The sequence below is a fragment of the Aedes aegypti genome, chromosome 1, assembly GCF_002204515.2.
Source record: "Aedes aegypti strain LVP_AGWG chromosome 1, AaegL5.0 Primary Assembly, whole genome shotgun sequence".
Classification (NCBI taxonomy): Eukaryota; Metazoa; Arthropoda; class Insecta; order Diptera; family Culicidae; genus Aedes; species Aedes aegypti.
In genome coordinates, this window is record NC_035107.1 from 9053411 (window position 1) to 9187761 (window position 134351).

The window sequence follows — 134351 nt, forward strand, 5'->3', positions numbered from 1 at the left end:
ACGGTCGTATTTTGGACCCCCTAAGGAAGTGATTTAAGTTGTTTGTCCCAATTAATTAATTGCACAGCGTAACCAAGTCAAAAACATGCCAAAATGTAGAGAAAAACTTCCCCTACGAGATAAAAATGCCCCTACGATCATGTAGGATCCAAAAAAATGTCGAAAATAATTGAATTGTGAAGCACTGTTTTTCATTATTTTGGACACACCAATACATTTTGGACCCTCAAAGTATATATTTTGGACCCCCGGCATTTTTATCGTTTGGCGACCAAGTCCACGACACTGGTTGTATAATATACTTGCCCACAGTCTAATCAATCGATTGACAATGGAAAACCGAAGAAATTCTACGCTTTTAGTGCAGAAATTTGAAAAAAGTTTTTGTTTACATTTGTGAAATTTCTGACGGCTTCAATTTATGTGTGTAACGTGTTGTAACGGTTGCATAGATGAACCGATTAAATTAAATTAATTTCAGATAAAATAAACACATTTTCTATGTGTAAACGGTTGATGCAAGTGCGGAGTAGTCCTATCTTTCCAAATGGCATGCGAATTGAGTTGGTCTTTAGATTTAAACAGGGAAATTTGCAGGAAAATGGCCGAGGGGGTCCAAAATATATAGGGGTCCAAAATATATTGGTTACCCCACGGCCCGCGGGCCGCATCCGGCCCGCGACCTCATTTTGTGCGGCCCGCGAAAGGTTCGAAGATTCTTCTCATATTTGGCCCGTTGACTTTAGTACCATTCGGAAATTAGAACATACCAAGACTATTTAATTTTCAATTTAGTTTGAACCTAATATTTTAGTATGGTAATCATTTAAACTGCTTTTTTATTAAATCTTTTAAGATACTTAATTTTATGGATGATTCAAATTCTAAATATCAAATTCTGAGTGTTTCGTCAATGTTTCTTCCATGACTACCATGCAGCCTGAACAAAACTTATGGAAAACAGGCTAAATATTCATACATAATATCACTGAATCATAGGTTTCTGGGGAATAAATATTACCTATACCAGGGCGTTATTCACGCAGAATCCTTGACAGAATTACAAAAGAGATAGGCTTTCAACAAAATGTTGAACAGGATTTGTTAAAAATTCTGCAAACGACTTGCACGGATATCATTAGCAAGATTCTCACTGAATTTTGTGCAGCAGTCCATAGACTTCTCGCCAGAATTTTCATCGTATTCAAAACATAATTTTCAAAAATTCTGGGCAAGATTACAATATTTATAACACTATATAATATTTAGCCAGAACCGTAAACGAATTTACAATAAAATTTTGAATAGTTTTTTTAAAACAATTTAGCATTATCAAAGATTCCAAGGATGCATTTCAAAACAAAGAGTGAGATTCTGAAGAAGTCCTAGGCACGATTCTTGTGAAATGCTGGACATTCTGACCGAGATTTTCGAGAAAGCTTGATCAGGATTTTAGCCCATCCCGGATCATGCTAATAATACTAGGTCGGATCCTAGCAGAATTCGGATTATGATTTTTATAAAATTCTGGATATTCTAACAAGACGCAAAATTTCTGGAGTATATTCATCAAAATATTCTGGACTAGATTGTTCTAAAATTTGTAATATTCTTATTATTTCTTGAAGTTAAATTTATTTCATTCTCTGATTCTTGTCAGATTTTATGAACTTCATTTACTAATTTTTGTCAGATTTCATGCAAATATTTGTGAGTTTAAAAATGTGGCCCGCGACACAAAATTGTTTCGGCGATTTGGCCCGCGATTCAAAAAGGTTGGGCAGGCCTGCTCTACGTGGACGCGTGCGCCAGAACAAGCTCGCTGCTCTAGTGTACGCAACATTAGTACGAAAAGCCACTAGTAACAAATTGATAATTAGCATAGTATTTTAAGAAAAATAATATTATATACTGTGAATATCTTCATAACACTGCACGCTGACATAAAATTCAGAACTACAAAGAGATCGTTCGAATATTACGTAACGCAAGAGGGGGAGGGAGGGAGTCTTCCGTAGTGTTGCGGTCCATACAAAAATTTTAAATTTTTCATACAAAAGCTGTTATGTGGGGGAGAAAGGGGGTCTAAAATTGGCAAATTTTGCGTTATCTAATATTTGAATCATCCCAAGGAAAACAAACTTCTATGCTGATTATCAACGCGCGCAGGACAATTTGTTATTGGTGACTTTTCGTACCCATGCTGCGTGCACTAGAGCAGCGAGCTCGATGTTGCTCACGGGGTCATCAACGCCTAATGCCTTCAGGGCCGTTGGGGGACCACTTAGCGTCCACATACGGACTTCAAAAATTTCCCCGATTTTTTTCTTACTAAAGTGAGCACTTTACAATGACGAACTTATAACACTTCGCATTTTCGAAAAATAAGGGACGGCCTAGGCTGGAGTCCCACAAGGTTCCATAGTGGGACCAACACTGTGGAATGCGATGTACGACGGGGTCCTATTGCTGGAGCAACCCAAGGGGGTCGAGATTGTCGGCTTCGCCGAAGACGTCGTCCTAATGGTAAAAGGTGAGACGCAGGAGGAAGTAGAAATGCTGGCAACGGAGGTAATTGGTCTAGTCGAAGATTGGATGGAGGGAGTCAAGCTGAAGACAGCCCACCACAAAATGTAGGTGCTACTAGTTAGCAACTGCAAAGCAGTCATGCACGATGAGATAACAGTCGGGGGCATGTCATGTCATAGCATCACAGCGAAAGCTGAAACACCTGGGCGTAACGCTAGACGATCGGCTGAACTTCAACAGTCACGTCGATTATGCATGCGAGAAGGCGGCGAAGGCAAATAATGCGCTCAGAAGAATTATGCACCACATAGGTATCAAGATCGCTGCTAAGATACGGTGCGCCAGCTTGGGGTGCGGCGCTACAGACCTAGCGGAATCGGGATAAATTAAACAGCACGTTTCAACTCATCACCGTGCGACTGGTGAGCGCATACAGGACTATATCCTCGGAGGCGGCATGCGTAATCACTGGGATGATCCCGATCTGCAACTGTTATCAGCGAAGAAAACTAGGCAGGCTAGTAAGTTGGCAAGAATTCGTTCGCTGGCTACGTGGCAGCCCACAGGCTCATCCCGAATCTATCGGCCTGGGTGAACAGGGAGCACGGAGAAGGGAACTTCCACCTGACACAGCTCTTGTCAGGTCACGGCTGCTTCAAGCAGTATCTGCATCGATTCGGCCATGCGTCTTCACCATTCTGTCCTGAGTGTATGGAGATATGAGAAACGGCAGAACATGTTGTCTTCGACTGCCCGAGGTTCAACATAGAACGAAACACGGTGGTGGCTGCTTTTGGTGAGTAATTCAGCGTAGAAGGTGTGGTACACGGAATGATAGGCGATCCCGATCTTTGGAATATGATGACCAACATGGTGGTGCAAATAATGTCTGGCTTACAGCGCAACTGGCGAGAAGAGCAGCGAAACGAGATGCAGAGAGCAGCGCTTGACGTCGGGTCGTCGGGGCGCTGATGAATCGGAAGCTAACCTCCCACTGGATTTGTCGGACCGACCTCGGCACTCGATAAGTCAGTCTGTTGATGAGAGGAGACCATCGGGAGTGATCGGAGTAGGCTGGATACTCCGTCGGGGACTAGACCGAGTAGAACGAGCGTAACGTAGTATCGGTAATAAGTCGTCGGGGCGCCTGTAAACCCGGAAGTCACCCTCCAACCGGAATTTCAAAACCGACCCTGACACTTGACCGACCACCATCAAGTCGGAGTAGGCTAGATCCTCCGCCGGGGACTTGCAGAGTAGATCGTGAAACAGCACCGACAAATGGTCGCCAGGGCTTCGGAGTAGGCTAAGTCCACCGTCGATGACTAGCTGAGTAGATCGCGGAACCGCCCGGCCAATGATTGTCGGGGCGTCTGTGAACTGGAAGTTTCCTTCCACCGGAATCGCAGGATCGACCTCGGCATCTGCCCGGATAGCATCGGTTCGGAAAATCTTCCGCCGCCGGGTAAATCTTCGTCGGAGTAGGATAGATCCACCGTCGAGGGCTATTCTGAGTAGTACGAGCGTATCATCGGCTTGAGTCGTCGGAGCGCCAGTGCACCGGAAGCCATCCTCCAACCGGAATCTCTGGGCCGACTTCGGCACTCTACCGGCCAACAACTGAGTATGAACAACGCGTAACGTTACCGGTTTCGGGAGATATTCCTCCGTCCAGGTACTCTCCATTGGAGTAGGCTAGCATCATCGTCGGGAACTAAGCCGAGTAGTATCGATCACGACGAACCGCCGGCTGTGGATCGTCGGGGCGTTTGCGAAACGGAAGTCACCCCTCAAACGGAATCGCAAGACCTACCTCGGCATCCAACCCGCCCGTAGAGCATGACGAGCAAAAAAATGGAGTCAAGTGCACCAACAAAACACAGCAGCATCCATCGAAAAAGTCTCACATGACCCAGGCGTGTGGTCGGCCCCAAAATGGGAGCGACGTTGAAGAGACAAATTGCAGCCAGATCGAATAGAGCAAGAGGTAACTAAAAGGCGTAGAGACATCAACAAGCCCTGTGCCTCCTGAAGTAATACCACAGACAAACAGGCATAACACTGAAGAAATTTCCATCGACCACTCATTTAACGATCATTTCAAATTCGTCATGTTACAAATATCGCAACCAGAGGCGCGCGCATTGAGCTCCTTCGCGTTTGATGTTATACACTACTGCCATCTGCCGGTCTTGTTGCACGAAACACCTTTGCGTGCAACATGCCCACCAGATGATGATAGTGTAAACTGCAGGGCTGGTAGCAAGTCACTTTTAAGTGACTTGGTCACTTTTTTCGACCTGGTCACTAAAAAGTCACTATTTCCAACAAAAAGTCACTGAAGTCACTTTTTTCAGAAAAATGGTCACTAAAGTCACTTTTTTGATAATGAAATTTAATACTGGGTTAGCTTTTTAAACTCAAACGACAAGAAACAGATATTTGTTATTATAAAGACAAGAATAGTGTGGTTTTAAAATCAAGGTGTCAAGATTCTTGACTCAAAAAATAGAGACTCCTGGCTAACTATAATATAACACTGTTCGACAAAATAAAATTTTTGGATGGATCAGGGACGCGTCTATATGGGTCTTGAAGTGCAAGAAAAGTGTAGAAAGAGGTCGTTTTTAAATGATTTGCAGCACCCCTGGATTATTTTTTGACAATGTTTGAAAATTTGGCATTTTTAATCACAAAAAGTGTAATAAGCAAAATATCAATATCTTTTAAAATTCAATTATTCAACCATTGAATTTGTCAAACCAATATTTTTTAGCACTGTATGACTTCAGGGAAACGTGCACCATTTCAGAAGAATATTGGCATCAATTTTATATATGAATATTAAACAAGCGTGTGAGTACTATAAATACTACTTTTTTTTTTTCTATTTCATACATCTGGTTCAATATATAATAATTATTATAGGTTTGAGAAGACGCTTGATTATAATTCGATTCTTTGCTCCGTTGGATAAAGCAATTGGCAATGCAATCCAGTTACATTTGATTTGAACAAGGATACGACTACAGAAAATTGATGTGTCTGTTATGTTTAAATGGGCTGGTTAGTCTAATAAATTCTCAGCAGTAATACAAAATTTATACATGTTGGACACTGACAAGTAAGTGGTCTTACATGCGCAAGCTGGTTTATCAGGAGACGATGCCTGTAATAAAATGTGATAACATTGTTATTTGCGATTTCTAAGTATGTTGATAGGTACTCATTGAGAATAGATTATTTATCGTGAGATTCATTTTAATCAGAATATCCCTAGAAAAATTGTAGAATAATGTAAAATAGCAACAAATAATTCAATAATCAACATTGTCACATTTTTATTGCGAAAGCTGGTCAGGTAGGCTTGAGCTATTTTTGATTCAGTTTGTGCATACTATTCATTTGTGAAAACTGATTTAGTGGTAACATGCCTGCTTCTTACTTTTAAGATGAAACAATTTCTGGTTAAACCATTTCCGATATTGTTTTTATTTTTTGGTTTTACATTTCACATATTTTTCGGCAATTTTAATCAAACTTTCAGTTTTGGGATTTATGTTAAATTGCACAAATTATTGTGATAAAATCTAAATTAGTAAAACACTTGTTTTTCTATGTCTTCCTGCTTAAAGAAAGAAAAACAGACATTATATGAAGCTTCGCAAATTTGTTTATCATAAATGTATGGATAAATTGTTCCTTTACTTAATCGAAAAGCATTTTTACTTGTTTAGAGGATATGGGAATGGGGCTTCATAAATGGAGACGTTTGGCCTCATATGGGAAACGAGTTTAAAATTAACCCTAATGGTCGACTTTTTTATGTTTCTTAAAAGCTTACAACTAAACCCATTGAAGAAAACATCCCATTGAACAAGAAACTAACGCCCCATTTGAAAGTTTGATTGAAATTGCCGAAAAAATGTGAAATGTAGAACTAAAAACTAAAAAATATATCGGAAATGGTTTAACTAGAAATTGTTTCATCTTAAAAGTAAGAAGCAGGCATGTTACCACTAAATCAGTTTTCACAAATGAATAGTATTGTGCACAAATTTAATTAAAAAGAGCTCATGCCTACCTGAGCGACTGTCAAGTGGTGTCGCAAAAAACGTGAAAATGTTGATTACTAGATTATTGGTTGCTATTTTACGTTAGTCTGTAATTTCTAGGGATATTCTGATAATGAATGGATCTGTAATCTATTCTTAATGAGTACCTATAAAAATATTTAGAAATCGCAGATAACAATATTATCTTATTATTCACAGACTTCATCATCATCTCCTGATAAACCTACTAGCTCATGTAAGACCACTTATTTGTCAGTGTCCAACCTAATTTTGTATTACTGCTGAGAGTTTATGAGAGCAACCAGCCCATATAACTGACATAACTGACACATCAATTTTCTGTAGTCAAATCCTTGTTGAAATCAAATGTTACTGGATTGCATTGCCAATTGCTTTATCTAATAGAGCAAAGAATCAAATCATAATCAAGCAACTTCTTGAACCTATAATAATTATTATATAATGAACCAGATGTGTGAAATAGAAAAAAAATAGTATTTATATGGTGCACATCCTCACACGCGAGTTTAATGATCGTTAACATTCCATATTCATATATAAAATTGATGCCAATATTCTTCAGGAAAAGTGCACGTTTCCCTGAAGTCATACAGTGCTAAAAATATTGATTTGACAAATTCAATGGTTGAATAATTGAATTTAAAAAGATAATGATATTTTGCTTATTACACTTTTTGTGATTAAAAATGCCAAATTTTCAAACATTGTCAAAAGATAATCCAGGGGTGCTGCAAATCATTTGAAAACGGCCTCTTTCTACACTTTTCTTGCACTTCAAGACCCATATAGACGCCTCCCTGATCCATCCAAAATTTTTATTTTGTCGAACAGTGTTATTGAATCCTTAGTTCAGCCCGAGGCTGGTTCATCCCCGCCCTCCTGGCTAACTTTTTGGAAGAATTCAAGTGAATATTCCGTAGACATTTCCGATGGAAAATTTAAAAAGTTCCTGGGAAAAGCTTTGGAGAACATTTTGGCAAAACTTAGAAAGCAACATTGAGATGAATTTGTTGTCTGTAATAGTTTATCAAATTTTGGCAAAACCTTGGACCAATATCTGATCTGAGTAATCTACGGCTATAAAAGAAACCCATAACCAGACTCTGAAAAAAACATCATCAAAACTCCTCCGGAGGATAAGCCACAATTGGCTAGGAATAACAACCAAAATAAATTCAAAGAGTTTGTCAGAAACTCGTCCATGATTTCAAAAGGAGCTCAGCTTGATCCTTCGACCTTGACGCTTGCTTCTTCGGGAGCGGGTGATGAGGGCAGGATCGAACATGTCGCGCGTCGGTGGAAAAAGTGAAAAAGTGAATCGGTCCGCTAGTTCTTAAAAAAAAATCGCGTGTCGCGGAACGCGTTAGTAGTGTTAGATTCTTTGATCTTGTCGCTTGCTCCTATGAGGGCGTGTGACGAACACTTGTTCGGCGTTCAATTCGTTTATCGAGTAATATCGCGAATCCGCTTAGAAGCATTCATTTCAAATGATATATTTATCGTTTACCAAAACGAATCCCTCCCCCATATCCAAACTCCCAGTGTTTACTGTTGTGGAAGTGCAGAGGACTCCTCGGCTTCCATAAAGCAAGTAACACGTCAACATTTCCCACCCATCCCTAAATTGACCTGCATTCGGACGCAGCCGTTATTGTTTGTTATAATAATGAGAGCACCAGTACTTACACATTGAGGATGCTACTGATCCCGAGTAGCGTCTGTTGGTTCCCTGTGTAAGTACAGCTGTTCTTGCAATAACGGAGTAGCATCTGCGGGCGGTCAATCATGCTCATGCTCATGCTCATGCTCAACTCGTCCATGATTTCAAAAGAAAGTATTATTTTTGCTGGAAATCATTTCAGACATCACTTCAGAAATTCCAAGAAATAAACAATATAAGTTTCCATTGATTAACCCTTGGCACTGTTTTTAACACGACTTCGGTCAACTATTACTAAACAAAAAAAAAGGTTTGGACGATAATAATTAATCACTAGTGTTATCAGTGGCTATTCTCTAACGTCAAATATGTGCTTCCTATCGTTTACTGTTTCCTTTATAATTTAAATTTGCAAAATTAGTCATTTCAGGGTCGTATATCAGATAATGACGTGAGTTTACGAGTCGCCACTGAGTGATGTGATTATTTTCAATAACTCATTTATTGAAATGTTCAGTTGGAATTCTAGTGAAATCCTAATTTTTTATGCACGACATTCATCTAATTTGTTTTTTTTTCGATTTTGCTTGAAATCCATTGTGTTCTGCAGTTATTGTTTATTTGGTTTATTTATTCTACAGAAAGTCTGCCACCAATTTAGCATGAGTATATATTTATCGTTTCTTTCTGAACTTTGAATTCTCTCAGGATTTTTTTCCTGTTCTGAAATTTATTCTCGATTTTCGCCGTAATTTTGTCTACAACCAAACTTTTTACCTGGATTTATTCCACAGCTTTGTTAAGAAATGCTTCAAGTAATGCATTTTGCATCCCTACTTCAAAATCTTGCCAGTAAGTTCCTCATGAACAGGAATTTTGCTAAGAATTCTATCACGAGTTTGTTTACCAACGTTCATGCATTTTTTTTTTGACTGAAATCAGAAATCTAACATAGTAACCTTATTTTAAGCTAATGTTCGTCTTGTGAAAAACGATAAATGAAATCTCGAAAACGCTATTTTTTTACCATTGTCATACTCAAGTCCTATCTCAGACAGATAACTGTTAGGAAAATTTGAAATTTGAAATTACTGCAGTTCTCTACATTTTAAATTCGCCTAATGTTGGGAATCGTCATCGTTGGCGCAATAAACCAATAAACCAGCTTTTGTGATAGCAGCTTCAATGCTGTAATTCATTTTTTTTATTATTAAACTAGTTTAGAACTTATGATTATACATACAATTTGGTTTTTATTCCAGGCTTCCAAGATACGATCTCCCAACATTTCACTATTGATATTTCTATTACTCAGTGTTGCCAGTTTCACTCAAAATTCCACCACAACACCTAATACAGCGGGGATTTGCTGGTTGGAACACGACTGCCTTCCATCTAACGAATCCGACCCGTTAGTTGGAACGACTGACAGCTGGTGAAAATGCTCCAGACGAACGCATCTGGAGCACAAATCACGTTACGAAACGCACATAAACATACACGTTTGTTTTATATATGGAGACTTCAATGCGACGGTAGTCAGACGTCAAAGTCAGTTTGACATCTTCTTCTGACATTCGAGTGCTTTTTAGTTGGCATATTTTCCAACCAGCGAACATCCAACCATCGAGTCATACCTTCTAGCGGACCCCCAACGAGCGAATCCCCACTGTATGTGGAATGGGTAATATACACACACGTATTTTCATTTCTAGTTATTTTAATGACTAATACTTGTAGTTATCAAGTCACTTTTAGGTCATTTTTTGGTCACTATTTGGTCACTTTTTTGATCATTTTGATCACTAAAGTCACTATTATTTTGCTGTCTGACTGCTACCAGCCCTGAAACTGGGCGATGGATTTTGAAAAAAAAATGTTCTAAGTGTTACGTCTGTTTGTCTGTGGTAATACCATGAGGTAGTTCCAGGGGGACATCGGACTTGATTAGCAAAATTCTGCGTTGCATCGCGGTTCTCAACATATCTGCTGCTTTTTATAGCACGACTCTTAGGTTTTTTTTTCTCGATTAGTAGGAATTGATGCTATTTCATTAAAAACATTAATTTTAACACTGATCAGCAGAATCTATAAATTATCTGGTTAGCGAATACAACTTGTTGTATGCTACAAGCGAGATTACCATCTTTTTGACGGATCAATATCGGAACTTCAAACAAGTTGCAATAATTTACTTGAACCTAGCATTGCTTTTGAACCATTTGATAACTATTTCATTGTCGTAGAAATTGTCCACGATTCATGATAAGTTCGCATAATTGTCCTATGTTCTATGGCACAATTGTGTGAATATGGATTAAGAATCAATATTAAATTTTCCAATGATCAATGTTTTATTTATCAAAATGTTCAAAAAACATACATGTTGAATCATCTAAATGTTCAAAATTTCGAAAGCTTGAGCCTCAACGTTCAAAAATTCTAAAGCTTTAAGTGGGTTTAGGATGTCTCAAATTTCTGGGGGCTTCGTTGCCATTCGTGTATATCTTCTTTTAAAAAGTTCCATCATTTTTACTGTGCATACACAGCATATGAATGTCATTTCGACGGCTTCCTCTCCCTGTCGCTCTCTCCGTATGCTGTGAGATGCGATATCCACTGAATCAATATTCGGCTTTACCCTGGTTTGAAGCTCTCTGCTTTCTCAGCACCGTCATTCAATCTCCTATCAGCTGTCCGACAGAAAGGAAGCTATTCTCTGTTTGTCTTCCAGATTGGTGCCGGCTGTGCCTGTGTTTTTACTTTTTTAATAACGTTTAAATACGCTTTTTGTTTTGCATTACAGTCAGTCGAATGCCTCCGTTACTATTACTTGCTAATTGATAAGGGTGAAGTTTTAACGATAGATTGAGTCATACTAGGAGATGTGTTTTGGTGTACTGTTATACACATAGCAGATTGTAAGTATTTTCAAATTTAATTTGTAAGATACAATTGAACAAATATTATAACTTGCTATTTTTGTAGTTTCAACTCGAACATGAACACCAAAGAAACTCATTCTCTGATATTGGGGTTGCTCGTCATTTGTCTAATGACGGCTCAAATCAGTGCCAAATATGAATACCAAATCAAGTATCTGGATGTTCCGTTGGACCATTTTACGTATGTGAACGAAAGTGTCACATTTAAAATGAGGTTAGTGTAGCGCTACGGTTCAAAGCAGTCGTCACATTAATCTACCATTGACACAATACCTTTACAGATACCTGGTCAATGACACCTACAATCCGGATGGGAAAGGCCCCATCCTGTTCTACACTGGTAACGAGGGTGATATCGAAAACTTTGCCCAGAACACCGGATTCATGTGGGACATTGCGCCCAAGTTGAAAGCGTCGCTCGTTTTTGCGGAACATCGCTTCTACGGCAAAACGCTTCCATTTGGGAACGCTTCCTACGAATCTCCGAAGCATCTGGGGTACCTCAGTTCGGAACAGGCGTTGGCGGATTTCGCCGATCTGCTGGCGGAGATTAATCCTTCCAATCGGTCAACCCGTGGTCGACCGGTAATTGCCTTCGGTGGTTCTTACGGGGGAATGTTGGCCGCGTGGTTCCGCATGAAGTATCCGCATCTGGTTACCGGTGCCATCGCGTCCTCTGCTCCGATTCGTCAGTTCGACACTGATTGCGGCGTGTTCAGTCAGATTTTAACATCGGTTTTTAGCGTTGCGTATACCAGGGAATGTTCATTGAATATTGCCAGATCGTGGGATACTCTGAAGAACTACTCCTCGACTGCTGACGGCTTGAAAACGTTGAAGGACAAGTTCAAGTTCTGTGGGAACATCACCAAGGCAGAGGATATCACCGAGACATTCTTCGATTACCTCACAGATGTTTATGGAAACTTGGCCATGATAAACTACCCGTACAATTCTAGTTTCCTGGCACCGGTTCCGGCGTATCCGGTGAGGGAATTTTGCGGTCGATTGGCTCAGAACTTCACCGGGCTCGAATTAATTGGCCGTCTGCAGGAGGCGTTGAGTATCTACTCGAATTACACCGGTAAGACCAAGTGCCTGAACATCGCGAATGCCTACGATGACAATATGGGAACATCCGGATGGGATTTCCAATCGTGCACGGAAATGTGGATGCCAATGTGCTCCGAGGGATCCGGAAAAGACATGTTCCCGAAGAAGGCTTGGGACGAGAAGAAGTTCTCAGACGATTGTTTCAAAAAGTTTGGTGTACGACCGAAGAAGACTGTCGCGTTGACTACGTATGGTGGATTGTATTTGGAGTGAGTTGAAATTTCCGTTGATACACTTGAACAGAATAACCTATGCATTTCAATTTCAGTGGAGCATCGAACATCGTGTTCAGCAATGGGCTTATGGATCCGTGGTCTGGAGGTGGTGTCCTGCAGTCGCCAAACAACGCCATCAAAGTGGTGTTGATACCCGAAGGTGCCCATCACATTGATTTGCGTGCAGCGGATGAGAATGACCCCGGCTCGGTGCGAGGAGCGCGTCAAGTGCATCTGCAAAATATTCAGATGTGGATCAAGCAGTACCGTAAAATGATGGGCTAGAATGACGGAACATTAGTGCTTCCTGTACGAAGTGTTTTGGTTGAAATTTCTTGGACTGTCAATTTGTACTGCATATAAAAACATTTTATTTCAATAATAAAAATCTATTCTTCATTAAAAATTGCTCTCATTCAATGATTGAATGATGACATATCCCAAACTCTACATCTAGTGTCTATAATTGAAAGAGACATTATCTGGGCTTTATAAATTATTGTGCATCGTTATTAAATTATCATGATTATTTCGAAGACAGTTTCGTACTAAACTATGGTTAATGAGTCCTAAATTTAAGTAGGCTAAAATGAGTCTGAATTTAAGCAAACTATGATGAGTCTTAATTTAAGTAGGCTATGATTCAACGTTCCGGATTTAAACTAGCTGATTCAAATCAAGGAGATTCAAAGCGTCGTTCTTGGAAATGGATATCTCGAACATCGGTAAAGTACCAGCAAATCATCAAAACTCTTTCTAACGGGTGTTGAGTAAAAATAAGAACGATTTCAATACATTTCTGTAATCATAGTAAAGATCTTAAAATTGTTCTTTCAAGACTCCCCAAAATGGGTCCAAGCTTGGGGAAATTCACTCACTCACTCGAACGCTACCAATAAAAATAGCAAAGTATCTGCTGCCACCGAAAGTTCAGTGAGAGCCGAACGCTACTAGGGGGAGCTCAATCTCGACGAATCGCAAACGATTGAGATAACCCGAAAATCAAAAAACTCACAGAGCAGAGAGAGAACTTTACTGAATCATTCCGCCGGCTGTATTTCCAGTCAGTGAATACTACTCCAGTTGAGTCGAAATGTAAAAAATCATTCGGCTACTGCAATCGAATGCCTACGGCACACGGAGTCGATAGTGAATAATTCTGTTGCCGTTTTTGTCTAACTTGTCGCTCAGCGAAGAAGTAGAGCGCAATTGGAAATTGAAACACTCAGCTTGGTAGGAGGAACGGCAACATCGCTCTTGAAAGTGAGCGAGGGAAACGCAACAATCGAGTGAGTGTTTCTCATGCATGTGGGTGGCATGTTTCTTTTCGCTCGGGTATGTCAATTCAATCGAAGATGGCGTCGAATCAGCAAGCACTCCGCGAGCGCGTTGTACGATTTTACGATTTTACCGTACGTGCTGAAAGAAAGGAACCTGACCAAATTGCCCCAGTGCCGTCCTATTGAGGATTTTTTCAGTTCCCTTAATGCCCTAGTGTTCAAATATGATTGGCGGGCCAAGGATACGAAGCAGACCACGAGGATCCGAAAGATGGACGTAAGTATCGTCCACCACTCTTGTGAGAGCATCGCGACTCTGTTGCATCATACGGCTGATCAGGACCCCTTGTCTAATATTCATTGACTTTTTTTTAAGAATAAATATTTTGTTTTTAATTTAAAAAAAAACTAAATTCGTTGATATTTTTTGTGTTTATTATATGACTGAAAAAATCTCATTTGTTATTGAATTCCCGTTAGGGAATGGAAATGGGCATGGAAATCTCGCTCTAACTCAAACAAGAACTTGTGTAGAAACTTTTATTTAAAAGCTGGTAACTGGTAACGTTACTACTGAAGTTTTTCCATTACTTTATTATAGAGCCTTTCAGACCTGAGCTGCTCCGTCTATTTTCATGTACTAATGAATTATTATTATTATTATTATCTTTATTAACGAGATTTGATGTACTAATGAAGTTGAAAACGCAAATTCTCTTGCTTTACAATCATTACCATGACCAAATTTTTTGAACAATAGTATACGCCATGACGCCATTTTCTTCAATGTTGACGACGTTTTCTGATTATTATTGAAACTTTTACAATGTACTTTTCATTACGATATCTTTCCGAGAAAAATGCAAAGATGGTCAAAACACGGCTCATTTTTGTGTCGCGCGGTGCGAAAATCTGTAGTGGGACTGATATGCGGGTACTTTTTATTATGGGACAATTTGGCTTGCTGTTTTTTCTTATTTTTCTGAACAATTCTTATCTCATTAGTGCAGCTGAAAGAGCATTAGAAAATATGTTGAAAACTGAATTCAACATAATTTTGTCAACAAAGTAATGGAAATGTCTTGCGAACTGCCGTGTCATCTAATACGAAATAAGCCAATGTTAGTTACCAGACATTGTATTATTCAAGTCAGTGAAAAGAAAAGCCTACCTATAATTGGTTACATTCGAACGTAGATTTTGTGATAAGAAGCTATGGAACCCTAATATAAATTTACAAAACATTTTGGCGATCAATTTCAATGTATACCAATTTTTCTATCTTTATTATCGAGATTTTTATCCCTGGGCTAGTTCATCCCGGGACCAATGGCTTTACTTCCCTTCTGAAGGCAGTCGACACTATAACCGTTTTGTCATAAGTGACTCACTCGGGATGGGATTCGATCCCAGGTCCTCGGTGTGAGAGGCGTGACCGTATACCCATTGAAAAGTCGACTTGTAACATGAATCTGGTCGGAAAGAGAATCATTTGATGAATACTATCTGTAAACTCGTAACTAACATAGTAATAGCTAATTTGCTGCTGATAAGACATGGCTCAAGAAGTTACTTGTCCATTCCTTGCAGAAATTTTCTACAATCAATCCCGTTTGAACTGAGAGCTGTTTTCATCTTCGTTCTGGTATCAGAAAATGTGCTTTCTTGGGCGATTCCTTGCCTGATTTTTTCATGCTTCAAGATAGGCTAAGAAATAACTTTTCAGTAGAAAACAGGGCATGCATAGAAGCTCCATTCACCGGAAGAATTGGTTGAATATCTGGTAGGAGGCATTGCAGATAATATTTTGAATCATGCCAGGATTCAAGGTTTTAAAATCGTTATCGACGGTTGTGTTTATCCGATATAATCCAGCGCCGAAAAAAAAAGACGACAAAAGTATGTTTCTTTTTGTGTAATCAGGTCGAGTTGTAGTAGGCTATGGTGAATGATTCTGAAATTAAGTAGCCTATGACCACGACAATTCACTAGGAAAACTATGTAATAAAATTTCAAAATGATCACACCATCTTTGTTTAATCATTTCTTACAGACAGTCAACTCGTTGATTTATAAAGTGAAATTTAGGGGTCTATTTTATAAATCGAGCAGATTTATGTGACTCGTCTGAAGTCACTGTCGATCAAAGTAAGCAAATATATTTCAGAAGTCACCCGTCGACTATCATAGTAATTCTGTCACATAGAGTGACAACTGTCGAGAAACTCGAGTGATAGAGCCTTGTCGAGTGCATTTTTTGATCGACAGTGAATCCAGTCGAGTCATTTTGGTCGACTCGACTTATAAAATAGGGCCCTTACATTATGTCAGTGGAACTGGCAAGGCTCAAGAATCTATTAAAAAAAACCTTCATGACATCAATTACACGGCATTTCATAGAGCATTTGTAGAGCAGTGGTAAAGCTCTAAGAACATTGTTTCAGTTTTGAACGAAAAAACTCTCAGAAAATCTGTAAAACGACGACAGTTATTTTCCTTTTAAGATAACCATAACATCTTCAAAAAGGCACCCATAAATGTTAATGATCACCAACATATAGATTAAGAAGTAACAAAAAACGACAAATCGAGTTAACGATACAGAAAACGAACTTAGAGATGAGATCGAAATATGCTGTTATTTGTCAAATTCAAATGATCTTTTTTTTCTAGCTAGTACTTAACAAGTATACATAGTACTAATTCCTTTTCTGTTTTTCTTTTTCAGGTGTTCCACAAGCATAATTAAGGATCCATTTGGATACGGAAAAAAGCGAACTACAGTAATGCGGTAAGAAACTTTTGATAATTATGGTAAACACTGAAGTTTTAATTTTTGTGCGTGTTGTTTCTGTCGTTTTTTGAATCTACGCGTAATTTTAGTCGTTTTTTTTGAAACAACGCGTTTTTTTAAGCGGGACATCGACCGACGTAAAAAAAACCTTAGTAATACACTAATTAAACGACAATTTGGCAAAATGACAGATTGGCGTGATGAAAAACAGCCTATTATGATGAGAAATTGCAAAAAATGTTTATCTATCTATATAAATAAAAATGGAATGGTGTTTGTATGTCACGAAATGGCTCGAGAACGGGCTATAGGATTTTAAAAAATCGCTCATACTTATATTCCTGAAGTGTTCCAACGTGTTTGTGTGTATAAAAAGTTTAGGATATTTAGCCGGAATGGTGAAAAAACGGGAGTGAACGGAACTGTCATTTTGTATGGGATGTTCACAGCGTTTTTCGGCAGCCTACTTGATGGCAGGACGAAGTTTGCCGGGACCACTAGTTGGTGCTTCTAAGCAATAGATTTATTCCTTGGAAGGGCAAGGCAAGCAGTTCGGCTACGAAAATATCCAAGACGTGTAGTATTCTGATTGAGCTGAGCTTGAGCTTGAGCTTGATTGGCCGCCCGTGGATGCACTCCAGTATTGCCAGATCAGCTGCACTTACACAAGGAACCAACCGAATGACTTGCTTGGGACTAACAGGCATCCTCAGTGTATAAGTGCTGGTGATCTTCTATTTTTAGGCAACAGTGGCACCTGCCACGTCAGAATGCAGACCAATGAGGGGAAGGGGGAGGAATTGATTATGCATTGAACTGGCTCCCACGTAGACCGTATATTCCACTGCATCCACGCCAGTTCATGCGGGAATGTATGGATTGGGGGAAGGCATGGCAGAGAGGTTTGCTTTTGTGGTTAGCAGACTGCCTATGTATCAGGCGTAAGAAAGGCGTGCGCGTGGAAGAATGGAAGCGTTAGGGAAACGGTTTCTTGTCCGTCTCTGGTTCTAGCGTTTGCTATGAACGAATAGTTTGAGTGTGATATATTTAGAATGGAAGATAGAAGCAAGTGAGAGATATACAACTACAAAGTACGAGGAAAGGGACGGGCCTGGGATTGAACCCATGACCTTCTGCATATGAAGCAGAAGCGGTAGCCATCAGACCACCAACCCCGTCTCAAGACGTGTAGCTTTCTGATTCATAAAAAAACTCTTTCTGTTGTTCAACGATAGTGGCAGTATTCGTTCAATCATGGTAAACTCATTTTGCTTTCCATATTATTTTGATATCAACAGTATGAGAAAATCAACATAGCAAAAAAACGACTTCAATAGTTACCTAAAATATTGAAGCATTTGTAACAATTCATCTTATATTACAAAAATAGCTCATAAATATACTTAAATTCTCGCAATCCAAGCTTTACTCGTCAATTGGCACCACTGTCCGCGGTTACCAAGTCAGTTTCAATCTCGTTCTTCCTTTTCTTGTCGTTTGACAGCTTTCCACCCACCGAGAGCTTTATTGGCCCACAGAAGAGACAGACGAGCCTCCCGTATGCGTGCTCTCGCAGTAATAAGGAACAGTAATGGCGTATCGTTTGATTTCCTTTTCCAGACGGCGCGAATATAATTTAATTGAACGCTCTCTTTTCTCTCTTGGCTAGGAGAACATGAGCTTTTCAACGTTCCGACAGGTTCCCAAACAAATATCTGAAGTCAATTATCAAATTGTGGATTCAAGCGTTGAGAATATTTCGCCTGAAGATTGAACTAACGAATTAGAGGGTTTCAAATACATTGATCAGATAAGGTTGAGTAGAAATCATGTTGAATGAAAATTTAATTTTTAAAAATCACATTGAGGTCATTGATGGCAAATGTAATAGAAAATCAAAACTTCGTCTCAAGAACAAGCTTTTGATCTTCAAACAAATCTTCAGGCCAGCCATGCTGTATGCTGTACCAATACGGACTAGCTGTTGTAATACCAGGAAGAAAGCTCTACAGATGATCGAACATGAAGATGATTCGGAAGCTTCCTCCCTAGTATAAGGACTATCATTTATCGAGCTAGTTGATTCAAAATGTTGCCACCAGGCGGCGCTAGTGAACATGAATCTTTTGTTTTGCGGATATTTCGGGACATCTTCGACAAAGTTGATGCGTAGCTCAAGAGCTATCATTATTTTAGCTAATCCCGAACTTCAAAGATTTAACAAAGAAAGCATTTGAGCTACTGAACAACTTTGCCGAAGATGTTATCTTTTTAAGAAGTCAAGATCCTGAGATCTGCAAAACAAATGTTTCATGCTCACTAGCGTCACCTGCTGGCAAAATTAAGAATCAACTAACTCGATCAATGATAGCCCTTGAGCTACTGAACAACTTTGCCTAAGACACCATCTTTCTAAGTAGTCAGGCTCCTGGGATATTCGCAATACCAAGGATGTTGTACAAAGTACAACGCGCGACTACTCGCGTTACAAAAATTCGCACGACAACAGAAAGGTTAAAAAAGGACAACTTACACCGTCTTCATACAAAGGCTGTGCAGACTGAACGATTACTGACATTAGGCAACGGACAACACGAAACACCTAGTAACCTTTGATGATTATTTCGTCTGACGAAAAGTTTCCACCGACTGGAGCGGGAATCGAACCCACACCTCGCTTAAAATTCTGACGCTGCTAACTGCACGGCCACGAAGCCCACACCCACACAGGTAACATTGGTAGCTGAATAAAAGCTTATTCAGATAAAAAGAGGCTGTTCTTCTTCTTATTCTTCTTTCTGGCGTTACGTCCCACCTGGGACAAAGCCTGTTTCTCAGCTTAGTGTTCTTATGAGCACTTCCACAGTTATTCACTGAGAGCTTACTATGCCAATGACCATTTTTGCATGTGTATATCGTGTGGCAGATACGAAGATACTCTACGCCCTGGGAATCGAGAAAACTTCCATTACGAAAAGATCTTCGACCAGCGGGATTCGAACCCACGACCCTTAACATGATCATGCTGAGAGGCTTTATAAACCGAATTTTTGTTGAATAAGCCGTTATTTAGCTGCCAATGTTATTTGGGCAGGAAGTTCTCCAATGACATTTCTACAGGAATCTTACCATGGATCTCGCCAACAAGGATTCCTTCAGGAATTTTAGCAGATATTACTCCAGTAATTGCTCTGAATTTTTTTTCAGCAATTTCTCCATGCATTTCCTTAGGAATTCAACCATGTATTTCAACATGTTTTTTTTTGGGATTCCACTAGGAATCCTTTAGGGGTATCTCCGGAAATTTATCTATGTATTTATTCAAGAATCTCCTCAGGAATTGTTCCTTAATATTTTTCCGAAAATCTCCCAGTAGTTTCTCTCGGAACTTCTCCAGAAATTTCCTTACGAATTTCTTCATCATCTCCTTTAAAGCTTCTCCAGAAATTCTTAAAGAGATTCTTTCAACAGTTCCTTCAGAGATACCTCCAAGAATTCTGCTTGGAATTCCTCCCAATATTTCAACTGGAATTCCTTGATTTATTTTACCAGGAGTGTCTTGAAGGATTCCTCCAGAAATTCCACCAAGAATTTCTCCATGGTTTTTTCAAGTAAATCGTTTATGAAATTCTTCACGTATTTCATCAGAGATTCTTCAGAAGTTTCTCCAAGCAATTACTCCAAGGATATTTCTATACGTAATTATTTTGGGATTTCTACAAGGGTACTTCCAGCAATTCTTTGAGAAAACCGTCCTAAAATCTCTGGGAAATTCCTCTAAAGAGTTCGCTAATACCCAGATCATTGGTAAGCACTTAAGAAAACACTAATTTAGCAGAATACGCGCCTTAACTGAAGGACATTAAATGCCAGCAAGCCAAAATGCCCTGATTTACGGCTGCTTAAATGTTAGGCCTTCAGAAATTTCGTTACGTGATTTTTTATAAAAGGTAGGAAAAGGTATTCTGTTGGCCAGCGAGAAAGATGACTGTTTGATAGCTTACAAACACATTTGTCTCTCTTAGTAGTGGAAATATGCAAGCAATTGAGATGCTATGATATCATAACTATTGGTTGATGAATGGACCAATGCACTTGTTCATTATTTGACGTTTTAGCAGTGCCGTGTTATTTATGTAACCATGGAAACTAGTGAATTCGGCACCGCTCAAACGTCAAATTAATGAACTCGTGCATTGGTCCATAGTGAGGGCAGTAAAACACGTCTATACTGATTAGAGTGTATTTCGGGAATGAACTAATTGTCTAACAAATTTCACAACGTCAACTAACAGTGTAAGGATCTTGGCTACTATGATCACTGTGTTGCTTTCATCATCAACACTCCTCCTCAACACATGATCTCGATTCCAGACATCATCCTCAGTTTTCCCAAACGAACTGCTCCTGGAGGCTTCGTGAGTAAATCTGCGACCATATCTTCGGAACAGCAATAGACAAAATCAACTTCTCACTTCGTCTTCATATCTCGTGCAAAATGAAATCTTGTATCAATATGTTTAGTCCGGTTGCTGAATTTCTCACTGTCCAGCATCTTAAGGGCGCTTTGGTTATCTTCGTAAATGGTGGGCACGGTGGGTTGTTCATCAAGATCACAGAGTAATCGTTTCAACCACATCATCTCTTGAACTGATTCAGATAGTGCTACAAACTCTGCTTCAGCCGTTGACAGCGATACGCACGTTTGCTTACGACATGCCCAGCTAATCGTTCCTCCGTTGTACTTCATCAGGAATCCGCTGTTGGATTTTCTATCATCTCGACACTCAGCCCAATCAGCATCGCAGAATCCCAGAAGTCCTTCGTTCGCTTCCGTGTTACTTAGCCGCAGGCATAAGTTCTTGGTCGTCATGAGGTATCGGGCTACTCGTTTCAGCTCAACCCAATCACCTTTCGTTGGACAACTTGTCTTTCTGCTTAAAATGGATACTGCAGCAGAAATATCTGGTCTGGTATTCACGGATACGTACAGCAATTGACCCATCAGCTTTTGATAGTCCTTGTTATCAGGGAGACGCTCACTCGCTTCGTGCTTGTGGTATCCTGGATCCAAAGGTATTCTTGATGGTTTAGTTTCTGCCAGACCAGTTGACTTCGCGACTTGCTCAATATATCGTTCTTGACTCAGAAAGAAATCTCCCTTTTCATTTCGCTTAACTTCCATTCCTAGATACCAGTGGACTTCTCCTAACGAGGTTAGCGTAAAACTTCTTCGTAATGCTTTCTCAGTCTTTGTGAACAGATTGTTGTCCTCGCTTGCAACCAAAATGTCGTCGACATAGACCAGAACGTAGCTGTGCTTTCCATTTTCCAGCTTCACATACAAACACGGATCAGATTCACAGCGTCTAAATCCTTGCCGTTCCAGTTCTGCATTGAGCCGCTGGTTCCATGTTTTGGCTGCTTGCATTAATCCATAGAGGCTTTTGTACAGTCGATACACTTTTTGTTCACTTCCTTTGACCACAAATCCAGGAGGTTGCTGCATATAAATCTCCTCCTCAAGAGTGCCGTGTAAAAACGCAGTCTTGATATCGTATTGACGTACGGACATACCTTTCTTAGCAGCAACAGCTAGTAGTGTTCTAAATGTTGCTTGACGTACTACAGGAGCAAATATTTCGTCGTAATCAACGCCGTATTGTTGACTGTATCCTTTGGCTACCAGTCTTGCTTTGAATCTTGAAATTTCTCCGTTAGCATCTCGTTTTATTTTGTAGACCCATTTGGCACCAATTGCTTTCCTTCCAGCTGGCAAATCAACTAACTTCCACGTTTTGTTATCTTCGATGGATTCAATTTCTTCCTCCATGGCCAGCTTCCATTCCTCCTTATGGTCACTTGACATTGCTGCAGCAAAACTCGTTGGCTCCTCCTGACATTCTGTAGCTGCAAATATCCGCTCGTACCATTTCGGGGGAACACCTTTATTCGGCCTCGATGATCGTCTGGGCGTGGTAGCATCACAGTTGGGTTCACCCTCAGGTTCATCATCTTGAAGCTCCTCAGGATGCTCGGCTTCATTATCATTAACGATTGGCTTAGTTTGCTCAGGTTCTACTTCTACAATGTCAGGTATAGGATTATCATTCTTCAAAATCACTACTACGTCATCATCGACATGCTCTATCACTTCAGGTTCCTCATTGAAGGTTTCATCGAATTTTGCATCTCTACTGATAGTTATTGAACAATCCACTCGATTCAGGAAGCGGTATGCTTTACATCCTTCGGCGTAACCAACAAATGTCAACTTTTCTGCCTTCTTGTCGAGCTTCCTGCGTTTCTGCTTTGGAATGTGCACGTAAGCTGTTGATCCGAAGATCCGGAAGTGGGTATACGACGGCTTCTTTTCATGGTAAAGCTCGTAAGGAGTTTTGCTTGACGATGATGTCGGCGAACGGTTTTGAATATAGTTTGCCGTTGCTATGGCCTCTCCCCAAAATTTCTTCTCAAGCTTCGATTCTGCTAGCATACATCTCATCATTTCAACCAGATAACGATTTTTTCTTTCCGCTACTCCATTCTGCTGTGGGCTGTAGGGAGCTGACTGTTGCACTCGGATTCCATTATCATGACAGAACTGTTGCAATTTTCCGTTGATAAATTCTCCTCCGCCATCCGATCGCATTATTCTGGGTTTTCTTCCGAATTGGTTTGCCATCAAGTTAACGTACTGTTGGATCTTGAAGATTGCTTCCGATTTGCATCGCATCAGGTAAACTTCGGTATAGCGAGAATAGTCGTCGATGATCACCAGGCAAAATCGTTTCCACTTGGTGTACGCTCCTCAAACGGTCCGCACAGGTCCATATGAATAAGATCACCAACTGCCACTGTTCTGCTCTCTGACTCCTTTGGAAATGAGGCTCGGCTCTGTTTCCCCTCGCAGCACGTACCACAGATGGATTGAACTCCGCATCTCTGCACCGCCATACCAGTTCCCATTTCTTCACGCACTATTCGCATAATTGCATCATAGTTCCGGTGTCCCAACCGGCGATGCCACAAATGAATACACTGCTGGGAATGGTCAGCCTCAGTCACCAAAATTCTTTCTGGTCCTGCCTTCAGGTGGTACAAACTGCCTCGTCGTTCTCCAATCAAATAGATTACGTCATCCTTCACAACCTTGCACATCGTTTTGTTGAATACAACTTCATAACCTTCATCCGTTATCTTGCTAACACTCAGCAGACTTCCGGCCAGCGTGGGTAAATGGTAGACTTCGGAAAGTTTGACCTTGACTGCTGTACCTTGATCATTCATACCTCGGAACACGCCGGTACCAACACCGCATCCTTCGACTTTCTTTCCATCCGCCAAACTAATTCCGGTTTTTCGTGAGACATCTAAACTGTTCAGGAAACGCACATCGTTCGTCATATGGGAAGTTGCTCCAGAGTCCAATAGCCACAGATCGCCACCAGATTGCTCACCGGCCGCCAGGCACATCTCCATTTCATCGTTAGCTGCCAGCTTCACCTTTTGCTCTCTGGGCTTCTGCTGCTGTTTCTTGTCACTCGCAAACTTCCTGCAATCCCGACGAAAATGACCTTCCAATCCACAGTACCCGGGTAGAGGAGAATTGCAAAAGAATAACAAAACTTACCATTAAAATAGAATGTTTGAATAGCAAAATTTGTTCTTTGTTTGTTTGAAATAAGAGATAAAATAACAAAAATAATAACTAAGTTTATATGGCATAAAACTAAATAATATCATAATTTGCCATTGTAATAACAAAATAATAGCAAAAATATAGACAATCGTAAATAACAAAATATGTTATTATTTAGATATTGATAACAAAATAATAACTAAATAAGCTATACACGAGTAGATCAAAAGAATGGTAATTTTAGTTCTTTGACTTTAATATCAAAATTTAGCATGATTGAAAAATAAACTTTTTGCTTTCATGCAAAAAACATTTGCTTTTTAAATCTTCAATGAATATCATACGAATTGTAAAATGAGCTATTATGGCAAAATTTGATGTTGATTTGTTCTCATTAATTATTTAAATAATGTTTTCAAATATCAAAATAATGACATATTTTACTGTGATGGCGATGTTTGTTATTCTTTAGATATTTAATGTTTTTTTACTATTTTTGCAAAAATAACAAATTTTACCATGATAGTATATTTTGTTATTGATTAGTTATTACATGACTTTCAAGTATAACATATCAATGACAAATTTTGCTATGATTGTATGTTTTGCTATTGATGAGATATTTATGTCATATATTAATAACATAATAATGGTTAAACTAGATATGATTGCAAAATTTGTTCTTATTTTACCATTATTTTGCTATTCACCTCTACCCGGGTAATGGCATGTTTTCTTCTGCTTCATCGATGATTTTCTTGATTCATCACCGCCAGTCCGTAACACCTTTTCAATGGATTGATTTTCTTCGCGCCGCCTCCATTCATCAAGTAGTTTTCCTTTCACAAATTCGAGTGTTAAATCCGCTTCAGGCTGACTCTCCAACGCCGTAATAAGACTTCCGTACGATTCCGGTAAGCTTGATAAAATCATGGCCACTATCCAGTGATCTTTCAGCTCGTCTCCCATCGCGATTAGTCGGTTAGCTAGGCAAGTTATCTCGTTCAAATGATCGGACATGCATCCTCCTTCCAACAATCTCTGGGAACACAGCTTCCGAAGAACATGGACCTTGCTCGCCAAAGATGACCGTTCGTGATATGTTCGTAACGCGTCCCACATCTGCTTACTCGTTTTCGCTCGAATTATATGTGAAAGTTGACTGTCTTTAACGTTGAGTCCAATCAGCGATCGTGTCTTGCCATCTTTCGTGGTCCAAGCTGCCGGTGGATCTTCAGGCTTCTCTTCAGTAACGACGCTCAGCAGGTCATCTTGAATCAACAGAAGCTCCATACGAAATTTCCACACCGCGTAGTTGGTATCACCAAGTTTCTCGAAGGACGTCTTCAGATCACCCATCTTGTTGGAACTTCTCCGGTAACGATTTTCCGAACTTTCATCAAGACTATTTCTTCAGAGTTTTTCTGGGCCCATAACCTATTGGTTTATGAATAGTGAGGGCAGTAAAACACGTCTAATAACATGTTGTGCATTTGAAATGCTGATTGAAAGTCACAAATATTGGAATGGCATGGCAGTCTTTTTGCTAATTTCAGGCAGCTAAGCAATCAGTGTGCTATATTAGGAAAGCATGAGCATGTGGGATGCAATTATGAGACTGATTTACTGCTTATTCAAATGCTTATTGATTACCTTGGTAGTTTCTTAAGAGATTCTTTCAAAACTTTATCCAGGAATTTTACCAGGGTTTGCTCCAAAGATTCGTCAAAGGGTACCTTCAGTGGTTTTACCAGGAATTCTAATAAAATGAATACCCACAAGAGACTCTATCAGGAATTCTACTAGGCACTTTTAACAGGAATGCTTCCGGGGAATCAAGCAGGAATTTCTACAAATGATTTGATGAGGTATTCTTTGAGAGATTCTCCAGGAATTCTGCCAGAAAATCCACCATGAATTTCACAGCGATTTCACTCAGAATTGATAAAGTTATTGCACTATGCAATACCCTAGGGATTCCGCCAGGAATTTCTCGCAAGTGTTCTATGGCAAATCCATTAGGAGAATTTAATCAGGATGAAGTTATTCAATGATTCCAGCAGAAATATCACAAGAAATTCTCAGGTTTTCTACCAGATATTTTTCCAAGGATTTTCACCATAATTTTCATTAAATGTTTCACAAAGAATTCTAGAGATTCCACCAGGTACTCTTCCAAGGATTACAACTGGAATTCCATCAGGTATGTCACCAGGATTTTTGCTAGGAATTGGACATGCAATCAGAAATTTCATCGGAATTTACACAAGGAGCATTCCCAGATATTCCTCAAGGAATTACACCAGCTATTTTACTAGGATTGAATCCGGATTTTTTCTCAGATTGCTCTAGGGACTCCACTAGGAATCGTTTCAGGAATATATCCAGGTACGGCTCTAACGATTACGTTAGAAATTGGTCAAGATATTCCTCCAGGTACTTTTCCAGAAGTTCTCCCGAAATATGCAGCCGAAATTTCTACAGGTATTTGCCAATCTAATTATTTTACTACTTATTTTAAAGTTTCTCTAAAAAGTCTTGCAGGACTCCTTCAATGATTGTTTAATGAATTCTTTCAGTGATTGCTCAGACAATCCCTCATGGAATTTTTTCAGGTATGTCACATGGGATTCTCCCAGGGATTCCTTCAGCAATCCATTCAAGGATTCTTGCTGATATTGTTTTATGTATTCTTTTTAGATTTTTTTCACGGAATTCCGCTACAAATTTCATCACGAATTGCACCAGAGATTGCTCAGGAGTTTATCCAGGGCATTTCTCTAGAAATTCAGCGAAGGATTTCAGCAGAAGTTCAGGCTCCAATTTTTCAGGGATTTCTTGAAAGGTTTTTTCAAGTATTCGGAAATATCGACAGTCATATCATCAACAAATTCATCACTTTTTTTTGTTTCCCAAATAATTCCTCCAAGTGTTCTTCCAGTATTTTCCCCAAGGTTATTTATACAGGAATTTCTGTTAAAAATTCCTCTACAAGTTTACAGGAATTTCGATAGGCATTCCACTAGGACAGAAATTTCGATAGGCATTCCACCAGGATTTTAAGTGGAAACTTGAACCAGGATTTTAAGTGAAAATTTTGAAATACCCCTGTAGAAATTTCGGAATAAATCCTCGAAAATACCGGTGGAAAAATCCTCAAAGAATTCCTGGTAGATTACCTGGGGTATGAAATATCTTCGGGCTGTTTAGTGAAGACCAGTTTAAGACCAGAACACCGCAAGGAACATTGTGAGATCGCAGTAGGCGTTGCCCGCGAACGGTCGTGTTTTGTTTTGCTCCACGCGTTTTTTTCGTGCTCTCGTTTTTTCCGCGATGTTGCCGGTGAATTGGCTGGTGCTACGCCATCCAGATTTCAATTCGGAAGTGAATATTGGATAAACGCCGATATTAAACAGTGATTAAACTTTCAGACGCGTTTAGTGTGATATTTTTTTTGCGACCACGTGATATTTTTTTTTTTTTTTTGGAGCTGCGCTTGTTTTCCGGCCGACGCTACTACGACACCCGGACGAATGGTTCCGAGAGTATAAAAAAAAAATTTTTGTGAATATACTAAGTGGTTACGTTTAACAAAAGATTTTAAAGTAAGAATTTGTTTTGAAACCCGCTCTCGTTGTGATCGGACGTGTTATTCATCGCGCTTTATTCTCGATCTATTATTCAAATAGTCTTTTGTTTTCGTGATCTCCTATCGTTGTTGCAGCATCGATCTAGCACCGGCGGCCGCTGGTCAAAAACGGAATAGTTCCACAGTAATATCAAACGGCGTGGAGCCAAATGGCCCGACCCAGAAACTTCGTCGCCCCTTAACGGATTTCCCGAGCACATCTGCCCTGATTGAGCTTCCGATCATGGATACAACAGATCAACAAAACGCCACGTGCTCTTCTATCAGCTACGGTTACAACATCGCCACATCAAATCAGTTTGGCACTCTAGCTGGCAGTGATACCAACGTGCTGCCTATCACGCAAAATAAAAATGCCAAAAAAGGAAAAGAAAAGATTCCGCTGGTCACGATTACTGAGACCAACATCCCTGCTGTACAAGGAATGGCCTTGAACGCAGGCGTCTCGATGTTCAACGTCAAGCGAACATCAACTGGGGTCAATGTGTTCATGTACACAACCCAAGACCACTCCAAGCTCGTTTCCTACCTGAAACAGCAAAAAGCAAACTTCTTCACTTACGTGCGAGATGAAGACAGAATGACTAAAATTGTCTTGACTGGGCTTCCAGACATGAATGTCGAAGAGGTATCCGAAGCACTCAAGGAAGTGGATGTGTCTCCAAAAGAAATCCGAAAAATGACGCTCAAGAGAAAACGGAACGAAGATCATGCTTTGTACCTCCTGTATTTCAACAAAGGAAGCGTGCAGCTCAACGCCATTAGGAAAATCAAGACGGTTGGCCATTGCATCGTTAGGTGGGACTTTTATTCCACAAAGACAAAAGGACCCGTTCAGTGCCGCAATTGTCAAATGTACGGACATGGATCTGCACAATGTTTCCGCCGGCCACGTTGTGTCAAATGTGGAAATGATCACAAGACTATTGATTGCCCGCTAACGGCAAACCGTGAGGATAAGTCCATTAAGCTTCCAAAAGAACAGCTTGCATGTGCGAATTGTGGTCAGCAACATACCGCTAACTTTCACCTTTGTGAGAAACGTCAAGAGTTCATCAACGCCAGGAATCATCAACTTCTCAAGTCCAAAACCCAGAGATCTAGCCGTGAAGGGTTCCAGTTTCGTCCAGAAGAATTCCCCCCATCCGGGCCATTGGGAGGGTCGTTCCAGAAACCGTTTCGTCAACATGCTCAGCTGTATTCCAACGTTGTGTCCCATCGTGAAGATCGAACCGTTCCACCCCAGTTCCGCCAACATCATAATCCCCGGTATAGCAGTAACCAGTCCACAAAAAACGATCTTTTCTCCCCAGAAGAAATCGTCGACATTGTGTCTGATGTTTTCTCAAGGTTAAGTACTTGTACGACCAAGCAACAACAGATCAAAGTGATTTTTGAAATTACAGCTCAGTACTGTTTCCCGTGTAATGGATAATAATACCAGAAACATCACAGTTTCATACTGGAATGCTAATGGTGTTCAGAGCAAATCGCATGACCTTTTCCGATTCCTCATTAATAATTCGATTGATGTTGTTCTCATCTGCGAAACTTTTCTCAAACCAGCTATCAAACTTGTTCATTCTGATTACAAAATTTACCGCTTAGACAGATCTGGCCGTCGTAAAGGCGGAGTTGCAATAATCGTTCGTTCTAATGTTGCGCATACATTGCTGCCTTCTTTCGACCTTGAAATTGTCGAGGCAATAGGTATTGAGGTTGTCACATCTACGGGTCCAATTTCGTTAGTTTCTGCTTACAATCCTGGCGCTAACAGAGATAATGAGCTTTTTATACAAGATATTCAAAAGCTCACTAAAATTCGAAACAGCTTCTTCATTTGTGGAGATCTAAACGCCCGCCACCGTCTGTGGAACTGCATTCGTGCTAACACTGCAGGCAATTTGCTTTTCAATGAACTGCAATCTGGTACTTTTATTGTACAACATCCTCCATTATCTACGTATATTCCCACTGATCCAAACCGTCGATGCTCTACTCTTGATTTAGTGCTTACAAATGGTATACATTCAATATTAAACATACGAACTGTTCAAGATCTAACATCTGACCATTTACCAGTGCTATTTGAAATTGATTCCGCTACGGCAAACTTAGCCCATCCTCGATCCATTCCAGACTATTCCCGTGCCAACTGGAGAGGATTTAAATCTTTCCTAAATGATAACATTGATCTACAACAACTTAATTTGAGTACAATTCACGAAACCTATCAAATTGACAACCATATTGAATATTTTACCACTATTATGCACCAAGCTCATGAAAGATTTATTCCGCTAATTGTTCCAGACAGGTACAAGCTTATTTTACCTGATGATATTCTTCGTTTGATAAGATTAAGAAATAGTCGCCGGAGACAATGGCAACGAAATCGAAGAGATCCATACCTCAAATCCGTCTATGACTATGTATGTACTTTAGTCAAAAAACGAATCGACGAGTTCAGGAACAAATCATGGTCAGATAATTTGCTGAGCATGAATTACGATCGAAATAATTACAACAAAATGTGGAAATTTGGTAAACTTTTCAAAAACAAACATAATTTCATACCAGCACTTAAAAAAGACGGTAAATTATTGATTACCGATAAAGAAAAATGTGAAGAAATTGGAAATAACTTTGCCAGAGCACATCTCACTACCTTTCATGATCAAAGTCCCATCGAATTCGAAGTTAATTCATCAGTTGATAATTTCCTTGCAAACCACGAACAAGTTGATCTTGATACTCGAAGGCTAGTCAAACCGAAGGAAATATTACAGCTTTTAAAAAAGTTGAAAAACAACAAATCTCCAGGCTTTGACCAAATAAATAATCGGTGTTTGAAAAGATTACCGAGAAAAGCTCTCGTGCTTTTGACATTTATTTTCAATTCGTGCATAAAACTGAATTACTTCCCCTTGGCATGGAAACATGCTAAGGTTATAGCAATTCCGAAGCCAAATAAAGACCATTCTGACCCGCGAAACTACCGTCCTATTAGTCTATTGAGCAGTTTAAGTAAAATCTTCGAGAAAGTTTTACTAAACCGAATCAATCAACATATCTCAGAAAACAATATAATTTCAGAAACTCAGTTCGGATTCAGGACTGAGCATTCTACAGTTCACCAATTGCATCGACTAACTAGGAATATAAAAAACAACCGCGAAATCAAGAAGTCTACTGGACTAGTTCTGTTAGACAATGAAAAAGCATTCGATACGGTTTGGCACAAAGGTTTGATTTTCAAAATGATCAATTTGAATTTTCCTACTTATCTGGTAAAATTAATTCATTCCTACATATCAGATCGTGACTTTGTAGTAACGATAGGTTCCGAAACCTCTCAGTTACAAACCGTTCCTGCTGGTGTCCCTCAAGGGAGCGTTTTATCTCCCGTGCTGTATAACGTCTACATACATGATATTCCAGATTTTGGAGGATGTGTACGATATCAATTTGCTGATGATGTAGCCATAACATCGTCATCTAGCGATCCAGTTGAGGTGATTATCAATCTCAATGCGAGTCTAGTCCAGTATTCCAATTATTGCAAAAAATGGAAAATTAAGGTCAATGAAAATAAAACCGAAGCTGTTTTCTTTACAAGGTTCAGAAGTCCAAGAAAACTTCCTAATAGATGTCTGAATTTGAATGGATTTGATATACCGTGGAAAGATGAAGCGAAGTATCTAGGTTTAATTTTAGATAAAAAACTTACGTTTCAAAAACATTCTCAGTATATACTTGAGAGATGTGAGAAATTGATTAGAATTATGTATCCTTTTATTAATCGAAAATCAAAACTAAATACTCGAAATAAGATTTTGCTGTACAAAACTGTATTTAGATCAACTCTAGCCTACGCTTCGCCAATATGGTCCGAGTGTGCCATGTCTCATAGGAAAAAGCTACAAGTTTTTCAAAACAAATGTTTAAAAATGGTTCATAATTTACCTCCTTGGTTTAGCACCAGCCAATTACATGACATTAGTCATATAGAAACCCTAGATCAGTACTGCAATAGAATTAGATCAAACTATTATCAGAAATGTGAAAGTTCTTCTTTTGATATGTTGCGTGCTTTATGTAATTAGTGTTAGGGTCCTAGCTTTTAAGTTTTTAATTGTTTCAAGTAAGAGGTTTTTTATCTGAAAAGATTGTTTTCCTCTAAATGAAAAATCAATATGATATAACATCATCACTATATTGTAAAGATACTTAAAAAATCGATCTAATGTTGAAAGTTGCTAACGAACTCATTATTTGTAGAATAAGGAATTTATTGTATAATACTCTTTTATGATGAATAAACTGTTGATTGATTGATTGATTGATTAAAGTAAGAATTAGAAATGATAGTGATAAAACATGCACGCAGTGTGGTCTAGAAATGACAAATGGCATGCGTCACATGGAGAAGCAATTGTATGCCACCCAGATGAGAAGAATAAGAAGAAGGAAATTGATTCTCACCAATAAACTGCGAAATGGTTAGTCAAGGAATTCCAGAGTATCTCTTCCTCACTAGGTCAGTTAAAATACCGAGAAATTCTCACAGAAACTACTAGAGTCAGGAAACATTCAGGATCACGAGATAATGATGTATTTCGACGTAGCGACTCTTTTCCCCAGCGTTCCAGTAAAGAATTCCCTAAATCTTCTCGAGGACTGGTAATTATCCCATAGGACAGCATGCAGCATGGAAAGAAATGGTCAAGATATACATAAGGTTGGTAAGGTTGCGAACGGACGAGAACTACTTTCGAACTAATTTCGAGGGAACTTCTACAAGCAGATAAAATTAGCCCCTATGGGAAACCCTCTCTACCATCGTTTTTGGATCTACTTGTCATCAAGGAAGAAACTTCATAGTTCAACTTCGAAATCTATAAAAAGCCCACAAACACCCAGCGAGTCATCCCCTACGCATCGAATAATTCTTTTCAGAATAAGATGGCAGCGTTTCTCCACATGGTTTACAGGATGCAGACTACACCCCTCAGCGAAAAACTAAGGGACTGGAATACATTTTCGAGACGGCAAGAGCCAACGGATACAAGGAAGGGACGATAAAAGCCTTCATTTATTAAAAAAAAAAAAACAGCATACTCGGAGTACTTTGACGACCCCCTATCGCCGAACTCATGAAGAGGGTCTCCATCCCATTCATCAGCATTCAGCTCCGGCCAAAGCTAAGGAATTTTGGAATCGATTTGGTGTTTTCCAGCAGAGACAACCAACTTAAGATTTCGTTAGGCTCTAGCAAGGATCCTGTTAACAGTTTAGGTCGAAATACATATGGAGAAAATTCTAGAAAAATACTGAATGAAATTTCGAAGGAGTATCAAAAATAAGTTAGCAAGGAAATCTTGGAATTATCTTTGGAGGACTTTTTGAAGAAATCGCTTTATTAATCATAGGGGGAAAGTATAGAAAAATCAGAAGCAAAACGATTTGTAGTCTATTAGTTTTTTTGTGCTTAATAAATTGTGCTTTCAAAATTGCTAGTTTTCTCTAGCATAACCTGTGGATCATATTAACTCGAAAAGTTTGTGCACCAGTGCTAATGCGATACTAACGAACATTGCATGACCCCATGTCTACGTGACAGATAGACAGCGCCAGGACATTTCAGTGGTAGCACTTTCCCACACCACAACCAAGTTGTTCGCTTGGTAGCAACAGTCCGTCAGCCAAAGCCAAAGAGAAAGCCCTCCCCGTTGGGGTACGGTGATGAGTGAGTAAAAGGGAATCCTGGGTATTTCCGTCTTGTGTTCAGTTCAGAAACTACCTTTCTCCGAGTAACATCATCCATCGGGAGGCAACCACCGTGTATCATCTCCATCATCGGTGGTTGAACACACAACAAGAAGAAAAAAGCAAAGAAAAAATGGAACTTTATTACATTGTAACCCCAGTCGCTGCAATCTTATCCTGGCGAAGAAGTGCTTAATTTTTGAATCGAAAAACGGACATATTTCGTGGAAAAGCTTTAAAAAGTGAGATTAGTCTAGTGAATTTTGATCGAAGAAAAAGTAACATATTACCTATATTGTAGCATTGGAAATCTTAGGAAATCTATCGTTAGTCAGTTTTTCCTTTCTAAATCCGTTTGGTTCGTTTTTCATGCGGTGGAACTGTTTTGAGCTTGCAACAGGGTGGATTGGATGATAAAACTGAAATGTAACTAGTGAAAGGCAAGGACAAATGCGACATTTTTGGATTTTCTTCGAGGAACGTAAACCTGACTAGAGGAGGTCTTGGTGGAACGTCGGGAAAGGTTTCAACCAACGAAACGCAACCGAAGTCGCAAGCAATTAGAAAGTGTACCCAAAATTTGGAAAATCATCCGGGAAAATCCGTCAATCGGGAAAATTGATTTGGTCAGTGCCAGAGGAAGAAAAATTGAATGAAAATTTTCCTCATCCGTACCAGTGTGTGAGTGTGTGAGAACAAGAGAACGAAAGAGAAAAGTGCGTACATCATAAGCAAGGAGTCCCATATGTGACCGTGTGGTGAGAGAGAAGGACTATCCTAACATTGGAGGCAGGTCCGTGCACTCCCGTGAATGGTTTGTTGTCACTTTTGGGGACGGGAGCCAGTGCCGTGTTAGTTTGTATCCGTTTCCAAGTTTGGCCAAGCGGTTCGCCGCGATGAGCATAGTGAGCACGTGAGAGCGAGCTTGAAGTAAACTGGCTAAAAGCTCGTCAGGATACATACCGAGACCCACTGAACGGGAGCACGTGTGTATAGGGCGAGAGGCGATCGATACCAACGGTTTTGTCAACAACATCCACCACCACGACAGACAGACAGACAGAGTTATCCCAAAACAGAAGAAAGGACGAAACGTCCTAAGCAAAACAAAGGACCAACAACCTTTCGTGTTTTCGGGGCGGAAGGATTCGACGCAGTTTCCGCAGTAGGTAGTGTGGGAAGTCACGGAAGAAGATATGAGCGGGTATTACACCATTGAAGGCTGATTTAATCGAGATAAGGAGGAAGTTCATTTGCTGAGTTTGACGGAAAGCGTTTGATTACGGACGAGAGAAACATGATTCTGATCGCTGGAGTTGATAATTACCTAAACGGTGAGTGCAATGTGTGTTTAATGCTTGAATGTCGTGAGGGAACCATTCTTTTGCGGATATAAGGTGAAAGGATGCTTACTGGAATAAACTTCAGAATACCGACGCGGTACAGTTTGATCAAGGCCTTATCCTATTATAATAACATTGCGGAACATTTTTTTTGCCCCTATCTACTTGATTTTAGATTGCTAAAATTATTGCCATTTTCAAAAATATCATAGTAGGTAGGTACGTTCAAATTTTTGAAATACTTATTGTCTATTCAAAATGCATTATTTGTCGATTTCAGCCGATTGCATTCAAGTTTGCCAACTTGTATGCTCAAACTATCACAAAACTGAATTTGTTGTAGAATACCGTAACACGGGGTAACTTTGATAGTTTATTAGTAGAAAATGTTATTATTTCTGGCAACCGTCCTAAAGAGTTTTGATTTTTGATAATGAATATTTAAATTCAAGTGTTCCCACTATAAATCCACAACCAATCTCCTGTTTAATATCGTTGCAGCTGGAATTTGATTCGATAAGGTTGGTCATTGGCTCGTTTGTTATGCATTAAATCATGAAATTTATTTGTTTGTTAGTGTTTTGAATCAAGCTACCCGAATTCGCAACTGATTACGCGCAAAGCCTTGAAGCAGCGTTGCCGGAAGAGGGAGAGCTCACCGAAGCCCCTCTTGAGGACTGCTGGAGTAGTCTCAAAGCAGCCATAAACAACGCAGCGGAAGGTGCCATTGGGTTCGTGGAAGCAAATCGAAGGAACGGTTGGTTCGACGAGGAGTGTCAGACGGTTTTGGACGAGAAGAATGCAGCGCGGGCGATGATGCTGCAGCAAGGCACCCGTCAAAAAGTGGAACGTTAGAAACAGAAGCGAAGACAGCAAACCCATCTATTCCGGGATAAAAAGCGCCGCCTGGAAGAGTTGGAGTGCGAAGTGATGGAGCAGCTGTATCGTTCTCAAGAAACACGAAAGTTCTACAAGAAACTAAATGCATCCCGCAAAGGCTTTGTGCCGCGAGCCGAAATGTGCCGGGATAAGGATGGAGGTATCTTGACGGACGAACGTGAGGAGATTGAAAGGTGGAAGCAGCACTGCGATGAACACTTAAACGGCGCAGAGGAGGAAGATCAAGATAGCAGGAGGAATGGCTTCATCAGTACGGTGGATGAAGGTGACGTGCCAACTCTCACAATAGGTGAAGTTATGGATGCTATCAAGCAGCTCAAGAACAACAAAGCAGCTGGAAAGGATGGTATTGGAGCGGAACTTATTAAAATGGGCCCGGACAGGTTGGCCACTTGTCTGCACCGATTGATAGCCAGGATCTGGGATACAGAACAGCTACCGGAGGAGTGGAAGGAGGGAATAATATACCCAATTTACAAAAAGGGTGACAAGTTAGAATGTGAGAACTATCGAGCGATCACCATTCTTAATGCAGCCTATAAAGTGCTTTCCCAGATCATCTTCCGCCGTCATCGCCACTGGCAAGCAGATTTGTGGGAAGTTATCAAGCCGGATTTGTGGACGGTCGATCGACGACAGACCAAATCTTTATGTTGCGGCAGATCCTCCAAAAGTGTCGCGAATATCAAGTCCCTACGCACCACCTATTCATCGATTTCAAAGCGGCCTATGATACCATCGACCGCGAAGAGCTATGGAAGATTATGGACGAGAACGGTTTTCCCGGGAAACTGACTAGACTGATCAAAGCAACGATGGATAGTGTACAGTGCTGTGTGAAGATATCGGGTGCTTTATCGGACCCGTTTGAAACACGTAAAGGACTTCGACAAGGCGATGGTCTTTCCTGCCTCCTGTTCAATATTGCGCTAGAAGCTGTTATGAAACGGGCGGGCTTCAACATGCGGGGCACGATCTTCAATAAATCCAGCCAGTTCATTTGTTTCGCTGACGACGTGGACATTGTCGGAAGAACGTTCTAGGTGGTTGCTGAACAGTATATCAAGCTGAAACGTGAAGCAGATCGGGTTGGATTGAAGGTAAATACGTCGAAGACGAAATATCTGCTGGCTGGAGGAACCGAGCGCGATAGAGCTCGCATAGGCAGACGCGTGACGATCGACGGGGATGAGTTCGAGGTGGTGGACGAATTTGTCTACCTCGGAACATTGATAACGTCGGATAACAACTGCAGCAGAGAAATTCGAAGACGTATCATTGCCGGAAGTCGTGCTTACTATGGACTCCACAAGACCTTGCGGTCTGGTAAACTTCACTTCGGTACTAAGTGTACCATGTACAAGACGATAATAAGACCGGTAGTCCTCTACGGGCATGAGACGTGGACAATGCTCGAAGAGGACCTGCAAGCGCTAGGAGTTAATGAACGACGTGTGCTTAGGACGATCTTCGGCGGAGTATGTGAGAACGGCGTATGGAGGAGAAGAATGAACCACGAGCTTGTGCAACTCTACGGTGAACCCAGTATCACGAAATCGCCAAAGCTGGAAGGGTACGATGGGCGGGACTTGTTGCGAGAATGCCGGACAACAATCCCGCAAAAATGGTGTTCAACTCAAATCCGGCCGGTACAAGACGAAGGGGAGCGCAACGAGCTAGGTGGTTTGACCAAGTGGGGCAGGATCTTGGAAGTGTGGGGCGATCGAGGAATTGGAGGTTAGCAGCCATGAACCGAGTTAGTTGGCGTAACATTATGGCGCAGGTCATGTCTTGAAGGACGTAGTGCCAGCAAAAGAAAGAAGAAGTAGTATTTTGAATACGCTAAAACATCAATTTTGGATATTCGTATATAAAGAATCAAATGTTCTCGTTTCATTGACATGAATGTCATACTTTTATTATTTACTTGCGAAAATTATAAAAACATATTTTGTTATACTATTTAGTAAGTTGTAAGATAACCTCGTACCCTCATTATCAAAGACATTCAATTCAACAATACTTATCAACAAAGTTTATAATATTTTCAACGCTCAAACGTTACTATTTGATGCTTTGATAGCGACCTGTAGTACCTCAAAATTGTTACGAGCTTAAACATTTCTAAGAGCGGCATCAAATTCCGCAACCAATGGGGTTATATAATTGAATCCGTTAATTTTGTGATAATTAATTACTAATATCTACAGTGGCTCAATTCCATATTCATGCAGGTATCATCTATTATTCAGCATTTATGAGTTGTTTCCACTTACTTCCATCTTTGGAATACTGGAAAAGTATTGAATTAGCGTCTTAGCCCAATTCCATATTCGTACACCTATCAACATTTAAACGTACAAAACTTAAAACTTAATTTTCATGCTCTATATGATTGTTCAAATCCTTCATCACATTGTTCAAATGTAACATATTATTTGTTCATGTAGAACTTCTATCAGATGATATTTCATTGTTTTTTTTTTGTATTTTTATAGATAAATGACTTTATCTTTCTGTCCTATTTTTCGACTCACTGTTTTATTTTTCGACCCATGCATGTGCTAATCGGTATGAGGAAAACACTATATTACTGAATTTATATCAAGTTTGTGCTTATCTGAAGGGAATGGACCTTTTTTTTTTTCTTTTTGAGAGCGAAAAGGGAACGTGGGATGTTTTAAACATTAAAATGTGTGCAAAAATTACCAATTTATTATTGAATTATCTTCGATTATTTTTGCTTTTTAGAATTGCATATCAATGCGAACAGTGTATGCTTCCCATTTCAGTAACGAACTTTTTGATAAGCAGTTCCACAGTAATTATCTGATAGATCTAAGGAAAACTCCTGAATATAAATTCTGGTTTTGTATCCCTGCCACATCCTTTGAAGATCTTAATGAGGTTTACATGTTAAATTTTACATTTCGTTTATTGCGAAAAATTGAATGTAAAACGTTTCGTCATTCATCCATTCTTTTGTGGAGTTGAGTGATTGACTACGATATAATTATTTAAGAGGAAAATAACCATCATAGTTTTACAAATTTTCAATACCTTTTATCTTGCTCAAAATTTAAGCAATGTTCAAGAAAATCTATCATTGCATTACACTTGCTATCTGGATTGTGATGATAGATTTTTTAAGGGATATCATTGAATTTGAACGGAACAACTGGTTTTTCATTTTTGATGATTGCTGATGATTGAATGATGGATTCTTGAGCCTTAAGTACAACCTGTATGGCCAAAGGAAAGCGACATTCATGAACCCTTATCGATTTTTCTACCATTGGAACCGTTTTACGTGGAAAAAACAATATTACATTCTACTGTTGCGATAGAATGTAGTACCGGGTACCCTCGTTGGTTTGACCACATTTAATCTGAACACTTTTTAATCTGTACCCCGCTAATTTGCACATCGTTCAGATTAAAAATGGTTCAAACGTCATTTAGCTCATGGAACAGAGTGAAGTGAGATGGAACGCTGAGGAACGGAACGCAGAATCAAAACAAAACAGTGAAAGAGGTAACCAGAAACACGTTTCTAGGGTTACTAGATGTTCAAATTAAAAATGAACCCCGATGGTTTGCATGAGGTACCGTTCAAATTAACGGGGGTGCACGGTACAGCAATGGGATATTTTCATTTAAACATGTAACACCATTTTGTTTAAAACATTTATTTATTTCATTATTTAGTAGTTCAAGTAAAAAACTTTTATTCTTCTTTTAGTTCTCGATTTTGATTGATTTTTAGGCTTCGATTTTATGGGCTGTTTCGGTACATTGTTTTTTGTTCGTTCATTTCGGATTCTTTCTTCCGCTCCTTTCTAAGAATACCGCGATTTTATTTTTCTTGCTCTATCAATTCACCAGGATGGTTGTCTTTAACATAGTTGTTGGACCTTTTCACCAAAATCTAGAAACACTTCAACAGGCTCCGACATTGAGTCACGTTGCACTAGCCATCCCCGTTGCTGACTGCCACACTTCAAATTCTGTCATCTCCTAAATTGTGGTCAGTCCAGGATGAATAACGGACTGATACGTATGTCTTTGCCAATCTTGAATTAAATATATGAAATTTTGGAATTCCATAATCAAGTTCTTGTTGACTACCTTTGATGCAATTTGCTGGATGTCGATTTCTGCGTCGACTTGTCTATACTTTTCTGGGCGCTATAATATGTTAAGATCCATATAATTTTGATGAAATTGAAGCAAGTTCAGTATATTTCTCACCGCGTTGGTTAAAAACCGTTAAGGCAAGAAATTCAACTCATTGAAAGAGGCACCACCATTATGAACGATGTTTACTTTTAATGAAGGGTCGAAAACTAAACACATCACCTGCTGAAATCATGGCATGCTTTTTCGACCGGTCGAAAATTGAAACCTAGTGTTTCAATTTTCGAACAATTTCAAACGCGTAATTAAATTTATTTTCGCTTATAGATGCACATAATTCAATACAATGTGCTTAAATTGTCTCTGTTTTCATCAAACTTTATCGATTAGGTATCACTTTGATCAGTTTTTATACTGATTTGAGCCTTTTTTATATGTTGCGATTTTTCATCAATGGAAGAAAAGAGGACTGATTCGGACACGGGAAAATTGATCAAATCAATTTAGGAACTCCGTTTATTAAATGCAATTTTTATTGGATCATGACAGGGATAACAGCAATGGCATATTCTAGTGGTTCATAAATGTTTCAGAATTTCGAAAAGTAGTTTAAATAATGTTTTTTCTATCAATGGGTCGAAAATTAGCACTGGGTCGGAAATTAGATCCCTTACTCTAGTAAAATCTATATAAATAAAAATGGAAAGGTGTTTGTATGTCACGAAATGGTTTGAGAACGGTTCAACTGATTTACGCGATTCTTTCACTGTTTCATTCGCACAGAGCTCCGACGTGTTTGCACGTAGAAAAAGTTAAGGAAAGTTTTCGGTATAGACGAAAACTTGGGGAAAAAATTGACGAAAAATATTGGTTTAGGATTTCCTGTAATTGTTATGATAACTAAGATTCTATAGTATAAGAATCCTACATCCACTAGGAGCAGCTCTAAAACTGATTATAAGCGTTTGAAACTAATTCAGTATTTACAGTTATCATTCTTAAGGAAATTATATTTAAGAAGTTGTACGTTACTGTTCTAATTACTGGTTTTTATAACAAAAAATATTGTGAAAGGGGTGTGAAAAGTTACTTAAGTTTCAAATATTTCAGCTTATCAATTATCCAAGTGTACTCTACTATATCTAAACAACGCAATGAAGGACACGAGCAATCATATAAAGCATTAAAATTTAGTTTTAAGTGTTGTATGTTTGTATGTATACCTCAACGATCTGTGAGAGTCAGTCCACAGAGCGTTGAGCACAGTAGCGCGAGAAGTGGCAGATACTGCTCAACAAAGAACAAGGAACGGTTGGTTCTACGAGGAGTGCCAGAGAATGGCAGACGAGAATAACGTGGCTAGAAGCCGAACGTTGGTGTCTGGTACCCGTCCGAGCAGAGAGCGATACAAGGAAGCAAGGCCAAGAGGCAGTAATTGTCGACGGTTCTACGAATCTTACAATGGTATGGAGAGGAAAACAGCGCCGTCGGAGATAAAGGAAGTGGATCTGGTAGCAGAATCCAAATCGATGACGATGGACAGGCTGTGTAACCTTCAACGCTAGATGAGGTAAAGAAAGCTTGTAATGGGCTGATGAACAACAAGGCTGCTTGGAAGGACGATCTCCCGGTCAAACTTCTCAAACACGGAAGTGAGCAACTGCACGAACTGCTTCACCGTATCATTTCGAGGATATTGAAGGCAGGACAAATGCCTACTAGTTGGTTGGATGGTCTCATTTGCCCTTTGTACAAAAAAGGGCATCTAGTGGAGTGCACCAATTACCGAGGGATAATACTCCTTAATTCGGCGTACACACTCATGTCTGAAATTCAGTTCAATAGATTGAGGCCGCGTGAGGAGTACCTTGTAGGCGAACGCCGAGCTGGTTTTCCGAGTTGTCGTCCCTACACTTTTTTAATTAAATTTAGGGGAGGGATTATTAGAGTATGTTTAAAACTAAACTCTAAAATGTTGCTTATCTTGACAGATAGGCCTGTTTTGTCTGCGGCTTACAGACTTCTTCAGTGTCGAAAGCTCGACAAGGTATTTGCTCTCCTTACTGTTGATTTTAGTATTTTATTTTTTGCAAAAAGTGAAGTGTTAAAGTTCTATTAGTAGTTTCAAGATCTCGTCATCATCGTCCGTAATTTTAAATGGATTGAAGTCTGCAAACGAAAACAAAACTCGCGTTATACCTCCCGGTTGTCCTATAAGGTAAAGATGATCGGGTTTCACATCCGAATCCGACCCGTACCTGACTTATTTTATTTCTTCAAACCCGGACCCGACCCAAACTCGAGACATTAATTGAATAGTAAACCTGAACCTGACCCGAAACCCGAAAAATGTTTGTATGGAAAACCCGACTTCGAAAAGATGATAAATTTATCGTTTCTGCACCTTACAGGTTGTTACTCTATTCACAATTCTTACAAAACCCGATTTTTTTCAAGCCCGAACCTGACCCTATCCGATAATTTTGTAGCTTTCAAACCCGACCCGAACCCGATTCTTTTTCAAGTTTTCAAACACAAACCCGACCATCTCTTCATTTAAAAACCCGAGACCCGACCATCTCTACGTGTTTGAATGTAAAGTGCTGCGAACAATACTCGGCTGTAAATTGTTAAACGGCATCTGGCGGCGTCGAATGAATTACGAGTTGTACCAAGTGTACAAAGAGCTGGATATTGTCAAGCGCATAAAACACGGCAGGCTGCGTTCGGCTGGTGACGTTGCCCGTATTCCCGAAGAACGACAAGCAAAGATAATATTCAACAGAGAACTTGGAAGAGGCCGCTGACTTCTTGGTAGGCTGCGTACACGATGGCTTTTTGCAGTTGATGAGGACTTAAGATGATTATAGAACGAAGCCACACCCCAAATTTGAAAGAGCACACACACTAATCTCTTACTGTGAATTTCACCTTAATCTCAACTGCTGAACAGTTCTGTGAAATAAAACACCGTAATTCCGTCGAAATTTTACGGATTCCGGTGATTTTTCACGGAATACTGTAAAAATTTACCGTACTCCGTTAATTTATTTCACCGAACTGTTCAGCTGTTGAGATTTTACATGAATCCGTAAAATAATTTAAGTGTGCAAGATTTAAGAACCTAAGCTAAGGGGCCTTCCTCAGCCGAGTGGTTAGAGTCCACGGCTACAAAGCAAAGCCATGCTGAAGGTGTCTGGGTTCGATTCCCGGTCGGTCCAGGATCTTTTCGTAATGGAAATTTCCTTGACTTCCCTGGGCATAGAGTATAATCGTACCTGCCACACGACATACGACTGCATAAATGGCAACTTTGGCAAAGAAAGCTCTCAGTTAATAACTGTGGAAGTGCTCATAAAAACACTAAGCTGAGAAGCAGGCTCTGTCCCAGTGAGGACGTTAATGCCAAGAAGAAGAAGAAGATTTGAGAACAAAACAACGTGGAGCGTTGTTTGGATTTTTTTCGATTGGTCACCACTAGCAATTCAATAGGTTTTCAACGCGAACGGTTGTGAGATTCTCTCTTTGGATGGGAAAACGAACTTTGAGCGACATGCCTGTTTTTTTCTTCATATCGAACGGTTATGATTTTATTAGTCGTTCGTACAGGGCCCCTTCCTAAGTCTAGCGTCAGAGTCTGCGGCCATATTGAAGATGTCTAGGTTCGATTCTCGGTCGAGTCACGAGTTTTTCGTAATGGAAATTTCCTTTACTTTGCTATGCATAGAGAACCTCGATGAGCGAATGCGTAAATGGCAACTTTGCTCTCGATTAATAACTGTGGAAGCACTCTTAGAACACAAAGCTGAACGGGATCTGGCTTAGTGAGGACGTAATGCCAAAAAGAAGAAAAAAAAAATGCTCACAATTATCTTTAATGAGATGCCTGGTCGAATCCATGAAAAAATCTTAAGGGTTGTTTGAAAAATCATTGAAATATTCCAGATCAAAATCCTAGAGGTGTCGTCAGCAATATTTTTAGCCGAGTATTTGAAGGAATCTCCGAACAATTCTTAAGGAAATCTTTGAAGTGCTTTATTTTCCTCCAGTATTTACCTACAGAATCATCAGAATAGTCATCGGAAATGCTCTAGGCGGAATTCCTGGAACGGAATTTCATCATCATGCTGTTACCCGTTATCCGATTTATTTTGAGATACTGCAGGTAATTTTGGTGGCAAAATCGTCGACCGAAACCATGTATGACGAATGTTTTGAGGACTCTTTGCAAAAATCGTGGTGGTTTAAGATGGAAACTTTTTGAATTTTTTTAATTTGAGATAGGTTATTACTAGGGACAATGGAAATCTCGTGAAATACCGCGAAATTTGTTAAATTTAGAGAATTTATATGACAATCCCAGCAAATTTAAGATGTTTGCTTATGAAAATGGATAATTTATTTTTCATTCGAGGTTCCATCCAGTACTGGAAAGCGTCAATGTAAATAGAGGTTGTCGCGCGAATTTTACATAGATGCTTCTCTCACTGTCATCGGATGGCGAGACAATGACAGAAGCTTTCTTCGAATTCTCCTTCATTTACCCGTCGCTACGGTTTGTGACGGAATTGTAAATTAGACCATTTTCATTTCATTATCTGACATGATTGTCATTTATATCGCTAGAATCATTAAAGGATATTCACCTCATTATCAAACACATTTGCTTCCCAAAATTATTTAATAGCAAAATAACTTCACAATTGCTCTCATGAGAGCCCCGTCATTGCGACCTGACGGAATGAGCACATGAAATATAGCTTCACCGGGTGACAGTGAGACAGGTTTCGTCAGTGTCGCAAGCCAGTCATGATTCTTAACAGCCCTGGTTCCATCAGATATGTTCTACTCGTTTAGTTTCAAGTTTGATGGTTTTCTTGTTGTGTTTTAAATTTTGCATTGACAATATAATATCTAAATTTGAAAAATGAAATAACTTTTAATAAAGTTCCGTTAAATTTACACATATAAAGAATATTTTCACAGTTAACATTCATTCTCATGTCAAAACTATGGGACCGCGACAAAGCCGCGAAATTTTGATTTTATCGCCTGGGTCACCCGCGAATTTCCAATGTCCTTAGTTATTACAACATAATATTTGATTTATTATATTTCTTGATGAAGACGACGTAAAATAATCCTGTAAAAAACTGATGATCTATATAAATAAAAATGGAATAGTGTTTGTATGTCACGAAATGGCTCAATAACGGGCCAACGGATTTTCATAAATCTTTCACAGTTGAATTTGTGAAGGGTTCCGACGTGTTCGTGTGAAGGGAAAACTTAAGAATGTCTTCGGAGTAGTCGGGAAAACGGGAGAAAACTAATCTGTAATGTTGTATGGGGGATGAACATGACGGGTTACAACAGCCTACTTGATGGTAAGACGAAGTTTGCCGGGACCACTAGTTCCAAATAAAATAAAAAAAAAAAAAAACATTCACACACACACACACCATACAATGAAACCATCAGAATTAACTCACTCAATAGTGTCCCACTTGCAAACAGATTGTGCAAAAACAATCCAATGTGTGGGTGGCGGCATCTTTGCACATACGACGGCTGCAGTGTCCTGATAATCCACTTTCCAGCATATGTTTATACAGCAGTAGGACGAATTGACCCACTGGAAATATTGGATAGCGATTGAAATGTAAAACTTCAGGATGCCTTTTAAATTGATGAACACTGACTACCCATTTCCCTTCAAACTGTCGCAAACCTGGCAGGGATCAATTACAATTCAAAAAGTAATTTGTGCCCATATCCCTAGATCTATAAAGCATTTGGCCCTAACAGCACTCTCCAATCAAGGGTGAGGTAATAACCTCCGGTCGAAGCCATCAATAATTCTGGTCTACTCTGGTGGATCTGACTGGACGTGTTGTGTCCGTGTGTATCGGAATAACACCAATATTCTTCCACCCGAAGAAGCATTTCTTTGAAGTTGCAGCAGTAGATATCATGTTGTCTTCCATTTGGCTTTCTGTATCGATTACCGTCGCATCGCATCGCACAAAGCACAAGGGACGCCTTCTGGCTGGAAGCGACTGGGCAATGTCCAGGTCACTCTCGCCCCAGTGGGGAGTGTTTGCTTTCTGGAAGTGAATTATTTATTCATGGAAATATGACTCATTTCATGGCGATAAATTTTAATATTTACGGTCATCGAAGAAGGCTGTGGCTTTGGGGCGGCTGGATACGTAGCGTGTGTGTGGCCAGCTTGCTGCGATGTAGAACGCAGAACGGAGCTTAAAAGAAAGCATCGAGCAGGACTTTCCGCTCTAGAAAACGCAACTTCCGATGTCGTTACACACCTCCCCCACGCCCCTCCGAGCGGCGGTGGTAGGAGCTGAAAATTTTCCGGTTGCATGTTGTGAACAGTTTTGTAGGCCACTACGGGGTCATTTGTGAGAGCCAACCGTACATTTGGGTGCGTTACGTTGAGTAGAGTATTATTTTACTGTATACTAATTGTGTACGTAGGTAAGTTGTATTGTTACGCAGTAGGTTAATTTACAGATCAACATTAAACATATCAACCCTTAAAGGCACATTTGAAAAAAAACTATGGCTGATTCAATGAATTATTTGGTTGTCGATAGAACGATGAAAAGCTTGGACAGCCGCAGTTTTTGTCAGTATGGAAAAAAACGAAGATTTCTAAAAATTACCGAGAACTAACAATACTTACTTGAAGCTAAAATTTTGTACAGCTCATATAGAATATTGCGTAAATAGATAGAACATAAATCTGATGAATATTTCACCACTGCTACACTATAAAGCTCATATACAATGTCAATGTGACTTTTATCGGTTATATTTAGAAATGAAACAGCACAACTTGGTATTTTTTTTCGAACTTTTTAGAACAATCTCACCGATTTTATAAGGTTGGTTGAAAGTATTTATGATTTGATGACGTTCCACGTTTAACTCGAAATCGTCAAATATGTCGAATGTGACAAATATGCAGTTATGAGCAGTTTAAGTTTATATTTTATGCTGATCAATATACTTCTTCGCGACTAAAAATGGGTGAACCAACGTGCGAAGTTTGATTTTTGACCTACTTCACGGTGTCGCAACTCGATTCTCAATAGTGTGCATAATGCACACGGTGGATGGCATAGATGCGCACTATAGCGAAGTGACTCGCGACACTACGAAGTTGGTCAAAAATCGAACTTCACACGTTGGTTCACCTATTTTCAGTCGCGAAGCAGTATAGTATCATGATGAATATTCTTTGTGGTGGTGATGTATGAAAAACGAATGTGGCAATGCACTAAAAAAAACATTTGTAAACTTTGATCGACGTTTACTCAATACTTTCTTTTGCCGTATGGGACAGCTATGCTTTAATGGGCAGTTGAGTTTCGAGTATACTAGCCGACCTAGAGATCTTTTGAACATTACCGACATAAATTTATACCCATATGGACTCAAACAGATTTACTTCGTCAGAACTCTAGTTTGACGACTGTTTATAGCGCATTGCGCACATAATAAATGCGGTTAGAAGTGCGCTATTGCGATTAAAAGTGCGGAATTACGTCGGATCGATCTGGTGTCTTCACCGCACTTATACAGCATGAGATGGCGAATAAGTGCGACCGAAGACACCGAACCGATCCGACGTATTCCAGAACTTTTATTCATAATTTCGCACTTCTAGGGAGTCCAGTTTCCAATGCAATTTATAATATGTTTCTTTGAATAGTCCTCTTAGTATAAAGGCCTTAATCTCTCGAAGGTCTAAACGTAAAGGTACATACAATTATATTCTGACCAACTTTGAGGCCGTAACTGATAAAAGTTATCCAAGTGTTCCGTTGAAAATAGTCCTACAGTTAACCGTAAGCAAGAAACTCTCAGAGATTGATTTATAAGGTTTATACTCACAAACACTCATACTATTATGTTTTAACAGGTTTTGATCTTTCAGGTTTACGTGAGCTTCTTACAATATATGCCTTCACATCTACAAACGTTACCATTGATCATGGTTAAAAAATGGCAGCAGACCAGAATCGAGCCGTAGCTCTTGCGATTGCCAAACGAAAATGCTTACCGCACGACTATCGATACGGTTGGATTGAGAGGGACCATAACCACATAAAAAGCGTTCATGATAACTCAATCAATGCTCAATGGTCGGGCTCCACATAAAGGGGCGGCCAAAACTACCAAAAATTATTTTGAGATTTAGGGGAACTTACATATTGTCGGCAGCCTAAGCAGCTGAACTTTTAAGAGGGCAATTTTACGCAACAATAGAGCACAACAATTAGCAGCAGACACATTAACTACACTTGAGCACTCTTCATTTGTTAATTATTATACACAAAACACTATTTTATTCTCTTAATCTTCTATTTTTCCTCACCAAAGTCACGAGCCACTTGTTCTTTTATCGGCAATGCAATTACTATTGTCGGCAACAAAAATGTTCACTTCGGCAATCCAAAACTGCGCAAAAACTAGTTTATGTATTGGTAACATTTCGTATTTGCTGACAAATCCTGAAATCAAACGTCACTCATTATGTTCTACTTGTTGAAAGGGCCAATGCAGAAAAATACAGACTATACTGAGAACAGAATTGCAGTTATAAATAGAATAGCAGAGAGTCAAATTGAATACACAACGCCACTGAATTTATGCAAACTAAGGCACCGTCCACAAATTACGTAACGCCCTAGGGGTATGGGGAGTAGGCTCGAACGTTGTGACTCAAACACAACATTTATTTTTTTTTCATGCTAAGACCGTTGCGGAGGGGGGAAAGGTCGAAAATTGTACATTTTAACGTTATGTCATAAATGGACGCTGCCTAATTTCGTTTTCATTTATTTTATCGAATATTTTTTGTATTCAATCTCATTATGGCAGCATTTCGGCTGTAAAAATTGCCATGTCATGGTCTTGCAGCAAGTGCGAATCTAACCTAGAAGTTGCAGCGTGACGTCATGGTTAATTGATTCATAATATTGTGCTCTGCAAGAAAAATCCACGGAACACGATTATCGGTTTACTTGAATTTCAGAGTTGCGTTTGAATGGGTTTCATGCATGCCCCTATTTGCTACTCACACTACTGTTTATTAGGGTGCGGCTTATTTTTCTAAACCTCTCAAAACCAACAATTCTTGTACTCTTATGAATTTGAATCGTATTAGAAGAGAAACCTCAAAATTTGAATCAAAAATATTAAAATTTAGAGGGGGGCAAGCGTCTTGAAGGTAAATTTTCAAATTATAAAAAATGGCCTTCAGTGAAGTCACCATAGCTTCGGTAATTTTTAACCAATTTTGAAACTTTTAGCACCATTATCTTAAAAACTAAATTTATGAAAACTTTGTAGAATGTCAAATTTGTGTAAAATCAAAACTAGTTTCAATAAAAAGTAGTCAACTCCAAATGTTTCCTCATTTTACTAAAATAATATCTTTGTTTGACCATAACTTCATGAATACTCAACCGATTCCAAATCTTTTGGCATGGTTTAGATGCTTACTTAATTAGTTTAGTTTCATTCGACACATTTCACTAAAAAAATGATTTGACCAAGTTATTCAACAAAAACTGCACAAAACCATGATTTCTTAACGAAAAACGTCAGTTTTTTTATTATTGTCAGTTAAACAATATTTTTAAAGCTGAAACTGGTTTTTCTCTTTTGGTAAACCTTTGGAAAGGACTTGTCAACAATTTTTAAATAATTTATAAACAATAATATTTTTGCTCATGTTAAAAAAAATATATGAGCTATTCAACACGTAATTAAAACCAAAATGCTTTATAAACATAAGTTTTATAGAAAAAATGTATATTTTGGCGAAAAAAACACAAATAATCCAAAGAAATTTGTTTTTTTTCTTTTAAAAATCATGTTTTTGGTTACAAAACTAAGCCAAAACCATTTTTTAGAAACATATGTTGTATGAACAGTATGGAAACAACTATTTTTGCTTCAAAAACATGTACAGTCGAAGCTCGTTATAACGACCATTTTTATAGCGACAAAAGCTCTCTATAGCGACATTTTTCGGTCCCTTGAAAAAGATTTTAATGTTATCACTATTCTCTATAACGACATTTCTCTTTTACAACGCTCCCTTGTCATGTCGTTATAGCAAGCTTCGACTGTACAAATATTTGAAATAGGTTGAGTGTTAAGGTCAAACAAATATGAATTTTCCAGTAAAATAAAGAAAAATTTCGAGAAAACTACTGTTAACAAAGATTTGTTTCGATTTAAGACAAATTTTATGTTCTACAAAGTTCTCATAAAATTTATTTTGAAAATAATGATGCTAAAAGTTTTGAAATTGGTGAGAAATAACCAAAGTTATGGTGACTTCACTGAAGGCCATTTTTTATAACTGAAAATTTGCCACCCCTAAATTGTTAATAGGATAAGAGATAGAATTTAAGTAAAGTACATAATATTATGTTTTCAGTCTGTGTGACCTGTAGTCAAAGACGGTGAATAAATAAATATAAAAATCTTAATATTTTTGGCTCCAACTTTGTGGTTTCTCTTTTAATATGGTTTGAATTCATAAGAGCACACGAATTTTTGGTTTTGAGAACTTTTGGAAAATAAGCCGCACCCTAGTGTCTATGCGCAAAAAATCGCTAAAAAGTAACGCGAAATTGAAAACTCTACAGGCTATTTTTACATATTTTTTACGTTCATATTATTTTCAGTGTATGAGAAAATCAGAATAGGCCCTTTGCAAATCAATGCACTTATGACTTGACACAAAAACATCATCCTCTGATTGCCTGTAGAACAACAGGAGTGTTGCCAAAATAGTTTACCTATTGAAAGACGTATATTTTATATGTTTCTCAGTATATTGAAGTTTATGCGCTACAATCTTCAGAAAAGGAAAGTATTGAAAGGCTCAATTATTACCAATGCATGCTTTGTTGCCTAATTACAATGCATTAATTAGTTGTGTTCAATTTTTTCAATGAATTTAAATTGTGAATAAAAAATACACCGCAATTGAATATGGTTTTCTTGCAACCTATTCCCGTAATAAAAAGTGATTGCCAAGGAAAGCAAAGTGCATTAATTTTAATTTGTGATTTAAAGCATAAAAGTATTTTCGAGTGCTTTATAGACAAATCATAAGTATAATAGTGCATGAGTGATCGGTGCGTAGCTTTTGTGACAAATTGGTATTGGAGTGGAGAATTGGACCTTTCAAAGAGGTGAGTTTTTCTTAAGCTGTTCTTGTGTTGTTTTATTCGGCAGCTCACGAATGACGATAATTTCGTAAGCATTTATTTCATTCAATGATAAAACCCATGTTATATCATATTTTTGTGAAAGATGAAGTTAACATGGAAGATTATAGTTCAAGGAATATATTGAGTACATTGAAGGTAACTCTTGTTCCGTAGATAAATGTTAACAAGGAAGATAAGTTAGTGCTGCCGAAAATACTCTAAGGGTGCCGAAGCCATCATTTACCCTATATGTTTTTCATCATTTTAAAATATACCTCATGTATTATATTATCCTTGATTGAAATTGAAGTAAAATTTAAATTTCTTCGACGTCATAAATCAAATTAGCTGAAGTCAAAAACTTTAAAATTATTATTTTAAAATAAAGTACAAAATTCATATTTTAGGAATGCAATATTTCTTCATAGATACATACTATCTGAAAGCTTATGTTTCAACACTTTTATCGAGCATGAAAACGGAAAAAAATTTGGTTGAAGTTTTAGTACTATTCAACATTACACTTTGATAATTTTGATCATTTGACGCGTCATGTCGCCACCTGGGAGGGAGAAACCAATACAAAATTTCTGTACGTCATAGTGAGCCGAGATTCCGTTGTCACGATCTGTCACTGTGAGCCCAGATCTCAAACATTGGACTAACATGGAAAGAGGGCGTAACTGATTAAAACACATTTTCGCATTTCATCAAAAGTGACAAAAACCGAATGAAAATCAATTCATGCACACAATGCAAGTAATGTCAAGTGAGCACCTTTCAATCTGATTGAATATAAAGCATTGAAAAACGCATCGTTTTCTTTTTCCAATGAAAATGAATATTTAGTGCATAGAAAACTGTGGCCCTTTTTCCATGTTTGTCAGGAAAGATCGAAAGTACACAACAAAAGAAACCTAGCGATTTTCCCCAAGCCTGCCTTGATTGTTGTTGGCAAGCTGGAGTTATCTTGCAGTTCAAACAAACGTTGTTCTATATTTCGTGTGTAGTATCTGTGCCTCCCTCCCAGGTCGCCACCATTTCGAATATTACCAGGGATTGAATCCTGAGAAAATTGAGAGAATCTCTCACGTATCGCTCTCTGTAACTATCATAACATGCTGCACATTATGAGAGACTGTTTATCGTATACTGCTACAAGTTTGATTGGGGGGATAGTAGTGCATGATAAAACCCCTCTAAACATGCTCCAAGCCTGGGGGCACTGTTGTTATTGGAAGTTCGTGGATTGTTTATCGTGCCAGTAAAGAAAAACACCTATCCCCAACGGTAAACAAGCGAGAAAAATGGATGTTATCATCGCTCTCTCGTTGGGGCTCTCGCTCGCTGCTTCCATTTATCAGACTTGTTACACCTTGCGATACAATGACGATCGTGGACCGCAACAGATGGGATGTTTTTCTTTGCTTGCTTTGATCGTGCTTCATTCTCAAATGAGAGCGAATTCTGCAACGCCTGAATATTACACATCAAAAAGCATCCTTGGATCTTGCAAAAAACGTTTGATTTTTTTGCAGAAATATGCTGATTTTCAAGTTAGAGTATAGAGTTGGAGTAGTATTTGAATAATTCTATATTTTACATATATTTAAATGATATTTTCTATACAAAGTTTATTTAAAGATATTTATCCACTATTCATACACATTTTGATCAAATCGGTCAAATACAAAAACAAATTTGTGTTTTCTGCCAAGTTTGAATGTATTTCTAATAAAAAAAAAAGTAAAAAAAAACGATTCAAAAAAGTTATGTAATATGTGATTAATCACTTCTGAAACAATAAAAACGCGAAATAATATATTCAGATTGCATGTTTCATCGATTAAGGCAATAAAACTAGTTTTTCCAAGCTTCATTTTTTTCGACCATTGTGTAGTGGTTGGAATAGTAAATTTTAAAATTTATTCATGGCTCTTACACTGATAAAAATCCACACGCTCGATCTGTGTGTTTAAAATTTTTGATCGATTCATGAACGTCCATATCGATTTGCTATGATTTTCTTGCAAACTTTGTGTGTGTTACACATTAAATTCCTGTGTTTTGCTTCATGGATTGATTCATCAACCGACAACAGGGATTCCATATTTTTTCCACATAAGTTCCCGAAGCTTTCTCTTCAGATTCGTATGTGTCAACCTATGGACGCATAGATCATCACTCCAACACGGATTCAGTGTGTTTTGTTTATGGTTATCTTATGTCATAATCATCATGTTCAAGTTGGTCGATTCATTGATTTGCGCAATGAGATTGTTATGATGAAATCCATGAGCTATGCTATCGATTTCCATTTTTAAAGCTTCTAAATTGTTTGTGATCAACCCATAGGATGCATAGTGAACTGAATTGCGGTTGGACCTCGTGTCGAACGACAGTCATCATCATGCTTCCAAAGAGAAGAAGCAAATTTTGAAGCTGAAAGTGTTAGATGAAAATTTGTGAATTCGATTTTTCTTTTATTAGTGAAGTTAACCGATATACGAGAGTTCTACCTTTCTATAAGAAAACATTGACTATAATGTATAGTTATAGAAATTTAGTTATAGTAGTTTAGTAGAAAAATCGGATTCCACTAACAGATTTTCCTGGCTTTCAGTTTCGAAAAAAATGGAATATGCTTATCCCTGGCTTCCCAAATTGCGGCACCCCGCTTGTTGCTGGCTCATGGGTTTGAAAAAAAAATCAAGAGAGCTTGCGACAAGCAGAGGAGCCTCGGATCCATATTTTGGGGAACAAAAGTTTTTCTACCAAATTTCTTCTTTCAGTCCCATGACATCTATGTTCTACCACACATGACTATCTAAAGCTACTACATGTCGAATTCAATAAGCAAATCAGTTGGTTTTTATGATTTAATATTTGGAAATTCATGTTTGTTTCACATGACAACCTAATGTTGATACACATGTTATTATACCGTGAAATCAATGATGAAATCCATATGGCTACCACACTCAAATCATGTGATTTTCCTCATTGCGCAAATCTATAAGTAAAACACACGACCTTGACGTGTAGATTTTTCTCAGTGTATTACTTTAACGCTTGTTTTAGTGTACGATGAAGAAGAGTTCCTCCTCCATATCCTTGTGGTCATAATTTTTATTTGGATCCATTAATTTGCATAAAAGCATCGAGCTCGGTTGTGCGAATCTTGGTTTTTCAATTTTAACCGAGATTCAGCTAACAAGTTGTCAGGCTGCTGATTCTTGGCTGTTATTTCCTGATTTCTTAGAACATTTGTTTGTCGACTACTTGTCCGTGCAAATCTCGGTTAAAATTTGCTGCGAGTCGGAAAAAGTCGGAAGAGTTTTTTGCTAAAGTTATCATTTTCGCATTCGTATATGGTGTGTACAACGATAATACTTTATGCCCAAGAAAGTCAAGAAAATTTTCATTGCGAAATGATACTGGATTGACCCTGGACCTTTAGCACCGCTTTGCTTTGTAGCCTCGGATACCTATAAGTAAATGAAAACCGAATTTAGTACTACACCATTCAAAACTTGATTGGCGATTCTTCCGAGTTCCACCGTCCACGGCAAGATGTGTTTAGTCTAGACTAGAATGACCTAATAATCTATAAAATCTTCTTCTTTTGAACAGCACCCAGTCCCTAAAGTCTATTCTTGTACCTGTTTAAACTGCATCACTTTTCGAGGAAACGGTTAATTCGGGGAAATGTTTTTCGGTGAAATGGGTCATTCGGAGAGCTAGCATTCGGGAAATTTACTTCCGGGGAAGAGTAACACAATCATGTTGAACAGCTTTTAAACAGCATTTTCCTCTTCAGATTTTGGTCGGGTCTGGCCATGAATTACGTAGTCTTTTATTTTGGATTTTCAAGACCACCTCATTCCCCCCTGCGTGATCTTTTGTCCATACAAACGTTGTGAAATTTATATGGGCCGTGGTCTTTGGTCAAAAACTACTCAGCCCCATATGTGACCAAGTGGTTTATGGGTGCCCCCTCGGATGGTTTGCCTGAGACAAGGGAAGCAAACACTCGCTTTTAAAAAGGTTTTTTTTTTGGACTCAACTTGTATTTGCTTGAGATCCGTAATAATGATTTTGACAAAATAATATTTTGGGTGAATTGGTGTCGGTGTCCGGGATTCAAAGCGACTGGGATTTCGAATCAATTCGATAAGTACATTTTTTAACGACAAAAGACTAAATAAAACCAAATTTATTTCTTTCCGCTTTTCAAAAATGTATAAAAACGATTCTGAAGAATGTCCTATTCTGGGGAATGGTTTTCCGGGGAATGTCCCATTCTGGGGAATGGATTTCTGGGAAATGTCTCATTCTGGGGAACGTCATTCTAGGAAATGGCGGTCTGGGGAATGTCATTCTGGGAAATGTCCTACAACCATTTTTTTAGCTGAATTTCTGTCAAAACCCGTAGAAGTTGTTTGGCAGAATTTCTGACGAATATTTTGTTGCGAAACAGCCTACATTTCCACAACGAATTGTAAATTGTCGTATGTAATTGCCAAAAACGTTACGATAGGTGCTGCAAAATCTTCTTACAGCACTTAGGGTAAATCGGGATAATGCGCTCCTACCGGGCAATACGCCCCACTTCATTTTCAAGGGAATGGGGCTTCTTTAACACGTGAATATGATTACATATCTTAAATATCCGTGAAAAATGATGTTGCGCATATTGGATCTTTGAGAAGTTTGAATAATCAATAGAATTTCCAAAAAATATTGAATATCAGGTTTTTGGCGTAAAATTTTGCGTCCGCTAAGCAAGCCTCGTTGTAAATGAAGCCTATCTTACTATGGACCCTATTAACACAGACAAACAGACTTCACACTCTCATCATTGTCCATCGACCACCTTTTTAACGGTCGATTTAAAAATATGGTAGGTGGCCAATCCGCCACCCGCAGCGCTCGCATCGTTTTCGTTCGTGTTTGACGTTTACACACTACCGCCATCTGTTGGCCTGTCGGCCAAACACATCGATTTTAGCATTGGGCATACATGCCCTTGTGACTATGATTTTGATCGAGATTTGTTCTGAGTGTTACGTCTGTTTGTCTGTGCTATTAAGCTTAGCAAGTGGTGGAATTCTCCTTGGAAACATTTCTACAACACTGTGGAACTTTTTTCTACTGGAGAGGCATATTGCCCGGTGTGTTTTGAAATGTCAAGATTTGGACCGTTTATAAATAACGTCCCTTTTTAGAAGTTACTTGACAAGAGTAATTTGCCTGCACAGCATGACCAACTAAATAAATAACACCTTGACATCAACTATAGAATTAATACATTTGCTACTGCGATAGAGCAGTTGTTTCTAAGGGGGGCATATTATACCTCTTTACCCTATTAAGTCTTGCTGAAAGAATCTAAGATTGCGTTACACTTATTCCGTATAATAACGTTTTTATATCTTTTTTCCCGCCACTTACAGTTCCCATGGAGACCACAACGTTCCTCGGAGCAGCCCTCGGCTTTATCGCGTTGCTGTTGGTCCTGTTCCTGTACATCAACCGAAAGTGGTGCTTCGCCACACCCGGATCGTTTATCTGCTGCGACGAGAACACCCTGCCGGCCAAAACGGTTCACACAATTCGTAAGTAGCTATCGCCTCAACTTGAAACATTCGCAAGAACAACCATGCGTCTCCATGACTAATGAATTTACCACTGACTGAGTGCTTCGAAAACACAATGTCCGGCCAATTCAGGCTTACCAGTACCATGTGGTGTCCGTTGTGTGTGCGGAAGGTTGGGCAGGGGAAAGCCATTAATTCGCCATCGACGACCATTAGTCTGAGAGCGCGTTTATTGACACCATAACCTCAAAACAAAACAAGCCCGCTATTGTGGGACTAATTGATTCCGCCCGCTCTCAACCGGTTCCCTCGGCGCACTTTATTAGTAGGAACCTACCCACTTGTGGGGCTTACATCATGTAGCATAATTGAGCAAACGGAAATGGCCGTTATTTGTTAGAGGTCCCCGCCGCTGCAGGACATAACCGCACGGGGATACCGTCGTCCTTGTGAACACCCCCTCAGAGGTTTGTCAAGGAGTGTTTATTGCATGTAGGGGAAGGTGGAATCAGAGCTCCTGCCTGGGTAAGATATAACCAGATCCCCTACGGATTGTATAAAATGAGTACCGGTATGTGAATATACAATAAGGATCGATAAATGTGTGGGCGTAACTTGTTGCTTCGGTTCCTTATAGATGGTGGCTTAAGTTATTACTTAGAATAAAATCCACATGCGATACATTTTGTTGAATGTTGAAGAGGATATTTTTCACTGTGCACATTCTCCGTTTCAATTTGATCCATATCTACTTCGACCGGACTGCTTCTACGAATAATGAATTCCGGCCGGTGTCCATACAGTACTTGGAATGAATGATTGCTCATCAAATTGCTGGCTATTGGTTTACAAGCGATATAGACATGGGATGGGTTGTTGTGGTGAGCGAGCCCAAGCTTCAGTTCAGATATACTCTGATGAAGTGTTTTGTGGAATTTCTCTGTTATGTACGTATCGTCGTGTTCGGTTTGGTTTGGTTGGGTGCGCCCAGTCGGTCATTTTCTGGAAACACATCACTCCATTTGTGACGGGTGTAAACGAGATAGTGTCGATTTCTTTGTGACATGCTGGCGCTATCGTTAGTGGTAATGGCAGATGGAAAAGGTCATCACGTGGTGGGGAGAGATTTGAGGGATACATAGGGATTGTGGTTATTTGTAAAAAACTGAGTTTGGATGCAACATTTAGGATAGAAAGAATTCTCTACTTGAACTTCACACAGCATAAGAAGCATTCAATCTATTTTTATAAATACCTTGTATCAAACACTTTCAGAACTTTCAATTTTGCACATTTTTGCTGAAGCCACCAAAGTGCTATCTCGATTATTTTTCAAGTTATAGTTGTTTTCGTTTAAAAACATATTATTTTCATTCTTTTCAATCTTCAAACACCATAGTTAGATAAAAAGATTATGTTTACAATGGCGACAAAAGATTGAGAATCCGTTTGCGCCTTTCAGAGATATTGACACTTTAAAACAAAAATTTTTTTTAGAAGAAAATCTCTGATTGCTCTAGAAGTGCTCGGAACAAAGTTTTTACGAGAAAACTCGCGAACCATAAGAGATAGAAATTTGGGTTCTCCAGCAAAGTTGCTCCAAATCGATTGTTTTAAAACATTGTAGAACATTGTATTTAGGGCATCAGCATTGGGCCACCTTAATTTCACATCACTGAAAAAATTGTGAACAACATGGAGAAACTTTCCCGAAAACACGATATATCTACAACTGACGGTTCAGGCGCAAACATTCTTGTCTTCCTAGATATGGCTTTGGGACCAATGTACAGTTTCTTGAGTTTTTGGCTGAGATATTGGCTGTCAAAATTGCATTATTTAATTATTTCAGTCAACTCGCATGCAAATTCACCAGCAGGTATGTCAATTTGTTTACCATAGAATTTAAATTGTATGTGTTAGAAAGTAACTACTTATCTACAAAATTCATAATACTTTCGATGCTCAAAAGTTATTTTAAAAGTTATTTTTTGTATTTTTCTAATGCATCTCGGCATATAAAAGAAACAAAGGATCTTGCATGGAAAAAGTAGGCATTGAGAAAATAGCGCCTAGACCTAGAGGAATTATAGTAATGCATTGATGCTCGGTCAGCACATAATTCCATACAACTGATGCACATTGAAGACATTTGCTGTGTTGTTATATTCATCAAAATGGTTTTGGTATTCGAATTTAATGGATAGCGCCTACAATTTTTGTTGCATATGATTTATCGAATGTAGCGCTTTACGATTCATCAAGAAATTCCACAGCTCTCTGGGATTCTTCTGAAAATCCTCCTGAGATTCTTCGGAAAATCTCACTGAGATTCTTCCTGGAAATTCCTAATCAATTCTTCCGAAAAATTCTGTGGAATTATCCCAAAAATCTCTTAAATTCTTCCGGTAATCCTCATGGAATCCCTTATATGGAATCCTTCTGAAATTTATCAGGAGGTCCCTCTATAGTTCTTTAACCTATCTTGAGCTGTTCCGTCAAAAAATCTCCTACGGATTTTACTTCTGGAATTACTCTCGCAATTTCTTTATGATACTACAGAAAATCTTTCAGAGAATCTACCAATAATCCCAGTGAGATTCTCCCGAAAACCCTTTCTGGGATTCTTCCGGAAATCACTCAGAAATTCCTCTTAGTTTCTTCCGGAAATCTTTGTGAAACTATTATAGTTGTATCTCTGATCGCTTTGTGATTCTTCCTTCTTTTGGATTATCTCGAAAATTCTTCTTGGATTTTTATGGAAGTTCTGCTGGATTTTTTCCGTAACGTTTCCCTGGAATTCTGCCGAAAATGTTTCTATGATTGCTTTCCTGAGGGATGGAATTATTTAAAATGATCTGGGATTCGTCTGAATATCTTTTGAAGATATTTCCAAAAATCTTTCAAGGTTTCTTGCAAAAATCCCTTAGGATTTCTTCCGGCAATCCATCCGAAATGATTAGATCAAACCCTCCATTTTTTTCCAGAAATCCATTAGTAATTCTTTCGTGAATGTCCCTGGGACTTTTCTTGGACATCCCACTTAGATTCTTTCAGGATTTTTCCGATTCTTCAGTGTTTCTCCCAGAAATCCGCCTAAAACCATAGTAAAATATCTATTCTTTCACTGTCAGATTATTGGGATTCTTCCGGAAATCTCTATGGAATACCTCCGGAAATCATGTTGAAATTTTTCCAGATATCTCAATCTTTTTTATGGAAGTCAAAAAAAAAAAAAAAAAAAAACAACAACAAAATTACTATGGACAAATTTTTAAAGGATTTTCTCAGAAATTCTTCCGAAAACTCCTAACATTTCTGGAAAAACTTTAACATGATTTCCGTTGAAATTGAAGGATTTATAGTTAAGGGCCAGAGCGATTTCCATTCTGGCCCTTGTAGTGTCGGATTACGTTATTAAAAACACGTCTGTCTAGTTGAATCGAATATCAAAACATGAGCTTTTATATTTCTTGGCTACTATGATCTATGACATTACAAATAGCATTCTTGTTCTAGTATGCTCAACTTGTGCACGTGCCCGATCGTACAACTCCTCCTTTTCATCTCGTCTTCATGTAAATAGTTCTACACCGCAAAACCTTTGTTAATATGATGCGGATTCAAAGGCTCAGTACGTAAAATAGATTCCATAAGCATGAAACCTGTAAATGGGAAAAGAGATTTATTTTGTTCATAATTTAATGCTTTGCAGTACTTAACTTCGCGTCTTTACATTTTCTTATTTTCTTCTTTTATATTCAACTTCGCCTGATTGCTTTAACTCATGTAGGGTAGTTACTCGAATTATTATTTTGATTTATCACATTTCTCCTCTTTTTCGTTTCATTTTCGCACTTAACATTCATTTTTTTTGTAAACTATAAAAACTGATTTCACTGAACTTCACAATATATATGTTTATTATTGCAATGTTTCTACTTATGCACACAATTTCACGTAATAAAGGAAAAAAAAACATATTGTGGTTTGTATCCTATCTATCTTAATGGACTGAGTACACAATATCTTTTACCTTGATTTTAAACATCTACCGGATTGACTGGTTTGCTAAAAACATCTTCCTGGTGATATGGTTGCAAGTTTAAGAAAGCTCTTATTTCAAAACACCTTAATGTGAAAAGCTTGCTAACAAAATCGTTTTGATATGCGGATAATGTTACATATATAACGTGATGATTTATGATGAAAATCACTTCAAAGACCAATAATAAATACGTTTAGCTAAATTGGGACACAGTCGTAACACTATCATAAAATCTGTTCAGCATTCTACTGCTTTTTAAATGTTTCTATTTTTATCGCTTTTTGAAGCCGACCTACGATTTGTGTGCTTTGATGAATTTATCAATGTTAATGTGTTTATTATATCAGTATGAAATATTCTTAATTGAGCCGAAAATGTATATTTTTATTTTTATCTTTATCAGGAAGATTTTCAGCAAACGACTGTTTTGTCTCCAAAATATAATTATACTATTGTTTTTGAAACCAACATTTTTCAATGCTCAAACGAAATACTTGAGTGACTAATAACTTTTATTTATTTCAAAATGCTCCATAATTCATAAAAAAAATAGTATTCTTCCGAAGTTGTTTATACTCTCTGGACATCTAACTTGAATTAATACAAAGATAATTATTAAACTTTAAAACATAAATTAAAACCCTAAATACCTCAAGTTGTTACCCTTTTTTTTGTAGGGTTGCGTCCCAGCTAACTAAAAGCTTGCTATTTAGCTTAATATTTTTATGAACAGTTCAAGTTATTAACTGAGAACATTATTTTTGCTCATAGACAGGTACTCTACCGGTGGGATTTGAACCTACGACGCTAACCATGTTCTAATCTTGCAAAATAGCACAGCTATTCATGGTAGCCGTAGCGATGGAATGGATGATTTAAAACCTATACTTTTATTCTTAATAAATTCTCATTTGCACATACACGGATTTCTTTTCAAACTTAATCAAACAATTGAAAAATCACCTGTTCTCATCGTCATAATTTTATTAAAGTAATATTCACATCCACGTCATATCTTATCAGGAAGCTGATCTGTTCACATCATGGCTGTTGCCCTCGTTAACAATCAAATTTCGGCTACCACGCAAATACTTATCACAAAATACAAGTTCACAAACGCAATAATTCATAGTGCTATGAATTATTGCGTTTGTGAACTTGTATGTTGTGATAAGTATTTGCGTAGTAGCGGAAATTTGATTGTTAACGAGGGCAAGTGCTCACTTAATCAGCGTAGACAAATTGCTATATTGTGGGTATTCAGTGGAACTAACTCTATAAAAAAAACTACATTATTTTATAAACAGCATCATAAAATATCATTTCATAATAATTTCAGATCACATTGAGGCAAAGTATGCTGCCAAAACCGAATGACGGCTACTTAGTCTTAAGGCTTATATTTTTTTTCTTGGCACACTGTTATTCATATGCAAAAAAGCATTGTTGTTTATACGCACCAGTTTGTATGCAAACTAATCTTATATTCTTTGAAACACCATATCTTTCAACAGAATGTACACAATATCCTCTGAATCAATAGAACACAGTTTTTCCTCTAAATCACACACTTTGACTATCAATAACTATCATCAATAAATAACACGCACATTATCTCAAATCATTTATTGCCAATAAATAAGTTGAACTTTTTGGCATACATTTGCCCTTTCGTAATTACAGTAGTTCCTCAAAATATATTTTTATTTAAGTTGCTCGTTACGCAAGTTGTACAGTAACTATTTCAGTAATAGTTCAACATTGCTCCCAATGTCACTCAGTTGTCTGCCATGAACTAACATTAACTGTCATTAAGAAATCTGAGCATAGTTTATTTCCCAGGGAAATAATTGCCTTCTAACAACAAGCACACAGTCGCGGTCCTTGTCATACAATAACCGATCAATAAGTAGCACACAGTTGCTCTCGATGGCACACATTTGCCTTTCGACAATTAGCACACAGTTACGCACAATAGCACACAGTTGCCTTTCAACAATTAGCACACAGTTGCTCTCCATGGCACACAGTTGCCTTTCAACAATTAGCACACAGTTGCTCTCCATGGCACAGAGTTGCCTTTCAACAATTAGCACACAGTTGCTCTCCATGGCACACAGTTGCCTTTCAACAATTAGCTCATAGTTGCTCTCCATAGCACACGGTTGCGTTTCATAAAGTAGCACACAGTTGCTCTCCGTGGCACACATTTGCCGATCAAAAAGTAGCACACTGTTGCTCTCCATGACTCAGTTTTTTTTTTATAATTAACATACAAATGATTTTCTAGAGACACAGCCGGCCTTTCGAATACTAGCCCAGAGTTGCCCACTATGACACACAGTAGGCCTTTTAATAGTTAGCACACAGTTGCTATCCACGACACTTAGTTGGCCTTTTAGTAAATAGCACACAGTTGCTATCCATAACACATAGTTGACGAACAAAGAGTAGCACACGGTTGCTCTCCATGAAACACAGCTATTTTTCAGTAGAACTTAGTTGCCATTCTTTCCGTTTGTTTTTAACTACATTTCATAATTATTTTAAACTATCAAACTGCTGTCGTGCATTAAAAAACTTCTTAATTTGTATTTTTTTCACAACGATAAGCATTGTTTCAATAGTTATATGCAATATGCAAACCAAGGAAAATTGTTAACATTATTGGCAAACTCATGATTTTTCAAGTGAAACTATGATATGCCATGCACAAATAAATATTTAAAAATATTTTCCGATAAGATCTGTAACTATACCATTTTAATATGATTCATGATAATATGCTATATAGAATAAGTTAATATTATTAACAACAACAAAACCATGCTCTCTGCAATTCGTTTGTCGTTCTTCATTCATATCTTTCATCTCAATATTTTTTTTAAATATTACTCTTCACTTTAAAACTAAGCATCCATCAGTTAAGTGTAATAAAACTGCATTTTAAAACGTCAATACTCCAACTTATATAAAAACAAAGAAATATCAAAGAAAGGTGATTTTACCTTGAAGAAACCTTTTTCACGGTTAATAACAATTGCTCATAAGAGTTATACGAAGTATTGGATGAAAAAGTTCTTCACATCAATAACACCAATTAATCAGTTTCCTACTAGTCCACTATCGTGGAGTCAAATAGTGATTATTCGTTTTGCTTTATAAAATACAACTTGCACACATATCTTTCTAAATAGTTACATACACTCCATTCAATTAACTTTATCTTACTTTTTTACATTTCCATTATACGTAGCTATTTATTTATTAACTTATGCAATCACATTTGGTAAAAAGTGATTTACTACGTTCCTCAACCTTTAGCAAGACACAAATGAAACCTTAAGGCTTTTAGTAAATCGGTGGTCTTTGTCATTTTGATTTTCCAATGTGCGAAACACTGAAACTTATTATATTTTTTAATAAAGTTGGTGAAGTTATCTAGATGCTTTGATAACAGTTCATTACTATGTATAATTCTAGTTATCACCAAATCAAAATCTTCAATCAATTTACTGGCGGAATACATTTATTAGTACATCGTAGTAACCACAGCATAATTTGAAAATTTTCACATTTTCATTCTCCAAGCATCTGTCAAAAATCTCTTATGAATCTACGACGTGTCAGACCAGTAAGCGAATTCAATAAATATTATAAATTCAAAAAGGGTAAAACTTGTATATTCCATACCGAAGCCAATTAGTTTTCCCAATAACATTTCCATGCTGTTGCCATTGTTGAACGAAATAACTCTGGTGAGAAAACCTCGCTTTTCATACACAGTACTAACGCTGTGGTTCTGACCGTAGTCAACCACGTGACAACTGGCAGATTAAATAATTCTGAGACAAAATCCTTACTCTTACTCCCTAATGATCAATAATTTGCCTTCGTTTTGCCTGCGTGACAGCATTTTGGTTGCACTGCAAACTTATAAATATACGTACATACCACTAACTGTTTGTCCATTCTATGTTGACGAGCAATTTGGATACAAACCATCGGGCTTTTCCATCACCAATCACAACGTAACAACAAACGGATTCAAATAAACTTAACCATTTTCGCGGCCGATAGGATATATTTTCTTCTCTTTCATTTCACTTCAATTTTCTCTTCGTCGCCAAAATATAGTGTCGGATTACGTTATTAAAAACACGTCTGTCTAGTTGAATCGAATATCAAAACATGAGCTTTTATATTTCTTGGCTACTATGATCTATGACATTACAAATAGCATTCTTGTTCTAGTATGCTCAACTTGTGCACGTGCCCGATCGTACAGCCCTTTTCTATAAATCCTTTAATTCTAACGGAACTCATGTTAAAGTTTTTCCAGAAATCTTTCTGGGTAAATTTCGAATATCCGTTTGAAATTCTGACATTCTGATACAATCTTCCTGTGAGTCTTGTAAAGTGAGGGTGTTTTCTAATAGTACCTTTTTCCGGTACTGACTTTTGCGCCAACCTTGCGTTTAACAAGGATGCCAGTCCTGTAGTTGCGTGCCCGACTAACCGGAGAGAAGCACTCAGGGCAGGTTCTCTAGCCTATTAGATTCTCAAACTCAAACCCCTGATACCATTTGTACTCAATCGGAACTTGCACCAACGAAAATACTCAACCGTAGAAATATCAAATCTCTCTCAATCCGATTCCGACCGATCAAGACTAAACAGGCAAATTCTCCTTACTATTAAAACTCAATACACCGCTAAACGTTCAATGTGTGTTTTAGGCCTACATGTATTATCAACTTCTCGCATTTGCACAATTTGGCTTACTATTACTTTTTCCCTAGGGGTGTGGTTGTGGCTTAATACTATCGGTACCTGATGACGTTGCGGCCGTTCGTTGAACTGCTCTCGTTGTTGGGATCCTAGGCGTTTCTGTTGACCGCCGGATCATGGGGTTCGCTCTTCGTGCAGGTGAATCTCAGGTGCTGGCTACACCAACCTCATCTCGTGCCAGAATCGGCTCGTGCCCGTCGATGGCGTCGTCTTCTATTCACGTCGGATCGCCTGCGACGCCGTATGCTGCGTCGGCACGATTACCGAGGATGAGTACGATCGACCATGTGCTTGAGGGTCGTCCACAAATCCCGTCATGGGAAGCGTCTCGATCGTAAAAAGCGATATTCCACCCCGTCGGTGGATAGGGTCCCAATTCCTGTGGATAAAATCCAGACCAAAGGAAAAGCCACGTGGTGTGGCGAAGCCACACAACAGTTAACACACACCCAACAATTAAAGCCACAAAATACTACCTTTTCTGTTCGCTACAGCTCTCGCTTTCAGCGTAGTCTGCGATTCTGTTCTAAACGTGACGTTTTAAAACCTCAAATCTATAGTTAAAACATTGTACACTTATTTTCACATCTTCCATGTACTTTACAAGTTTTACCTGACCGGTGATTATATCACTACACAAATTCACCTTTTATTTTGATAATTCACTCTGAAATACTGTTTTTCCCCTTACTTTTTAACTTATTTGTATAAGTATAAACTTCAGAGGTTTCAACTAACTTTCTTATGAACGCACTAACTTTTTGGTGAAAATAATTTAGACCAACTTGTCGCTTCTATATGAAGTTTAGAAATGGACGAGTTTTAAGAATTTGAAGATAGATGTGGTCCATCTGACCATGAAATTTTACTAATACGAACGCGATCGTTGGCGGAAGTTCATCATTTTTCTTTTTTTTTATCAACAGTTGTCCTTCTTCCTCCAACATGCTATTGAACCTGTTCCCGATTGCCTGTCTCGTTTTAAATTTTAGTTTTATCTCAAAATCTCGTCGCGAACCCCAATACATTGGTGCCCCATATAAGTTATTTGATCATAGGTAGATTTTTTTTAGTATTTTAAAGTGCTCACGCCTACATGTAGGTTATTCGAATGAATCTGTTATACATTCGAGCTGCCCGATTATACATGGTTGTTTTTGCTATAAAATTCATCGATTTTTAATTTCGGCGTTTTCTGGCAAACAGTAAACACCTGACTTTTCAACTGTTACAGTCTTCGGGAAGTGTTCTTCGTTTTTTGATTTACTAGTTAATTTCCATTTTTGATTTATTAGTTAACCTTAAGAAAATCTCTCTTGAACTTAAATGGAAATCCCTTACGAGAACTTTCGGACAGCCCTCTGGTACTCTTATAAATATCCCTGAGATTCTTACGGAAATCTTTCTAATACTCTTATAAAAGTTCTCTTATGAAATAATTCCGGAAATCGCTCAGAAATTCCAGAAAAAAACAGGAATTCTTGCGGATGGCTTAGTGAATTCTTCCAAAAACCCTGAGATTTTCCTGAAAATCTTACAGGGATTCTTCCGATATGACTTCTGGGATTCTTTTGGATATTACTATGAAATACATGCAAAAATCCATTTGTAATTCTTTCATAAATTTTCATGGGACTCTCTTAAAATTTTTACGGAAATCCTTAAGTGTTTCTCCCACAAATCCGCCCAAAATTAATTTAAAAATCTCTCTGTGATTTTTTTACTAATCATCCCAGGATTCTCTCGGAAATCTTTTTTAGGCTGACCATACGTACCGTATTTAACGGGACAGTACCGTTTTCATTCCCTCAACGGACTGTCCCGTCGTTTTATGGAAAATGCTCGAATTGTCCCGTATTTTAGGAAATGGAGAATTGGTAATGAAATATTAGAAAAATTTACGTTTGAATTCGAAAAATTGAAAAGTGTAACGATTTTTAAATTCTTAAAAAAACGCTGCTCTTCGGAAATCAAAGAATAAGCTTCAAGGTTTTTAAGTGACTTTTATTGAATCATACAGACCTGTAGCTTGAGATTGCATAATCTGGTTCTGCTACTTTCCCTAGAATGGTGGTTTCCCGAATGTCGTTCTCCCAACGCCAGTTCTCAGAATGCTAGTTCCCCGAAAACCCCGTTTCCCCGAATAGCTCAGTTCTCCGAAAAGTTTTAACACTCATAATTGTCATAACCTTTATGTATTTAGTGTAAACTTAATGTATTTAGTCGAGAATGATCAAATATCTCCTTCTTTGGTAGCTTATCGATCTTTCTAATTCAACAAGTCAGAAGCAAAGTGCTGACCATTAATCGAGATATTGAATTGATTGACATTAGAGATAAAAGATCTGAAGATTATATAAAAAAAATATTCCTGGAACTTCTAAGTCATAGCTAAATTTGATGTTAGAAGATCTAAGGAATAGCTCGCTGATATTAGTGAGATCTTATAAAAGCTAAATATGATTTGCTAATAGTCTTATTATCTCTTAAGGTACCGTGGGGCAAGTGGGTAATGGAATTCGCATAGTTGAGATTCTTCAAATTCTAGAGACTTTAAATTGAAACAAATGAGGTCGTGTATATTTTTTAGCTTGACTCCCACCAAATATAAGCAGCATGCTAAAATTGATTTTTATGAAAAATTAAAGAAAAAAATACAGAAAAAGTTTTTGAAAAATGTCTCCTTACTTTTCACTTGCCCCAAAAGTGGGGCAAGTGAAAAGTTTACCGTTTTGAATAATAAATTCAAAAAATAAACAGTTATATCCACGATTTCTATAAGCTTTAACATTTGTTAAGGCTTCCCAATGAACAATAACATAAGTAATATGTAAACAAAGAAAATGTTATTCTTTTCACTTGAATTTTCTTCTGTTCAGTTATGTTAGTTGAAATGATTCGACAACATTATAACTGCAACATTTCCAATGTTAGTTCTTACATTATAGGATAGCAATTGCATTTCTGCTCTGTATAATTTCCACCGCTCGTTATTTGTTTTTGAGAAAGTCGGATATGACGTCGGATAACTCTTCGAGAGAAATCAAACGGGATCCTTCAATAACGTATTTAGGGTCTTTTTTTTATGTGGATAGACCTATACCCCATTTTTATGTTTTGAACTAGCTTTACATAGACATTCCACGAGATTTCCGTGTGTTCTCTAATATTGCAACTTTTCAGTCAACGTCTTCCTTTTAATTGGCTGCCCGAAGTAGACATATTGATATTGTTATGTTTGGCAACATCTTTTAGAGAATTTCCATGATTTCTAATAGCTTTTAACGCTTGAGTATAGTGTTTCTTGAATTATCAGCACGTTATGTTTTTCTATGATAATTGCGAACCATGTTTACTTATGGCTACTTAAAGAGAAAACACAAATTCAATCTCTAATGATAAACTTTTCACTTGCTCCACCTGATTAGAAAATTGACGGTGTTTAAATTTAGTTATTTTTAGGTCTACGTCGAATTAATTCTAAAACTTTTTTTATTGCAGTTTGAAACTGTCACAGAGGACAACTAAGAAGTGGTACAGGAAATTATTTTCCGCAACTTTTTTCCACTGAAAATATTAAAATAAGATTGTACGCTGCCAACTTGTTACGAAGTAACAGTTGACAGGTTAACAATTTTTCGCTCTATTATGCAATAATGGCTGAAAAATCTCAGAAATATCTTACCTATCGTAATGTTCTCAATGGCCTCAAAGGTTTACGCATGAGTTCAAAACGTTATTTCACATATTCAGTGAAATATATCAATTGTTTTCACTTACCCCATTTACCCACTTGCCCCGCGGTACCTTATGTATATCTTTCAAGTTAATATAACTTTTGTATGTCCATATCAAAATTTGCTATTACAGTCAACTTTCGTTCGTTGCACTAAAGCTGTAGCCCTTTTAGTGAAAGACTTTCACTAATTGGGCTGAGTTTAGAGCTGTCAAATAGCATAGAACAAAAGAAAATCAGGGCTACCAACATTGATAAATTGCGTCGTATGTCAGAAAATGACGTTTGCCTTTGTTTTAGGTGGGCTATAGCCCAACTAACGGAAGCCCAATTAAAACGAAGCCCACCTAAAGATAGTGCAACTAACGAAATTCGACTGTACTTAGCTTTTTTCGCCTGCTCGGGTAAAGACTATTATTGCACTTTTTTGAGCTATGCCTTTTAAAATTGTCCCGTTTTTGTGTTTTATTTGTGCCGTTTTCATCGTTTTCATCATATGGTCAGCCTGATCTTTTTGCAATCGCAAAGGAATTCCCAGAAGGATTTTCAGAAGAATTCCAGAAAGTTATTCGGAAAAGTCTAATAAATAGTGTGAGAAACTCCTAGAAAAATGTTCTTTATGAATCCTTGTATCAATTACGAAAATAAATCCTTGAAGTGATTTTTCCAGACTTGCTGATATAAATCCGTAAACAATTACTTCACAAATTCTGGAATTTAACTCGAGTATTCCCTGTATTCTTTTATTGTATTTCCTATTTTTTGTTGGTAATTATGCAGGAACAACTCTTTCAGGACTTGTTGTCCACCATTTTCATATTTTCCAGTTTTTGAGATCCTACTTAAGTTGTAATGTATCGATTTGGTATCTAATTCAACATTCTGCTGCATTTCTTCCTTGACTGCAATAAGTTTATAGCAATGTCACGTAAGACTTCTATGTCCAAATTGGTATATTTCAAGGAAACAAGCCGTTATTTATTTTAAAATTCGTTGGTGTAAACTGGAACAAATACCGGGCTTCAAAGTAGGGGTGAAATAGACTTGTTCACCGCATCGATAATAATAAAAATAGCAAAATGAACACTCTTTGTCAATCATGTTGAAAACAATAATTGAAAATCAATTTATCTATCCCTGGTGTCACACGATGTGATTTGGCCTAGTCGTTTAGCAGTGCTAAGGTTAACTCCGATTACTATGATGGTTGTTCCATCAAGCCTGATTTTGACGGTATCCAATATGAAGATCTCCCTTTTCGTATACCATATGGAGAAAACCGGTCCAACCCTGAATATACATCATCCCGAATTTTCAAGATCATATCAGTTTTCCTTCGTCCCCTTCTTGCGATGAACGCCGCGCGAACAATGAAAACGCGTATCGCATTCACGTCACGTTTGGCCAACTCATCCCTGGTGACAGCGGTTGGTCCTACATTCCCATACCACAGTAACCGCAGGCATGCAGCAGTGCCTACTTTGTCCCTAAGGAGACTACTAGATTGGAAGCGCCTATAGAAAGTACCATACTCTGTGGTGGTGCATCACAGGTTCCTATGGTTCGGAATCACCGATGCTTGGCGATGCGGCTTGCCACACCACGTTTTGTAAACATGGCGGCGGTGTGAAGTGACGCATATTCTGCTCGCTCGCGCACTCCCGGGACTGGGAATTGAAACAATAACTACAATGGAACCGCGAATGTTTGTTCATTATTATTTACGTAAAGCTGCCCGGTGCGGTTCTCTCCAGTGCCGCCATCTGTCAGCCTGTGGGAGCAAACGAATCCTCCATTCCCATGTATGGCATGCAGCGACACAAATAGATTCACAGAGAGGTTATGCACAAACACAAACCAACCCTGCTATTACAAGCAAAATGCTCCATCAGTTCCTTGCTAAAGCTGACGGTGCGAAACGAACACCGTGCGGGATACGGCCAAATGGGAAAAATAAATAATTTGCAAGTGAAACCGGAAACTGCAGGCAATAACGCGAGTGTAATAAATTTGTTTCAACCGCCCCAACACCACGTACCTCTACATACAGCAGCACGATGTATGTGTGTAAAGCTCTGAATAGAAATTGAAATTAGCAGCATAATTATTACTTTATTCAACACAAACCCCTCGCCCAGATGGCCTCATACCCGATCATCTACTGCGGTCACGTTACAACTCTATCGTTGCACTATTCAGTTACTTACTTCGACCGCAGCAAGCGGAAAGCTTCCTTTGTTTGAAGGTTTTCCCTTGCCAGATGGCCGTAAAGCAAAACTGATGAAAAGTTTTTGAGATTCGTAGGTCTAATAATCTACTTATTCTGTGTTCATTTGCATTTATTTTAGTGGAAGAAATCGTGTACAAATAAAAAACACCAACATACTTTGTTTTTTCTATGTGACCAAAATGGATCAGCAGGTTTAAATATATCTGTAACAATAGCAGGCTATGTTTGGAAGACATAAATACGAAAATAGAAATTACGTTTCTAGAAATCTATTCCCAAAAAAATGTTTCCCTCAAAATAATTATAGACTCCACAATATCAATATTGGTAATAAATACATCGGACAGGAAGGTGATTGGGTAGATATTTTCTTACAACGTTTCATACGTCATACGAATTGTGTATTGTGATTACTGTGAACATTTGTTCGATGATCTAAAGCTGTAGCCCAACTTTGAAAGACCATTACAAATCGGGCTGTGTATTTGGCTGCCAGTCTATTACAATTCACATAAGTGTGATCGGGGCAATATGGGGCTTAGGTGTCATGGAATGTAATGGAAAAACTGCGAAAACGATAGTTAAAATGCAAATGACTTGAACTATAGAATACTGTCTTTCATGTTATGTCGATAATTAATGTTGATAACTACTTGAAAATTTGTTGGCAGCGATTTCGAATACCATGTTTTTTCGTGTGTTCACCAACCATATATGGGGCATTATGAGCCAGCCAACAGGGCAACGGGTCCAGAGCCACCTCATTCAATCGTATGATTTTTATTTAAAACGATATAGAGAAGAGCCGAACAAAATATTGAAACAAATATTAGCTACATTAGCTTTGCTTGAAACTATTAATTTTAGCAGCTTATTTTCGATAGGTACATAGAACATACTAGCACAGACAAACAGACGTAACACTGACGAAATTTCCATCGACCACTCATTTAACGATCATTTCAAATTCTTTATGTTACAAATCTCACAACCAGAGGCGCGCGCATAGTTTTTCTTCGCGTTTGACGTTTCACACTACCGCCATCTGCCGGTCTTGTTGCACGAAACACCTTTTCGTGCAACATGCTCACCAGATGATGATGGTGTAAACTGGGCGATGGATTTTGAATAAATTTGCTCTAAGTGTTACGTCTGTTTGTCTGTGATACTAGTATTAAATGGCGACACTTGTTTCATTCTAGCAGTTCTAGCAAAGAGTTCCAATTTTAATGGCGCACCAATATGACTAGGGTTGGTGTACCGTTATGGATGCAATAAGTCAACAGTATGAATACATATCAGATTTTAAACCGCTTTTCTATAAATAACACGATTTCCAATTTAATTTAATTTGTCCATTTGTTCTCGATAGGCAACATACATTCATCGGTTGAAGTGGCTGTACTGGATGAAAACGTAAATTTCGTACCGAGTATCCTGACATATTGCCATCCCACTATTGCCATAATTGGTACTTCTACCCTATTGATTAGAAAAGCAATTTTTTTATTTTTTTATTTATTTATTTATTTGGAGCAGGGAAAAGCCCTTGGGAGTGAAGATCAAGTGTATCCTCTTCTCCAAAAGGCATAAAACCTACTCTTCTTTTCGATATATATACAAATCATGTGCACTTCCAGTGAGAATATGTTCTCTTTTAAGGAAGCGCCTACTATAACTACAGGATACAAGCTTACTAATTAGATATATTATAAACTTTATATAAATTGAATTAGGTAGGATGAGCTGTTGACTATGTGCCGTTGAAATGATGTCTCGCTGACAGGGAAACTGGTGCTACTGTTGCCCAAGGATACCTGGATAAAAAACGACGAAAAACGGTGTCGTTGTAGTCCAAGAACTAACGGCGAAATGTTGTTGCTGCTGAGTGCTGGAGACATTGCTGACAGAGAAATTGGTGTTACTGCTGACCGAAGAAATGTAAATCTGAAGTAACTTCTGTACGAAGACGTGGCGAGGTTCTGGAAGCGTTAAAGGACTCCGTTATGGGCGTAGTATCACTGGCTTCGGCCAGACATATACCAGTTTCTGTTACCTGGAAGGGAAACTGGTGCTACTGCTGACCAAGGACACCAGGATAAACTACGACGAAAAACGGTGTTGCTGTAGGCTGACAGGGAAACTGGTGCTACTGCTGTCGCTGTAGTCCAAGAGCTAACGGCGAAATGTTGTTGCTGCTGAGTGCTGGAGACATTGCTGACAGGGGAACTGATGTTACTGCTGACCGAAGCAATGTAAATCTGAAGTAACTTCTGGGTGAAGGCGTGGCGTGGTTCTGGAAGCGTTAACGAACTCCGTTATGAGCGTAGTATCACTGGCTTCGGCCAGACATATACCAGTCTATGTTACCTGACAGGGAAACTGGTGCTACTGCTGACCAAGGACACCAGGATAAAGGACAACGAAAAACTATGTCGCTGTAGACTAAGAGCTAACAGCGCAATGGTATTGCTGTTGAGTGCTATCCAAAGGCTGGAGACATTACTGCAAAACTGGAGTAACTTCTGGGCGAAGTGCATGTCTTAGAAGTGGATACGGAAACGTATTGATGAAGTTGGAGCTAATTTAGTCAAGCTAAATCAAGTACAGGTTTACATTGCTTTTAACGTATCGTTTTGCAGCAGCCTTAAATTTCATTAGATTCATTTCCAATTTCAACGCAGCGGGTAAAGCGTTATATCGCAGGAATCAATTGTACGTGAAGGATTTCTTCCCAGCTTCCGTATTACGACGAGTAACGAATAAGTTATTTCGATTCCTCGTTCCATGCGGGTGATGAGCTCGCTGAAGAGTGAAGTTGTGGTGGATCCGTGGGTTGTAGAGGATGTTTTTCATCATAACCACGGTTTGCAGCTCTTTTAATGCTAATATAGGACTGATTGAAAGAGTTGCATTTGTGTACAGAATATAGTCGGGGTTTGCCGTATACAATTTTGAGGCATCGATTTTGTGTACTCTGCAGTGGTTTCAGAATAGTTTTTGATGCAGCAGCCCATATAGAAACAAGGTATTGAAGTTTAGAATGAACAAACGCTTGATACATAGTAATGACTTGTTTCAATGGAAGAAACTTGGAAACTCTCCAGAAGAGACCACAATACGAACTGATATCGCTTCGCAGTTTATCGACGTGGGAGCTCCAGCTCAAGGTAGAGTCGAAGATCAACCCAAGGTATTTAAACACCTCGACTTTCTCAACAACAGTAGATCCGACTACTAGTTCTGCATGGCGGTCAATTTTTTTCCGCCGCGAGTGGAATATCATATAGTTCGTCTTTCCGAGGTTTAACGACAGTAGATTTTCCGCAAAGAACATTTGCAGCTTCAGGATATCTTCCTTCGTCAGATTTATGAGGCAGGCAGGATCGGTTGCGGTATATGTAACAGACGTATCGTCCGCGAAAAGTCTCGGTTTCCCGTGCAATGGTAGCTTTGCCAAATCATTTGTATAAAGCAGAAACAGTAAGGGTCCTAAATTACTCCCCTGAGGAACTCCAACTGTAATTTCTCTCTTAGAACTAGTTGCGCCATTGACTGATACGTATTGTGATCTTGCGGTTAGATAGCTCCTGAACAATGCGTTAGCAGTACCACGAATTCCATAGTACTCTAATTTTCTCAATAGTACGTCATGGTCAATGGTATCGAAGGCAAATCCAGGGACAAGACTCCGGCAATACAACGATTATCCATTGCTCGATAGATATCGTCAACAAGCTCACTCGCAGCCGTCCAGGTACTTGAACCAGCTCTAAAACCGAATTGGTGATCCTAGATTACCTTTTGTTCGTCCAAAAAACTGGAAACTCTGTCGGCTAAGAGTTGCTCGAGAAGTTTACTTAAAACCGATAGGATCGATATCGGTCGATAGTTATTTACTTCCGATTTATTGCCTGATTTGTGAATTGGAACAACACGTGCAATCTTCAGATTTTCGGGGAAAATTCCTGAGGAAATAGATTCGTTGAACGTGTCTGCTACTAAAGAAGCAAATATGGCGTGGTGCGTCTTTATGAAGGAGGCTGGGATCTCGTCATGGCCGGGACTTTTATTGATATTTAATTTGTTAATCTTGACGATTACTTCTTGTATTGAGGCGGGCCGAAGAAAAATAGACTGCCTGACTGTTTGTAATGTTCCAAACTTGTTGATATCGCGGTTACTGGAAATAGAGGAGGCAAGCTGGGGTCCGATCGCACTGAAGAATTCGTTAAACTTGTCTGCAACCGTAGATCCGTGACTCGTCAAATCGCCGTCAACAGTCAGTTTTATGCAGTCATTAATTCCTTGTTTACGGCCTAACACTTGATCGAGGTTTCGCCATACGCTTTTTTGGTTCGAGTTCTCGAATAATCTAGTGTAATAGAAGCTTTTAGAACGATGCTTCTCCAGTTGAACTTTACGTGAGATATGTGCGAGCAGTTCCCTTAATCGTACATCATCTGGTCTTCTCCGGCTTCTCCTTAGGACATTGTTTTTTATTCGCATCAACTTCCAGAGATCAAAGCTCATCCATGGACATTGACCTTTAACCCGAGCATTGATTGATATGACCTTAGGGGTCATGCACAAATTACGTCACGCTCCTAGGGGGGGGGAGGGGGTCAAGCCAAGCGTGAAAAGCCTTACAAAAAGTTCGGAGGACTCATACAAAAAACGTGACAAAGGGGGGGGGGAGGGGGTCAAAAAAGTTGAAATTTGGCGTGACATAATTTGTGTACCATCCCTTAGAAAAACGTTGCTTATACGTACGGTATGATTCCACAGCATAATCCATTTTTTCACGAGCTGAATCACCAACAGGATTTTGCATGGCCATTAAGAACGCCTCATTGAGTCTTGTGTGATTCACAATGGTTTTCTGAAGCTGAATAAGTTGTATTGGATGGTCGAGTCGGAATGTAGAAAGAATAGCACAATGATCGCTGATTTCCCACGGCATTGTTTCGTTGACTACACAGCCCATTGTATTTTCCGAGCAAACTACGTGATCCAAAATGTTAGCGCTAGCAGGTCTCGTTGGAATTGTATTTGTTACTGCGAAGTTATAACAATTCAGTAAGTCCAAGTATTCGCGTACGACTCTGGATTCGGTTTGATTGACTGGAATGTTTACGTCCCCTACAATAACGCAAGAACTATAATTCTTTATACACGAGCAAATTCCTTCCAGCTTTTCGTTGAACAGAGATTGTTGAAAACAGGGTGGTCTGTATACAGCATGCACATCAAACGCAGAACTCCGCAGCTTTAGACAAACATGAATATGATGGAAACCGCATTCATTGATGTTGGTCAATACTTCGGCGTTGATCCCGTTCCGAACATATACGGCCAATCCACCGCCGGCCATGTCATCACGGCAGGAAAACGTTGCGCTGTACCCCTCTAGCCTAAACAGTTGTATCCGATCCGCCTTCAACCAAGTTTCTCCAATTACCAACACATCAATAGGCCCCGTGTACAAATCAATAAATTGCTTCAAAGAATCGAACTTGTTGGGATTGTTCATCCCCCTTATATTAAATTGCAATATTCGCAAGGAACAATAATTATTCATTCGACCATAGTTTTTATTTAAAAATTCAACGTTATCAACATATAAATTCTCCATTTCATTAATTATAAATCAGGATACAAATAATAGAAATTCACTTTTAACGAGTGCGTTTATTTAATTTCTGAATCTGCGGCGACGTCCGAGGTGAAGCCAATGGCGAAGAATCCATTGAGTGCACTCCGCCAATTGAAGCATCAAGCGGGCGTTTTGAAGATGTGCTTGTAAGCAGTTTTAGATCTTGCTTGGTTCCAATTTGCTCTACTTTGCCCCCATCCTGACGTCTAATGAGCACCTTGCCATTTCTTCCAGGCCAAACGTACTTGAAGCCCAGCGACAATTGAACCTCTTTGATGTAACGCAGTAGCTCACGTCCGAAAGCAGTCATTTCATCCCGAACCGATACTCGATTAGTCGACCCTTTGAACGCTTCTGAAACAATCGATGCTTCCAGTACTCCGTGTTTCCGTTTATGGTCGAAAAAATCCTGCTTCAGCTTTTCTTAATCCAATAGCACGACATACTTGGAAGATAAGTCCTCTGGTATTCTCACATTCCATTGAAGGGAGACCTAATACGACAGCATTCTTGGCCAACAGTTGTCGATTAGCTTAGTCTAGTTCCAGCTCTAAAGAGTCTACCTTGGAAGAGAGATCATGGTGCTTTCTTTGCCATTCGCCGACTTCGCTGCGTATTTTGACGTTCTCTGTCTTAATCGTGTCCATATCCAACTTGAATTGACGAAAGTCAGACTGAAGGGTGTCGAATTGATTCGATAAAAACTGCTGGGATTCTTCAATTTTTCCGCTGGTCTTTACCAAGTCTGCTAGCTGTAACCGAGATTGCTCCACAACGTATCGCAACTGAAATGCCTCCTTCTTCGACTCACTCATTCCTTGATTCAGCGTATGTAACTCAGCAACAACAGCATCAAAACTTACAGTTTTCTGATTGGTATGCGAGTTCATATCCGAGCATTCAACAGAGCATAAGTAAGGATTTTTCTTCACTTTGGTAATCACATTCCCAAATAGCTTTTTGCATCGAAAATGCGCAAACCTTCCACAGTATGCACAACTTATGAGACGAGCCAGGTAATTTAGTAACGTAATGCAATTAGTAACGTAATTTAGTCAATTCATTTCTATGTTCAAAACACCGTTGGTTTTGCTTAAATTTAGGTCTCTCATTTTGCCCCATCCTTTCACTTTTCAAATAGTATTCTGTTTTCAAATGGATTGGTAAATGCTATCAGAATAATTAATATGATTGTCTCATAGGCTTAATTGAGAAATGCCAAAATTATTAGCTTTTCAAGACAAAAGGCAAATTTGTAATTTTTTTGTGAATATTTTTTGTGAATAAGTGTTGAGACATCATAGGTGATTTGAACGCTCAGGTTGGCCAGGAGGAGGAGTTCAGAGCGACGATTGGAAAGTTCAGCGCCCACCGGCTGACGAACGAGAACGGCCTACGACTGATAGATTTTGCCGCCTCCAAGAACATGGCCATTCGCAGCACCTACTTCCAGCACAGCCTCCCGTATCGATACACCTGGAGATCACCACTGCAGATGGAATCACATTTTGATCGATGGACGGCACTTCTCCGATATAACCGACGTCAGAACCTATCGTGGCGCTAACATTGACTCTGATCACTATCTAGTGACGGTGAAACTGCGCCCAAAACTATCCGTCATCAACAATGTACGGTATCGACGCCCGCCTCGGTATAACCTAGCGCGACTGGCCCAACCGAACGTCGCTGCCGCATACGCGCAGCATCTTGAGGTAGCGTTGCCGGAAGAGGGCGAGCTTGACGAAGCCCCTCTTGAGGACTGCTGGAGCAACATAAAAGTAGCCATCAACAACGCTGCCGAGAGCATCGTCGGGTACGTGGAAAGGAGGACATGTAACGATTGGTTCGACGAAGAATGCAGGAAGGTTTTGGAGGAGAAGGATGCAGCGCGGGCTGCAATGCTGCAGCAAGGAACGCGACAAAACGTGGAGCGATATAAACGAAAACGAAAGCAGCATACCCGCCTATTCCGGGACAAAAAGCGCAGCCTGGAAGAAGCGAAACGTGAAGAAATGGAACAGCTGCATCGTTCACAAGAAACGCGAAAGTTCTACGAGAAGCTTAACGCATCCCGAAAAGGCTTCGTGCCGCGAGCCGAAATGTGTATGGATAAAGACGGAAGCATCTTGACGGACGGACGCGAGGTGATTGAAAGGTATAAGCAGCACTACGAGGAACATCTGAATGGCACGGAGAACACAGGCGCCGAGGGTCACGACAGCGGAGGAATTGACTACGTCAGCACGGCGGATGAAGGAAACCAACCTGCCCCCACATTGAGGGAAGTTAAGGATGCCATCAACCAGCTCAAGAATTACAAGGCCGCTGGTAAGGATGGTATTGGAGCTGAACTCATCAAAATGGACCCGGAGAGGTTGGAAACGGAACAGCTGCCGGAGGAGTGGAAGCAAGTGGTCATATGCCCCATCTACAAGAAGGGCGACAAACTGGAATGTGAAAACTATCGTGCGATCACTATCCTGAATGCCGCCTACAAAGTGCTATCCTAGATTATCTTCCGTCGTCTATCACCAATAACAAATGAGTTTGTGGGAAGCTATCAAGCTGGTTTCATCAACGGCCGCTCGACAACGGATCAAATCTTCACTGTACGGCAAATCCTCCACAAATGCCGTGAACACCAAGTCCCAACGCATCATTTGTTCATCGACTTCAAAGCGGCTTATGATAGCATCGACCGCGAAAAGCTATGGAAAATCATGGACGCTGTACTCGTCCCGGGAAGCTCACAAGACTAATAAGAGCAACGATGGACGGTGTGCAGAATAGCGTGAAGATTTCGGGTGAACATTCCAGTTCGTTCGAATCCCGCCGGGGACTTCGACAGGGTGATGGACTTTCGTGCCTGCTGTTCAACATCGCCCTAGAACGTGTCATGCGGAGAGCCGGGTTCAATAACCGAGGTACGATTTTCACAAGATCCAGCCAATTTGTTTGCTTCGCGGATGATATGGATATTGTTGGCAGAACATTTGGAACGGTGGCAGACCTGTACACCCGTCTGAAACGTGAAGCGACAAAAGTCGGCCTGGTGATGAATGCGTCAAAAAGCAAGTATATGCTAATAGGCGGAACCGAGCGCGACAGAGCCCGCCTGGGAAGCAGTGTTACGATAGACGGGGATACTTTTGAGGTGGTTGATGAGTTCGTCTACCTCGGATCCTTGTTAACGGCTGATAACAACGTTAGTCGTGAAATACGGAGACGCATCATCAGTGGAAGTCGCGCCTACTATGGGCTCCAGAAGAAGCTGCGGTCGAAAAAGATTCACCCCCGCACCAAATGTACCATGTACAAAACGCTTATAAGACCGGTGGTCCTCTATGGACATGAAGCATGGACCATGCTGGAAGAGGACCTGCAAGCACTTGGAGTGTTCGAACGAAGGGTGCTTAGGACGATCTTTGGCGGAGTGCAGGAGAACGGTGTGTGGCGGCGGAGAATGAACCACGAGCTCGCTAGGCTCTACGGCGAACCAAGTATCCAGAAGGTTGCGAATGCCGGAAGGGTGCGCTGGGCAGGGCATGTTGCAAGACTATCGGACAACAATCCTGCAAAGATGGTGTTCGCGTCGAATCCGGTTGGCACAAGAAGGCGGGGAGCACAGCGAGCGAGGTGGCTTGATCAGGTGCAACAAGATCTGGAAAACGTGGGCCAAAATCGAAGTTGGAGAGACACAGCCATGGACCGAGTAAATTGGCGTAACATCGTTAACGAGGTTTTATCAAATTAATTGATGTAACACCAATTAAATAAATAAAATAAGTGTTGAGACGAATATTCTTACGTTTTTTTTATTGTGGTGGTCAATTGAAGCACTGTTTTTGAGATCATATCCGGGGTGGCTCATATTGCCCCGTATGTTTATATTGCCCCTAATAATGAATGATAGTCTTCTTCAAGATGTCAAAGCAAAGTCTATGTTTTTGGATCTATTGATTTTTTCACTGAAGTTTGGAGTGTGTATTAGCGTGGAACACTATTGAAAACTGAAAAAAAGTGTATGATTGTCGCTCCAGTCCCCTCTTTGGGGGTCATTTCGGTCCCATAACAACTGTGCCGAATTTTAGTTTGTATAGGATTTACTATGTTAAATTAACTTTTTCTAACTTCCTAAAGGGATTTACTATGTTAAATTAACTTTTTTTTCTTCCCCAGAGGACACCCATTGACCTTTATAAAGAATCTGAACGCAGACATCGATAGGTAATTTCACGTTGAGGAACATTGCCAAATACGGTAAAGCAATTCGATGTTTGTTAAAAAAGTTACAACAATGAAGCCACTGCGGATTTAAAAATGTGCTTCCTCATTACTGCAGGACAGTAGTGAGCCAAATTTTAGTGATTTGGTCACTTTTTTGAAGCAAGTCACTAAAAAGTCTCTTATTTTGCGATATTTCTACAGAAGTCACTTAAAGTAACCAAATAACCAAATAGCATCATAATTTGCGCTGCGTGACATTATAGTGCTATTATACAGCTTAATGCGCTATATTAGCCGTATAATTGCCCTATAAGGCCAAAAAGGCGAATTAGTGTGCTAGTGGTTACTTGGATTTTTCAACTATTTTAGCCAAAAATGCCGAGATGAATTACGGCCATTTTTTCTTGAATTTAGGTCCAAGTATCCCAACACAACGGGCGATGATGCTGCAGCAAGGCACCCGTCAAAACGTGGAACGATACAAACAGAAGCGAAGACAGCAAACCCATCTATTCCGGGATGAAAAACGCCGCCTGGAAGAGTTGGAGTGCGAAGAGATGGAGCAGCTGTATCGTTCTCAAGACACGCGTAAGTTCTACAAGTAACTCAATGCATCCCGCAAAGGCTTTGTGCTGCGAGCCGAAATGTGCCGGGATAAGGATAGAGATATCTTGACGGACGAAAGTAAGGTGATTGAAAGGTGGAAGCAGCACTACGATGAACACCTAAACGGTGCAGAGGAGGAAGATCAAGATAGCAGGAGGAATGGCTTCATCAGTACGGCGGATGAGGGAGACGTGCCAACTCCCACAATAGGTGAAGTTAAGGATGCTATCAAACAGCTCAAGAACAACAAAGCAGCTGGAAAGGATGGTATTGGAGCGGAACTTATTAAAATGGGCCCGGACAGGTTGGCCACTTGTCTGCACCGATTGATAGCCAGGATCTGGGATACAGAACAGCTACCGGAGGAGTGGAAGGAGGGAATAATATACCAAATATACAAAAAGGGTGACGAGTTAGAACAGGCCTGCCCAACCTTTTTGAACCGCGGGCCATATCTCAGCAACATGAACAGGTGGCGGGCCAAATTTCATTTTCACAAAATCGAACAAAATTATGTTGATAAAAGAGCTTTCTTTGGAAGTAATACAAAAATTTGATCATCTTATCGAAGATCAAGTGAGAACTGTGCTTCGGATTATATAATCTAGATGAGTTTCTTATATTAATCTTGCCATTAAGTATATCAGAATAGAGTCCAAGGTTATGTTAGAAACCAAATCGGAATTCTGTCAGAATCTTACCTATCCATAAAAGCCCTGCTAAAAATTCAAATAGAATCATGTCCTGATTGTTTTGAAAATGCAGTATAAGATTTTGTGATAATTTCGCCTAGGATTAAATAAGGTGCTGGATTCTTCGAATTCAGAATCGTGCTCGATATATATTCTATAATCCTGTCCAAGAATCTGGGAAATTGTAGTATGAAATTCGTATGAATTTTGTTCGGAATTCTTTCAGAATCTTATCTAAGATTGTGTGTTCTGTCCAGGATTTTGTGATAGGTATGTTCCAGATGCAAGCCTGATTCGCTGCTGAAAAGTAATTTCTTGGCCTATCTTGATGCATGGGAAATTCCTGCAGACAATAGATCAAGAAAGCGCTTTTTTTTGTTCGCAGTATGCAGTTAAAAAAAACAGTTCAAATGGGAGTCGCTGTAGAAAACTTCTGCTAGGAATCGGCGAGGAATTTCTTTGGCGATTCCTTTTCAACAGCAAATCCGGCTTCAGCGTTTTATTTTGTTTGATTGAGAATCCTGTCCAAAATTTCTTGAAAAATGTTCCTAATATTCTAAATAACCCTTCTCAGAACTGTGCAAAATTAACGCCCCTAATTCAGGGAGAGTTCTGCCTTTGATTAAGTGTGATTTTATTTGACACAACGTTAAACATTGATGGTAATTCACTTTTTTATATCATTACATTACGTACTTCAAAACTGTCTTGTACAACTCTAAAGATTATTCAAATTCGAAAAAAAGTACTAAAATTCAGCTATTCTTCAATTCTTAAATTTTCAAAATTTTGCTTTAATAATAAAAGGAAATCATCAGACTTGGTATATTCTAACTTCAAGTTAGTAGAACAATAAACAGGCCGGATATGAGAGGAATCTTCAAACTCTTCGCGGGCCGCATAAAATGGGGTCGCGGGCCGGATGCGGCTTGCATTGGCAGATGCGTGATGATCGACGGGGGTGAGTGACGAGGTGGTGGACGAATTTGTCTACCTCGGATCATTGATAACGTCGGATATCCACTCTCATTCTTGTTTACGGCGGATCCAACTTTCGATCGAATCCTATTCGTTCGAATCCACGGCCCACTTGATTTTGCTGGCGTAAACGAGAATGCAAAACGGTTTTCGATCGAAAGCGCATTCGAACGTAAACGAGAATAGGGGTGATCAACTGCAGCAGAGAAATTCGAAGACGTATCATTTCCGGAAGTCGTGCTTACTACGGACTCCACAGGACCTTGCGGTCTGGTAAACTTCACTTCCGTACTAAGTGTACCATGTACAAGACGCTTATAAGACCGGTAGTCCTCTACGGGCATGAGACGTGGACAATGCTCGAAGAGGACCTGCAAGCGCTAGGAGTTTTTGAACGACGTGTGCTTAGGACGATCTTCGGCGGAGTATGTGAGAACGGCGTATGGAGGAGAAGGATGAACCACGAGCTTGCGCAACTCTACGGTGAACCCAGTATCCAGAAGGTCGCCAAAGCTGGAAGGGTACGATGGGCGGGACACGTTGTGAGAATGCCGGACAACAATTCCGCAAAAATGGTGTTCACCTCAAATCCGGCCGGTACAAGACGAAGGGGAGCGCAACGAGCTAGGTGGTTTGACCAAGTGGAGCAGGATCTTGGAAGTGTGGGGCGATCGAGAAACTGGAGGTTTGCAGCTATGTACCGTGTTAATTGGCGTAACATTGTGGCGCAGGTCATGTCTTGAAGGACGTAGAGCCAGCAAAAGTAAGTAAAGTAATCCCCACAACAAATTCATTGCAGTATCAAAATTTCAAGTTTAAAAGATTTTGAAGAAAAAAAAAAACATTTATCTTTCACAGAATTCACAACTTCTGATGACTGTTGCAAAACTCTTCTTGGGAAAGAGAGGGTTTTCCCATGGTAGCACATGTGGTGATCCACCGATTTTTGACGAACGCTAGCTAAACTGAATTGGCATGATTAGCTCAATGATGTTTGGAATTAATTTATACGCTCATTTGTCTCATCAAACATCGAAATAAGTGACCTGGTCGAACTATTGAAAAAAAAAAACAATCATCTAACTATTGAAGAACAATCACATTTTTATAGTGCTTATTTGCAACAACTTTTGTTCATGCTTGTTTTTTAGAAACGCTATTTCAGCAGTTGAATTGTCGAACAAAGTTGTGGGCAAGAAAGGGTTAAATATTAATTTGGATTTCTAGATAGATCATTTCAACATGCCGTTTCAAATAGTCATGTCCAGCATAATTATGCTGCTTCGTCTCGAAAGCGTTTTGAGCATCTTAAGAAATACACACTTCAATGAGATTATTAGGGTTTGTGTACTACTAAAAAATAGTAAAATGAAAATTATCGTCCCTAGTAATTGAATAGCAAGTATCATCATATTTCATTTGTTATTGGTATATGAAACTAGAAGATAAACCTCTGCGAAATTTCAAATTAAAATCTCTTTTTTTCAATTTTCTTTTTTCTTAGTTTACCGACTTCTTCTGTAGTTCAAAACCCAGTAATTTGTATCGAATAGATTGAGTATGTATATTTAATCATTTGGAAACCCCGTTTTAAAACTTTTTGAGAATGTATTTTTTTCAAAAAAAAAATCATTTTTTTGAAATAGATTAATCAAAACAGGCTGTAACAATAGTGTTAATGTATTCTTACTGGCCATACAATTTATTTTTCATTTTCATACAAAAGATCTTACCATGGGGGGAGGGGGGGTTGAAAAACCTCGAAAATTGTCTTACGTAATTAATGGACAGCCCCTACGCAGTTGAAAAGAAATGTCAATTCAAATGGAGCTCACTGTAGAAAATTTCTTGACCATTTCTTGGGCAGAAATTTTTACTTTTCTTGAGCGGAACAGCATACCTAGCTTTATAGACGGAAACGGCAACAGCAGACTCGCCTCTTATGAGAGAAAAAACGCGGAGTGGGAGGAGATGGAACAGCTGAAAATGCGGAAGTTTTACCAGAAACTCAACGCATCCAGCAAAGGCTTCGTGCAGCACTGCGAGATGTGCAGGGATAATAGCGCTGAGGGCGCAGGCAAAGATTACCAAGACAACGTAGGAAATGTCTAAGTCAGTACTGCAGACGACTAGCCCCGCTTTGCGGGAGGTTAGGGATGGTATTTACCAGCTTAAGAACAATAAAGCTGATGCTAATGATGGTATTAGAGTTGAACACATTCAGATGATCCCGGATAGGCTAGAATTTGTCTGCATCAGCTGATAGGTACAATCGGACAAACAGGACAGCTACCGGAGGAAGGGCCATCTACAAGAAAGGTGACAAGTTAGATCATCATTCTAAATGCACAAATTGTTATTCCAGATCATGTCCCGTCGTTTGTCATCTGTAGTAAAAGAGTTCGTGGGAAGTTATCGAGCATCGATCGCTTAGATCGTTGGAAAACTATGGGCGAGAACCGCTATCCCAGGAAGTGCACAAGACTGGCAAGAGCGACGAGACAAGGTGTGCAAAAATGTTTGGGGAACTATGCTGAACATGCTTGTTTGTATGAATTCCGTTGTAAACTGCTGATGGTGAGGTGATGGAATTTCGTGCCTGTTGTTCAATATTGCGCTAGAAAAAGTTCTGCGGAGAGCCGATCTTCGGTGTCGTGTAGGAGAACAGTATGTGGCGGCCAAGGATAACCACGAGCTCTTCTCACTTTACGGCTGTTAGCATCAAGTAATCCATGACGACCTTAGTTTTTTTTTTTTTTTTTTTTTTTTTTTTTTTTAATTTCTTTATTAGTATCATTCCAAATATTACATTCATTTCTTATATCTAGGTGTTCTGTGTTATTTGACAACACTATCATCCTAATTTGGTAAAACAAATTTAAGATTTAATTAACATTTTGTTAACAACATATTACATTTCATTTGCCGTAGCAGTTCAGTTTTTTTTACAGGTGAGTTGATTTCACCTGCTTATTAGAGAAAAAAAAAAGTTTTTAATATACTTAACCTAACTTAACCTAAACATATAACGCATTAATCGTGGCAATAGAAGATTGTAACGATTTTTGCCTGAAATTATCAATGATTGTATTTGACATTTGTTCCAATGTTTCAACATTGGATATTCTATGTAACTCATTGGTACTATACCAGGGAGGAAGCCTCAAATCATTTTCAAAATTTTATTTTGAATTCTCTGCAGAGCTTTCTTCCTGGTATTACAACAGCTAGTCCATATTGGTACAGCATACAACATGGCTGGCCTGAAAATTTGTTTGAATATCAACAGCTTGTTCTTAAGACAAAGTTTTGATTTTCTATTAATAAGGGGATAGAGACATTTTACATATTTATTACATTTGGCTTGAATGCCCTCAATGTGATTTTTGAAAGTTAAATTCTTATCTAGCATGAGCCCTAGATACTTAACTTCATCTGACCAATTTATTGGAACCCTCCTTCCGTGACAACATGTCTACTTGAAGGTTTCAAATAAAGAGCTTTTGGTTTATGTGGGAATATTATTAGTTGAGTTTTGGAAGCATTAGGAGAAATCTTCCATTTTTGCAAGTATGAAGAAAAAATATCCAAACTTTTTTGCAATCGACTACAGATGACACGCAGGCTTCGTCCTTTGGCGGAGAGGCCTGTGTCATCCGCAAACAAAGATTTTTGACATCCCTGAGGTAGCTCAGGTAAGTCAGATGTAAAAATATTGTATAATATTGGTCCCAAAATGCTGCCTTGAGGAACACCAGCTCTTACAGGAAGTCTTTCAGATCTGGAGTTCTGATAATTAACCTGAAGTGTACGATTTGACAGATAACTTTGAATTATTCTAACAATGTATGTTGGGAAATTAAAGTTTTTTAATTTTACAATCAAACCTTCATGCCAAACACTGTCGAATGCTTTTTCTATGTCTAGAAGAGCAAGACCAGTAGAATAGCCTTCAGATTTGTTGAAACGGATCAAATTTGTTACACGTAAAAGTTGATGAGTAGTCGAATGTCCATGGCGGAATCCGAACTGTTCATTGGCAAAAATTGAATTTTCGTTGATGTGGGCCATCATTCTGTTCAAAATAACCTTTTCAAAAAGTTTACTGATGGAGGAAAGCAAACTGATTGGACGATAGCTAGAAGCTTCTGCAGGATTTTTGTCTGGTTTTAAAATTGGAACAACCTTAGCATTTTTCCATTTGTCAGGAAAATATGCTAATTGAAAACATTTGTTAAATATATCAACTAAAAATGATAAGCTACTTTCTGGAAGTTTCTTGATGAGGATGTAGAAAATTCCATCATCGCCAGGAGCTTTCATGTTTTTGAATTTTTTAATAATAGTTCTCACTTCTTCCAAATCAGTCCCCCAGGCATTTTCGAAAACGTTCTCTTGATTGAGAATATTTTCGAACTCCTGAGTAACTTCATTTTCAATTGGACTAGTAAGTCCTAAATTAAAATTGTGCGCACTTTCAAACTGCATAGCAAGTTTTTGAGCTTTTTCGCAATTAGTTAGTAATAATTTGTTTTCCTCTTTCAATGCCGGTATTGGCTTCTGAGGTTTTTTCAAGATTTTCGATAATTTCCAAAAGGGCTTAGAGCCAGGGTCCAATTGAGAAATTTTATTTTCAAAATTTTTGTTTCTTAATTGAGCAAAACGTTTCTTGATTTCTTTCTGCAAATCCTGCCATATAATTTTCATAGCAGGATCGCGAGTGCGTTGAAATTGCCTTCTCCTCACGTTTTTAAGACGGATCAAGAGTTTAAGATCATCGTCTATAATCACGGATTCAAATTTTACTTCACATTTTGGAATTGCAATGCTCCGGGCTTCAACAATGGAATTTGTTAAAGTTTCAAGAGCATTGTCAATATCAAGTTTAGTTTCTAGAGAGATGTTAACATCAAGATTAGAGTCAATAAACGTTTCATATACATTCCAGTCGGCCTGTAAATAATTGAAAGTGGAGCTGGTAGGATTGAGAATCGCTTCTTGGGATATTTGAAATGTAACAGGGACATGATCAGAATCAAAATCAGCATGAGTAATCAGTTGGCTACAAAGATGACTAGAGTCGGTTAAGACCAAATCAATCGTAGATGGATTTCTAGAAGAGGAAAAACATGTGGGGCTATCAGGGTATTCAATTGGGAAATATCCTGAAGAGCACTCATCAAATAAAATTCGGCCGTTGGAATTACTTTGAGAATTATTCCATGACCGATGTTTGGCATTAAAGTCACCAATGACAAAAAATTTTGACTTATTGCGAGTCAATTTTCGCAAGTCAGTTTGGAGCAAATTAACTTGCTGCCCAGAGCATTGAAAAGGCAAATAGGCAGCTATGAAAGTATATTTACCAAACTGTGTTTCAACAGAAACACCTAAAGTTTCAAAAACTTTAGTTTCAAATGATGAAAACAGTTGATGTTTTATACGCCTATGAATGATGATTGCAACTCCCCCACATGCCCCATCAAGTCGATCATTACGATAAACAAAAAAGTTAGGATCTCTTTTGAGTTTAGATCCAGGTTTTAAATACGTTTCGGTAATAACTGCTATATGCACGTTATTAACCGTAAGAAAATTAAACAGCTCGTCCTCTTTACCATTCAGAGAACGAGCATTCCAATTTAAAATATTTAAATTATTATTTGGATCCATTAGAAAAACGTAATCCAATAACAATTTGATTTGTAAATTTTACACCTACTTGGACTGCTTCAGTCATAGTGGTGGCTTTGAACATTGCATCAATCATTAGATTCAATTGTTCAGTTAGAAAATTAAAATCAGAGGCAGACATGTCATGTGATTTCCCATTGGAATTTCCGGTAGACGAAGAAGCGGAGTTACTTGTGGCGGTAGGGTTTTTTTCCATTTGATTTGAAACAAGTAGAATGGGTACCCATGGATCGAACAGGGAATGAGTTCGAATTTCCTGCTACGATATCGGCAAAGGATTTACCGTGGGTAGATACATTCGAAATAGAAAGATTCGAACGACTACCCGACGAATTAAAATTAGTTTGTGAATGAGCATGATTATGATCTTCCTGATGGGTATTGTAGTGGCGCACCCCTCGTGCAACGAGCGTAATGTAGAGTTCATATGTAGAGATATAGAAAATGGAGAGTAGAAAGGAAGAGAGAGGAGGGAAGAGGATTTTGACTGTGACTATCAGGGTGAACGGTTGTAAGCGGGAAAAGTAAGTTGTGAAAATATATATTTAAAACGCGAATAAAACGAGTGGATTTGCTGCTATTCATCCGAAACCTCTACATCTGGCGACGAGGATAATGGAAAAACTAGTAAGTAAAGCGAAAACTGAAATTGGAAGCATATTTTATCACATTGTTTTATAAGGCCACGCGGGTCAACTTTGACGGGGCGTAGTCCCGAACGAGAAAAAAAAAGAAAGAAAAATGAAGGTTAGGTTACAAAACAGGTGTCGAATCAGTTACAACTCACAAGGACTGTTTTGTATCTTGAATCTGGAATCTTGGACACGCACAAATAGAATGAAGATTTAATATATTGTCTCTGAGGAGAATACAAGAAATGGAGTTATGGGTACAATTTTATGAAACTTTGAGGAGTTAAAGAAAAAAGTTCTGAGGAACTGCTGTTGAGATTACTATACTTAAACGATTGGTTTCGAACTCTGAGGAGATGACGTTGATTCTGAGGAACTTCTGTCGAGAAAGTTAAATCAAAGAATATAAGAAATAATTATGCTGGAGAGCAAAAGTATAACTCTGAGGAGTTTTGGAGGTTATCACTTTGAGAAGTGTGTGAGATTAGGCTCTGAGGAGTTTTGGAGGTTATAACTTTGAGAAGTATGTGAGATTAGGCTCTGAGGAGTTTCTTGTTAACTTTCTTGTGCGTGTTCCGTTAGATGAAAACATTGCCGTATATCAGAGCAGGCAGTGATATTGTCACTGTTAACTGCAATACATGTAACACCACAACGAGATAATAATTTGGTTTTTGTGAAAAAAAAAACTAAATTGATCAAAATTATAAATTTACAGATCGACGAGTCTCGTCCGATTCCTCCATTCCGATGTGAGGAGATTGGAAAGAACCAATTGGCCAAAGAGTGGAAGTGTTGGAGATCGGCTCTCGAGATCTATTTCGAGGCTTATGACGTTTCGGACCAGAAGAAGATGAGAGCGAAGTTGCTTCATTTCGGTGGCAAGCAACTGCAACGTGTTTACGAGAATCTACCCGACGCTGATAAGCTACCTCTGGTATCGACCAAATCGAATTGGTACGACCATGCGATTGCCAAGCTAGATGAATACTTCGAGCCAGGGCGCCAGTATATTCTCGAACGTTGTCGATTGCGCAAAATGCGTCAAGAAAAAAACGAACGATTCGCTCATTTTGTCTTACGCATCAGACAACAGCTCGGAGACTGCGGTTTAGAAAAGTACGCAGCTGATATTCGCGAAGTACTAACTGAAATCTACGTAATTGACGTGATCGTAGAAGGATGTGCTTCGGAAGAGCTTCGTCGTCGAATTCTGCAGAAGGACATCACGTTGGCGGAAGTCGAAAGCATGGGTGCCATGATGGAAGGAGTGGAACAGCAGGTCAACGACTTTACATGTCTCAACGGTAACGAGCAGTCGAGAGAACAACAGGCAGAAAAGGTGTTCAGAGTTCAAAAGCGAGGACCCATGAAACAGCCACCAGTAGTTCCTAACCGATGGCCCAATCGTCGAATGCCTCAAAGCCGAGAAATTAAATGCTTTAACTGTGGCACGCAAGGGCACATCGCTATGTCTGTGGAATGCAAAGCTCGAAACCAAACTTGTCGCCGGTGCAAGCGTGTCGGACATTTTGAGGCTGTGTGCAGAAAACGCTTTGCACCTGCGGACGTGCCATTGCATCAGAAGACGAAGAAGGTACGTCTAGTTGAGAAAATCGATCAAAAGTCGAACGACCTCTCAAGCACCGATAGCAAACTGGACTCTAAATCGGATACAAGCGGAAAATCTTACTACTGTTTCCATTTCGGAAACGACACCAACATTCTGGAATGCAAAATCGGTGGTGTTCTGTTAGATGTGCTCGTGGACTCAGGATCCGACGTTAATTTGATCCACTCGACGGCGTGGGAAACCTTAAAGCAACAACGAGTAGTGGTTTACGAAATGCAAAAAGGAGGCGACGAAGTTATCAAAGGGTTTGGAAGCAAAACACCTTTGAATATTTTGGGATCATTCAAAGCTAAGATCGAAATCGGAAATCAAAGTGAATGCGCCAAGTTTTTCGTCGTAAAGGAAGGTCAACGTTGTATCTTAGGTGATACAACCGCAAAAGCTCTTGGAGTTTTGAAAATTGGTGTCGAAGTTAATCAAGTGAATAATGTTCCATTTGGCAAAATAAAGGATGTACAGGTACAAATTCACATGGATCCGACGTTCAAACCTGTATTTCAGCCGGTGCGACGTGTCCCACTTCCCTACGAGTCTGCTGTGAACCAAAAATTGGATCAACTTCTGGATCGAGACATCATTGAGGTGAAATAATTTCGTCAAATGATATTCTTTTGTTACCATATCAGTCTGAATAATACATGATATTTACTCACCTATTTTTGAATAAATAATTATTGATTCGAATAGGGTAACACTGAAATATACAATAAGCTAAATGTTGTTCAGTAGTAGCACACATCCTTACGTTGAATTTGTTGGAAACACTATTTTAGGTCAAAACAGGACCTACAAGTTGGGTATCGCCGCTAGTCGTGGTAGGCAAGTCGAACGGTGAGCCACGTGTATGCTTAGACCTTAGACGCGTGAACGAGGCAGTTTTACGAGAACGATATCCCATGCCGGTAGTCGACGAGTTACTAGCACGCATCGGTAAGGGCGCAATAAGAAGTAGACTTGATATTCGTGATGCATTTTTACAAACGGAGCTTGCCCCTGAGTCACGTGACGTGACAACATTCATCACCAGCCGAGGTCTCTTTAGATTCAAGAGACTTCCATTTGGGCTGGTTTCGGCTCCTGAGATTTTCCAGAAGGTGATGGAAGAAATCTTGGTTGGATGTGAGGGTAAGTCAAGTTGAGTTGTTACTTATTAAAAAAAAAATAAAATAAAATAAACATTGATTAATAGGGACGGTATGCTACCTGGACGATATATACGTTGAAGGCGAAAACTTAGAGCAACATAATGTTCGCTTAAACGCAGTATACGAACGACTGCGAGATCGTGGGGTGGTTTTGAATCAAGAAAAGTGATCGGTGTTCCAGAAGTTCAATTTATTGGTCATGTAATTTCCCCCAATGGTATACGTCCTTCACCATCCAAAGTCGAAGCCCTCGTATCCTTTAGGCGTCCGGAAAATGCGTCCGAAGTGAAGAGCTTCCTAGGGCTTGCAAATTATATGAATAAATTTATCAATAATTTAGCAACCCTAGACGAACCATTGCGAAGACTAACAGAACAATCTGTAAAATTCGAATGGACAAGCGAACACCAGGCATCTTTTGAAGCCATCAAAAATGCACTTTCACACTCCGTCAGTCTTGGATATTTTAATGTGGAACATGCAACGTCTGTCATCGTAGACGCCAGTCCTAATGCATTAGGAGCGGTGCTAGTGCAGACTGATAATGTTGGGGAACACCGTGTCATATGCTATGCATCTAAATCGCTGACCAAAACTGAGAAACGGTACTGCCAAACGGAGAAAGAGGCGTTGGCGGCCGTTTGGGGCATCGAAAGATTCCAGATGTACCTTCTCGGAAAAAAGTTTGACTTAATTACCGACTGCAAAGCGTTGCTATATCTATTCACCTCACGCTCAAAACCATGCGCTAGAATAGAAAGGTGGGTGCTTCGCCTGCAAGCCTTTGATTATTCGATCAAACATATCGCTGGAGAAAAGAACGTAGCTGACGTTCTGTCACGTCTGGCGACTCTGGTACCAACCCCGTTCGATTATTCCGAAGAGCTTTTCGTTAACGAGATTGCCAATGCAGCCGCTACCAACGCGGCTATTAGATGGGAAGAGCTCGATGCCATTTGTAATGAAGACGATGAAATTCAGGAACTGCTACGAAAACTAGAAGAGGGTCGTTTGTTTGAGCTTCCAGCAGAGTATCGTCTTATTGCACAGGAGCTTTGCCAGGTTGGAAACGTTTTGATGCGGGGCGACAGAATTGTTGTTCCAAAATGCTTGCGTGAAAAGGTACTAGTTTTGGCACACGATGGCCATCCTGGAACACGCATGATGAAATGCCATCTTCGTGCTTCCGTTTGGTGGCCCAAAATCGACACTGATGTTGACACATTTGTTAAGAAATGTCGGGGATGCATGCTGGTTTCCACCCCCGATCCACCCGAACCAATGAGCCGCCGAGACTTACCAACTGGACCTTGGCAGGATGTTGCGATAGACTTTTTAGGTCCACTCCCAGAAGGACAGTTTCTACTGGTAGTCGTGGACTACTACAGTCGATACTTTGAAATATGTGAGATGACTAGTATCACAGCGAAAAGTACGATTGACGAGTTGAGAACTATATTTTCTCGTTTCGGCGTGCCAACAACACTAACGGCAGATAATGCACCACAACTGAGCGAAGACTGCGAACAATTTGCAGAATTTTGCCGCAGCTACGGAATCAAGCTTATCAACACCATTCCGTACTGGCCTCAAATGAACGGGGAAGTTGAGCGTCAAAACAGAACCATCCTCAAACGATTACAAATAGCACAAGAGCTGGGACAAGATTGGCGGATTGAACTCCAGAAATTCCTGCTCACATATCGCGCTTCAAACCACTCCACAACTGGTCGCTCGCCTGCTGAAATGTTGTTTGGAAGGAAGATTCGAACAAAACTTCCGCAGCTGTCAAACTCCCGTTATGATGATGAAGACGTTCGAGACCGTGATGCGATGCAAAAGGAAAAAGGGAAAGAATACAGTGACAACAAAAGGCGGGCTAAGGTGAGGGACCTTGTTGTTGGGGATAGGGTGCTTCTTAAAAGGATGAAAAAAGATAATAAACTGAGTACAGAGTATATGAACGAGGAGTTCATTATATTGCGAAAATGTGGATCGGATTTGATAGTTAAGTCGCTAGTTACGGGAAAAGAATTCAGAAGAAACACAGCACATGTCAAGAAGTGTGAGATATTAAATGATGCTGAATCTTCGACTGGCGCTATGGATACAGAGCAAGATGCATCAGAAACAAATACTACATCTCCGAATGGTGGTTCTTCATCAAATCGGGATGCACAGCAATCACTGGCGGACCAAGGAGGAAAGCGGAAGCGTAAAGAACCAATGTGGTTTGAAGATTATATGCCACATTTTATTAAGAAGTGTTAAGGGGGATGTAGTGGCGCACCCCTCGTGCAACGAGCGTAATGTAGAGTTCATATGTAGAGATATAGAAAATGGAGAGTAGAAAGGAAGAGAGAGGAGGGAAGAGGATTTTGACTGTGACTATCAAAGTGAACGGTTGTAAGCGGGAAAAGTAAGTTGTGAAAATATATATTTTAAACGCGAATAAAACGAGTGGATTTGCTGCTATTCATCCGAAACCTCTACAGGTATGATTCATGATCAAGCGATCGTTAACTGAAAAATGAGCATTGTTCGATACTCTACCAGGCAAATTCCGGAAACGACCGTTATCGTAACGGATATTATCTTTCATCTGCCTGGCACGAGCCTCAATGACCCTTTTGCGTGAAGGACAATTCCAAAAATTGGACTTATGGTTAGCCCCGCAATTACAACATATGAATTTGGTGGTATCTTCCTTCACTGGACAGACGTCTTTGGCGTGAGAAGAACTTCCGCAAATCATGCATTTAGCATCCATGCGACAATTTTTTGTACCATGACCCCACTTTTGGCACCGACGGCACTGAGTGGGGTTCTGGTAATTTCCTCCAGGTTTCTGGAAATGTTCCCATGTCACACGGACATCAAACAAAAGTTTTGCTTTTTCTAAAGCTTTAATATTATTTAGTTCTTTTTTGTTAAAGTGAACAACTTTGAACAAACGTTCAGTTTTGTCGTCATAAGTAAAAAATTTGTGCTTCTTCTCTTCAAGATGTCTGAGAAGAAGTTCACGATCTTTAAGAGTTTCCGGCAAAACGCGACAGTCTCCTTTCTTTGCGATTTGGAAGGAAACCTTGATTCCCCTAATGGAGTTCAAGATCTCCTGCCTAAATCCCCCAAATTCGGAACAACTGACCACGATAGGCGGCACTCTTTGCTTCCTCACTTGAATCAAAGAGCCTGGGCTAGAGGCTGCTTCAATTTGGTGTTCGGAAAATTTATCTAGAGCATCGAACTGATTGCTCATTTCGATACAATTATTCATTTCACCCTTGGAAGAAAGTTCGCATTCCGGGGAAGCGTCCTTTCTTCCATTCTTGCCACGTGTAGTGACAGTTTTAAAACCCACTTTTTTGGAAGGAAGTAGTGAATTCAGAGATTCACCCTTCCTTTTGTTTGTTGTTGATACCATGTTTAATTAATAAACGAAAGAAGACGTGACCTTCGAAAGGTTTTTTCCCAAGACGGTGTCCAAGAAGGATTACCACCGCTAGCTTTCGCCAACGGGTCCAACGAAAAATCGAAGGCACGGATCCAAACAAGGATCGTAAAGGGATCAATAGCAGAAAAAATAGTACTGAAAAGTACTGTTTTAGAAGCACTGAAAAGTACCGTTTTTAATTTTAGCACTGAAAAGTACTGTTTTGTAGCACTGAAAAGTACTGTTTTATTGCTTTAGGTAGTTTTTAAGAAAACTTCCAAGAGCAGAGAGAATTCGTGTACGCACAGCACGAAGGTACGATGCGCACTGATGACGACCTTAGTAACCGAAGTTTGTTAGTTGTAATAATCAATAAAACTTTTCATTCGTTTTCTAACGTTAAACCCTATCAGACGTGTTTTACTTGCGATAGGTTATGGGCCCAGGACATTGGCCGTAACGCAAATACGAAATTGGCCGTAACGTAGTCCTGAAGAAGTTTTTTAAAAAAGACACTACACGTTAATGCTTCCAGTGGGCTATTTGCCCTTTGAAGGAAGCACCACACTAGACAACGGACTAGCATGCAACGCCCAGTGGCACAGTCAGAAAACATTCCTCTCGAAAAGTTTTCGGCCTGAGGCGGGAATCGAACCCACGCTCCTTAGCACGATACGGCTAAATGCCTCGGTGACACTAACCGCACGGCTACGAAGCCACACAAAGTTTTAAGTTTATCAAACGGTAATTGTAAAGATGTTCTCGAGCGCTGGTAGTGGAGGATCTGGAGATGTAGTTTCCGGTGCAGTTCAATCTGGATCAAGGGCAGGAAGTACTGTGGATCCGAGAGTGGTTCGTGCGACTGGTAGTAATAGCATATCTCTTTCGATCGAGAAGCTCAAAGGCCGAGAAAATTACGCGTCATGGGCGTTCGCCATAAAGATGACCTTAATACGTGAAGGTTTCTGGTGCGCTATTATGCCAAAGGAGGGTCAAGTCGTCGATGAAGATATTCAAATGCGAGCGTTATCATCAATTTGTCTCAGTCTCGAAAAGACTAACTACAGTCTAGTCATGGATGCGAAGGACGCACAAGAAGCCTGGAACAAGTTGAAGTCAGCATTTCAAGACGATGGAATTTATTTGTTGCAGCAACTAACGTCGATACGGTTGGAGAATTTTGAAAGTACGGAAGCATATGTGGATGCGTTGTTCTCAACAAGTCACAAGATAGCAGAAATCAAGTTCCCCGTAGCCGATGAGTGGTTAGCGTCTTTATTATTGATTGGACTACACAAGTATTATGCCCCGATGGTGATGGGTTTAGAAGCGTCTGGACAAGCTTTTAAGGCAGATGCAGTGAAAGCGAAAATCCTGCAAGACGTTAAGGTGAAACATGGACCACGAAGCGCAAGAGATGAGGGAGCATTCTACAGCGGAGCGGAGCGAGAACACCAACCCCAGCGTCGTGAGAAGCAATCAACAAGAGTCAAAGAGGATCGAGCGTGCTATTATTGTCAGAAGGTAGGACATTACGCGGCAAATTGTCCCGAGAAGCCTAACCAGAAGACCAGCAAGGGACGAGCAATGTGCGCAGTTTTGGAAGTCGGTGACGTGGACCAAGGAGAATGGTATTTCGACTCTGGTGCCACCACACACATGGCAAAACTTGGATGGAATCTACACGGTAAGCAGGAGATTTCTTGTCAAGTTAGTACGGCGAACAAAACCAGTATGATGACCAGAGTCAAAGGCGTCATAAGTCTGGATTGTGTTGAAGGCCCTGTGGATGTACAATAAGTCCGTCAGTCAGCAAGATAGGCAGCAAAGGTTTCACGGTGAAGTTCACAGCAAGTGGCTGTACAGTGCTGGATGAAAATGGACAAGTTTTTGCGTCGGGAATAGCCGAAGGAGGATTATATCGACTGAATCGGCAGGTACAAAATGCGTTTTTATCAAGTGAGTTGGAAGCATGGCATCGAAGGCTTGGTCACCTGAATGTGCAGAGTTTGAAACAACTGAAGCAGATGGTCACTGGCTTTGAATCGAACAAGATGGATAATTTGAATTGCGTAGCATGTTTTCAAGGCAAACATTCCCGAGACCCATCTCCAAACAGTGAATCCAGAGCAAGCACGCCGTTGGAGCTCGTACATACGGATTTATGCGGACCATTTGAAGTACCTTCGTTGGCCGGTAGTCGATGTTTCGTTAGTTTTATTGATGATGCTACTAGGAAAGTTTTTGTGTATACCCTGCGGACCAAAGATCAAGTATATGAAGCTTACGAAGATTTTAAAGCAATGGTTGAACGACAAACTGGTTTCAAGTTGAAAATTTTAAGAAGCGACAATGGACGAGAATTTATCAACGGTCGGTTTGGAAAAAGTTTGAGGCGTGATGGTATTCGGCATCAGAAATCTTGTCCGTACACACCAGAACAGAACGGAGTGGCGGAAAGAATGAATGGAACAATTCTGGAGAAAGCTCGAAGCATGTTGAATGACGCAAAAATGCAGAAGAAATTTTGGGCTGAAGCTGTGAATACTGCGGTATATTTGATCAATCGCAGCCCAACACGAACGTTACATGGTAAAACTCCAGAAGAAGCGTGGACGAATAAGAAGCCGTACGTTGGACATTTTAAGATTTTTGGTTCTGTTGCCATGGTGCATGTTCCGAAACAGAAAAGGTTGAAATTGGATCCGAAATCAACGAAATGTGTATTCGTCGGTTATGCAGATGATGTTAAAGGCTACCGACTGTACAACCCGGAGAATGGAGGGATTATTATTAGCAGAGATGTGAAGATACTCAATGAAGATCAATGCAATGGAGAAATAGCCAACAGAGATGATAAGGTAGATTTTTTGGAAATTGAATTTTCTGACGTGATTGACGAACTCTGAGCCCCAGAGATGCTGGAAGGAGAACAGGTAAATGAAATTGAACCGAAAGCAAATGAAGAAGAGATATCCAACGCAGCAATTGATGATGGGGAAGATTCTAGCGATACCAGCAGCAGTTCAGGGAACGATTTCGAAGATGTTAGCGACGAGATTGCGCTCCCACCGCAATCAGTTAGACCAGCTTTCCAAGAGCATGAGTTTAGGCGCAGCGGTCGGGAGCGCCGCCACCCAGGCAAGTATACTGATTTTATAACTTATAGTACGTATACTGGCCAAATTGTATCTCAAAACCCACAGTCGACGGCCAGAATCACAAACGGTAACTCTACAATGAACAGTATTGAGTCAATGAGCGATCCAACCACTTATGAAGAGGCATTGAGCAGACCAGACCGGAAGCTATGGCTCGAGGCGATGCAGGCGGAGATCGCTGCCCTGCAGTCCAATCAAACGTGGATCCTAGAAGACTTACCAGACGGAGCAAAAGCCATCAAGAATAAATGGGTTTTTAAAATAAAACGAGGACCAGATGGAAAAGTTGACTGCTATAAGGCACGTTTAGTGGTCAAAGGATGCTCACAGAGGCCAGGCATCGACTCTGATGAAGTGTACGCTCCGGTAGTGCGATATTCGACATTACGATATTTGATGGCATTAGCGGTAAAATTCGATTTGGAGGTAGATCAAATGGATGCAATCACAGCATTTCTACAAGGTAAGCTGAACAATGAAGTAATCCATATGCAGCAGCCAGAGGAATTTGTAACGGGTCCGACGAAGGTGTGCCGACTTCAAAGATCGCTTTACGGCCTCAAGCAATTTAGTAGAATATGGAATCAGCAGCTTGATAAAACGTTACGAGAATTTGGACTGGAACAATCAAAAACGGATCCTTGCTTGTACTATTCAATTGAAGAAGAGAATATGCTGTTCATTACAATTTACGTAGACGATTTTCTTATATTCACTAATGACACAAACATGAAGAAACGCTTGAAGAAATTCTTGTGTAACCGATTTCGCATGAAGGATTTATGTCAAGCGAAGTATTGCTTAGGACTACAAATCACCAGGAATGAGGAACGAGGAGAATTATTGTTAGACCAACGTAAATATATTGAAGACGTACTGGACAGATTCAATTTGGCAAATAGTCATCCCGTTTCAACACCATTCGAACCTAGCGAGCGTTTGGACAAATCAATGGCCCCGAAATCAGAGGAAGAAATTGAAGAAATGAAAAAGGTTCCATACAAAGAAGCTGTTGGATGTTTGCAATACATATCACAAGCCACGCGTCTGGATATTTGCTATGCAGTCAACGCAGTTAGTCAATTTAGTTGCAATCCAGGTCAAAAATATTGGGCGGCCGTCAAAAGGATTTTCCGTTATTTGAAGGGAACGATCAACACCAAGCTCTCGTTCATTAAGAATGGCAACGATGAAATCATTGGCTTCACCGATGCAGATTGGGGAGGAGATATGGACACTCGACGATCAACTACGGGATACGTTTTCATGCTTCAAGGTGGAGCGATTCCATGGAATGTTAAAAGGCAACCAACAGTAGCTTTATCATCGTGCGAGGCAGAATATATGGCGTTATCACGAACGATTCAAGAAGCGTTTTGGTGGAGAAATATGCTGAAGCAAATTTTTGGAGAAAGACAAATCAAGATTTTCTGTAATAAGCAATCTGCTATCGCCATAGCCAAAAATGGAAGCTACAACCCTAGGACAAAGCATGTCGATATACGTTTTCACTTTGTTCACGATGCTATTGAAAATGGTTCAGTGGTAATCAATTACGTGAATACTAAGGACCAAGCCGCAGACGGATTTACCAAGCCTTATGTACAATCCGGAGTCTCTACCATGAAAAGGATCATCGGAATCAAGGATTAGGGAGGAGTGTTAGCATCAAGTAATCTATGACGACCTTAGTAACCGAAGTTTGTTAGTTGTAATAATCAATACAACTTTTCATTCACTTTCCAACGTTAAACCCTATCAGACGTGTTTTACTTACGATAACGGCAAACCCAGTATCCGGTAGGTGGCTAAAGCTGGAAGGATACGATAGGCATGGTATGTTGCAAGAATGCTCGATACCAACTCTCCAAAGGCGTGTAGTGCAACGAGGTAGGCAGGGATGTCAAGTCAATTCTTCAAAAATCTGGAAGATTTTGAAAATTTGTCTGGAAAATCGCTGGATTGTCTGGATCGTATTTTATTTAAAAAACCTTACAAATTCATTTCAATTTTTTTCTGGATCTCCTAGATTTCTGTAAAATGGGGCCTCAAAAATCTGGGATATTCCAGACAAATCTTTAAGGTTGGCAACGCTGGAGGTAGGTGGGCGGATCAAGTGCTCAACGATTTGGCGAGTTTGGGATAGAACCGAGGATGGAGAGAAGGCGTGAAACTATTGATTCAGTATTATCCGGTCACACAAAGCTGAGAATCAAGCTCTGACGCAGTAGGGACATAACACCAGGAAAAGAAAGAAAAAGGCCTTGATTTAGAGTTTCCGCAAACCTCTTCGTTTCGACTGTAACGTAAAGTATTGCAATAACCCATTTTTGGAAGCTGCTTCCTTTCAGCAAACCATTCGCATAGGGGAGCCAACGACAACGACGCTACATGGTCTCAAATGTATCGTCGTTAGGTAGGACATCGAAACGCAACTGAGGAAAACCGGAGACGATTCAAGTTGATATCCACTATGCGATAACGTTCACTTAACTTTATTGTTATCGACCCGCTCCGCCACATGGTATACCGGCTGATCATAGTAGGCCGTCACCCGGCACGCAAAGTGCGAACTGTGGGGTTTCTATTCGCTACTGTTAGTCTCTGGTTACTTCGATGAATAAGGAAGGATGCATGATAGTGTCTGTAATGAACTTGTGCACAAGTATGGTATGTACAGAAAGTAAATCGTCATTATTACTGTGCATGGCGCATGAGATAGCGGTATCCATTTTCGCTGGAAATCGTCGGCACGTGATTATTTGATTTGAGCATCATAAATGACAATTTCACGGAAAAGGGATGTGTTTTCCATTGGTGTGATTTCCTGGCACTCCATTAGGAGCTATAGCTACCGCCCACCACGGCGTCGTTCAATTGCGACTGAAATATACTCTTTGAACGATGTTGGTGGTGTAGTAATTCAAGCGTGGTCGTTGATGGGCTTGGATCAGTCGAGGGGCCGTTGGGATTTGATAGGGAGGGTATTTTTATTCTAATTGTTCCAGCCCATATGTTGCTGCCAAGCCTTCTCATTAGGATGGTCAATCAACTGTGGACTTAAATTAGTCTAATGTGAGACTAATTACAGTTAGTAATTGATATCTATTTGTGAGCGGAATTCTGCTTCACACGATAGTCTTTTTTCGTCTTTCTCGTTGCTAAACCTAAATAAGTTTCCTAACATCGCTTTTTCTTTCGTCAACCTAGGGAGCCGCTTTGCCTACGATGGCAACTCCAGTTCTGACTCGGAGGAGGAAATACTCCGCCGGTTGAAGTTGCAGCAGTCCTGTAGTCTACACAGCAGTGGCCAGCTGTCACGGTACGGTGCCGGTGCCCTGAGTCCGCTAGATCCCGATCTAGCGCCCAGTTTGGGTGGCTTGCAGCACATTACCATCGGTTCACCGTTGGATGAAGGGCAACTGAGTAGGAAGGAGAGCCGTAAGCATCATCATCATCATGGCCACGGGCACCATCATGGCAGTGGCAACGGTCATCATCACCATCATCACAGCGGTCGGCACGGATCGTCGAGAGATCCTTTGGCGTTGGCTGAACGAGGTAAGATCGGGATGCCGCACTCGAGTAGCGAATGCAGCTCGAATAGTTCGGTGGAAGCTTCGGTGGAGAGCAATACGGGTTTGGTAGGTGGCGAGAAGAAAGATCGACGACTGATCCTGCAGTCTGCGGGAGGGGGGATGAAAAGTAGTACCCCAGCGAAGGAGATGCCTTTGGCGGATGGTAAGAAGGACCAAGGGAGCAATGTTGTCGGTTCGAGTACGAGCACAAAATACAACAGACTACCTTTGCAACAGCAGGATAGTTTGGAAGATGTCCCAGATATCAACAGCAATCAGGATGTAAGTATACACATTGTCCAGAGTTGTCACAATCTCTAAGATCTCTGTCTTGTAGTGCATCGTAGTCCTCTCGCAGGAACCTCTGTTCGATACGAGCGATCTTAAATCGCTCAAGTCTGACACGGGAACGATCGGTCCTAGACCGGAGAGTCCTACTTCAACCAGCTGTCCGAACGGTACTCTGGAGGTGTCCCTGCTGTACGACGCACCGATGCGCAAGATGACAGTTCATGTCCTTCAAGCACGAGGTATCCCATCTCGACAAAGTGCGAGTAGTGCACCCAGCAATCCCGCAGATCCACCCAATCCCAAGAGCACTCAGCAGACTACCCACACCCAGGTAAGGTTGCTGATGTTGCCAAGCAAGAAGCAAAAACACAAGACCAAGATCCGATCCGGGGAGAATCCACAGTTCATGGAGAGCTTCTTGCTGCATCGGGTCAACCCGGAGGAGGTCAACTCGATGGGTTTGAGAATTCGGGTGTACGGGTGCGAGCGAATGCGACGGGAGCGGCTGATAGGGGAGTCTATTGTAAGCTTCGCCAACATCGATCTGGAGCTGGAAACGAATCTTTGGCTACCACTGGAACCGAGAGCGAACTCCGCGGTAAGTATCGATTGATTTCTCGGATATTGTAAATCTAATGTGGGCTTCGTAGCCGTGTGGTTAGTGTCACCAGGCATTTAGCCTCATCGTGCTATGGATTGTGGGTTCGATTCCCGCCCCGGCACAGAGGAGCACCTAGAGTAAATTCGTGGCCATAATTTCGATTTTGAAAAAAATAGATTTTTGGCCCCGCTATATTTTTTAAACATAGCTAATAGTATGCCGCATGTTGTGGCTACATTGAAAAGACATCAAATAAATTTGAAAAAATGTTGAAAGAGTTCAAAAAAGCAGGTTTTTGAATGGTGTTTTCATTTTTTTATATTATATAATCAGAATTATTGTTTCCATATGAACATTTTTGCCAAAATAAACATATATTTTTAACTGAACTTTTTATTTATGAATATAAGAAGAGCTTCTGCATAAAATTACACAGCGTAACAAAAATGACACTTTCGCGTGTCTCAAGGATCAAATTATGTGTCTCTAGTAGATTTTGGGTCGCTGAATCTGATGCCATTCTCAGAAATGTTCCAGCACGTCACAATTTTTAGCTACAGGTCGCCAAAGTTGTATAAAACACTGGTTTTATTGATGTTTACATGAAATTTAAAGTATGATTTATAACTTTTTTGTGATACAATCTACCAAACATGCTAAATAGGACTTGAACTTTCAATTTAGATACAAATCAGTTGAAATTTTACGATAAAATTTAGGTTAAATCGATTTTTTTCAACATGTTTCAGTCTTCATATAAAATTCTTCGTTTCTCTTATATGGCATAATACAATACTTTTCTGAACCACCAAAAAATAACATTTTACCATCGAAAGTATTATGAACTTCGTTGATAATTATTGTTCTATACATAAAGTTTGAATTCTGTGACAAATTGAGCAAACAAATTGCCGTACAAGTTGGAAAACTTGCATGCAAGTTGGCTGAAACAGTCAAATTTAGCATTTTCAATAGTCAATATCTCAAAAACTAGACGTGCCATGATATTTCTGAAAACGGCAATGGACTCAGCAACCCTTAATTTAGTAAATAGCGGTATTTTGGTTCTTGAGACAAAACCGGGTTCCGCAGTGTTATCCAAAAAAATATTTTTTATTTGTTTATTTTCAAGGCAATTTTGCACAACAAAATTTTAGTAATTTTTGGTAAACTGAAAAAGTGACCTTATACGGCAATATCCGGCAAAGTTTCGACCACAGTGTGAAACTTACATATGTTAGCTATCAATACAAGCATAAAACTTTTCCGCATATTTCCGCACTTGAATTTTTAAGGCGTTTGAAAATATCAGTTTTTACCATTTTTTTTCGAATATTTTTAGCCCGCTTTTCAATAACCTTCTATCTCTAATCATTTAAAGTGCATGTTCTTAATGCGTTTGTTCAATGTGATGTCCGGAGAAATTATAATTTAAACATTTTTCTCTTATTTGCATAACTGACATAAGTAAAATTGTTAATTTTATAAATAACGTTTATCACAGTTTTTACACATGACATCGCCAAATCAGATTTTGCAAATTTTTAAAATAAACAGAAATGCTTTGTAAGAGACACAATGGTGCCATGGTTTAAATCTCCATGTTTTTTAAACTTCTTCTTCTTCTTATTCTTCTTGAAATTACGTCCCCACTGGGATAGAGCTTTCTTCTCAGCTTAGTGTTCAATGAGTACTTCCACAGTTATTAACTGAGAGCTTTCTTTGCCTAAATTGCGATTTTCGCATTTGTATATCGTGTGGCAGGTATGATGATACTCTATGCCCAGGGAAGTCAAAGACATTTCCATTACGAAAAGATCCTGGACTGACCGGGAATCGAACTCAGATACCTTCAACATGGCATTGCTCTTAAGTCGCGCACTATAACCTAAGGCTAAGGAAGATCTATAAATCTATGTAATTTATATATGGGAGAGTTTGAAGTAACAGCACATTAATAGGTTTTCAGAAATATCGTTATTTCAGTTGAAATGGATAATTATCCTTGTTTTTTTATCTGTTCCCTTCAATGTTGTCAATGCCAAACAACTAAATACAGGAAAACAAGTCCGACGGTAAACCTCACTGGCTCATGTACAGAAATTTTCTAACAAATGTGGGTTTAGTGCTAAAAATAAACTCTAAAATAAAAATTTGGGGGATTCCATTTCGGTGTGAAATTCGCCACTTGTCAATGCGATTATTGTGAGTTTTTGAAATTACTCTACATACTGAGTTCCGGCTCCCTGAATACGAATATGCTCTTCAAAAGAAAACTATATTTCTGGAAATAATGAAAAAAATAAAATAAACAATAATTTCGCGGAAAACTTGAGGCGTATTTGAAAAGGATTTTCCTGATGTCTAACAGATACTGAATTATTTCAACAAAATGAGCTCATTGGTACGAGTTTTGTTGGTGTTATCTGGTTTGGAGCTGTAATTTAGGCATCCTAACAAACTTTCAGGCTGTTTTAGAATGTTTGTCAAAATCGTACCGTACATGATTCTTGAATTTTACATTATTTTTATAGAAATAAACATTCTTCAACGCAAAACTCTTCACGACGTTCGATCCAACAATATTCAACAACGTTCGTTCACGCCATTGTTTGAAAAAAGTCGACTGTATTATACGCATAAAAGTCCATTTCATCGAGTATTATGGTCCCAAATTTCAGAAATGACGGGTATCTAAAGGATTCTCAACAGACTTGAAAGTTGTGTGTGATAATTGGATGAATTAATCAATAAATAACATGATTTTATATTCATGGGAATAGGAGTCCAGCTGTAAAATTTTCACATAATTATGAAGGAATTCTTATGAAATTCGTCTACTTTTTCATTAAAATTTTAAGACTGATGGGCTTAGGCTGACTCCTCATTTTGTTGATGCGATTGACATTTACAAAATATAGATAGTCCAAATAATCCGTTCGTGATATCTTGAAATTTTTGGATCAGATTTTTGTAAAAATGAGGCATACATATTTTTTTGCAAAAGGCATGGAGAAAGCGTTTCATATATTCAATATACCAGTCAATTTTATTATTCCATTAAAGGGAAATTTGATTTTATAAATTCCAAATGCAATATTGCATTGTATTCTTTTAGAAGAAAAAGAATATCTGAAAATGAATTTCTGAGCATACCTAAAAAAAATGTTTGAGCTGGTATATCCAATAACTGTTAAAATTCTAATTATTCATCGATTGCTGACCCTCTTGACGAGCTAGAGGCGCATTAACTTATGCCGTACAAATCTGTTTTCCATCTGTTGCTAGAATATTCGAACTCAAAAACTGTTTGTCTTCGACGGCATTTTTTTCGATACGAATAACTGATGTGTGGATAATTGTCCAGAAACGATTCGAAATTATTCCTAATTAAGTTATAAAAGCTTTTTAGTCAATATTAAGGTATGAGCAGATTGTTTAGGGGAAAAAAATAATTTTGGCCATGATTTAGCCAAATAACTCTTGTGTGCCCGGACGAAAAATTTTCGTGAAGAATGATTTCCGACTGTGCCACTGGGCGTAGCATGCTTAGTCCGTTGCACGTCATAAAAATTAACAAGGCAGTCTCTTCACTGATGTACCGTTTTGATTCATATTACGGACACTTAAGGCCTCAGTGAAGTATAACCCAGCATGGACCATACAAAATAAAAAATTCTGTATGATTTTTTAGCGTTATCGAGCGTCGGAAGCCCATAACTTTCGGATGGTGGGTAAAGAATACGCGTCCGCAACTTGAATAATTTTAAATAAATCAAAACGTGTGGCTTTTTCATGATTCTTATTCCGGACGCCCCCTCACTTTACCTCATATTCCGGACGCTTTGATTCGAATTACGGACAGCTCATGATAATCATTAATGGAACAGTCAAATCATCAATTGAAATCGTTCAACCACTTAAGAGACGTCTAAGGTAGTTGGGCATTATAAATTTGCAATGATATTTATGGAAAAAACCTAATAAAACGAGCCTCGAAAATGAGAACTTTTGGACGGCGAAAATTGAAACATTTCGTGTGAAATGTTTCCCATACAAACGAGAGTGTCCGGAATTTGAAGCTGTCCGTAATATGAATCAAAACGGTAAATATCGAGTTTCATTATAAACATGTGACGTCACTCCTATCGAACCATATACCTTCCGGACCACTAGATCATTTTTTTTCGCAAATTTGTTCGAGGTGGATAGGAATGACGTCGTCAAGTAGCTGTCAGTTTTCGGAGTATATCACCTTCTTAATTTTAGTACACCGTGGTCCGTTGTCTAGTGTAGTGCAAGATTATTATGATGACAGGTTTACCGATCTTAGCAGTCAGTGGGTGCGCGGTGTGGTTAGCTGCGGGGAAGGCGGAAGTGACAGCTGGCGAGTTGGCTAGCTGGCGGGTTTGTGTACTCAACCGTTTCTATGGGGTTGTTAGGGAATGTTTATTCCAACAAACATAAACACAGTGAAGTGGAAAATTTTTCCAGCATTTTGTCGCGAATCAAATTTTCGTCTTTAATGTAGTATTCCGGTGTTTTGTGTCGAAGAAAAGCAGATTATTTGAAAAATTGGTTTACAATTGCATGTAATGCATGTACATGTGGAAATTTCGAATAGTGCAGCGGGTGAGAGCCACCCACCACCGATGGTTTACCGATGAAAGAGAGGTTGCGCCACGGTGTCGCCGTCTGACGATGACGGTTGTATTCTTGTAACTTTATCTCGTAAGTTAAGTCATTCTACTATCAGTGCATTACACAGTGAAGTAAATTCAGATACTTTGCCGCGTATACCACACAGATGTGGGTGTAAAAGAAACATTCTATACCTACTGTGTCACGCCATGCATCTGATATCGAAACAACCAAAACAAATTCGCCAGCTGTCACTTGGCATTTCAAAATGGCGGAATGGGAAATCTGACACATTGGGCTACCTCCCTTCTAGATACCTTCACTGAGGAAACTGAAGTTATGTTATTCATAATACCTTTCGTATGAAACAGTATTTTCTTAACTGAAAAACATTTCATACGACGCGTATGATTTTCATAACTCGCTTATGAAGAACATACGAATTAGATTCAAGATTCATACGCGGTCCTATAACATTTCATACGATGTGCTTATGAAATCCAAAGCAAGCCTTGTTTGAAAAATATCATACGTTTTTCTTATGAACCGAGCATCAAAACGAAACAAAATGGCGTTTGAACAAATGAAGCTCGCGAGTTGTAAAGTTCTGGTGAAAACGATGGCTATGTTTAGAGGTAAATAGTAAAAGAATAATATTCAAATTCATTTGTTAATATCGATAATTCTATGTAGAGTGGAGCAAATATGGCGGCTCGGGCTAAACTTTGTCTCGTGCAATGGCAACAGAATGGAAATACGAAGTTTTCTTGAGCGTGGCATCGAAAACGTGAGTTTGTTTATTAGGTTTAATATTATGTTTCAGTAATTGATAATCGGCTATCTTCTTCAGAATCTGTCCAACTTATCAATAGTGAAGAAGAAGCTTTCCGCTAAAAGCTTGGCACCGAGCTTTTTCCAGTTTTACAACGGCAAAATTCGATTGGATGACAATTTCAACTGGGAGAAACACTATATATTTGTTATTAAACAATGATAAAATGTATACTTTCTGATAATGGGTTGTTTCCTTTTTAAAATTTGGTTGTATAAATTTAAGAAAACTACGAGAACACCTCTTGTTATAATTAAAATATTGCAAAATATATAATAATATGAAATACATTACATATATATTCATATAAAGATCATACTTGAACATACTGAGCTTCATATAAGTACACTTCGATGTTCATAACAATCATCTTTAGATTTCATACGACACTTTTATGGAATCTATACTACTGTACTGCAAAACTCATACCATACCACATGCTAATTCGTTCATAGCGCCATTGTATGAAATTTATTTCATTTTCTTTTGGTAAAATTTCATAATCGTTTCGTATGGAAATCGAAATATTTTTTTCCTCAGTGTTGGTGTGGTGCTTCCTTCAAAGGGCAAAATGCCCATTGGAAGCATTAACGTGTCAGTGTCTAATGTTCCAAATGTACGTTTCAGAACACCGGTTCTACGAGTGATCTGTTGAGTTTGGCACGATCGGACAGTACGGGTTCTACGACGTCTATGCAGCATGGAGGTGTTCCAGAATTGCTTCTGGGACTCGGTTACAACGGAACTACGGGTCGATTAACGGTTGAGGTAAGACATCTTTCAAAATCTCCGTATGGCCGGAGTCTAAAATCTGTATTTCCACCAATTCCAGATCGTGAAGGGCAGTCAATTCCGCAACCTGGCGTTGAACAAGGTCCCGGATACGTACGTCAAGCTGTGTCTGGTCAGCAGCATGGGCCAGGAGATGGCTCGGGCGAAGACCTCCACGAGACGTGGTCAACCGAATCCGTTGTTCAAGGAGACGTTTATCTTTCAGGTATTCTACCCTAAGAAAGATGTGTTCCTCGAGTTCTAATCCTCTTCTTCCAGGTGGCCTTATTCCAGTTGAACGACGTCACACTGATGGTGTCGGTGTACGCCAAGCGGAACATGAAACGCAACGAAATGGTCGGCTGGTTCAGTTTGGGGCTGAACTCGAGCGGTCCGGAGGAGAACGCCCACTGGGGCGACATGCGGGAGGCGATGAACCCCCGCTCGGAGTTGGTGACGCGATGGCACGTGCTGGTGGATTCCTGATTTAACTAGCTAGGGCTCTCCCCTCGGCAGAGCACGGTCATCAGTGAGGATATTGCCGAAGTAGCGATCCCCGGTCGGCGGATGTCGACGTCGTCCCGCTATAACCATCATCACCGGAGCCGTCGAAGCTCCGGAAGTATGGCGTCGACGTTGACCAGTCCAGAGGTTCCGCCGGTGGCGTTATCGTCGCAGCCAGCCGTTACGGTGGCACAGCCGCAGGCGCCCACCACAATCCCGTGGGATCGGGACTCGGTGGCCGTCGATATCTCATTGATGCCAGGGAGTGACCTAGAGTTTGTTTAAAACCATGCACGATTGAGACAAGTATAAGGAAGGATGAACGAGTGTGGGAGAAGTGCAAAACCGTTACGTTTGTAGATGTGTCATGTATGTATGAATGTTTGTCTGTGGTGTGGGGTAATAGTCGTGACATTCAGTTTTGCCTGCAAATTGTCAAGCAGTTTATCAACCAATGTGGCACACGTTTTAGTTTCAATCTTATAAATGAATTTTGATGTTTCAATCGTGTCGTATTTAGGCGTAAGATTTATGCACTCAATCTAAGACGTGTTGGATGTGGCTAATAGGTATGTTTGATGGATAAGAAATCATATTTTTCCACAGGAAAAAAAGCATAGAGGAAGGTAGTACACGAAGCTTTAATAGTAGAGCAAACCACAAGAATGGAACATGCAGGAGGAGAATACTGTTGTGGGAAGGATTTTGCGGCTAGAAGTGTCAGACCAAATGCTGAACTTCGGCTTCTATCGACTTAAGGTGCTATTTGACAGATTCAACGGAATCAACTTTTTGGGAAACTAGAGAAAGTTTGTCACGCTAGATCGAAAAGCTATGTAATATTTTTGCCAAGAGGAAATACTGCCTTTTGGTATGATCGGAAATTTTAATGCAAGTGTAAATTAAGTTATCCTTACAGATTGTATCGTTATTCATTATGACAAACTTTTCCAAGTTTCATATAATTTGGAAACTATTTATTTTGCAGTGTTTATTTTTAATTTCTTAAACAAGGGTTTTATTTTTATATAAGTTGAAGTATTTATGATTCACATTTTGTTTTCAATACAAATACTGTGGTCTGATTCGGGTCAAGTTTCAAACATTTGTTACACTGGAACAATTACACTGTGAATTCTGTTGTAATCGATGGTCGAATTCATGATTCGATCTTCTTTTTCTTGCACAGTGCACAAAGTGGAGTCCAGAACATGTCTTAGTTTAATTTCTCGATTGATTAAAGAGTTCATTTTTAAGTTTGGACAACCCCAGATTATACATACATAGATACATTCTAAAGGATCCATTGACCGGTGGATTCTTCATTATACAGAAATGTTGAACGGGGTCCGTCCCACTCGGGTTTAGATTGGGACTTTAACAGCTAAATTAAAAACAATTAATTACAAAATTACTGGTACTTAACGGTTGAATTGAATTCATGGAAGGAAAAGGTAAGAAAAACCTTCATCATAGCAAATAGAAAGGGTATAGATAGAGGAAAGGTACAATACTACTATTCTAATATCACAGGAACTACAGGCACAATTGCTCGAGCAAAGGGTTTGCTGATGTTGCACATCCCGTCCAAAACTTTGGGAGGACACGTTGGAACCAGTCGTTGATTTTTTCCATTTTTGCAATTTCGTGAACGCCATCTGTTGGATACTGTGGGTCTAGGTTCAGAATCATTTTTAGTATCCTCGGAGACAAACCAGCCAACGGCTGAAAGTCTCGATAATAAAGATAATAATAATAATTTTTAGTATCCTATTTTGTTTCACTTGAAGCTTCTTTCTATGAACAGCTGCGCAGTCATACCAGGCGGGAAATCCGTACGTCATTGACGGCTTGAACACTGTCTTGTAGATTAGGAGCTTTTAGTTCGTAACCAACCGTGAACGCCGATTGATTAGGGCGTAAAGCATTCTTATTAATTTGTTGCATGTTCTGAGAGTGTTCTGAATGTGGGTAGCGAACGTTAGTTTGCGGTCCATAGTTAGTCCAAGATATCTCGCGTCGTTTGACCATGGAATCTCGCGACTTCATACAGAGATCTGATTTTGCGGAAATTGTGGGGACTTCATTTGCGGGTGAAAAAAATCGCCTGTGATTTATCCGCGTTGGTTTTGATTTTCCATTTTTCTGATAAGATTCGATGGAGTTTTGGGCCGATTGTAGCTTGGTGATTACTATGGCGGGGTCAGAATCGGATGCGACAAAACCCGTATCGTCAGCGAAGAGATAATTGGGCTTATTCTACGAGTGGCGTGAGGTGACAATTGTCGGTGTCGTATAGCGAGGTGGCAATTCTCGACTCGAGTGAAGTGACTCGCCGTGCAAATCAAATGGAGAGTCACTTCACTCGAGTCGAGAATTGTCACCTCGCTATACGATACCGACAATTGTCACCTCACGCCACTCGTAGAATTAACCCAAATAATGAACATCTTCAAGCATCACTAGGTCAGCACTGCCCATAACTGCAAAACAGTCACATTCGACATTTTTGACAAAATGGAGTTAATACCATGGAGAATCATAAAATGATAAATACTTTCGATCAACTTACTGAAATCTGTGAGATTGTTCTAGAAAATTCGAAAAACATATCAAGTTGTTTTGTCACATTGGTAATTATAACCGCATAACAGTCACACTGAGATTATAAATGGGCCTCGTAATGCGATAGCAATGAAATTTCTATCAGAATTATTTTCTGACAATTCACCTAGTATGCGATATGAGTTGTACAAAATATCTGCCTCAAATAAGCATTTTTGAGTTCCTGGTAATTTTTAGAAATTTTAGTTTCCTCCCATACTGCCACAAAATGCACACTTAGTATTCCATTTACTCAATGCCTACTTTTGTCGAATGTTACAAATATGCAGTTATGGGCAGAGCAGTGAAGATGCGATTGACATTTTATGAAGGATTGCCTCCTGTCATACGGAATCGTAAGCTTTTTCAACATCTAATAGGACCATACCTGACCGTTGGTAGAATGGCCTCGTTTGAAGCCAAACTGTTAATCGGGGATGATCCGAGTGTTTTCAAGGTGTTGCTCTATACGCTTTAGGATTATGCGTTCTAGAAGTTTGCTGAAGGTAGGCAAAAGACTAATTGGTCTATAGTTAGGCGCAATCATAGAATCCTTGTTTGGCTTCGGGATACCAATCACAACGGCATGTTTCCAACTGGATGGAAAATACCCGATTCGAAGGCAAGCAGAAAATATTTTGGCAAGAAAAACAATGACCTTTCGAGATAGCCTCTTGATAACGCAGTTCCGTATGTTGTCATGATCCGGAGATTTTTTGGATTTCAGTTTTCGAATTGTCTGGGCTACTTCCTTTGGGTGGATCAGCCATGGGTGAGTGCCAATCAATTGGGTCTGGTCGATGCGGTTGATTGACTGCTACGACGGTTTCAGGATCGTCCGCCATTTGGTTGGAGTGTGCTTGTGCAAAGCTCATGGCCAGTTGCTGCGCTTTCTTTACCGACGAGGCGATGATGGTGTCTCCTTGGCGCAGTGGTGGGCTGTATTTGGTGGATTTACGCAGAGCTTTGGTGATTCTCCAGAGAGTGTTTCGATCATCGTTCAGCGTGCTCAGCGTTTGCTTGAATTTGTTGTAATTGGCTTGATCGCACTCTTCACGAATTCTGCGATTAAGGAACGAAACTATGTCGCGGTAAATGGGATCCCTTCTCCGGTACCACTGGCGCCGCCGTTTATTACGTAATGCGATCAATTTACGTGTACTTTCAGGAATTGTTGCAGTTTGATAAGTTCGTTGCTGGACTTCAGGGACCGCAGCAGCATCTGCGTCAAGTATGGTCGTTGTCAGGAGCACTATAGCAGCGTCAATATCAGCTTCGTCATTGAGGGTTACTACAGTTGGATCTAGTAGGTTCAGCTTAGCGTTGACCTCACGATGGAGACAAGGCCAGTCCGCACGAGCATAGCAGCGGATTTTTTGTGTTACTCGTACAGTTGGAGCTAAGAGACTTATGCTGAATGTTATCGGGCGATGATCCGAGGACAGTTCGTTTAAGCTGACGGGCTTTGTCATATCCAGCAAGTTGTTCGAGAGAGTCAGGTCCAGCGTGGATGGACGACCGCGGCCGGTAGGGTGAAACGTGAAGGAGTCGGAGAAATGAATGAAAAAGTTTCGACTGGCTGCTTCTTGGCACAGTAGTAATCCTGCCTTGTTAGCCTTCGAGCAATTCCAATGGCGATGACGGGCGTTCAGATCACCTACTACAAAAAAACGGCTCGTTCCTTCTTGTGAGGGTGGATATGTCACGACGAAATTGTGTCCAATTGGGTGGTCTGCTTGCACCGGGGAAATAGGCTCCGATAATGTGTCGCGCTCTGTCGACAGCGAGGAGAGGAAGTTGCTGTGTTGTGTTGTTACGTGAATGCTGCCTTGCCTCAAGCTGCAGTATGCATTAATTTTTTTGGTGTCGATTTCCGTTCGCGGATTATGCTATTGTGCTGTGATATTTGCATTTGTCAATCATTAAATTCTCAATTTCGTACGGTGGTTACCGTGAAAAGGTGGATTGAAATTCTATCGCAACCGATTACGAACGCCATAACGCTGATTGTTTGTTATCGCTGTGCACTGTATAGGATGGCTATGAGAGAAACTGGCAATACACCGTCGATCTGCAAACAATGCTCTTCTTCAATCGTCCGAGGTGATGATTGTATCGCTTGCGAAGGTTTATGCGGCAAAGTGTATCACATTAAGTGCGTCGGGCTTAGTAGAGACGAATTGAAGGCATACCTAAAAAAATCCAATTTTTGGTGGATTTGTGATACGTGCATCCAACAGATACGTGAAATAAGAAATGATCGTTTACCGCAGAAAGACGTTAATCTTTAGGCGAGTCCTCGAACAGAAGCTGTGGAAGTAAAGATGTCACACGGAGATGAAATTTTGGAAATTAAGAAACAAATTGCTGCCATCCAGGATACCCTTAGAAATGTTACTATGAACGAAACTGGAATTGAAGTGCAATCTCTTCGAACCTTCAATACTGATCCGCCCGCTGCTCAGTCTTCCCCGATTGCGTCACCAAAACTGCTATGCGGAACAAAGAATACTACGAACCCTAACGCTTCCGTTGTCCCCGATGTGTTGAATGGAAAATGTTGGCTCTTCTTTACGAGGCTGAAGAACCATGTTACAGAACATGATATAACCAAGATGGTTGTAGATTCTCTGGGTCCAAACGTCTCTGCTGTAGTGAAACTGCTTAAACCTGCATGGAAAGATCCTTCGCCATTACCGTATGTTTTCTTCAAAGTTGGAATTGAAGGTTGCCTCAAGCAAACTGCTCTACTTCCATCGACTTGGCCTGCTGGAATTTTCTTCAGGGAGTTTCACAATCACTCGTGGGAACCGTGATCATAGAAGTTCGGAACTTTAAAATGATGCCAAATGTTATGTAATAAGCAATCTGTATTGTTTGAAATTGTATTTGTAAATTGTTGTTCGCCTTCCGTTGTGTATTTGTATTAGTTGTTTTTATGTTAATATTTAGTTTTAAATCAAATTTCAATGAGATCGTTGTAAGATCAGTTGGAATAAATAAATAAATGAAATGAAATAATGTGTATATTCCCGCCAGTCGTGCTAATCGAGATGCCGACACTTTCGATGACTTTGGTTGAGATGCTGAGCTCTGAATACCTAATGTCCTTACGAACCGCTATCAGAACACCTCCTCCTCTTTCAGCGTTGGTGAGAATACGATCAAAGCGGACGCAGGAGAAATTCGGGTGGAAGAACGCATGTTTTTGCTGAAGCCAAGTTTCAGTGACAATACCTACGTCGATGCTGTGTCGTTCCAGGAAATCGAAAAATTCAAGCTTCTTACCATGAACGGACCGACCGTTCCAGTTAGCAATACGCAAGCAGTCTAAATTAGACATTATAGACGTACTTGGTCGTTAGCTCGAAAAGAGCTAGAATTTGTTGCTGTTTGGTCTGGCAGCTTGCCAAACGGTCAAACATTTCCCTCGCCAGAGCGAGAAATTCCGACATTGAGAATAGACTGTTGTTGCTGCTTGTATTTCCCATTAGCGCCTGAGCATAGGAACCCGCTGTGGCGGAGTGAGGTGGATTGCTGACTCGATTGGGACGCGCAGGGAGTGGTGGTGCTTGCTGACGACGGTCGGCTCTCATTTTCTCCAGCTTTTCGATGTAAATTTTGCGGCCCACTACAGTTTGCACATTTTATCGAGGCACGGGTCGTGTTTCTGTCGACATGTTGTAAGTCCGCTTTCTTAGGAAGTTTGCACTCGGCCGACAAATGCTTCTCGCCACACTTGACGCATAATGGGATCAGATTGCAATTCCGCATACCATGTCCGAATCGCTGGCATCGGTGACACTGGACGGCATCGGTGGGTTTCCGATCGTAGTAACGCCATTTCACTACAGTGTTGAAGAGGGCTTTGATTTTCTGTAGCTCCGATAGTTTAACGGCACCTTCTACGAAGTGGAGTAAGTACAAGGCGCTTTCTTCCAAAACGACGACTTTGCGGGAAAATAATTTCAATTCTACAGGGATTACACCATGAGCAAGAAGCTCCGTCTCCAGCTCGGCAGTGTCGTATACAGATAGTCCTGACAAAATTACTTTCACCGGTTGCTCAGTGACAAGGGTGTAAGTGTAGAACTGAACGTTGGATTGCTTCAGTGCATTGACGATGTTACGAAAGCCCTCCTCTGTCGAGCACAGTAGCTGCACTCCTGTTTTGATCGCCCTCATCATGTAGTCAGTTTGGGCTACGTTGATTTGCACCATCAGCTCACGAACCTGTTTAGTAGTTTGGTTGGAGATTGTTATCGGAGGAACCCGAACTTTCTTCACCTTAGGCGGCTGTATCATTACTACCGGGTTCGGAGTTAACATTGGCATCTCGTCGTCCACATCTTCGTTTTAGAGTAGCTCAAACTGATTGCTCACTGCGACGTTGATTTCGTTTTGAAGAGCATTATCCCTGCTACAGCTTGGTGCTTGATCCGCCAGTGCTGGTGATGTTTGCGTTGCCATGTATGAACTCTTCGAACGCGGTGGATGAAGGGAAGGTTCGTTGAGGTTATGCTCTGCCTCAAGTCTGCGTTTCTGCCTTGTTTTTGATTGACTCCTGGTGGTCACTCGCGACGGTCTGGAGGCCGCATTTTGTTTAAACGGATCCGGGGGATCTCTCTGCGTACTCAGGTTGCCGATTCGCGATTAATATTTCGGAGATAACAATAGAAAACTCGATTGAAAAGAACCGCACGAAATTAGTTTGTTTACTTAGCATAGAAGGGTTGCCAGAATCCCACACATATCTTGTTTCTAAAAGTGGTCAAAGGATCTCGGAAATATAATAAATTGTGGTCCGAGACATTCCGCACATTACGATTACTTGCATCATTTTTGCATCGTACATAATAGAAAAATATCACATAATCATTTATTAGCGCCAAACAGGCCACTATTGGAGCTACCTCCACTAAGAGAGCGTTTGCCCTATAACTTTAAAAATGGAATTTCGTCCTGTATTTTACTAGAAAAAAATGACTACTTCCACGATTTCTCATGCAGGTTTTAAGAAATTATTCAAAGTATTCGTCTAAAAGTTCATCTTAAGACACATGCAATGATTTCTCAATAGTCTCCTTAAAATATTTCCCATTGATTTTTTTTAGGAATTAGACTCAAAATTCCGCAAAGGATTGTTTCAGGGATAGTGCCAGAGTTTTCAGATGGCGCTTGTGAGCAAGAAAGTTTGCATTGAAATGTTTACTTGCGCCATCATTCTAGGTGGTCAGGGTTCTGAGATATCTGAATCTCAATGCTCAAATAAAGATAGCCTTTGAGCTACTGAACAACTTTGCCAAAGACGCAATTTTTCTAAGTGGACGGGCTCTTGAGATATTTTTGCGACAGTTATTTTATTTGTTTAAAAAGGAATATCTTTTCGTTTCAACAATGACGTGATTCAGCTGATTCGATTTGGACCACAGTATTTGTTTTATATTCGAATATGTACATTTCTAATCCATATTTGTTTCAAATATTTTTCCTTTCCGTTGCCTAAGCACCAAATGATGCTACACAGAACCAAACATTGGACAAATTGGAAACGATATCGTAAAAATCTTAACCACTGACAGTAGTTGAATTAAAAAAAAAAATAAGACAAAAGATATTACAAACCTTAAAGAAAAGTAGTTTTTGGAAAGCAACGCGCGTAATTTAAAAACAATTCGTGCTACTTACTAGTATTTTGTACCTGTTTTGTATGTACTACACACATTCTGTCCTTATTGGTCGAAAAAAAAAAGAAAAAAGAATATAAATTGCTGCCTATAAATGCAGTTAAATCCTATTTAAATATGTTACAAGCAAAAATAAGCAAACAAACGAATATTGGAGAGAATTGAGAAAATATCTATATTATATCTATTTTGAAAACGGAAAACGAAACGCATATGTGAACCTAACAGTTACAAATTGGAGAAAAAAAACAAACAAACAAATACAATTGGATGAAATTGATTTTTGGTTCCAGTTTTTGTTTGGCATTAATTGTATCGCATCAAAAAAAAAGGCGTCTATATTTATTCGATAATCAGAGGATATATTTTGAAGAGCTGACAAACCTATTAGAAGGAAGGAACCGAAAACGCGACAAGATGGGGGAGGGGAATGGGGATTTTGAAGAACAAATGAAATGATAAAAATTAGTACCTTTCGGAAGGAAACTTACTGTAAACTCAATTGCGCACACACATTTAGTAATTGTTATTGTCAGAGGAGAAGTGAACATTATATCGTAAAAAGCAGAACAGAAAAACATACAAGGTAAAAGAATATTTAAACTAATCTTTTCGAAACAGTAATAGAAACATAAACATAGGAAACATAACCAAAGCAAACTAAAGGAAAATTAATCCAATCATAGAAGGCTATTTTTGTATGCATTCGGTGGCCACGTGACAGCCATAGAAGATGGCGCCACTTTTGGAGGTTAGAGTTTCGGTTCTTAAATCCCGTTTTAGTGCAGTTTTATCTATCAGTTGAAATTGGGGCGATTCACGAGCCGGTGAATCCAATCGGACAAATAAGTTTCGGCAATCGACGAATCGAGATTTGAAAACGATGGCTATAAAACTTTTGATTAGCGAAACAAGAGGTAATTTACAAAGACTGTTCATAGACAAACCTAGAAACGGGGCGCGTAGGACTTTCCGAAACAGAGATATTAGAAGTGCAAGTTTTAGGTTATGGAAAACGGAGGAGCTCTAGTCGATAATTCTAATTCTAATCAAAACGTAGCTTAATGGGAGACATGTTTTAGTTTTGTCGTGGCGTATCGATGGTTGGTCAATTAGTGATTAGGGTTTCGTTATTCATCTGTCATTTGCATTAGGTACGATTGGCGATTCCCTCGAATTTTGAGGGAACGAAAATTTAACAGGGTTGAACACGCAGAAATCATTCGCAAAAAGGTTATCTCACCAGCTAGATATTCATAAGTTTAATGCATGCAAATCGTGGAATTAATCCTAATTCAAGTCCAATTTATCCAATCTCCATATCGTATCGAGTTCATAAAGATTTTTGGAATCCAGTGACACATAACTCACGTGGATAAAAGCCTTTGGACGAGGCGTTTCTTGGACGAATGGTGGCCCTGGTCCGTTTTTGTCAGTCAGTCAATCAGTCGTCGATGGAGCGTGTCGCCTTTTCATACATTCAGTCTTTCAATCAAATTCCATTTCGACTTAGTATAGGAGACAACATGTCGTCATAAATAACCGCACAGTTCGATCATTCCTGTCCTTACGGTGTAATTCCAAATCCATTTCCCTAACCTTAACAATTTAACTAAACGATTAAATGAGAAAAAAAAGAATGGCAGATAAATTGCACTTAGGTGGGGTGGCCCGTAGTTATGTGAAAAAGTTAAAATTCTACACAATGGATAAAATATTATAAAATTTCAAATGCTACCGTAAGAGTTCAGCTTCAATCTTCAATGGGAATAAATCGCCCAAAAGCATCACAACGATACTGACCATCGCCTATAGCCGTCTGCAAGGAATACCAATGCAACGGAAATACAGTCAGTTGTCCAATAAAATATATCAAAGACCTTTGGATGATTGCATCAAGGATTTCACAAACAGTTTGCAACAAATATTGATAAGATCCCGTTAGAAATCTACCAATGACCACTGTAGGAATGTACGAAAGATCATGCAAGGCACCTCTAAAGGATCTGTGCAAGATAGTTTGAATTTGCAACAAAAATCCGTTAAATTTTATTATTGAATTTTCATCACGATCTTAGCATTATCACCAGAATCCACGTGAGAACACTTATACGAATCTGACAATAGTTAAAATACGGCTGATATAGCTGATTTTTTGTAGATAAGAAGGATTTCATCAAGTAGTCACGAGCAGGAATTCGCTTTCATTTGATTTTGAAGGACGATCAAAGCAAGCGAAGAAAAACATCATATAAGTATCGCTCCATGATCGGCATTGTTTCGCAAGTTGCAACAAGCATCTAATCAGAGCTGTACCAGAAGAAAATAAACATGTTCTCATGATGTGTTGCGAATCATGATTGATACAGAGAGCGATAAGTGAAAAATTAATATCGTTTTTAGAACTGTTAAATACACAAATGTTCGTTATTGACAAATGAATTGTTTGATTTGGTTCCATTTTTTAACGGTAGATTTTCAAATTCACTAATCGGAGATCCTTGAACTATTTTTCAAAAGGGCCACCTCAATCTAAAGGTTACGGAGATGATAAGCAAACGAACAGAAAAATGAACTAAACCATAAAAGTACTCTTAACATAAATAAAGATAGCAAAATTATGTTTAAAATAAAACATCAAACTCAAAATCTCTTGACGTTTAAGTGTGGTAAAATTTGTGAGATAAAAAGCCAAAACTTGTAAAGATAAACCAAACGCAAACACCCATGTTTAGAAGGAATCGTAGTAGGCGTGGTGTCGTTTTATGGCACTGCAGTAGCACTTATAGGGGGAATGAAGAGCACAACAGACACTAGCAGAGTGACTCTGGAAGATTTGTGAAGCAGCAAAAGTTGTTGCACTGTATTGTACACTGTGTAATAAGGTGGGGAATAGGGAAGGCAAGTTTCACAACTTGCAACACATTTTTGTAACCTTCAACGTGAGTTCCACAGCAGAAACTTTCACATGTAATCGATGTTACTTCAACATCAATGTCCAAAACCAAGGCAAAGTGTCCGGAATCGGACACAATTAATGAAAAAAAAAACAAAAGAAACGACAACAAGAAACACATGCAAGCACAAATAGTATTTTACCGACTTAGAGGGTAGGCGTTTCATCTCTACGATATAAAAAAAATGATACACTACTAACTATTTAAAACAAGTTGTAATTTTGTGATACTATTTTATTGCACAGCAAAACTAAGCTTTCGAACAAAGAGAAGGGAAAACGGGCGGCGGAGGAAATGTCAAACAACTCCGCAAAAGAAAACAAGGTTAAAATCACCAGTATGACGCACATTTACGTTTAGAGAGCGGAGAATAACCCAAATTTAAAGAAAGAATCAAATCACAGCCTGCTTTAGTATGTTTCAACACTATCGCGCAGCTTCGAACGTCAATCAATCGCGTGTAAATAAAACACAAACAATCCCATCAAAGCAAACAAAGCGCGGAAATGGACGCGGATTTAGAAGTTCCCGGAACAATTACGAATGATTGAGCAGAGAATAATAAGCAGAATAAAATGTTTCAAAGAAAATAACTGACCAACTGAAAGGCCAAACGTTTTTCTCATACCGAGCGAAATAGAAAGGTAAAGATAAACAAAACCAAACCAAAATAGGATCATTCGTCTCTTGAAATTTAGTAGGTAGTCACTTTCTATTGAATATGTGAAATTTAAAGTAAAAAGTTCTAACAAACTAATGAACTAGCACAAAACTCATGCATTCACTAACACTAACACGCAAAATCGAGTGGCTTTTGGTTTTCCTTCCGTTTGATCGTGCATTTTTTGCATTGTTCGTCACCTTGACTTTAAACTCTTCAAGAAAACCATTAGTATGTCATCTTGTATCATATGTTACGTTGTTTGAATATTTTACGAATCATAAGATAATCATTAGGTTTTGTAGAAAATGAAGAAAACAAGCAGAAACCATGATCGAATCATTACATTCTAAACCACAACTAAAACAGCATAGAATGCGACTGAGTGCTGAAACCGAAATGTCGAACGAGTGGAAGCTTTCATTTTTTCCTAACATTCATAGGCCGACATTTTGGTCCTGGACGAGTCTAGAGGGGTAAAAATTTAAACCATTGCTAACAATATCATTATGTGACCCAAAAGGACATGTTACGCAGGAAGATAGCAGGAGAAAATCTATCGAAAGACGAGAGATGAATACTGTTAGAAGAGAGCTGAAGAGAAACTAACGACTTCAGCCGACGAACGAAGAAAGGGAGCTCTTTCACTTCTGCAAATTGTGAAATTCAATAAAGATTTATGCATTTTTTACTGAATACAAATTCGGGGGGTTAAGCGTTATTCTATGCCGAACAATCCGCAATATCGAAAATCGTTGTTGGTGTCATGAACGCACAGGTAGGACGAGAGGAAATATACAGACCAGTGATCGGGTACGACGGCGAATGCGAGCAGTTGAAGTATGAGAATGCTGCAACATCACGAACAAGGCACGGTTTAAATAGGCACGGAACAGGCAAAACTCGATTTTCCGAAAAAAAAGCGCCAGCAAGAAGAACGAGATCACGAAGCCACAAGCCGTGTGCAGAGACTGTGACGAAAATCTACTCACGAACGAACGTGAGGTGGTCAAAAGCTGGCTGCAGTACTACGATGAGCACCTTAATGGTGATGTGGCCAGTAGCGAAGGTGGCACGGAAATAACTTTGGGAACACGCGCGGATGACGAAAGACTTAGATTGGACGGTTAAAAAACAATGAAGCCGCTGGAGTGGACTAACTACCGAGCGAGCGGCTAAAATACGATATCGATCGAGAAGAGTTCGCCACCGCACGGAGTTAATCATCTAAAAGACGCTGAATAGAGCGGTATTACTCTATGAAAACGAACCCTACGTGCAGAGGATCAACGCGGTGGTTTCGAATGGAAGGGGTTACGGACCATTTGCGGCGAAGTACGGATGGAAGACGGAACGGGGAGAGACCACCCAAGCCTTAGGCTGACTAAGGTAAGTAAGGATCTTATCGTAATGGAAATTTACTTGACTTTCCTGGGCATAGGGTATCATTGTACCTGCCACATGATATAATGGTAACTTTGGCAAAAAAAACTCTCAATAGGGTCCTAAAGACCTGTCCCAATTTTAGTACCAAACGCTTATATTTAGGTCAAAATCACGTGTTTACTTAATTTTTAAATGATTTCACGTTGGTTTTACTGCAAAACCATTTTTTAATGATTTTTGAAATTTTGTCACACCCCTTGGTTTAAACTCAAATTTTAGGCATATTTTGTTTTCCGTGTCCCTTGCGAAATGTCAGATAGGAACAACCTCAGTGTTAAAACTATAAGCCCTGTGGCATTTTTGTCAACGTGAACGTCAAACATGGTCAAAAGTGTCAAGGTTCATAATTGGAACCATTTTTTAAATTAAAGTTTAAATAAGTTATAACCGTTATTTGAGTTCAAAAAAATGCTAAAGTAGTTGCAAGAACTTGCTCTTTCGTATCTATATAAACAAAAATGGAATGTTGTTTGTATGTCACGAAATGGCTTACGAACGGGTCAACGGATTCAAATGATTCTTTTTCCGTTTTGTTCATCAAGGGTTCCGACGTGTTTGTGTGTATAAACATCCTAGGATATTCGCCGGGAAAGTCGGACAAACGAGCGTGAACGGAACTGTAATTTTGTATGCGACGATCAACAGCGTTTTTCAACAGCCTACTTGATGGCAAGACGAAGTTTGCCGGGCCCACTAGTTATTAAATAAAAACAGGAATTCAATAAACATTTTAAGACCCAATTAACCTTGGTTTGATACTGGGATCATAATGAGCTTGAGCTTGAACTTGATTGGCCGCCCGTGGATGCTACTCCAGTATCGCCAGATCAGCTGCATTTACACAAGGAACCAATCGAATGACTGCTTGGGACTAACAGGCATCCTCAGTGTATAAGTGCTGGTAATCTTCTATTTTTAGCGACAATGGTGCCTGCCACGTCAGCATGCAGACAAATGTGTGGAAGGGGGAGGAATTGATGATGCACTATACTGGCTCCCACGTAGACCGTATATACCACTGCATCTAAGCCAGTTCATGCGAGAGTGTATGGATTGGGGGAAAGGCATGGCAGAGTGGTTTGCTTTTTTGTGGTTAGCAGACTGCCTATGTATCAGGCGTAAGGAAAGGCATGCGCGTGGAAGAATGGAAGCATTAGGGAAACGGTTTCTTGTCCGTCTCTGGTTCTAGCGTTTGCTATGAACGAATAGGTTGAGTGTGATAGATTTAGAATGGAAGATAGAGGCAAGTGAGAGATATACAACTACAAAGTACGAGGAAAGGGACGGGCCTGGGATTGAACAAATGACCTTCTGCTTATGAAGCAGAAGCGGTAGCCATCAGACCACCAACCCCGTCTCTTTGATACTGGTATCATAATGACCCAAAATCGGATTTCAAACTCCAATATCTCTGTTGCTTTCAAGCGGATCTTTCTGAAACTTCTTGACTAATATTTTGTGGAAACAAAGCGCAAGACCAAACCATTTTTTTCTTAAGGTGATTCCCAGATGGCGCCACAAAAATGAAAAAAATCGAATAAGATACTGGGGTCATTTATGACTAGATATGTAAACCCCTATAAATCGGCAAAGTAACAGCCACATAATGAAACTTATACAGCATTCGAAAGCTTTACTTCTCAATATTGTGATCACTACTTGGAATACCGGTCTAGTGGCCACCGGGAGTCGGCTACCGAGGAAACATACTGGACATAAGAAATTACAGTAGGGTCAGCGTTCCCTTAGTGGACAGTCCCCTATAGTCGCACTAGTGGCTTTTTACAGCCGTTTTGCTATAAATCTTCTCAAAATATTTTTTGACTTGAAGGTCAGGAGCTATTTATCTAAGTACTATCGATACACAGCTCGATTTTGTTAAAAAAATGATCGAAATAATTAGTTTTGCTTAAAATTTGAGCGCCCTTGCGCCTATAGTAAACCTATTGTTCCTATAGTAGCACTACTGAGAGAAACTATTTTTTATTATACGAAATAATTAATGAATTAGGAACTTTTCTTACATCAAACGAAAGCTTTTGATCCACTTTTTGAAGGAAAAATATAAAAGCTTTGTAAAATTACGGTTTTGATTAGTATTTTGCTAACGCCGTGATGCTAGTGCTACTATAGGAACAGAAATTAGAAATAGTGCTACTATAGGCACATGTATTCCTATAGTAGCACAAGCGATAATAATTACAAACATATGAGTTTTCGTAGTTTTCATATTTTTCCCGCATAACCAAGATAAAAAGCTTTCAGATGATATAAAAATAATGGCGCTAGCGTTAATTTTCGATTTTATACGAATATTTGTTCTTAGCTATGCGGCTATTGGTACATCGACCCTACATTCAGTCCAGAAAGCTGCAGTCATCACCAAATCGGTCGAGATGCAGGCCATACAGGCCATATAGGAACATACTTACTGTCTTCAACAAACTTGCTTCGAAGACCAAGAACTTCCACATGGGTTACATTTTAGTTCAGAACTCGACTACCGCGTGGCGCTAGCGTCCATATGAACTTCCGGTAGGGGTTAATTATGTGATACCTCTAGATTTCGACCATATAGAAGAATGCTGTCTTCGGCAAAGTTGCTCAGGAGCTGGGGGGTGCGAACTGGATTTATACAAGCAGCCAGGCTGCTGTCAAGCCTAAATTTTCATCAAAATGATCCGAGTATGCCTAGGAGTGTGTGGTCATTACTTCGTCGCGCTAAAAAATGCTATACATTTTATGCGACACAAAGCATATCAACTGTTCAAGTTACTGCAGGAATGTTCTACTTGGTCTTATTGATGCGAATGTTTTTCAGATTTTTTGTGAAATATATTTTGAACTAAAATACGGTCAGAAACTATCTAATTCAGCTGATTTATTGGACTTATTGCCTGCATCAAACTGCAATAGCTTTGTGTGATATAAATAAAATAATATAAACAAACAACGGTTAGCACTGGTGGAAAAATGTGTGTTCAAATTGAACGACCAAAATGTTCGAGACCGCACCCCTCAGCTCAGGAGGATAGGATCCTCCACAAGACCGCGTAGCGCAAGCGTCGGTATGGACTTCCGGCAGGGGCTAATTATGCGATAACTTATGCGCATGGCGCTGGTATCAGAATGATCTTCCGATAGGGGGTAATTATGCTCCAACTCGAGATTGCGACTATACAGAAGAATTATGTCTGGTGCAAAGTTGCTCTGAAGAATAAGGCCGTCGGCATGAACATATGCTTAAAATTTTACAAACACGTAGTATCAGGTATCAGAAAGCCGGCTCCAAAGGCACGTTCCCCACCAGTTGGGAGATTAGTGCCATCGCCATATTTGAGCCTATTTCATCATCTACCCGATGGGAGAGGAAAGGGAAGGGAAAGATGGGAGGAAATAGGAGTGGGGTCCCTTGAAGAGGGAAGATCGCATAAGCGAAATGAGAGCATGTAGCTCCATACCACAATGGGTTCGAACAGCGCCCTAAAAAGGGCACTGCAAAACGCATGAGCGTAAAGAGAGCCTATAGCTCATTACCACAGCGGGTTAAGAATAACAGAATGTCCTGAAGATTCAGGCTTCTGAATTCAGTTTCACTTAATAAGTGTTTACCAAGTAATTGGAATCGCATTTGCGAAAAAACTGGACAGTTACATATCAGGTGATACGAAGTTCCATAATCGGAGTCACAACTATCACACACAAATGAGTCAGCACGCTGAATATTTGCCATGTGATAGTTGAGTCGGCAGTGGCCTGTCAACGCTCTGACCAAGAGACTGCAATTCTGCTTTGACAGATTTGTTAAATACTTCGCCACCCTTGGAGATGGCTCAGTAATGTACAATTTAGTTTGACGACATGACTCCAAACTATTTCAATATTGCTTGTGCTCAGTTGCCGCCCAAGAGTTTATCTGAAGCTTCATCCAGCACTTCGAAATTGGAATAGCCGGCTCAGGGCCAATGAAGTCATGCGATGCTCCATCGCGAGCTAGCTCATCAGCCAATTCATTTCCAGCGATGGAAGAATGGCCAGGTACCCATACAAGGTTTACAGAGTTGACTGAAATCAGTTCCTCAATTTGAGTTCGACATGCGATAACAAGCTTCGACCTTGAGTTGGCCGAAGCGAGAGCTTTTATAGCAGCCTGACTATCTGAACAGAAGTATATGACTTTACCCATTACGCGCTGTTGAAGTGCTGATTGCACTCCACACATAAGAGCAAATATTTCCGCCTGAAAAACGGTGCAGTTTCTACCAAGTGAGTAAAACTGATTCAGCCTTAGCTCACGAGAATATACTCCTGCACCAGCTCTACCTTCAAGAAGGGAGGCATCAGTGTAACATACTAAATTGTTTGACAAATAGCCAGACGTCCACTCTTCCCGTGAAGGGAATTGTGTGGTAAGTGTCCTGTAAGGAAAGTGACAAGCAATTGTGAGATCACTTGGAGCAAGAACCATTTTGTCCCAATTCACCAAAAGTGTAAACAACGATTCGCTGGATTTTTCTCCAGTAGATCCAGTATCCATAAACGGTAAGAGCAAGTAAGTGCTTCTTTAAGATATATGTGTAGTGGCGCAACGCCGAAAATGGCCTCAAGCGCTGCTGTGGGAGTTGTAGAGAACGCACCAGACATCGCCATCAAGCACATCCTTTGAAGATGGCCCAATTTTGATTGGATTGTTCTCACTTCGCCCTTTTGCCACCACACAAGACATCCATATGCCAATATTTGTCGAACAACTGTTGTGTAAATTCATTTGATATATTTGCGTCTGAGGCCCCAAGTTTTACCAAAGGTTCGCCGGCATTGACCGAAAGCCATGTAAGCTTTTTTGACCCTGAAATCAATGTGAGTTGTCCATGAAAGTTTGGAATCCAGAATGACTCCGACCAGTGGCGCAACCAAGGGAGGGTTTTGGGGGTTGGCTACAGGTTTTTGAAGAGAAGTTTGTTTCAAACAACCATGCAGATATGCATCGATACCGTTTATCAAGCTGTTTGATGCAAAATTCGATGCTTTGAAAAATCTTTTATTTGGTTCAGCATTTTGCCAAATTTTAGGACCTCGTGAATTTCCGGAATAGCAATTCTTTGGTTTTCAATTATTACAAATAAAAATCCTAGGAAATATTATGGGAAAATGGTGGTTCCGTTGCTAAGCTAAAAAATCACAAATATTCGTCCACAATATGGAAATGCTTCAATATCTGCCTTCGACAAACTGCTAATGATAGCCGCAATGCTTCTTACTGAGACTTGTGGTGAAAGATTCTGTTCGTTGAAAAAACTTGAAAACGTACATATGTAAGGAACTCAAAAGACAAAGCATGATTGAACACTCTCACTCTCATGTATGTGCGTGCATCCATATGTAGCTAGGAAAACTTTCGAAAAAACTACGAAATATGTAAATGTAGATTGAAACGATATCAGATATTGTAATCTCGTTTAACCATTGATATTAAAATCGTAGAATTTAAGACAATGTTTGTAAATAACGAAAGTTTCTTTGGAACCCTGAGGTTTTTCTATAACCAACAAACATATTTTAAGTATCATTCGTCTATTGTTTTCAATGTTTTCAATGTGAAAGAGTTGCATTTCGGCCCCGTGAAGCCTCCGGGCGTTTGGGCCTTTCAAATAAATAAAATTAAAAAAAAAACATATTTTAGATTTTTTTTAAATTTCACCAGGTACAACAGACTTTTCTTAAGTAGAGATGTAAATTTACATAAAAATGTATGCCCAGGGTGGACAAGAAAAGCTTAAGTTTGCATATGGTGTAACATTTTTTTAATGGTAATCTCGCAATATATTTAAATTTTTCCGCCCAAAATGTTTTACACCCGTTTATTTACACAAAAACACATTATTTTCAAGTTCACAAAACCCCCCCTAGAGCCAAATCCTGGTTGCGCTACTGACTCCGACATACTTTACTTGATCAGTCACATTAATCTCAGTGCCAAAAAGACGTAAAGGTCGAATTCCATCGCGGTTTCGTCTTTCCGTAAAAAGAACAATAGATGTTTTATTCGGGTTAACCGAAAGGCCATATTGGCGACACCAACTCTCGACTACCTGAAGAGCACTTTGCATCAGGTCGAATAGGGTGCTTATGCACATACCAACTATCAGAGCTAGATAGTCGTCGGCAAATCCATAAGTTGGAAAACCGCAATTATTGAGTTGCCTCAATAGCGTATCTGCTACGAGATTCCACAAAAGTGGTGACAAGACTCCCCCTTGGGGGCATCCGCAAACACTCAATTTTCGAATCGCTGCTTGACGCAATGTCGAGAAGAGATGTCGGTTTTTGAGCATTTGATGAATCCAATTGGTAATTATTGTAAGGTGGCCCATGGTTTCGTGCGGCTTCCAATATGGCATCGAAAGACACGTTATCAAAGGCACTCTCAACATCCAAGAAAACACCCAAGCAGGATTGCTTCTGAGCGAATGCTTTCTCGGTATCGTATACAACTTTGTGTAAATCAGTCACAGTGGACTTTTCAGATTGGTAAGCATGTTGATTGACATGAAGAGGCATGTTTGCCAAATAAACATCACGGATGTGATGATCGATAATGCGTTCCAGACATTTCAGAAGAATAAGGCCGTCGGCATGAACATATGCTTAAAATTTTACAAACACGTAGTGCTAATACATGTGATATATATTTCCAGTAGGAACTCTACTTGGAAGACTTTATCTTCGGCAAAATGGTTCAGTTGTTTAGATTTTTTTTTCTTGCGTAGTAAATTTTGTGGGCCTCGTGGCCGTGCGGTTAGTGCCGTCAGGCATTTAAGCGCATCGTGTCATGGGGTGTGGGATCGATTCCCGCTTCAGCCATTGATACTTCCGTCAGGAATGTTTCTCGGCTGTGCCACTGGAGCATGATTGTCCGTTATCTAGTGTTAAGTTACAGTCTGTGCTGCTAAATGGCTGAAAACTGTGTCCGTGTCTGCTTTTATATTATTTGAACCATATGATATAAATATTTAGATCATGTTATATAACGTCATAAACTTGCTCAACAAATTACTTCTGAAATTTCTTTAGAAGTTTTAGAAGTTCCTGTGCATTTAAATTATTTTCAAATTGGATCCGGAGGTATTTTATGAATTTCCACCCGTATATTTGGAATTGCTTCAAAAAAATATTCTGAATCTAATGATGTAGTTCTCATCGGAGTTATTTCAGTAGCCTTGAAAATGTTCCGTATCATGTTACTTCTGTTTCTCTTGGAATAACTCATGGTGTTCGTTTTCAAATTCCCTTAACCTTCCTAATGCATTAGGAAAACATTAAACATTCTGTTTTACGGGTCAAAAATGACACAAAACTTTGAAACACTCTCAAAAATCCATTTTTGAATTATTTTTTGTTCTTTTAGCTTCATATGAATGATATGGAATCCTAGAAAATACATTTTTTGTGAGTATGGCCATTCTGGACATAAGGGCATAAGGGCACCTGGAACCTGTTTCAGAAGGAACTGGTAAATATCATATTCAGCGGTTCATACGCATGTATGCTACGATGGTTTAAATTTAATGTTTTTGCATACCGATTTACAAGAGTATCAAATGGACCAACAATAAAATTTAGCCGGATTTGGTCGGAGTATTCCGGAACCGGTTCCGGTAGGGTGTGATGTGGACATTTTCAGATCATCATAAATTCCATCATGCGACAGCTCAAATGTCATGATTTTTCATCCAGATTTAATAGACATCATGCCAAAAACACATACATAAAATTCATAATCTGATCAGTTTCTGACGCTACGTCCCAACCGGGATAAATTCTGCATCTCAGCTTGTGTGTTTTATGATGGCTTCTACAGTTATTTACCGAGATGTTCGTTTGTACCATTTTTGTAAGTGTATATCGTGTGGCAATGGAAAGTACGAAGATACTCAATGCTCTGGTAAGGTGAAGATGAATCGAAGCCAATTTTCGAGAGCACAAATCTAGAGAATCAAACACCTATGGTTCTCCAGATTCGTGCTCTTGAAAATATGAGGTTTGGCTTCGATTCATCTTCACCGTAAGTCGAGATGCCCCTCAGCTTGGTCTTGCTGAAAAGCTGCGTGTTCACTGCTACGACTATATGGGCCTTCCAAGCATAAAAGTTATTATACTTAAATACCATTATCGTTATAGTGAAATTAGAAAAAAATGATAGTATAAGAAGTTAGAATCATTCGACAAGCCATAATTCATGTTTTTTAAAAAAAAAATTAAAAATACATTTTAATGCTGCTGCTCTAGAAAAGCCTCCAGAGATCCCTTCAAGAATTTCTCTCGAAATATATCAAGAGGCTCTTCCAAATATTTCTCCAGGAATTCTTTCGAAGAATCCTTCAGAGATTTTACCAAAATAATCCTCCAAGCAAATCTGTAATCCCTACAGTGATTTCTTGAGGAGTGCCACTTGCAATTTTGCTAGAGATTCCTCCAGGAAGCACTTTTGTTCGCCATGTATTTCTCCAGAGATTTCTCCAAGGATTTTTTGAAAATTCCGAAGTCAATGACGGATCCTGCCCCCTTAACTCGTGAAAGGGTCTTGGAGGCCATTTGTAGGCAGGCATGTGATGAATAAATTTTGAGCGTAGCATGGTCACTCACATCAATAGACGATAAACGATGATTGTAGTCTAAATTGCAAATTTTGTAAAAAGCATTTCATTACCAGAAGGGATTTTTTAAATTTCATTTAATTTGAAAAATATATTTGTTTGTTGTAAATTTCTAGCGCATTAGATTGGGGAATGTGTAGTAAGCACAGTGGGTGATAATTTTCGTAATCAAATGATATTCATTCGAGTAATTGTTTTAAGAATGGAAAATCAAATATTTGGCAACCCATTTTAAGGACTAAAAAATGCAGTTGTTCCTTTTTCTATATTCATTTGTTTTTAAGATATAAATTAAAGACCATTAGGAAAGGTTGTTTTCTTTTCGTTTCAGAGGGCGAGTAACGGCGCTTAAGCCGAGGCTATCGAGCCAGGACATACGGGAGAAATACCTGTGTCCCATCCCAGGAAATGGACCACTCACAGCGATGGAGTGTGCATTAGACTTCTTAGACTCGCCACTCCCAACGTTCTTACCTATTCCCCTAAATGGAACGGTCGGTACACGGAGACGGAATTCAACTCAATTTTGGATTGTTTCAACGCAATTCCGTAGTTGAGCCCAATAACTCAATTTTGGCTAAATTTCCAAGGTAGGTTGGCTTTAATTCCATTAGAAAAATATACTCAATTTTGAGTTGATTTAACCCTTTGGGGCCTGATTTTTTCCAAGAACTATTATACAGTTTTTTGAACGCCTTTCAATAGTTTTGGTGCTCAAAATGCTAAACATAACAAGAAATGATGACAAATATTTTTTTTGGGAGGTGCTAGGTCTTCCAAACTGCTCTTGAGTTCATTACTTGAAGTCTATGCTTGTAATAACAACCTTGTTCATCATACAAGGTGATGAACTGTAATCTACCGTATATTCTGAACCTTCTGAGTGTTCAGCAAATATTATCAGATCATTTCGAATGTTCTAGATTATCTAACTTGTCGGGATGTTCAGTACATAAGATCTACAACGCGATGAGAGTCAGGATTTAGTGGTAATAAATTAATAACCACGAAACGAAGCACTTCCGAAACATGGTGTATTCGACAAAGTTTCCAGTCATAATTAGCGACATCTATTGGGAAGCATCCATAAATTATGTCACGTAAAAATATACTATTTTCAACCCCCCTGCTTTTCACCTTTTGTTTGAGAACAATTTGTGAAAACGTCAGTAGAGTCTAAATGCGTAAACGAGTAGAAACACGTTTTGAATATATGTGTTTGTCGACGAATCTTCTTCTTTTTTCTTGGCATATCGTTCCCACTGGGAGGAAGCTGGCTTCTCAGCTTAGTGTTAGTTTAGCACTTCCACATTTGTTACCTGAGATCTTTCTCAGCTAATGACGTTTTTGCATGGATATATCGTGTGGCAGGCATGCGCCCATACTCTGTGCCTAAGGAAGTCAAGACTCTTTCCTTTACGAAAAGATCCGGTAATCGTCATACAAATCTCGAGCTCTACTTCTTTTATTCAACCGTACAACACGACTATCCGTGTAGAGGCGTCACTACTGTACTGTCACAGAC

The 134351-nt window shown here is 39.5% G+C and overlaps 2 protein-coding genes across 3 annotated transcripts; both read left to right on the plus strand.

Annotated features, from left to right (window-relative positions):
• The first annotated feature begins 10957 nt into the window (after positions 1-10957).
• Positions 10958-12965, plus strand: LOC5579822 (lysosomal Pro-X carboxypeptidase). The gene is made up of 4 exons (XM_001651003.2): positions 10958-11207; positions 11275-11445; positions 11513-12553; positions 12613-12965. Exons 2-4 carry the CDS (start codon positions 11288-11290, stop codon positions 12842-12844), a joined length of 1431 nt encoding a protein of 476 aa, XP_001651053.1. The 5' UTR covers positions 10958-11207; positions 11275-11287; the 3' UTR covers positions 12845-12965.
• A 3599-nt stretch (positions 12966-16564) lies between these two features.
• Positions 16565-112301, plus strand: LOC5579823 (synaptotagmin-14). 2 transcript variants are annotated; one of them, XM_021838852.1, is made up of 7 exons: positions 16565-16630; positions 56788-56949; positions 102807-103456; positions 103512-104063; positions 110167-110307; positions 110372-110536; positions 110590-112301. In XM_021838852.1, the coding sequence occupies exons 2-7, from the start codon at positions 56793-56795 to the stop codon at positions 110794-110796; spliced, it is 1872 nt and encodes a 623-aa protein (XP_021694544.1). In that variant the 5' UTR covers positions 16565-16630; positions 56788-56792; the 3' UTR covers positions 110797-112301. The 2 variants fall into 2 exon arrangements, with proteins under 2 accessions (XP_021694544.1, XP_021694543.1); XM_021838851.1 differs by lacking the exon at positions 16565-16630 and adding an exon at positions 33706-35027.
• Positions 112302-134351: the final 22050 nt, after the last annotated feature.

Excerpts from the sequence above, each read along its gene's own strand:
- LOC5579823 (XM_021838851.1), top strand. The coding sequence starts at position 34,991 with ATGATTCTGATCGCTGGAGTTGATAATTACCTAAACG. Across the intron at positions 56,950-102,806 it reads CAAAACGGTTCACACAATTC|GGAGCCGCTTTGCCTACGAT; the intron begins GTAAGTAGCTAT and ends TCGTCAACCTAG. Across the intron at positions 110,308-110,371 it reads CGGGTCGATTAACGGTTGAG|ATCGTGAAGGGCAGTCAATT; the intron begins GTAAGACATCTT and ends CACCAATTCCAG.
- LOC5579822 (XM_001651003.2), top strand. The coding sequence starts at position 11,288 with ATGAACACCAAAGAAACTCATTCTCTGATATTGGGGTTGCTCGTCATT. Across the intron at positions 11,446-11,512 it reads AGTGTCACATTTAAAATGAG|ATACCTGGTCAATGACACCT; the intron begins GTTAGTGTAGCG and ends ATACCTTTACAG. Across the intron at positions 12,554-12,612 it reads TATGGTGGATTGTATTTGGA|TGGAGCATCGAACATCGTGT; the intron begins GTGAGTTGAAAT and ends TTTCAATTTCAG.